Below are 144,179 nucleotides of genomic sequence, written 5' to 3' on the forward strand. Positions count from 1 at the left end.
CGGGATCTACATGTGAAGCGGAGTACATAGCTACTTCGGAAGCAGCAAATGAAGGAGTCTGGATGAAGGAGTTCATATCCGATCTAGGTGTCATACCTAGTGCATCGGGTCCAATGAAAATCTTTTGTGACAATACTGATGCAATTGCTTTGGCAAAGGAATCCAGATTTCACAAGAGAACCAAGCACATCAAGAGACGCTTCAACTCCATCCGGGATCAAGTCCAGGTGGGAGACATAGAGATTAGCAAGATACATACGGATCTGAATGTTGCAGACTCGTTGACTAAGCCTCTTCCACGAGCAAAACATGATCAGCACCAAGGCTCCATGGGTGTTAGAATCATTACTGTGTAATCTAGATTATTGACTCTAGTGCAAGTGGGAGACTGAAGGAAATATGCCCTAGAGGCAATAATAAAGTAATTATTTATTTCCTTATATCATGATAAATGTTTATTATTCATGCTAGAATTGTATTAACCGGAAACATGATACATGTGTGAATACATAGACAAACAGAGTGTCACTAATATGCCTCTACTTGACTAGCTCGTTAATCAAAGATTGTTATGTTTCCTAGCCATAGACAAAGAGTTGTCATTTGATTAACATGATCACATCATTAGGAGAATGATGTGATTGACTTGACCCATTCCGTTAGCTTAACACTTGATCGTTTAGTATGTTGCTATTGCTTTCTTCATAACTTATACATGTTCCTATGACTATGAGATTATGCAACTCCCGTTTAACGGAGGAACACTTTGTGTGCTACCAAACGTCACAACGTAACTGGGTGATTATAAAGGTGCTCTACAGGTGTCTCCGAAGGTACTTGTTGGGTTGGCGTATTTCGAGATTAGGATTTGTCACTCAGATTGTCGGAGAGGTATCTCTGGGCCCACTCGGTAATGCACATCACTTAAGCCTTGAAAGCATTGCAACTAATGAGTTAGTTGCGGGATGATGTATTATGGAACGAGTAAAGAGACTTGCCGGTAACGAGATTGAACTAGGTATTGAGATACCGACGATCGAATCTCGGGCAAGTAACATACCGATGACAAAGGGAAGAACGTATGTTGTTATGCGGTTTGACCGATAAAGATCTTCGTAGAATATGTGGGAGCCAATATGAGCATCCAGGTTCTTCTATTGGTTATTGACTGGAGACGTGTCTCGGTCATGTCTACATAGTTCTCGAACCCGTAGGGTCCGCACGCTTAAAGTTCGATGACGGTTATATTATGAGTTTATGTGTTTTGATGTACCGAAGGTAGTTTGGGGTCCCAGATGTGATCACGGACATGATGAGGAGTCTCGAAATGGTCGAGACATGAAGATTTATATATTGGACGACTATAGTCGGACAATAGAATGGTTCCGGGGGTTATCGAATATATACCGGAGTACCGGGGGTTACCGGAACCCCCCGGAGGTTATTGGGCCTCATGGGCCCAAGTGGTGGAAGAGGAGAGGCGGCCAAGGGGCAGCCGCGCGCCCCTCCCCCCAAGTCCGAATTGGACAAGGAGGGTGGGCGGCGCCCCCCTTTCCTTTCCCCCTCTCTCCTTCCCTCTCCTCTCCTACTCCAACATGGAAGGGGGGGAGTCCTACTCCCGGTGGGAGTAGGACTCCTCATGGGGCGCGCCAAGGGTGGCCGGCCCCCTCCCCCTCCTCCACTCCTTTATATACGGGGAGGGAGGCATCCCCTAGAGACACAACAATTGATCCCTTGGATCTCTTAGCCGTGTGCGGTGCCCCCCTCCACCATAATCCACCTCGGTCATATCGTAGCGGTGCTTAGGCGAAGCCCTGCGTCGGTAGAACATCATCATCGTCACCACGCCGTCGTGCTGACGGAACTCTCTCTCAAAGCTCAGCTGGATCGGAGTTCGAGGGACGTCATCGAGTTGAACGTGTGCTGAACTCGGAGGTGCCGTGCGTTCGGTACTTGATTGGTCGGATCATGAAGACGTACGACTACATCAACCGCGTTGTGCTAATGCTTCCGCTTTCGGTCTATGAGGGTACGTGGACACACTCTCCCCTCTCGTTGCTATGCATCACCATGATCTTGCGTGTGCGTAGGATTTTTTTTGAAATTACTACATTCCCCGACAATAAAAGTGTATAATAAAGCCCAATAATGTCCAAAACAGAATATAATATAGCATAGAACAATAAAAAATTATAGATACGTTGGAGACGTATCAAGCATCCCCAAGCTTAATTCCTGCTCATCCTCAAGTAGGTAAATGATAAAAACAGAATTTTTGATGTGGAATGCTACTTAGCATAATTTCAATGTAATTTTTCTTATTGTGGCACGAATGTTCAGATTTAATATGTTTCAAGATAAAAGTTTAATGTTGACATAAAAAGAATAATACTTCAAGCATGCTAACCAAGCAATTATGTCTTATCAAAATAACATAGCCAAAGCAAATTATCCCCACAAAATCATATAGTCTGGCTATGCTCCATCTTCCCCACACAAAATATTCATATCATGTACAACCCCGGTTTTAGCCAAGCAATTGGTTCATACTTTTTAATGCGCTTCAGCCTTTTCAACTCTTACACAATACATGAGCGCAAGCCATGGATATAGCACTATGGTGGAATAAGGTATAATGGTAGGGGTTATGTGGGAAGACAAAAAAGGAGAAAGTCTCACATCAACGAGGCTAATCAACGGGCTATGGAGATGCCCATCAATTGATGTCAATGCAAGGAGTAGGGATTGCCATGCAACGGATGCACTAGACCTATAAGTGTATGAAAGCTCAAACAAAAGAAACTAAGTGGGTGTGCATCCAACTTGCTTTCTCACGAAGACCTCGGGCATTTGAGGAAGCCCATCATTGGAATATACAAGCCAAGTTCTATAATGAAATTTCCCACTAGTATATGAAAGCGACAAAATGAGAGACTCTCTATCATGAATATCACGGTGCTACTTTGAAGCACAAGTGTGGTAAAAGGATAGTAACATTGTCCCTTCTCTCTTTTTCTCTCATTTTTTTATTTGGGCCTTTTCTCTCTTTTTTTATGGCCTCTTTTTTTTAGTCCGGAGTCTCATCCCGACTTGTGGGGATAATCATAGTCTCCATCATACTTTCCTCACTTGGGACAATGCTCTAATAATGATGATCATCACACTTTTATTTACTTACAACTCATGAATTAGAACTCAATACTTGAACAAAATATGACTCTATGTGGATGCCTCCGGCGGTGTACTGGGATATGCAATGAATCAAGAGCGACATGTATGAAAGAATTATGAATGGTGGCTTTGCCACAAATACAATGTCAACTACATGATCATGCAAAGCAATATGACAATGATGGAGCATGTCATGATAAACGAAACGATGGAAAGTTGCATGGCAATATATCTCGGAATGGCTATGGAAATGCCATAATAGGTAGGTATGGTGGCTGTTTTGAGGAAGATATAAGGAGGTTTATGTGTGATAGAGCGTATCATATCACGGGGTTTGGATGCACCGGCGAAGTTTGCACCAACTCTCAAGGTGAGAAAGGGCAATGCACGGTACTGAAGAGGCTAGAAAATTGCAGAAAGGTAAGTGTGCGTATAATCCATGGACTCACATTAGTCTTAAAGAACTCATATACTTATTGCAAAAATTTATTAGCCCTCGAAGCAAAGTACTAAAGGGTTGGTAGGAGTTAACCATCGCGCGATCCCGACCGCCACACAAAGGATGACAATCAATAAATACCTCATGCTCCGACTTCGTTACATAACGGTTCACCATACGTGCATGCTACGGGAATCACAAACTCCAACACAAGTATTTTTCAATTCCACAATTACTCAACTAGCACAACTATGATATTACCACCTTTATATCTCAAAACAATTATCAAACATCAATTTTCTCATGATATTATAATTAAAGCAAATTGCCATCCTGTTTTAAGACTCTCAAAATAATATAAGTGAAGCATGAGAGATCAATAGTTTCTATAAAACAAATCCACCGCCGTGCTCTAAAAGATATAAGTGAAGCACTAGAGCAAAAACTATATAACTCAAAAGATATAAGTGAAGCACATAGAGTATTCTAATAATTTCTGAATCATGTGTGTCTCTCTCAAAAGGTGTGTACAACAAGGATGATTGTGGCAAAATAACAAATAAAGACTCAAATAATACAAGACGCTCCAAGCAAAACACATATCATGTGGTGAATAAAAATATAGCTCCAAGTAAAGTTACCGATGGAAGTAGACGAAAGAGGGGATGCCTTCCGGGGCAACCCCAAGCTTTGGCTTTTAGGTGTCCTTAGATTATATTGGGGTGACATGGGCATCCCCAAGCTTAGGCTCTTGCCACTCCTTGTTCCATAATCCATCAAATCTTTTACCCAAAACTTGAAAACTTCACAACACAAAACTTAACAGAAAATCTCGTGAGCTCCGTTAGCGAAAGAAAACAAAACACCACTTCAAGGTACTGTAATGAACTCATTATTTATTTATATTGGTGTTAAACCTACTGTATTCCAACTTCTCTATGGTTTATAAACTATTTTACTAGCCCATAGATTCATCAAAATAAGCAAACAACACACGCAAAACAGAATCTGTCAAAAACAGAACAATCTGTAGTAATCTGTAACTAACGCAAACTTATGGAACTCAAAAAATTCAGCCAAAATAGGACGACCTAGACAATTTGTTTATTGATCAGCAGCAATTGGAATCAATATTTTATCACGTTGTGGTGATTTTTAACAATTATTTTCGTGAACAGAAAGTTTCTGGAATTTTCAACAATAAGAACATCATTAATTCTTCCCATAGGTTTCTTAATGGTGGAATCTGCAAGGTGCAAGTTTAAAGAGCAATCATCAAAATCACGGAAACCTAGCAAATCGCACAAAGTTTTTGGGATCGTGGAAACACTAGCACCCAAATCACACAAAGCATAGTATTCATGATCTTTAATTTTAATAGTAGGTTCCCACTCATCATAAATTTTTCTAGGGATAGAAACTTCCAACTCAAGTTTTTCTTAATAAGATTGCATCAAAGCATCAACGATATGTTTGGTAAAGGCTTTATTTCGACTAAGCATGTGGAGAATTTAGCACGGATTGCAACAAGGAAATACAATCTATCAAAGAGCAATTATCATAATTAAATTCCTTGAAATCCAAAATAGTGGGTTCATTAATATCTAGAGTTTTGATCTCTTCAATCCCACTTTTACCAATTTTTGCATCAAGATCTAAAAACTCTGAATTTTTGGAATGCCTTCTAGGTAAAAGTGGATCATATTCAGTCCCATCATTATCAAGATTCATATTGCAAAACAAATATTTAATAGGGGACACATCAATAACTTTTAGATCTTCATCTTTATTTTCATAGAAACTAGAAGAACACGCTTTCACAAAACAATCTTTCTTAGCACGCATCCTAGCGGTTCTTTCTTTGCACTCATCAATGGAAACTCTCCTGGCTTTGAGAGACTCATTGATATCATGCTTAGGAGGAATAGATCTAAGTTTCAAAGAATCAACATCAAGAGAAATTCTATCAACGTTCCTAGCTAATTCATCAACTTTAATCAATTTTTCTTCAAGCAAAGCATTGAAATTCTTTTGAGAATTCATAAACTCCTTAACACTAGTCTCAAATTCAGAGGGCACCTTATTAAAATTTCCATAAGAATTGTTGTAGGAATTACCATAATTATTAGAGGAATTACCAGGATACGGCCTAGGATTAAAGTTTCCTCTATACGCGTTGTTACCAAAATTATTCCTACCAACAAAATTCACATCCATAGATTCATTATTATTCTCAATCAAAGTAGACAAAGGCATATCATTAGGATCAGAAGAAACACTTTTATTAGCAAATAATTTCATAAGTTCATCCATCTTTCCACTCAAAACATTAATTTCTTCTGTCGCATGCACTTTTTTATTAGTGGATCTTTCGGTGTGCCATTGAGAATAATTAACCATAATATTATCTAGGAGTTTAGTAGCTTCTCCTAAAGTGATTTCCATAAAAGTGCCTCCCGCGGCCGAATCTAAAAGATTTCCAGAAGCAAAATTCAATCCGGCATAAATTTTTTGTATAATCATCCACAAATTCAAACCATGAGTAGGGCAATTACGTATCATTAATTTCATCCTCTCCCAAGCTTGTGCAACATGTTCATGATCAAGTTGCTTAAAATTCATGATATCGTTTCTAAAAGAGATGATCTTAGCGGGAGGAAAATACTTAGAGATAAAAGCATCTTTGCACTTATTCCAAGAATCAATACTACTTTTAGGCAAAGACGAAAACCAAGCTTTAGCACGATCTCTAAGCTAAAAAGGAAATAGCTTCAATTTAACAATATCATCGTCCACATCTTTCTTCTTTTGCATATCACACAAATCAATGAAGCTATTTAGATGGGTAGCGGCATCTTCACTAGGAAGGCCGGCGAATTGATCTTTCATGACAAGATTCAACAAAGCAGCATTAATTTCACAAGATTCAGTATCGGTAAGAGGAGCAATCAGAGTGCTAAGAAAATCATTGTTGTTGGTATTGGTAAAGTCACACAATTTAGTATTATCTTGAGCCATCGTGACAAGCAAGCAATCCAACACACGAGCAAACAAGAAGCGAGCGAAAAAGAGGTGAACGAAAAAGAGAGAGGGCGAATAAAACGGAAAGGGTGAAGTGGGGGAGAGGAAAACGAGAGGAAAATGGCAAATAATGTAATGCGGGAGATAAGGGTTTGTGATGGGTACTTGGTATGTTGACTTTTGCGTAGACTCCCCGGCAACGGCGCCAGAAATCCTTCTTGCTACCTCTTGAGCACTGCGTTGGTTTTCCCTTGAAGAGGAAAGGGTGATGCAGTAAAGCAGCGTAAGTATTTCCCTCAGTTTTTGAGAACCAATGTATCAATCCGGTAGGAGGCCACACACGAGTCCCTCGCACCTACACAAACAAATAAAATCCTCGCAACCAACGCAATAAAGGGGTTGTCAATCCCTTCACGGTTACTTACGGAAGTGAGATCTGATAGATATGATAAGATAATATTTTTGGTATTTTTATGATAAAGATTCAAAGTAAAGAAAGCAAAAAAAAAACGGCGTCAGAAATACCTAAGTGATGGAAGATTAATATGAAGGAAAATAGATCCGAGGGCCATAGGTTTCACTAGTGGCTTCTCTCGAGAGCATAAGTATTACGGTGGGTGAACAAACTACTGTTGAGCAATTGCCAGAATTGAGCATAGTTACGAGAATATCTAGGTATGATCATGTATATAGGCATCACGTCCGCGACAAGTAGACCGACTCCTGCCTGCATCTACTACTATTACTCCACACATCGACCGCTATCCAGCATGCATCTAGAGTATTAAGTTCAAAAGAACAGAGTAACGCTTTAAGTAAGATGACATGATGTAGAGGGATAAACTCATGCAATATGATATAAACCCCATCTTGTTATCCTCAATGGCAACAATACAATACGTGCCTTGCTGCCCCTACTGTCACTTGGAAAGGACACCGCAAGATTGAACCCAAAGCTAAGCACTTCTCCCATTGCAAGAAAGATCAATCTAGTAGGGCAAACCAAACTGATAATTCGAAGAGACTTGCAAAGATAACCAATCATACATAAAAGAATTCAGAGAAGATTCAGATATTGTTCATAGATAAACTTGATCATAAACCCACAATTCATCGGTCTCAACAAACACACCGCAAAAGAAGATTACATCGAATAGATCTCCACGAGAGAGGGGGAGAACATTGTATTGAGATCCAAAAAGAGAGAAGAAGCCATCTAGCTAATAACTATGGACCCGAAGGTCTGAGGTAAACTACTCACACATCTTCGGAGAGGCTATGGTGTTGATGTAGAAGCCCTCCATGATCAATGCCCCCTCCGGCGGAGCGCCGGAAAAGGCCCCAAGATGGGATCTCACGGGTACAGAAGGTTGCGGTGGTGGAATTAGGTTTTTTGCTCTGTATCTGGTAGTTTGGGGGTACGTAGGTATATATAGGAGGAAGAAGTACGTCGGTGGAGCAACGTGGGGCCCATGAGGGTGGAGGGCGCGCCTGGGGGGGGGGGTCCAAGTCCTCTGGATCACGTCCATTCCGAAAATCACGTTCCCGAAGGTTTCATTCCGTATGGACTCCGTTTGATATTCTTTTTCTGCGAAACTCTGAAATAGGCAAAAAACAACAATTCTGGGCTGGGCCTCCGGTTAATAGGTTAGTCCCAAAAATAATATAAAAGTGTATAATAAAGCCCAATAATGTCCAAAACAGAATATAATATAGCATGGAACAATAAAAAATTATAGATATGTTGGAGATGTATCATCCACGTACAGTCCTCTTCTGGTGACTCTCGTTTTTTGACCACGCCGTGCCGAGCGCAGCGAGGCGGTGGACGATGGTGAGGCCCCAGACTAGAACGATCCGGAGATGGGGAAGACGCGGCAGTTGAGTCACAGACGGAGAGGAGTGGGAAACTTGACTGGTTCCGGTGCGGGGTGGGCCTACACTCGACAGAGAATAACAGGAGGTGTGGTGTGAAGGGATGGCCTGGCCGTCGGCGGGGTAGTGTTTCGCTGAGGCGGCAAAACAACGCCGCTGGATGCCGAAGGCTGGAGCATGCTGTCCCGGCAGCGCTGGGGGAAGAAGACGAGAGATTGAAGACGAATGCTGCCGTTGGATGTAAATCCAACGCCTTGCTTAGGCTTTGACCTATAGGCCCACATGTCAACCAGTCCATTTGTTTTTTTAGTCCATTTGGTGGGCTGGGTAAAACAATGATGTAGCATCTATGCAGCCCGTTTATATATATGGTAGAATTTAAAGCCCATTTGCATTTTCTTCGAAATCCACGGACTTGCTGGGTTGGGTGAAAATATCATGTTGGGCTGGACGGAGAAATGTTATAAAAACATAAACACATGATTGCACGTCTATTACTGCATTGGTCAGTAAAATCTTTGCAAGCTTATGTACGCAGTCACTAGGAGTTAACTTGCCAAGTTATATATAAACAATTATTATTATTATTTTGTAAGAACTTCCAATTTACAAAAAAATATCATTTTAATTTGATGAGTTAATAGGACGTGGGGTATTATTATTTTTTAGGCTAGACGTGGGACAGTTGAGGTTGTTCTAGGGAAAAGTATTGGGAGAAAACTCAGTTATATCGAAAAAGAAAGTGGGAGAAAATTCAGATATATGATTAATGAAAACGAAAAATAAAGGAAGTGGGAAGGTCTATAAAATGGTTGGACGAATGACAGGTTTAACGGAACCTGATGTTGTTTCTATTATATATATATATGTAATAAAATAAGATATAAATATAGGTTCAGTTTTGCATTCTTATAGAAAACATAGGTTCAGTTTTGCATTCTTATAGAAAAATAGAACTGAGTTGTGCGTCGCCTTGAAAAAACAAACATAACTTGGGCTGCTGATGTTATAGACAAGCTAGGTTGGGAGGCCCAGAGGCCGCTTGATACCTGCTGGATCCAAAAAACGTTGAAACATGTTGTGGGATGCCCATGTTAAACAATAAAACCTAGGCCATGGACCTGGTGGGCCCGGGACTGTGAGCCTCTCAAAAAACAGTTGTCTCCCGATTCCTCTTGTTTTGCTGACCATGTTGGGAACGACAGATGGCGGCGCCGCGGCGGGAGCACCAAGGCGGAGGACAACGTCGAGACCTCGGACCGAACGAACCGGAGTGGGGGAAGACGCAGGCGGAGGGGAGTACGAGGGTTGACTTGTTCGGGTGCAGGGTGGGCCGGTGGAGCTGCCGTCGCCGGACAATGTGTGGGAGTAGAGGGATGGCCTGGCCAACGCCATAGGCTATGATGGCCAGCCGCTGTATAGGAAGAGGACGAAAGATTGAACAAAATAAAGAAATACAAATGGATAGGTGGTTGGTCCCATATGTCTGTGTACGAGACCTGCTGGGTCCACCTGAGAAGGGGAATATGTTGGGAGGAAGGAGATTCAAAGCACGACAGCCGAGTGAACTAGTTTTTTTTTGAAACAGACGAGTGAACTAGTTACATACATAAGCAAATAGCCACTAAAAAAGCAAACAAGTTAATGGGTTCTTAAAAGAAATATTTCGGACAAAACAGATAATTATGACACATAGGCTAATGCATGAAACACTCAGATGATAAAGGTGCTTATAAACAGATAAAGTACAACATCTAGACCTTCCTGGCACGCTTGATCATGACACTGCGGCTGTCCGTGTACTCGTCGGTTACGGGAAGCAGACACGCCCTCATGTCTTAGATCCGCCTGTACATGTCGTAGCATGCGTATGCGTCCTTGGCTGCGTAGGTTATGTAGGCTAGATTCAGAGGTACCTCCCACGTGTTCAGGTCCTTTGGTACTGTTGTCTTCTTTCATGGTCTCGGCGAGGTCAACCACGGAGTCCTTCTCCTGCCCGTTGCCGATGATCTTGTATTGCTTGTGGATGTCGACAAGCTTGTTGCACCAGATGGCCGAATCGTCGCGTTCTTCCTTCTCTCCACTGTAGCGAAGGTGCAGTCGGCGCTGCCGATGAAACGGGCGAATGCTCCAGAACCTCTGATGGCCCTATAGAAGTGGTAGACGAGAACCTCGTCACGCACACATACCTGGGCGACGGCGATCCGCTGGTCCCTGTCAGGAGATGAATGGATGGGCACAAGGTCTAGTCCTGCGACCTTGTGCTTTCTCGTCCTGTAGGTACTTCTTGAACTCGGTGAGGCAGAGCTTTACCGAGTCTGGATCGTTGGTGTACATCACATTCAACTTGGTGCAGCCATAGGACTAAACGGCGAACTCAAAGGGGAACTCCTTGCTGAAGTCCTTATCCAGCAGGCTCACCCCTCGGATCGCCATTGGAGTCTCTTCAAGTGAACGAGTGGGTAGGCGGCGGTAGCAGTTCGTTTTTCAGCTCTTGGGGAACTGGATTCAACAGTAAACTGAGTGTGTACAGGCGACAACAGTTACTACCCCTCCCTCGCCCGCTGCACGCCTGGCAGAAGATGCACCTCGACTCATTCAAACGCCTCCATTAAGAAACCTACTCCAGCCACACGTCGGTTCACGAGCGGGTCTGTATTGGTACTGTAATAGCAAGAGTTAGTGGTCACTTTACTTAAATTTAATTAGCTTTAATAGAAATTTATACATAAAACAAGCAATGCATTGGCTCGTTCTATCAGTGCCACAGGATCAACATGCACAAAAATTAGAATTATTATTCTCAAGACGCACACGATCAGCACATTTGTCGCACTTTCACACAGATAATACTACCAAGTTTGAACTTTTTGTTATGGTTGTTGTCCCCTGCATCATCATGCCGTGTTTCCCAGCTTGCAAGATTCAGAACCAACAAATAAGATCCAAATAATAAGTACAACAAAGATGCCTACACATCTCATTGATTCCCAGCTTGCAAGATTCAGAACCAACAAATAAGATTCAAATAATAAGTACAACAAAGATGCCTACACATCTCATTGATTCCTAGCTTGCAAGATTCAGAACCAACAAATAAGATTCAAATAATAATTACAAGAAAGATGCCTACACATCTCATTGATTCCCAGCTTGCAAGATTTAGAACCAACCCATTAGAGCCTTTTGCTAAAGTGAAAATCGGGATTAAATCCATCTTGGCTAGCCGTGTCATACAACCAAAGAACTTGGCGAATGCTCTTGACTGTCACAACATCTGTAGTTGAGTATTCTGTTTGCACAACACAAATAAGAAGTGAATGATTACTAATAATGGCACTCCTTGAACTCAACCTCCAGCTCCACTCGGATGAGGCCTGCCTGGAGTTCCATGATTCAGTTCATGCACCTTTTTCTGCAGTTCACCTGAAATGAAGGAAAGATTGCATCATTCAGCTAGCAAGAAGTACTTGCTCTCGTGAGTTGGCAGGTTCTTCTTTAGTAGTTGCACTAAAATTGAGGAATATTAAGGTTGGCTGTCCGGCTCATGTAAGGTGCAACTATAATTTGCTTATCCTTTTGTGCAGTTCCACTAAAATAAAGTGCCATCGTGGTGACAGTGCCGGCTCATCTTGCAAAGTCTAATAAAATGTTGCACGAGATTACCAGCAGAATTTGACGGAGATTTTGGGAACTCCAATCACCATTTTGTGCAGTTCCACCAAAATTGAGAGATGTTGCCCACGTGACATTTTAGTTGAACTGCACAAGACACTCATTCCAAAAAAAGTGTTTTCTGCAGTTCACCAAAAGGTCACAATAGCAACAAGGTGAAATGGATATCCCTATCTGCACAAAAAGATAGAAAGTAAACAGTTGCTAGTCAATAAGAATATACAAAACATACATGAAATGAAATGAAGCATCTTAATTATGTTCATGGCAATCACGCAAGGACAGTAGAAATTTTAAAATGTCAGCAATGCTTCATGTTACCGGAAGCATTATGATCAACAATGACATTCGTCAAATATGGGATTACTTTAATGGTGGCATTGCTTGTTTACCAGATACAGTAAATCAACAGCAGCTAAAGAGTTGGTTTAAGGGCATGGGACCGTGGGGACACCAGGATACTCAGCAGCGTAAAGGAGCAACTTACTTATCATACCGTGGAAAACAGCAGGAGTACCATTTGTAACATAGTTTAATTGCATCATATCACTGGAGGGATTAGATTAATAGTAACACTGGTTAGACATGTCCTTAAGGTAACAGTGTGATCGCTTCATTTTACATGAGCCCTTACATTAACAACAGCAAAAGGTTGGTATAAGGACATGCGATAGTGGACGCATCAGCACAATGTACCTACAAGGAGGCATAAAGTGGTGGTGCCGAGTTTGTTCATGCTCTGTGAGGGCAGCAAATCTAATCCTGGAGACCTTTTACTATGTGAGGGAAGCAAATCTAATCCTAGAGACCTTTTACTATGTGAGGGCAGCAAATCTAATCCTGGAGACCTTTTACTATGTGAGGGTAGCAAATCTAATCCTGGAGACCTTTTACTATGTGAGGGCAGCAAATCTAATCCTGGAGACCTTTTACTACGTGAGGGCAGCAAATCTAATCCTGGAGACCTTTTACTATGTGAGGGCAACAAATCTAATCCTGGACATACTCTGTTGACTTGTCCACCAGCCGCCACTTTCTATCCCTTTTTCAACCAATAATAGATATGTTCCTTATCCAGTTTGTACAGCGTTTTCCCATTATTTCCCTTTTCAACCAAGAGACCGGTTGGGTATCCGGTCTCTACTACTTTCACCATATTATTTCCTCTTTGAATCAAGTCCTAGATTCATGCTACAACTTTCCCCCCTTTCTTCGTTGTTTGAACCAAGTCCTAGATTCGAATGCATGAAGTAGCTTTACCTCTAATAATACTAAAAATGTAGGTGGCTTTGGAAGAGCTGATGGGAGTAGAAAAAGATGCACATGCAGACACGTGGGGAGCTGGGGCAGTAGAGCAAGGCCGCTTTCGAAGAACTTATATCCGAGGGTCGTCGGGATGTCGGCAGCGGTAGGTCAGATCTGCGCATAATATGGCAGGGAGGAAGAAGGGTCAGAGGACCTCCCGAGCCGGCGCTGTGTCCGAGAGAACGGCACGGGCAGAGGATCTGGCCCCTCCGGCAGCTGTGGGTTTCCTCCCTCGCCGGCGATGACCGCGTGAATGATGCACCTAGTCCTCTACACACACCAGCCAAAGGGATCTGGCTGGATCTGTGACCAGCGGTGAGCAGAGAGAAAATGTCGCTACCACTGTCTTGTTTGGATCTGGAGAGGATGAGAGAATGAAGAGAGCAACCCTAGTAAAGCAAGCGCTCAGGCCCCTACGTACATATATAGTGGAGTGATTATCTTTTTCTCTCCACAACAAGCGTTTCAATTTGTGTACGTGGCGTGAAAGAAAAGAAACTCTCTATTTAAGGTGACTAACTGTACGACTCCTACTTACTACTACTAGTAGTAGTAGTACTGTTCACTTGTGCTCCCTGGCCCTCCATTCATTGAACAACCCCACGGGTGAATAAACATACAGTACTAGTATTTATATAGAACGAACCAGCTCAAACTATTTTCGCGTAGTTAAAAGTTGAGGGCGGGGCTTTTCCCAGGCAGCACGCGCGGCAATTTTCGCGTAGGCGGTTTGACAGAGAGGCGAGGAGGGTGAGGGAGTAGCGGATTCAACTTACTTACTGCTGGAAAGGTCAGGCTGTGCGATTTGACGGCGCGTTACTGCTGGAAAGACTTGTGATATGACTACTCAGCATAGTCATGAATTACTGGCGGTACGACCGGGGTGATGCCCCCCTTCCGTTCCGCACTCTAATCTGGTGCATGACACGTCGAGCCGGATGCTGGCTCTCCCACATGTCGGCGAAGTATGTAGTAGTAAGAAGGAGCAAAGAATCATGCGGTATATACTAGTAGTACTACTACTCACGTCGGAGGAGTGCGAACCACGGCAGCCCAGTGAACCAGCAGTAGAAAACAATGTGTTGATATGGCCGTAAAAAACAATGTGCTACGGTCCAGACTGTAGCATGTATAGTACTACTCCTCTTTGTTTGGATCCCTGAGTTAGAGCTAGTTTGGGTTGAAATAGCCTCAAATTATCCAAACAGGAGGGGTTAGTTTGACCTAGTTTGCTCTAACCCAGCTAAAAAAACTAGCCCGGGGGAGAGGTTCTAATTGGGTTAGTTCTCCTCGGGCCCACTATAGGAGAACTAAAAAAAATCTCCCCTGACCGCACCAGATCGCTCCCTCCGCCCCCCTCGCACGACTCCTCTGTGTTCCCCATCAGGCCGCCCGCCCAAGCGCCGCTCCGCCGCTCGCCCTCTCTATCCTCCGGACGCCCTCTCCCTCCGGCCTCCGTCGCCCTCCTCTGTCCGCCTTCTCCCTCCAGCCTTCGAAGCTCGCCCCGCTCCCCCTTCACCGGTCGTTTTTCTCCCTCTGTCATGCGCGGCGGCGGCGCATCTACCAGGGAGGTCGCGAGAGGGGTGAGTTTGTTCGTTCCTTCTCTGTCTCACAGCCATATAATCGATCTTGCTCGCTCTAGTGCTAATTCTGATTTGGAAAAGTAGATCCTGATTAAACTTGGTATAGATTTGTGGTGCACGCGTGGATTTGTTTGATGCTGCTTGAGGAGGTAATAAATATTTCTAGAGGCCCAAAGATTCAGTTCACCTTTCTAGGTATTTCAGTTTCAGGCTTGCATTATTTCTAGAGGCCCAAAGAATCAGTTCACCTTTCTAGGTATTTCAGTTCCAGGCTTGCATTATTTCTAGAGGCCCAAAGATTCAGTTCACCTTTCTAGGTATTTTAGTTTCAGGCTTGCATTACTTCTAGAGGCCCAAAGATTCAGTTCACCTTTCTAGGTATTTCAGTTCCAGGCTTGCATTATTTCTAGAGGCCCAAAGATTCGGTTCGCAGTCGTTGGCAAGTGGCCCTGCTACCCATGCTGGTGTCGACCTCAACTCACAAGCGTCGGCTTCGGAGGGGTTCCCGGGGCTTGGGCTCTACAGAGCCTTCCTCCAGAGCGACGATGACGAGCTCCTCCCTGGGTGCGTGAGGGGCTCCGGGCTCCCTCCCTATCATGAATGACTTTCGTGATGAGTTACTCATGCTTTGTTTCATGGAGTGTATTGTTTTTTGTGAAGCTTGATTGAGGACTTGTATGTTTAAGTGGGATATCTCATTTGTATGGAGAAAGTAAAATTTATCATGTTTTGCATGCTTGATTTGTAAAGATGGTTCATTTATGTCAATTGTGAGCGGGAGGAGGCCACACAAGAGCCGGCCACACCAGATCCGGCAGGAAATAGGGTCCAAAGTAGTCAAATGATTGAGAAAGAACATTTATTTTCAATCTAACCCTGCCATCCATACACCTCTTTGGTTTAGAGTTAGTTCAGGGTTAGAATCTAACTCTAACCTCTAACTGAGTTAGAGTTCTCCTCATCTCGGTTCATCGCCATCATACTTTCCCCATTCCTGTGTTTTCAGTATCCTGCGAATCAAAGAGGCCCTTAGACTGGTTTAGGTCTGGTAGTTTTTTATAAACGTGTTATGTCCAAAATTTAATGAACGTGCTCCGGTTTCTATGAAAATAATCCGGTTTCATGTAGTAATTCATTTATTTATTTATTCTTCTGCGGGGGGTTTGCATGTAATTCGTGAGGTCTGAAATGGAAAGTACCCCAGCATATGCTCCGAGTCGTGCATGCACTACGACCCAGATGCTCTATGTCCCACATGTCGGCGAAAGGGAGCACGTGGAAATAGCCTAGGAGTAAATATAGCTATAGGAGGATAAATGCTTGAAAAAATATGTACGGTGAAGCGTAGCTGCGGTTCGAAAAGGAGGCCTAAAGTGATGACAGGTATAGGTCGCACGCACCCAACTAGTGGTAGTACTAGACATATGACTACTTTTTCCCCAAAAAAAGAGGTACGAGTGCTCAGTACTCCTATTCTATCAACACGAGTCCCATCTGACAACATCGTCTATGCTATAGCTAGCTCTTCTCCCTCGTTTCTCTCTTCTAATTCTAAACTCAGCCGACGCCCGGTGGGCGGGGTGGGGATTTGCCGATGGTCGGTTTGCTCAACTGCGGCCCCACCTCACAGTGAAAACATTACGACTAGAATAAAAATGCCATATACACCCTCCCTTCCTAAATATAAGCCTTTTTAGATATTTCAAATGGAATACAACATACAAATGTATGTAGACATATTTTAGAGTGTAGATTCACTCATTTTGCTTCGTATGTGGTCACTTGCTGGAATCTCTAGAAAGACTTATATTTGGGAACAGAGGGAGTACTATACTAATAAAACATTAAGGCCACGAAGCGATGTAGTGCTGGTTACAGGAGGTAATAAGAAGAGATGCATCCATCGACGACGTCCACCTCCTCGACTCAGGGCGCCGGCCCACCGAACGGCGGCTAAGTAGCAGCGGCTTTCGTGGCCAGGTCGACGGGCTTCTGAAAAATGGCATCCAAAGATTCCAGCCGCTGGAAGAAGGCCAACGTTTTTCTGTCCTCGCTGGCCTTGTAGTGGCCTATGTAGACGATTTCCTCGTAGACGTGGATGTGCAGGTTGACGGTTCCTTGCATGGCGAGGCGCTGCGCGGCGAGCGCGGCCTCGAGGTGCACATTCTTTGTCGTGACCTCCGGCACCTGCAGGGCCACCAGGGCTTGAAAGAGTTCTTCACCATGGAGGCCGATGAGGGTGGCAGGCAATGAGGAGCCTGGGTGCGCGGGCTGGAGCAGTACGGCAAGGTTATCTGTGCGCTTCTTGATGGCGGTGAACATGCGGATGGAGTTGACCATCATGACGTCCATGCGAGAGGCGAAGTCGGCGTCGGCAAGGGCTACAACGTCGGCAGTCACCAGCACCGTATGGAAACGCTGCACGGTGTGGGGCCGCATGCCGGCGCCTTGGATGATTTGGAACAGCCGACTACCGCTCGCGTCCATCGCCTCCATAGGTGCTTCGGGCTTCTGGTCACTTGGTCTTGGATTGGAGTGAGCAGTGTTGCACAGAGACTAGGAGTAGATGGATTGGAGTGGTGGGGCGCCTTTATATGAGAATCCAAACTCTGTTGCATTCACATCGTGCTGGCTCTATTCTGCTTCTCCAATTAATTCCCTCTACATGTAATTGAGGATGCATCGTTTACCGTTCAACGTCTCGGGAACCGCTACCCTATGGAGGCGACTACCACTCGCGTCTATCGCGTGTCAGGAGACGTTCCTGTTGACGACGAGGTGCCTATGGTGACTTCATAAATTTCAAGATGATAGTACTAGTATACTCAATATTGTGCACCGCGACCAAGGCAGAGAGGAAAACGAGAGAACTACGTATTTATTTACGGTGTAGATTCACTCATTTTGCTCCATATGTACTCCGTCTCGGTGTAGTCTAGTCACTTGTTGAAATCTCTAGAAAGGCAAATACTCCTTTCTGGTTTACAGGGCTATACTAGCAAGTACTACAATAGTGGGCTCACATAGCAATTTTGTATCATGCAAGAGCCTGGCTATATGCGTGCTCCAAGGTTCGCAACTGCCACGTTTGGGTTGCGCTTGGCTCTTCGCCTCTTCGAGAAGACGAACAATGATGTTACTACTACTGCTTATACAATATCAAATCCACTACTGCATGTCCGTCCACCGCGAGCGGGAGGGATAGCTTGTTGTAGTTCTATAAGAAAAAGCCTGTCCTCGTCTGCGATCCACCGCGCGCATGGGCGAGGGAGAAGGCGTGTAGTAGTAAAATCAAGCTTCTCCTTGTTGTACGAGTTGACGCGACACATCATAGCACTGGCCCCACATGGTTGCCTCTAAACTTGGCTGAAAGACCCGCAGTGTACAATACTCCATTTGCAGCAACCTCTAACATTTATCCCACCACAAATTAAAAAATATATTCCTGTCTTGACCAGATGAGCGTGCAAACTACAATCACCTGGATGACAGGTAGGGCCAGAAGATTATTTTAGTAAAAAAACATGGATCCGACCCCAACGATTTTAAGCTTACATGCACGGTACACGCTATCCTAGACTACTCTACACATGAAACTGCCACACGAGCGTCCGGGCTGTGCTGGGCTCTTCGCCTCTTCGGGAAGTCGAATAATGATGGAGTACTACTGCAGTGGAGGAGTAGTACTACAGTATGCTTCTGGCCATCTGACACCGATTGAACCGCTGCATGTCCACCGCGTGCGGGAGGGACAGCGTGTAGCGAACGAAAGCTTCTCCTAGTCCTGCCAGCCACCACGCTCATGGGCGAGGGAGGGACGCAACTTCATTGACTTACTGCTCCTGCCTTTGCGTGTATGACAGGTGGGCCCAACAGGTGGGTGGCCCACCTGTCATGTAGCCAAAGGCAGGTGCGGTTAAGGCGAGAGGGCGTTATAGTAATCAAACTTCTTGTTGTACGAGTTGACGCGACACATCAAAGCACTGCACTCGATATATTTCAATAATTTGCATTTACCGATGCATTAATTACAATGCATGCATGCATGACGTGACTCTCCTTTTGATACCTGCATGTGTTGATTTAATGCACCTTGAAGTAGTATGAATATGTGACGGTAAATCTTTGTAATGCCCGGCCCTAATAAAGCAAGAGATGGTTGTGCACGAGGAGGGCGAGATCATGCAGATGGAACAGGACCCGGCGATGGAGCTCTCTATGGTCTCGATGGACCTCACCTTGCTCCACTGCCCCTTGTGCCTCCGCCCCTTGAAGCCTCCAGTATTTGATGTTCGAATACACCTCGTCCGTTCAGTTGATCGAGCAAGGTGCAGGTTTCTTGATTGATGTGCTGCTCGATTGATTTGTGCAGTGCAAGGGAGGGCACCTGGCCTGCGCGGACTGCCGCGTCAAGCGCCCCGGGAACCAGCGGCAGTGCCAGAAGTGCGAGCGTGGCGGTGGCTTCGACGTGCGGAACACGGCAGTGGACACCGTCCTCTCCTCGATGAGGGTGGAGTGCCCGCACGAAGGCTGTGGGCTCTACGTCACTTACCACAAGCTCGCCATTCACTAGAGCGTGTGTCTGCTCACGCCCTGCAAATGCCCCGTGCCCGTCAGAGGCTATGAAGGCCCGCCGTCGGCGCTCTCCCACCACATCATCACCGTGCATCACATGCCCCGTGCAAAAGATCCAGTACGGCAAGGTGCTCCAGCTGCAAGTGCCACTGTCGGAGCCACGGCTCTTGCTGTTCGCGGAGGAGGATGGCCGCGTGTTTTTCTTGGTCGGCGGCGTGGTCGACATCGGCGCGCCTATCGCCGTGTCGGTTGTCTGCATTAGAGCGAGGTCATCCCCACTGCCGCACTACGTGGCCAAGCTGTGGGCGAACGGCCTGCCGTGGGAGCCCAAAGGCAGGACCGACGCCGTCAAGGTGGAAATGGAGGTGACAAGTAGCAAGGATCCCGGCAAAGTCGTCGTGCACGAGCTGACCTTCTTCACAGTTCCGACCAAGCTGCTCGCCGGGGCTAAGCTGGTGTCCCTCCACATTCAGATTGACAAGCTCACGTCCTAAATGATTCTACAGTGCCTTCTTTTTATCTTAGTAATATGCTAATATAAGGGTTAGCTTGGTCTACTTTAGCTTAAGAGATGGTGGGCTTTGGTGGCGATGCAACAATTACTTCGACATCAGATCAGCAGTTAAAGCAATTTCCAACAGTCGAACGGATATTTTGTGTCTGTTGGATATAAAGATCCTTTGGGTAAGAAGTATAACAACTTATAAGAAGTAAGTATAACAGCTTACATGCTTGTTTGTTCAGGAAGTGTTTCATACTTGTGCGAGTTGACGCGACACATCAAAGTAGTACCACTACTAGTAGTACTCCCTCCGATCCTAATTTCTCTGCGCATAAGGCTGGTCATAGTGGGAGTAACATAGGTAGTAACATAGATGCCACATAAGAAAAAATGATGTGGTGGCAAGTAATTAATGAGGAGAGAAGCAAATAGAGTAACATAATATGTTACCATCACATAGCGCTTTCGAATGAAAAATGAGTCTACAAAGTAATAAATGAAGACATCTAGTACTATGTTATCACATATATGACACTACCCACTATGAAGGTAGTAACATAGACTAGTAACTAGTCTATGTTACTCTCCACTATGACCAGCCTAAGTCGAGGCGCGGATACCAAGGAGGGCCTGGTTGTGTCTATACTTGGACACACCCGACTGCATGCGCACCAGGCAGACGAAGCTCGTGTCATGTTGGTGCCGTGTGCGGCCCGCGCATTAACCAAAACCTCGCGCCTCCATCTTAGCCTCCCCGTTTTAAACTTCTCAATCTCAAGGCCAATGAACAACGTGAAACCTATGATAGAGCCAATCGGATGGTTGAGAACACTACAATTTGTAGCTACAGATGCGTGTGTGAGAGAGGACGAGTGCGTGCGTGCACCTCTTCTGTTCCTGTATAACGTACTAAACTCAGAGTACAAGTGTATGTGGGTGGCATCGACCTAGGAAGCTAGAGATGGAGCGTGCGAGAAGTCCCGAGAGATAGGTGCAATGCGTTCGAAAAAAAGACTAGTCTATAGCTCGCCACGAGGCTATTCCTGTCGAACGCCCCAATAAGCGTAACATATGTATCCGACGGTGCCAGTTATTGCACATACACAGCAGTAGAAAAAGAACTAGCACCATGGCATATGCTACACCACGGCCGAGAACACGTGCCCACGTTACGCCATCTGGGAATAGTGCTGCACTTCGAAACTAGAACCGTCAATAAATTTTGAGCGCGTCTCGTCACATTCCAAATTACTACTACTACCACGCTATATTTAATTGCAAACCTGTTCACACCAATCACAACCTACTCCCTCCGTCGTCATCTTAGGTTGTGCACCGTGACAAAGGAGGAGGGGAAAACGAGAGAACTTAATGTTTATTTGCTAATTAATAACATCACATGCAATGAACTAACCATTGCATGTCGTGTTTGGTAGTCTCAAGTCATTAAAAGCATGCACACCCACATCTCTTATTGGTTGATATGTCAATAAACAAGAAACAAGGTAGAAGTTAATGCACCGCGCCTAAGTGTTTTGGGATTATTTGGTTTTCGTAAGATGACTTACACACCTAGACGGAGGGAGTAAACGCTTTCCCACTTAGGAGCGTATTAGTACTCGGTTATAAACACCACTATGCCAAGATGAGTGCACATTCCTCCTCAAATCCTCATCCACAAAAACAAACAAGTCATTCAGCATCCTTCCCTTGCGTCTGCCATGGCCAGCGTGAGTTCTGGGTCGAGAGATTACCACCAGGGAGAGACGAGCATGGAAGCGGAAGCACGAGAGATGTCCCGCCTCGCCTCGAAAGCAGCCGACATGTCCCACCGCGCGGAAGTAGGAGCACAGAGGTCCTGCCGCGCCACCGAAGCAGCACGGAGGTCCCGCCGCACCGTCGATGCAGCAGACTGCTCCGGCCGTGCCGCGGAAGCAGCAGAGATGTCCCGCCGCGCCTAGGAAAATGTCTCACGGGCAGGTGACAATTCTTATAGGCGCATGCATGCGATCGTCCATAGCCAGATGGATCAGATCTCTGGCTGGGCGAGGTTGCAGGAGGAAGGGCAATGAGAGGCTCTGGGCTGAGCGCGACCTGCTGAGGGCGAAGATCATCCGAAGTGCAGAGTAGCAGGAGGAGACCAGTGCCTTGTTGAAGAGGACCGGCGTCATCGTCAAGAAACTTCTGGACGAGAATGACATGCTCCGCATCGAGCGCCAAAGGCTGGTGGAGGAATCTGTGGATGCTCTCAAGTAGCATCTTGAGGACACGACAGAGCTCATCGCCGCTTGCCGTGGAGACTAGTTCCCGCGGCCTGCAGCAACGCATCAGGAAAGTAGAGATCAGCGAGCCAGATCGTTGTCTTCCTTCTTATTTTGCCCTTGTGTATTTCGGGCGTAGCCGCATGTGGCTTTTTTAATTATCTTCCTAATTATGTAAGACAATTATTATCCAATGTTGTCGGCCTTATATATTCATCAGTGTTGCTATAAGTCGCAGTAGATGCTATATAGGTCTGTCGGATCTTACATCAAGATCCGTGCAAAAATTTCTTTTCAGATTTTCTTTTCTCTCTCTTAAATCTCAGTCAAGGGAGACATAGCCACGCCATTAAACAAAGGCTCGGGCGCCATTAATGGAGACCTTGGGAGAGAGGTGGACGGCAGATGGAGGTCAAAGGGCTCTCCCCCCGATAAGCACGCGCAGGGGTCTGATCGCACGCCTCCAGTACTCAAATAGCTACCCTGCACGACGCCTCCTAGCTAATAAAAAAGGGGACGCGTGGCTGCACGTAAATGGTAAATAGAATGCCCATGGTTTCAATAATACTTGTGTTTCCGATTGTAACGTGACATCACTTGTTCCAAAATGACTTTGTTGATTGTTAATGTGTGCGCCTTCACAAATCGGACAGCAAAATTACGACAGCATGTTGGTGCCATGTCATGACACCAAGCCAAGTTTCATGATTTTCATGCGTGTTTTGGATTTACATGAATTAAAAAACCAAGTTTCTCAATGTTTCCAGCCGAGCCACGACGCGCAGATGTTTGAATTTCATTCCCATTTCTTGCATGGGACCTAGAAATTTACCTGAGGACACACATGTGATTTTTCAACCAACTTTGGTGCACTGGAGCATGTGCTTGTATTTCAAATTTGAATTATGCACACAAAGGTGACACGTTCCCTCTCAGAACCACGAGCCTTCTTGAGAGAAGCTCCGGTTTGCAAGAAGCTTATACCAAAACTTGTTCCTATTCGGCCAATTTTTTACCACGGCATGGTAGTACCATGACATGACACCATGCCGAGTTTCATGATATTCAGGCGTGTTTTGCATTTACAAGAATTTTAAAACCAAGTTTCTCAATGTTCTCGGCCGAGCCACGATGCCCAGATGTTTGAATTTCATTCTCATTTCTTGCATGGGACCTAGAAATTCACCCGAGGACACACATGTGATTTTTCAACCAACTTTGGTGCACGGGAGCATGTGCTTATAGTTCAAATTTGAATTATGCACATTAAATGACCAGAAACTCAATTAATGTATAAAAAGGACAAACGAACCCGGAATATTTCCAAAATTTAACAGGGCACTCATGTAGTTCTATGTTGCCTGTGTAAAGAAACTCAAGGGGGCAGCGTATATCGTTCCGCACTCAAAGGTGACACGTTCCCTCTCAGAACCATGAGCCTTCTTGAGAGAAGCTCCGGTTTGCAAGAAGCTTATACCAAAACTTGTTCCTATTTGGCCAATTTTTTACCACAACATGGTAGTACCATGACATGACACCATGCCAAGTTTCATGATTTTCAGGCATGTTTTGGATTTACAAGAACTTTAAAACCATGTTTCCCAATGTTCTCGGCCGAGCCACGATGCCCACATGTTTGAATTTCATTCCCATTTCTTGCATGGGACCTAGAAATTCACCCGAGGACACACATGTGATTTTTCAACCAACTTTGGTGCACGGGAGCATGCGATTGTAGTTCAAATTTGAATTATGCACATTAAATGTCCAAAAACTCAATTAATGTATAAAAAGGGCAAACGGACCCGGAATAATTCCAAAATTTAACAGGGCACTCATGTAGTTCTATGTTGCCTCTTGAAAGAAACTCAGGGGGGCAGCGTATACCATTTCACACTCAAAGGTGACACGTTCCTTCTCAGAACCACGATCCTTCTTGAGAGAAGCTTTGGTTTGCAAGAAGCTTATACCAAAACTTGTTCCAAATCGGCCAATTTTTTACCACAACATGTTAGTGCCATGACATGACACCATGCCAAGTTTAATGATTTCTAGGCGAGTTTTGGATTTACATGAATTTTAAAACCAAGTTTCTCGATGTTCTCGGCTGAGTCACGATGCCAAGATGTTTGAATTTGATTCCCATTTCTTGCATGGGACCTAGAAATTCACCCAAGGACACACATGTGATTTTTCAACCAACTTTGGTGCACCGGAGCATGTGCTTGCAGTTCAAATTTGGATTATGCACATTAAATGTCCAAAAACTCAATTAATGTATAAAAAAGGCCAAACGAACCCGGAATAATTCCAAAATGTCACAGGGCTCTCATATAGTTCTATGTTGCCTTTGTAAAGAAAATCAGGGGGGAGGCAGCGTATATCGTTTCGCACACAAAGGTGACACGTTCCCTCTCGGAACCACGAGGCTTGTTGAGAGAATCTCCGGTTTTGCAAGAAGCTTATACCAAAACTTGTCCCAATTCAGCCAAAAAATATACATATGAAAACAAGGTTTAGATTATCCCGAACATCTCGCTACCTAGACCAATGTACTCTGATTTGAATTCAACATAAAATGGATACAAATATTTGAATTGGAGATCGTTTGGTACATGTAGTTCATAGTGAAATATGATTACTGCTATATGCATGTTTTTTGTTATCAATATAATATTTAAATGATTGTATAACTTGACAACAATCCTATTCAAGTAAGGAAAATTGATTCAAATTTAGTCCATATGGTAGACGACAATATATATGTTCATAGGGTGGAGTAAAATGTTCATATATGATGGAAGATCAAAATGTAGGACTACATCCATTATAAACCGCAAGGTCACCTGATGATATATTCGAATTCAACATAACGTGGATTCAAAAATTGAAATTCGAGATCCTGGCATTTGTAATCATATAAAAAGGGAAATGACTCTTTCTTTTGGTGGGAATTGATTTGTTTTTGGTTGTTGTTGAGGGAAGTGCGAATCGATTTGGTACTATACAGGGTAATCTTGTTGTCCCAATTTTTTTTTACATTTTTCTTGTAGTTTTTCAATGACATCTATTGCAATATAGTAAAAGGGGACATGACTCTCTTGGGTCTTGTATGAATTGCTTTTTTGTACATGTTAAGTTTGTTCTGCCGAACAAGGAATCCGCGCCTTGTTATCCTGAAATTTTCAAGCTCGAGTATCTTTTGTCTCATTTGCTTTGAAACTCCCACCTCTTCAACCCACTCCGCGCGTTGTTATCCTGAAATTTCAACGCGCGCGGAAACTCCCTCCTCATTCGAAATCGGTCCCGCAGCCTAGAGACACGAAATCCCCCTTCTACCCCTCAGCCGAAAATGCCGGCTCGACATCGCGGTGTCAAAACCGGTGGGGGTATGCTGGTAACTTACCCTACATTTTGGACAAGCACGTCCCTAAGCCATGGCTCCCCCTAGCTTCTCCTTTGTCCCCCCCATTCATACACCGAGGCCGCCAAAACCCGCGAAACCCCATGCTCCTCCGTCGGCCTCCCGACCGCCGCCCAGCCGGAGACTCTTCCCCGATGACGTCGTCCACCGCAACATCTCGCCGTCCCTCATCCACCGCACCGGATGAGGATCCATCGTCGATCTCGTCGTCCCGCCGAATCAGTCGCTCGGTCCTCCACCTCCAAGGAGCTGCCCCGACGTTCACCTCGTCTATCGCGCCACCTCCATCCCCACAGCGCCGTCTTGACCTGCCCCACCGGAACCACAGCACCCTCACCAATTCCTCCGATGAAGCCGAGGCCCACTCGGCACCACCAAGGAGGTTCTGCACTCATCGCTGCATTTTATCTTTTATTCGATCTCACGGGGCTGCCGGTGCTCGATATCGAGCAGCGATGGCGGGTCTCCATCGACGGGGCCGTCGCCGGCCACTTCATCCATGGCGTCTCTCCCCCATGTCGTTGCTTCCTCGGCGGCAACTTCCACACCGGCACTAGCTACAACTGCTCCGGCTCTCGCTCGCGCTGCTGCTGCTCCGGCTGTTTTCTTGCTGTCAGTCGCACTACTGCGCTGCTCTTGCTTTCATTCGTGCTGCTGATCTTCTCTGCTATTGCTGTCGGTCGCTCTGCTGCTCCGCTCTTGCTCTCGTTTGTGCTGCTGCTCTGCTCTTGCTCTCACTCGCGCTGCTGCTACTGCATGACCTCCGGCAGCTACAGGAGTTGCTACTTTAGCACTCGCTCGCGGTGCTGCTGCACGACTTGCTCTCTGCTAGTGCGTTCCCTGCTAGAGCGTCTGCTGACTTATATCACTGCTTCTCTGCTACTAGTGTTCGAATGCCCTAAACATCTATTGCAATGCTCTGCTACTAGTTCAATCAGTTTCGACAGTAAAATTCAGTTTTGACTGTAAAGTTCAGTTTCTTCAGTTAAGTTCAGAGTGAATAGAATTTACAACATCTGTCGGAGCGGCCGTGGCGCGGCTGATGCGTTTTACATCTAGCACTTTTTGGTGATGTATTTTACATCATCTATTGCAGATGATATTAGAGTTCCACATCAGATTAACGTTGTCTGTCTTGTCCTGCTTCAGCCTCGCCGCCGTACACCTCATCGCAGCTGCTCCAACGATGGAACCATCCATCACAGCGGAGCAGTATCCTCGGCGCCATTTCCAGAGGCCTCAGATCTTCTTCCCTGCCTCCAACAGTCACACCAGTATCACCATCCTCCACGTCTAACCCAATGATGCTGAGGTCGACAAGGCTATGCCAAAGAGGTTGTACACTTGTTGCATCACTTTGTTACTCTGCATTCATGTCGATCCCTTAGGGATCCTTTGCTGTGGAACTACTATGGTACTACTATTCGTGCATTTGGTTAGAAGGAGTGGAGAAAAGCAAAACTGGAGGATATTTTTCCTTTGGTGTCTCTTTCAAAGAAAAAACGTAGGAATTTTAATATCCACTTGGACGTTCTTTTCAAATTAATATGCATGAAGAACAGGGCTAATTGCATTACTGGCATAATAAGATTCTTTTTTTTTCATTTTCACGTGGTTTGACTTTAATTTGACCATGTTTCTCTATTCCTGTGTTCTTCGAATTCATGTGAACCAAACTCCCAGGTTGACAGAAATCCTATGTTTCCAAATGCTCTGTTTTGCACGTGCATTCCTATCCTATTCCTATGTTTTTCTTGTCCCTGCGTTTATAGAATCCTCCAATTCTAACGAGCCCTTATAGATTTACTTCATTTTCAGATAGGCGTCAAAGAAAGCTCTGTGTGTTATGTCCTGCTCGTGCCGTGCCGTCATCCACCCCACCTAAGGCGCACCACCGATAGAAGCGTTCACTGCAACAGAGATTCCCCCTGAAGACTTTCTTTCGCCGCCTCAGATCATCTTCCCCGTTGCCGGCAGCCACACCAACTGCATTACCATCATCGACTGAGCAGATGAACCCGAGGACTACACAGTACCGGAAGAGAGGTCGCGGTATTTTGTGTTTGCTTACGTTATACATCGGTTATTATTACCCGCTACTTTATCGGTCAAACTTGAGTTTTAAAATGCCCGTGGGTCTCATATCGAGGCAGCAACGAATAGTATCTGCCTACTATCTGGTTCATCTGGGGTCTTCTATGTGGTTCATGTTGGGTGGGCAACAAACGTAGATGATCCATTCTCTATCTTTTGAAAACTGAAGCTATAATCTACCTGCTATCATTAGTTTGGACCTATCCACTCGTTTGCTACCATCAGTCTTGATTTCTGCATGCACCCCTTAGGCCTTACAAAATCTAACTATTTTTTTTATTATGCATGTCAGTTATTGTACACAATCGTACTGAACATGTAGAGAAAAAGAGAAGACCGTTGCGTGGGAATATAATGTCATGCAGACGCCGCCCCATGGTGGGCGAAGTGGGCGCCCCCTCCCGCCATTCCAGATTGTATTCCAGAGGAAGATAACTGTTCAGATGGGGATTCAGAGGGAGCTGACCACTCCTATTTACCACCTGAGGTGTTTGCTCTAACCTGGCATGCTGATGTTGGTCATATCATGCATATGGTGCCTCACATTGCTTACATTATACATCTTATATGTCATCAACTTAGTTTAGATTTGCTTTGTGTGAATGCCACCTGTTTGGTTTCTATATCATACTCCCACCGTTCCTAAATATTTGTCTTTTTAGAGATTTCAACAAGTGACTACATACGGAGCAAAATGAGTGAATCTACACTCTAAAATATGTCTATATACATCCGTATGTGGTAGTCCATTTGAAATCTCTAAAAAGACAAATATTTAGGAACGGAGGGAGTATATGGGAATTATGCAATGCCATCTTATTTAGCCAGGCATCATATACGTGAATCATGCAATGCCATCCTGTTTAGCCAGTCATCGTATATGTGAATTGTATTGTGCCATATTTTTTTATAATGTATTCCATTTGTCAACAATGTTTATACATTCATCTACTCTTCCTGTGCATCAGCCATTTGAGTCGGTCATGGGAAAATCTGGAGTGAAAACAAGGTCTTCTGAGTAGTCAGTGCTACCTGTCGATGTAGATTTCTTGCTGGTTACAGATAGCTCCTCAAAGGAGGATTCAGAGACAGATGACCAGTCGCACCCCCCCGAGGTGCATGCTCTAACTTGGCAGGGTTATATTGCTCATATCATGCATATGGTGTCTTGCATTGCCATGCCATCTGCTTAGATTAGACATGCTTTGTGTGAATGCCTCTTGTTTGCTTTCTATATCAGATATGTGAATTATGCAATGCCATGTTTTTCAGCCAGTTATCATATATGTGAATTATGCACCGCCATGTAGCCAGGCATTATATATGTGAATTATCTCATGCCATCTTTTTTCCATTACGTATTCCATTTGTCGACAATCTGTGTATATTGAACTACTCTTCATGTGTATCAGCCATTTGAGCCGGTTATGGAAAGATCAGGAGTGAAAACAAGGTCTTCAGAGCAGGCAATGGTACCTGTTGAAGCATATATCTCGATGGTTACAGGGAGCTCCTCACAGGAGGATTCAGAGACAGATGACCAGTCCTATATCCCACCTGAGGTGTATGCTCTAAGTTGCAATGTTTATATTTCTCATATCATGCATATGGTGTCTTGCATTGCTTAGTTTAGACATCATATGCACAATATTGAATTCCATCTGCTTAGTTTAGAGATCATACATGTGAGTGCCAGCTGATTAGTATATGAATCAATTATGTCAATTGTATCATGCCATCCTGTATACTTAGACAACATGTATGTGAATTATTTCATCCCAACCTATTTTAGAAAGACATCATATAGTTTTGTCATGTCATCCTGTTTAGATACTCATCATATGTTGAATTATGTCATTATATCCTGTTAAGTTATCCATCATATATCTGAAACTATGTCATGCTATCCTGTTTAGTTAGGCATCATATATGTGAAATTGTGTCATGCTGTCCTGTTTGGTTAGACAACATATATGTGAATTACCACATCTGTCTATCATACAATGTCTGTACGTTCAATTTCTTTTCTTGTTTATCAGCCATTTGAATTGGAGGGGGTGATGGCAGTATCTAAGGGAGCAAAAACCCGTTCTTCACAAAAGACAGTGCTACCTATCGATGCAGATAGAACCATGGTTGTACTGACCCACAAACTAGCCCCACCACACATAATCGGGACTCTTCCAGATTGCACACTTACACCGTTGGGCAGAGAACCAGCTACAACCCATCTAACCCCAACCCCGGCGGAAAGTAACCCACTTCTAGTTGACAAAGCACCATGTCCACCATAGAGTACCCCCACATGAGCAGTTTGTAAAGCAACTGCAGTGCCCAAAGCACGAAGACCACCACAGCGAACCCAAACTCCACGTTTAAAGCAGAAGAGCAACTGTTCTCAGGTCAGATTTCGTAGCTATGGTCCATATTCCTTTGCTGTTGCATCACTGTATTTACTCATACCAACTACTTTCGAATTTGAAGGATCCAATTGAAACTCGAATGGCGCAACATGTATGTTTTAAACCTATTTCTTTAACTAGACTGATGTTCTAACTTCTTGCTCTATGTTGATTTCAGTTTCAGTTGTATAAACAGTTATGTTCTCATGTGATGCACATTACAAGTGTTGCCAATGCCGTTTAGTTTCTCACACTTATATTCTGTCTATGGTACTGTGTCTTAAAAATATATGAGTTGAACTGTGTCTCTATCTTGATTTGGCAACATAAACTAGAATAATATGGACAATACAGTGACCATAGTACATAGATATATGTTTGTTTCATGCTGTTATCCTGTCCACCTTACTACTGAACCGGTTTACCAAAATGAGTTTCGTATACTACATGCTAAACCTGTGATGTGTCTGCTTGTTTCTCTTGTAGTATGCGAACAGGATATTGGAGAAGAGCACCCCACTATGCAATGGTAGAGAAAGTAATGCAGATAAGGTTCAAGATAGTGAGACAGCCCTGTTGGTCTCCAAAAAAGGTGATAAAAATGATCTTGTAGACAGTGAGAAAACCCCACAGTCCTGCGTTGACGTAGTGTTTGAGTTACTGGGAAGTACCGCTGGCACAAGCTCTTCGAACTCGCTGCCTGAATCACTTCGGCTTCTTCAGTCTCAGCTAAAAGCTGAAAGGCATTAGTCAGCTTTGCTGCGGCAAGAAGCCGAAGGACTGAGGAAGTCCCTGCAGAATTCAGAAGCATACTTTCTTGTGCAACAGCAAGTGCTGGAGGATTTAAGCGCCAAACAAGAGAAAGTTAATAAGCTTGCTAAGCATCTTGCCAGCATTATGGGTATCTAGGATATTGTTTCTTGAGCTATTATGAAGTGGTTTTAGTTCTGGACTTGTTTTGCTGCGGCGTTTATTTGCACTAGTCGCCAAGTTTGACAAGCAATGTATATGATATGCGGCTTTGTTCCCTATATTTGCACTGGTGGCGAACTTTGATGCCCAGTGGATGTAATATGTGTAATACCTGTGATAGCCTAGCGTAAGTTGCTTGCTTATTTATTTCCTTGTTGTCTTGTTTATTTGTTTGCTTGTAGTCAGTGCAGTTCTTTTTCCGCGGTTTGCTAGTGGCTGCAATAACCTATTTTTTTAAAACTAGTCCACAATAACCATGTGCTACATATTTACTGGAGTTACCATGGGCCTCCTACGGGCTGTAGAAACAATGGGCCTTCTAAGGGCCGTAGAAACGATGGGCCTTCTATGAGTCGTAGCATCAATGGGCCCTCTACGATATGATCGATCGGCCAAACATGGGCCAATAATAGACCGCATTATGGGTCGTAAACGGGCTAGATTTGGAATAGTCCGTTCATGGGCCGACAATAACGGTCTGTCGTTAATCTGCCATATTTGATGACGCTACGAAAACGTCCCAACGGATTAACGGGCCGCAAACGGGCCGATTGTAACAATGAGCTGAATTTGGCCCACAAGCAGAAAAGGCCAGTAACGGGCCGTAAGTAACCGAATGCTTGAAATAAGCCCAAGAATAAATGGGTCCTTAGAAGGCCGAAAGATAACACGGGTTGGAAATGACCCAATGGAATAATGGGCCGTTAATGGGTATAAAGCGCTACACTGTTCATTGCGCGCCAGATTCACCACGGGCCGTTAATGGGCCAAGAGTTACAAATGGCCTCGTATGGGCCGAAACACATCATGGGCCATACATGGGCCGGAAGTTACAATGGGCTAGAATCATATTGGACGGCCCAAATGAAGCTACTGGGCTTAATTCCGGTAGGCCATAACATGTCGTGAGTTAGCGGGCCGTAAATGGGCTATATACGAACATGCCGTTAACAGGCTTTCCGTGGGCCGACCCGTTACCATTTGACCAAGTCAAACGGGTCGGCCTTTTCACCGGAATGGGCCTCTGTTGGGCCATGCCGCGTGTCAACGTATCATAGGCGCCTCCTGTCCAATGAATGGATGACATCTGTCCCAACGGTGAGCCAACACGTGTTTCCTCTGGCCAATGACAATTTTGCATGTGGAAAATCCTCATTGGTCTCGGCTGTTAACGGGTTATCGGATCCAAAACCGGAGCCGATAGCTTAACGGTGACCCGTTACGGTGGATGCCATGTGTCGGTCACCCTTGACGAAAGCACTTATATGACGCGTGATTTATCGTCATGGAAGTGGACACTTCCGTGATGATAATTTTGGTAATGTCATGGAACACTTCTACGATAGTACATGTATGACTATCTTGATTCTGTCATAAAATCGTCATGGATGTACATGCATGACAGAAAACGTGACCTACTATGACAAACACATATCATCACGGAAGTGTCTTTTTTTGTAGTGGACTACCTTAAGCTACGTCAAGTTCCTCCCGAAGATCAAGTGAAGCGCGCCACAAGAAACTTCCACGACTACGCGTCGACATGGTGGCTTCACACACCTTAGAAGACCTACGACATGAGTTGGCCCAAGACGAAGAGAGCTTTGCGGCGAGATTTTGTGCCTCCAACCTACACGGAACAACTTCTATGCCAATTGGAGAACACCATACAAGGATCCAAGTCTATCGACGAGTAATTCAAGGAGATGAAGAATGCCTTGCGACGAGCCAGCATGGACAACCCCATTTCGATGAAGTTCCACTTCATTATGGGATTGCACAACGACATCTCCAAGACTCTCTTCCTCGAGAACTACAAGTCCCTTGATGACTACTACATTGGTGCTCTCAAGGCGGAACAAGAACTCATCAAGGCCAAGGCTTCTCCACCCCAAGCTCACTTTTCGAAGACCAAGCTCCAAGAAGGCGAGCATGAGGATGTACCACCAAGATGTCCAAGCCCGACGAGCTTCAAGACGATGCTCCCAAGTTCGACTTCACCGCCATCCCTCTTTGTGGCATTGATGATGCCGAGTCTACTTTGACTTTTTTTCAAGGCGGTGCGGCGACGAGTACGACTACGGAGACCCTCAAGGAGCAAGCTTTGGAGGCGAACGACATGGTGGTGAGCAAGGATGATGCTTCCATCTTAGGAGGCGAGAGTGATGATGTGCCATCTTCGGCCTTCATCCATGGTGATGGTGACGAGATGATCGAGCATGGGATTTTCCCTTCGGTCATGGAGGAGAGCGATGATGTGCCATCTTCGGCCTTCATCCACGGCGATGAGATGGTTGAGTATTTCACCTTGACCACGGCGACATATGATGACTTGAGTGACTTTTGCCACCATATTGAGAGTGAGAGTGACTTCACCACTAACCCCATTTATGATGTGTTGCCCCAATTCCCATGTGAGGAGAGCCACAACTCCCACCACTTGAGTGCGATGAGTGACTCCACCATATGTCACTTTGAGTGCACCTATTTTGAGGGAGTGAGTGAACCACCACATAGAGAGAGTGAGATAGTTAATAGGGCATGTGAGGGCACTTCGATTTCTAATGACTTAACCTCTACCCCTATTGTGTCTTCTCATTTGGTGCTAGGTCCCATATATGATGACGTGCCGACTCGCGACGACTACGTCCTCCCTTTGTACAAGACGATGGCCATGGTGGAATATGATGCGCCCCCACATGGTTCCATCAAGATGAAGATGACCATCATTTGGTCTTTCCCACCTCACCTACACCACTTGAGTGGAATGAACAAGGTAACATAGGTGAAGGTGATGCTCTTGTCCCACTAGTGGACATTCTTGACATTGATTGCTTACATGATATTGATCAACCTACTACCGTGCTTCATGCTAGTGCGACTTCCTTATTTGATGATTTCTTGCCCATTTATGATGAGTATGATGATTCTCATGTGGAGTATATTAGTTGTGATGCCATGTTACATAGGATTTCTTGTGACAATTCTCTAGGTCACATCATGTTTGAACATCCGCTTGACTTGTCATATGCTATGCATGAGATCAACCATATGTCATATTTGCAATCTCGTCGTAGTGACTATGCATATGCCATTCAAATAAACCCAATTGCACTCATGGCATAGATGACAAGCCCATGGTTATTGGCATTTGTTTCTCTTATGATGATATTGATATGCTCCCTTTGCATCATTTATCTCATATGCCATGCCATGACCACCTAGCTTCGGATATGCATTGTTTTGGGTGTTGCCCATATTCTCCAGATGATGTTTCCAATATTGCTCATGAGGAGACCCCCATAATTTCCTCATACATGTTAGGAGATTTTGATCAATCCCATCCATTGCATGATCCTCATAATTATGTGCACCATATGCTCCCCATGAATGAAAATGCTATTGATGTGCCATATACTTGTATGCTAAATTTGTGTCCCCATCGTGTCATACATAATAACTATTCTTTCATGATGGATGACATGTTCTTATAACATGCATCAAATTTCTTTGACCGATGCTTATCTTGCGCTAACTCACACGTGAACATACACATCATGATGGATGATGTGTACATTTACCACGCACACACACTACTGCAGGATGCTGCTAACGCGACACTACGATCAGAGACCCTTCGAGAAACTGTGTGCGATGCAATGATCGCAAACGGTGGTGTAGGAAAACCGTCAGAAATGTATAAAACGTTTGTGATGATGGATGCATCAAACAAGGTTCAGGTTTTAGTTGCGTGTGCGATGAAGGGCATATGGTTCAGTTCAATTAACTGCTTGCGATGAGGAGGAACAAAAGAAATGGGCAGCTAGATGAAGGTGTGTCTGATGTACAACATACGGTTCACTCGGATGAACTGTTTGTGATTAGGCAACACAAAAGAAACAGACAGCCCGATCAAGGTGTGTGCGATGTACAACATATGGTTCAGTCGGATGAACTGTTTGTGATTAGGCAAGAGAACAAAAATGGTTCAATATAACAAGATGTGTGTGATACGTGGCAAACATGTCTGTAATCAGAAATGTGTGTGAAGACCGATAATAACGCAGACGATTGCTTCTAATAAGACGTATGTAATATGCTCTGTCTGCACAACATCTATTGGCCATTGTGGGACGGGCGGTCATCCAGATACGCCATAAGGATGCGAAGAGGCATTCCTATCAGCAAGGACTAGCTGTTCCACCAGTAGCTCATGTAAGAAAACTATCAAGTTGAGTGTGCTCAGGATGGAGCATCCATCAGATGGGTGACTGGATGGGAAGTTGTGTCGATGTTAAATTAGGTGATGGGATGGGTCATTTCAGTCAAATGACCGAAATGTCCCATTCCCTCAGCTAATTTAACCTCGAGGTCCTTGTTTTTCTTAACACATGTTAAAGAAGGTCTACCACATTACTTTTTGACAATGTGCGATACGTGGCATAGAGTTGATCCATTCGACCTATTTGTGATGGAATAGGCCGTGTGTGTTGTGGGAAAACGCTTGCTAGTATTCAACCATTTGGGATTGATGAATTCATCACCAACGGGATCCCTAGTGTGGTCCATGTTCATCTGATCATCATCTACTTCTTGTGCTAGCTCGATGCTAAGTTTCCATTAATTGATGGCATTTTATGAACACGCCACCGTTTCCTGCCATATCCTCACCTGTTTCCCGCCACCCTGCTATATTGCGCATAGGGGGTGCACGACGCACGGAGGCGACAAGCGCAGCGTATAGCACATCCACCTTTTCCAAGCATGCCAACCCACCAAAGCGCCGCCTCTGCCATCAGCCTCGTCGACGAGGAAAACGAGTAGGCGCCATGGCCCGTCGAGGCCCAGGCGCTCCCCGGCAATGCGGTGGACGATGTTGTGATGCGCGTAATCGCCAGGGTTGAGCAGACCTTTGGCGCATGGCGCTTGAGCGCCGCGGATCAAGATAGGCATCTCAGCGCCGACAGGCTGCAGCTCGCCGCACAACATGATCGATGGCGCGCCGCAGAGCAAGCTAGGCGCGTCCGTGCCGATAGGCTGCGGCTCGCCGCACAGCGAGACCGTTGGAGCGCCGCAGAGCGAGAGGCGCGGCGCGCCGCACAGCAAGAGCAGATCCATCGGCGCTTGCCTGCTATCAACACGGTGTCGCAGCTGGGTACACGTCCCGTCAGTACCCTCATTCCTCGCCAGGAGTGGGCAGAGGCCCTCAGCGCCGTACTTGCACCAGATCCCGGGCACGCCGTACTTGCACCGGACGCCCGCCGCGCCGTTCGCATGGGTGCCCCCGTTCGCCTTGTCCGCGACCCGCTGGATGCCAACGCGCTGGTCCGTAGGCTCGACCACCTCCTTGGCCCAGGTGTCCACCTGGGCACAGTAGAGGAACATGGTCGTCGCATCCTCGAGCTAGTGATCTCCGATGAAATAGCCAACTTGGAGCTAAAGATCGCGCTCCAGATGTACCGCGAGCATGTCGACCGCTTGGACGAACTCCTGCACGAGTTCAGGCAGAGCCAAGAGCAACCCTAGGCAAGGGCTGCTAGTCATGGTCTCATGGACGCGTTTTATTTTGAAAAGTTGTTTCGAGGTGGATAGCTTTGTATTCACAACAATCATAGTATTGCTCTGTTTATTGCTCTGTTTCAATGTGTGTACTCTGTTTTCCATTCTTATTTGTTCTTTTTCAATGTGTGTATATACGCTTTCCATTCTGTATATGTGGATGATAGTGGCTAGATTCAAATTAGTATACAAAAATAGATAGAAAATGGAATTCATAATATATATTAATTAATTGTTCATTAGATCATCACAGAATATATATATATAATATCATCACATATACGTGATGATACTTAACTACTAGGTACAATGCATAAAATTGAAAACGAACAATACTAAAACTAATAATCCCTCCTGGGGCAAGTATTCCGGCAACCCTCGCCAGAAGCTCCCTGGTGCGCGGCGTCTTCCTAGTGCAGAGGCAGTATTCCGACTCCTCCGCCTCGCAGCGCTTGATGTACCGATCTGCCTCTTGCTGGCAGACGTGCGTGGCCGATCTTGCCATATCGTTGGGCGCCCACCGGAGCTCCTCGTTGGTGGCACGCTGGAGCTTATCGGCCCACCTCCACGCAGTGATGAGGCGCCCAGCGCCTATGACCTTCCTCGTGAAGTACCCGTCTTCATACACCTCCTCGGCACGACGACGCGCCCGCCCCCAAAGCTCCACCGCCTCCTTTTTCCAGACGGCATCATGGGCTTCACAGGCCGCCTGGTACCTAGCTTCCTCCTCCGCCATCTCCTTCTTGAACGCCACTTGCCTGGCTTTCTCAGCCGGCGGCAGCGACTTCCACAGACAAAGATTGTACTGGCCCCAAACCCAATCCAAAGTTGGGGGGTCCGACGCAACCTCGTCAGGCGGCGTGTAGGGGTCCTCGTCGCTGCTAATCGAGTGAGCGCCCTCAGGGGGCGGCGACTTCTCGTCGGCGCGTGGGCAGATCGGCGGCGCCATGGCAGAGATTTGAGAGAGAGAGGGCGAGCGAGGGGGGGATGTAGATGACAATGCAAGCGGGACGACGTGAGCAAGGTAGTATTTATTGGCGGCCGAAATCTGTGTCGACCGGGACAGTACACACGCCGGTCGTCGGAATTTACGACTGCAGTTTGAATTACACACAATTCCCGCAGCAAATCCGTGTGTGAACATAATAGCTGACGGTTTCCAATACAGAACCGTGTCTGATTAATGATCCCCGCCAATCACCTACCAAACCTCGAGCCGCGAGATAGAGTGCCAACCGTGTGGGGGCCAGTTGTCTTGCCAGATCTTTACATTTTCTTTTTTGAACACCAGATATTTACATCGTCTGATGATTTTTTAACTCGCACACAAGTACACAAAAATATGATTTTTCAAACCATTTTGGTTAGGCGTTGCATGTAGATGTAGTTCAAATTTGAATTACAGTCATCAAATGGTTAGAAAATCACTTAAATGTATTTAAAAGGTCAAATGACCCTTGAAAATTTCCAAAATTTCACATGACAGTTGTATTAGTGCACGTTAAACGTAGGAAAAAATTTGAAGGCCGTAAGAGGAAGCTATCTCCCGTCCGTCAGCAAACATGCATTGTTCCCTCTTGGAACCATGAACCTTCTAGTGAGTTGCTCCGGTTTGTGAGGGGTCTGTGTCCAAACTTTCGTCAAACAGGCCAATTTTTTTTACCACATCATCTTGGTTGCATGACATTAAATCAAGCAAGGTTTCATATTTTTCAGATCATTTTTAATTTTTTGGAATTAAAATTCCATGGCATGAACTCCATGCATGTGCCCATGCCTTGACACCAATATGTTTGAAAATTCATTCGAATTTACTGCACATGGAATTAACTCGCACACAAGTACACAAAAATATGATTTTTCAAACCGTTTTGGTTAGGCGTTGCATGTAGATGTAGTTCAAATTTGAATTACGGTCATTAAATGGTTAGAAAATCACTTAAATGTCTTTAGAAGGTCAAATGACCCCTGAAATTTACCAAATTTTCACATGACAGTTGTATTAGTGCACGTTAAACGTAGGAAAAAAATTTGAAGGCCGTAAGAGGAAGCTCTCCCCCGTTCGTGATCAAACATGCATTGTTCCCTCTCGGAACCACGAACCTTCTAGCGAGTTGCTCCGGTTTGTGAGGGGCGTGTGTCCAAACGTTCGTCAAATATGCCAATTTCTTTACCACATCATCTTGGTGGCATGACATTACATCAACCAAGGTTTCATGTGTTTCTGATCATTTTTCTATTTTTTTGAATTAAAATGCCATGTCACTCCATGCATACGTGTGCATGTGTCCATGTTGTGAGACCAATATGTTTGAAAATTCCTTCTAATTTACTGCACATGGAATTAACTCGCACACAAGTACACAGATATGAATTTTCAAACCGTTTTGGTTAGGCGTTGCATGTAGATGTAGTTTAAATTTGAATTATGGTCATTAAATGGTTAAAAAAACACTTAAATGTCTTTGAAAGGTCAAATGACCCCTAGATTTTCCAAAATTTCAAATTACAGTTGTAGTAGTGCACGTTAGACGTTGAAAAAATTTCATGGCCGTAAGAGGAAGCTATCTCCCGTTCGTCATCAAACATGCATTGTTCCCTCTCGGAACCACGAACCTTCTAGCGAGTTGCTCCGGTTTGTGAGGAGTGTGTGTCCAAACTTTCGTCAAACATGCCAATTTCTTTACCACATCATCTTGGTGGCATAACATTAAATCAAGCAAGGTTTCATGTTTTTCTGATCATTTTTTAATTTTCTGGAATAAAAATGCCATGGCATGCACTCCATGCATGTGCCCAAGCCTTGACACCAATATGTTTGACAATTCTTTCGAATTTACTGCATATGGAATTAACTCACACACAAGTACACAAAAATATGATTTTTCAAACCGATATGGTTAGGCGTTGCATGTAGATGTAGTTCAAATTAGAATTACGGTCATTAAATGGTTAGAAAATCACTTAAATGTCTTTAAAAGGTCAAATGACCCCTGAAATTTACCAAATTTTCACATGACAGTTGTATTAGTGCACGTTAAACGTAGGAAAAAAATTGAAGGCCGTAAGAGGAAGCTATCTCCCGTTCGTCATCAAACATGCATTGTTCCCTCTCGGAACCACGAACCTTCTAGCGAGTTGCTCCGGTTTGTGAGGGGTGCGTGTCCAAACGTTCGTCAAACATGCCAATTTCTTTACCACATCATCTTGGTGGCATGACATTACATCAACCATGGTTTCATGTGTTTCTCATCATTTTTCTATTTTTTGAATTAAAATGCCATGTCACTCCATGCATACATATGCATGTGTCCATGTCGTGAGACCAATATGTTTGAAAATTCCTTCTAATTTATTGCACATGGAATTAACTCGCACACAAGTACACATATATGATTTTTTTCAAAATGTTTTGGTTAGGCGTTGCATGTAGATGTAGTTCAAATTTGAATTACGGTCATTAAATGGTTAGAAAATCACTTAAATGTCTTTAAAAGGTCAAATGACCCCTAGAATTTTCCAAAATTTCACATTACAGTTGTAGTAGTGCACGTTCGACGTAGAAAAAAATTGAAGGCCGTAAGAGGGAGCTTTCTCCCGTTCGTCATCAAACATGCATTGTTCCCTCTCGGAACCATGAACCTTCTAGCGAGTTGCTCCGGTTTGTGAGGGGTGTGTGTCCAAACTTTCGTCAAACATGCCAATTTCTTTACGACATCATCTTGGTGGCATGACATTACATCAACCAAGGTTTCATGTGTTTCTGATTTTTTTTGGAATTAAAATGCCATGCCACTCCATGCATACGTATTCATGCATATGTGTCCATGTCGTGATACAAATATGTTTGAAAATTCCTTCTAGTTTACTGCACATGGAATTAACTCGCACACAAGTACACAAATATGACTTTTCAAACCGTTTCCGTTACGCGTTGCATGTAGATGTAGTTCAAATTTGAATTACGGTCATTAAATGGCTAGAAAACCACTTAAATGTCTTTAAAAGGTCAAATGACCCCTAGAATTTTCAAAAAAAAATCATATTACGGTTGTAGTAGTGCACGTTAGACGTAGAAAAAAATTTGAAGGCCGTAAGAGGAAGCTATCTCCCGTTCGTCATCAAACATGCGTTGTTCCCTCTCGGAACCACGAGCCTTCTAGTGAGTTGCTCCGGTTTGTGAGGGGTGTGTGTCCAAACTTTGGTCAAACATGCCAATTTTTTTACCCCATCATCTTGGTGGCATGACATTACATCAACTAAGGTTTCATGTGTTTATGATTTTTCTAATTTTTTGGAATTAAAATGCCATGTCACTCCATGCTTAATTGTGTCATAGCCGTTAGACCAATATGTTTGAAAATTCCTTCCTATTTATTGCACATGGACTTAAATCGCACACAAATACACGAAATATGAGTTTTCAAACCGTTATGGTTAGCTGTTGCATGTACATGTAGTTCAAATTTCAGTTACGGTCATTAAATGGCTAGAAAATCACTTAAATGTCTTAGAAGGTCAAATGACCCCTGTTATTTTCCAAAATTTGACATGACAGTTGTATTAGTACTACAAAATTTCTCGTTCATTTAAAACACCATCCGTTGGCACTTTATTCCAAATTCGTCTTTCACAGCTAATAAAAAATATCTACAACATCACACACAGTTGTTTTCTAGGAACCGTTTGCGATGAAAATATCTGGGTCTATTTATGTCTCCCTCCTTAAGCTTCGCCGGCTCGTCTGCTCTAGTGCCGACAACCCCCGAATCCACAAATCCCGATCCCCATTCCCGCACCCCCTTCTTGCAAAGATGACGCCATGGAAACGCTTCGTGAAGGCCCGTACGATGGCCGCCCCCCCCCCCGAGCGCCGCCGCCTGCGCCGAGAGCGCGACCACCTACGCCGAGAGTGCCATCGCATCCGCATTGAGCGCGGCCGCTTCCGCCGAGAGGGCGTCTGTGGCAGCCGACAGGGCAGCTGCAGCAGCCGAGACGGCTGCAACTGCTGCTGCGTTGGCGGCTGCAAACGCCGAGAGCACTCGAGCTACCGTCCGTGCCGCTGATGTCACCCTGGCCCGGGTCGAGGCCATCCATGCCAAGATCGAGGATGCACATGCCAAGATATTCCAGGCCACCTCGGACTCCAGCATGCAACCCACGTCTGAAAAGGTGGCGGTGGCCATGGAGCACCTGCTTCCTCATGAGGTCGCCGAGCGGGAGCTAGAGATGCAGGAGGCGGCGGAGATCGAGGAGCGCCGGGAGGAAGAGTTGCGCGTGACCGAGGTCGAGGTAGAGAAGAGTCTGTCCGTCGAGGAATCGGCGGTGGAGTACCAACGCGAGCTCTGGCGCAGCCACTATTACGAGTACTACAACCTTGAGGGCGGTGCCGAGGACGAGGACGAGGACGAGTACGCGATCAACTTCTACAGGGGGGGCGCGGAGTCCACCAACGGCGGCATGTCGCCAGGACAAGTCATCGACGTCTCATCTCACACCGGTGATGCATAGGCTGGCGCGGTGGCGGATTTTTAATTATGCGTACTTAGGCTTCGATTTTAATGCTGGTCTTTTGTTAGAGCAATGTTTAGGTCAACTGGCTCTGTGTAATTACTAAAATTGCTCGATTCAGTAAGTGTGGTCTGTCTGTTGTACGCTCTTTTGTGTGCCCAAATTAGCAAGCGATGTTAAATTATGCAATGACGTACCCGGGGAAATTTCCACCAAAATTTGATTAGGCGAACTCATCCCATGCGCGTAAAGCAGAAGAATCGTTTGCGATGCACACAATCGTTCAAAGTGAATGGTCCGGCGGCACCGCGCGCGTTCAAAGTGAATGTGCCCATGCCTTGAGACCAAAATTTGAATTATCAAACTCATCCCATGCGCGTAAAGCAGAAGAATCGTTCGCGATGCACACAATCGTTCAAAGTGAATGGTCCGGTGGCACCGCGTGCAAAGTTTCCCTCCACATTTCCAAAATTTTGGCCTACCGCCAAAATATCTACCCCGCCCCGTTCCCCCCTTCCCCACACCCTTTTCTCCCCGACCACAAGTCACATTTCCCCTGTTTCCTCCTTCCTTCCTTGCTAAGCTATAGCCGCTTCCTCGCTCTCGCCGTCTCGGATCCTACCGCCGGGGTCGCCATGGTCTTCTTCAAAGACATCTCCAGCGGTTCCTCCTCCGGCGACTACTCCTTCACCACCCGGGTATGCCTCTCTTCTCTCTCTCTCTCTCGGGCTATGACTTGGAATGAAGGATGTTTACCCGGAGGTCGATTTGAGTCGTTTCTTCCTCTTGTAGCTCCCTAAGACCATCAGTGGCAACGAATGGAGTGGGGTGGCCGAAGATCTATCTACTCGTTGTCACCATCAATCTCCATGCGTGAAGCTACTTGCGTTTGATTCTGTGGATACTGGGAGGAAGTTTTTGGCATGTGCAGAGAAGGTTAGACCCTCTTCCGTTGTTAAAAATCATTTGTTAGATGTGATTCAGATACTGTCACGGTCCCAACCCATTCATACCACACCTTCAACCAAATGCATCCAAAGACAGTGTCATAGTTTGTACCTAGTATCTTAAATTATTGCCATCTCATCAACGGTGCCATTAGAAAATTATTTGGCACCACTTCAGCAGTTTGTGCAGCCAACTTTGTTCCACACATCCGAGCAGCCAAGCAGTAAAATACTAAATCTTTATGGCACGAAGGAATTGGGCATCGGAGCAACTACGTGCTCCGGAGTCCGGGTCCCTGGTGTCATCCAAACACTGTCGCTATGATGTTGCAGTTATATTTACCTTCCTCATAAAATGTTCAATTTGTTATTTATTGTACATGAGTAAGAACTTGTAGCGTCGTTGTAGTTAATTATAGCTTCTGATGTTCCAGAATTTGGTTGTTGTCTCAGTACCAATTATTTCATTTGCACATTGATCTTTTTGAGAAGATATGTCATAATTAACATGTTTCTTCAGTTTTTCAAAATAAGCATTGGCGATTTTCTATGTTGCTATAAACCCATTTCCCCTACAATTGTTACTGATCTAGTTTTAAATATTATAGGATGAACGGAAGTGTTCTTACTTGGAGTGGGTTGATCAAGAGTGGCCACAGTCTTTGAAGATGTGCCTAACGAAGCTCTGGAGCATGTATGAGGAAGTGAACACAACTAGGCTTAGAGAAAGTCTTGTCAACGCTGAAGCATATTTCAAGATGCGGGATAAAAAGTTGAAGGTGGAGAATGAGCTCAGTTTTTTTTAAAGACTTTGCTAAGATGGTGTTGGTGAAGGAGGAGGCACTTTCCCAGTTGGCCCGTGCAAAACGGGTTCTTACTGAACTGAAAACAGAGGTGGATAAGACGAGCCTGGATGATCTCGATTAGAGAAATCAATATATTGTTCTTACGATGTTGAACTAGCTATATGTTGTACTGTGTTGTTTTCACGTAGCTACCGTACTGTGATGTTATAATATATATGTGCCTGATATGAAATTGGCAAACAGCTATTCGATATGAAATGTGAATTTGCATAATACTGGAATTATTAATTGTAAACTATTAAACCTGCTAAATGTGTCATGGACCTTTGCAAACGGTTCTAGCAGTAAAAGCAGTTGCGATGGATAGCCCAATGCCACACAGTTTTCTTCATCAAGTCGTGTGTGATATAGTTGATAAAAGCAAACAGTTAACCAAGGAAGACCGTGCGTGATAGTTACACCTTTCACACACAAGCCTACACATAAAACTGTGTGGGATTCACGTCTGAATGGAAACGTTTTCCCTGGATTGACTGTGTGGAATGTACATAAGAACGGAAACGTATTCCTTAGATTGACTGTGTGTGATATACATACGAACGGAAATGTTTTTCTGGGATTCACCGTGTGGGATGTACATACCTACGGAAATGATTTTCTCGGATTACCATGTGGGATGTACATATCTATGGAAATGATTTCTGGGATTCACCGTGTGGGATGTACATACCTACGGAAATGATTTATGGGATTCACCTGTGGGATGTACATACCTACGGAAATGATTGGGTTTCGATGCCTCGCCCGATCGCACACGGCCCCAGCCTGGGTCCTGGAGGGCCTATCCCCGACGATTTTTGGGTTGTGTGGGAAGGACACCCTATCGCACACACTCACTTGGCGACGGTTCCAAATGCCGTCGCGGAAAGGGGCAAAAAACCGTTTGTTTAGGACCGACGCGCACCAGTGACAATTTCTTTGGTTTGTGTATTTGTTGTGTAGGTACCCATGCTTACTTGTCAACCTCACAATCCGATGAGTTGACAATATGAGCTCTAGAGATCAATGATGACTTGGGATCCCAGGGATTGTCTTTCACACCGCTCTCTTCGCGCATTTCTTCTACATGGCCCTCACTTGGCTATGGGTTATTGTACATTACATATTCTATGCCCATCTTGCCATGTTCACTTTGCAGGATATACTCATCCCTATACCTTTGCCATGCATTTGTGACACATGCTTTGCATTACACATGATGATTGATTCTAGTACATATATGTGTATTTGCAAGTTTGGTGGAGATATCACTTGTTATTGCCATGTTTGCTTTGTTCCCCATGCCTATGATTACACTATGATCTTGCTTTGTGTTCGTGCTTGCGATATGTCATGTGCATTGCCGATGCCTATTATTTACTCAAATGACATCATTGCCATGATTTCCTCTAGTGTATTGCATCTTCGCTCCACTAGTTTGCACGACATGATTTATATGCTTGCTTATGTTGCATCACCAATGATTCATACTTGCTTATTTCATGCGGTTGATGACAACCAGCTACATGCTTTGGACATGATTGTTATTGCTTCTTGTCATATATCTCCATGTGTTGCCTCTCTCATGTTCGACGATTTGCCATGTATAGAGTGCAACAATGATTCTACTCTTTCTCATGAGATTGCCCCCATAGCATTCTCACATCTATTTGGAGACTTTGACATATTTCTTGTGAAGCATGCTTGTCTTACCTCTTTGCACCATATACATAGTGCCATGAATATAGCCATTGTTGCATCATATTATTCATGCACTTGTGCTTCTAATGGTTATGTGCAAGAGAAGAGAACCATCATGATGGATGATATGTTTATCTACCATGCACATACGTTCTTTGTTTTGTTGTGTGCATGTGTAGGATACTTGGACTTTGTGTCAACTTCCACATCACGTGAGTTGACAATTCGAGCTCTTGAGAGCGAACAACATTCTACCACGATGTTTCTACATCGCACTTGCTTGTGTTTCGGCATTGTGAAGGATGCACAAGGACATGCTTTCAAGGTGACATCCTTCTCTTTTGAGAACCCCCAAACCATGACCTTGGATATTATGGATCATACTTCATGTGTTGCTTGCACCATTTGCACGCATGTTCGAGATATTGCTTTTACTCATGATTGCCACATTACCATGCCTCATACATATATGCCTTGTATGTTGTATCCAATTCTTGGATTACTTGCTCCTATCACATGTTTGGTTGCAACAATGTCATTCCTTCACATATGCCATGTCCCATTGATTGCTACATGCTTGCCTTGATTGCCTCAGACATGATGAACAATTGCTCTTTCTATTGTGTTGAGTGCCACATGATTTTCACTACACCGTATGCACGTTATGCTTGGAGTGTGTTGCATTTGACCCATGTGTTTAGACACTTCATTTTATTTGGTGTTGTGAATGATTCTTATGCCTACCATAGACCTTTCATTGAGCAATTTATGAATGCTTGCTATGAACTTGAGGTAGATGCTTCTTCTCTTATCACACATATTTGCATCACTACCTCACACTTACATGCTTGTCCCCATGATTTCTTTGCTTATGCTCAATTTATGTGCTTACATGCCGTGTCACAATCCTTTGTCAAACCATATGTTTTGCATGATGACGACACTTGTTGGGTGAATCACCACTTGAATGCTTGGTTTTGCACTAACGATAACCACATTTGTTTTTCCAAGTGTTTGTTGTCTTTGCTCCTTTTGAAGGAATCACTAGACAGTGTGACATTGGAGAGTGCCCATTGCGAGCTTGAAGATGATGAGTACTTGGTGAACGTCCACTTCTACACGGCGAAGCCATCTCTTTCCCAAGGTGATTTGGTTTTCAATCCGAGGTCGGATCTTTCCCAAGGGGGGGAGATGATGCGGAGCATCCTATGGACATCACCATGTCAAGAGTCCGTTCGGCGAGTGACACGTGCGAAATCGACTTCACATACACAAAGGTGAATCATGTCCTTTACACGTGCTCACTTGACCCCTTCGAGGATGGTATACTACTTGACACTTCTCCCGTGTGCATGCATAGGCATTATCGAGACACCACGGATGATGAGGAGGAGTGCGAGCGCAAGCGTACAACTACACCATCCACGAGGGAAGCATGGAAGAGAAGGAAGAAGAGGATCTGCCTAGTCCAGAACGGGCGATACTACCGCCCACACTAAGCGGTACTACCGCTAAAGGCCCACAAGCGGTACTACCGCCCAGCATCCGCCTACTAGCGCAACATCCGTGCGAGCTCCTGTGATTGAGCGACACAAGTGGTACTACCGCCCAGCCCAAGCGGTACTACCGCCCAGCCCAAGCGGTACTACCACTGAAGCTCCACAAGAGGTACTATCGCCCGAGGGGCCGGTACTACTGCCCTGCCTATGCGCAGCCGCGGGCCTTTGGCCTTGTATCCCTCTCCCACTTACCCCTTCGTGGCTTAGACTATAAATAGACCACCTCCACCTCCTTTCTGGGGTTAGCAAATATGATAGCTCATTTGTATGTGAGCTTTGCTCCTACCTACCTCTACTCTTGAGAGAGAGAGAGAGAGAGTACCACTCCCATGGAGTTCAAGACCTCCATGTGAGAAGATCATGCGGGATATCATCAAGACCCCTCACGGGAAGATCCGTCTAGGATATCATCAAGACCTTCTCTTGGAGATGAACTTTACCTTGTATCTTTCCCTTTGTTGTTCATGTACCTTGTGGATCTTGTGTGTTTGATTGTATAGTGGATGTGTGATTGGAATTGTTCTTGAGTGTTCCTCTCGTTTTCCCTCGTGTTTCCCCTTGTGTTCTTAGTGTTCTTCGTGGGATCCCCTCCATTTCGTGAAAGATCGGCCACCTAGGGTTATACCCTACATCAGCGTCTCATAGTAACCCACTGGGGTGACTGTCTCATCATAAGTGATTGATGAGGGATACAAAAGAGCATTAGTTTGAGGTACGAACATGGTTAATATACATATGTAGCATGTATCAAAAATAGGAAGGCATTGTCGGATTTTGGGTTCCGGCAAAACCCTTGAGGTTCGAACACTGGGTTGCGCACGAAGATCTCCCCCTACCTAATCACGCCATCACCCTCACCGCGATCTCAAAGCCTAGCTCGACGAACTCGCAACACAAGAGACACGAGGTTTACACTGGTTTGGGCCACTGATGTGGTGTAATACCCTACTCCAGTGTGTTGTGGAGGATTGCCTCTCGGGTTGAGGATGAACAGTACAAGGGAAGAACAGCCTCCTGAGGAGAGGTGTTCTTGTGCTCGGCGAATGCGAGGATGGAATGGATCCAGTCGAAGATGAGTTGCCTCCTAATGTGGTGGCTAGCCCTATTTATAGAGGCCCTGGTTCTCTTCCCAAATATTGAGCGGGAAGGGATCCCACTGTCGGTGTCAAAACCGGCAGATCTCGGGTAGGGGGTCCCGAACTGTGCGTCTAGGATCGATGGTAACAGGAGACAGGGGACACGATGTTTACCCAGGTTCGGGCCCTCTCTATGGAGGTAATACCCTACTTCCTGCTTGATTGATCTTGATTAATATGAGTGTTACAAGAGTTGATCTACCACGAGATCGTAATGGCTAAACCCTAGAAGTCTAGCCTATGTGAATATGGTAATGAGTATTCTCTCTCCATCCGGACTACTCTCTCCGGTTTATATAGACACCGAAGAGAGCTAGGGTTACATGAAGTCGTTTACATCAAAGGGAACTCTTCATAGTCGGTTGCCAAGCTTGCCTTCCACGCCAAGTAGAGTCCAACCCGGACACGGGTATAGTCTTCGGCCTTCATGTCTTCACAGCCCATCAGTCCGGCCCACAAGATAACAGGCCGGACGCCCAAGGACCCCGTAGTCCAGGACTCCCTCACCCACAACGGCCAATTTGAAGGGGGACAAGTAGTACAAGTTATCCTGACTAAAGGTGGTCTTCACTTGACAAAGGCTCTGGTGGTGACGCCGTCTTGGGCTCCACGGTGACCTCCGTCCTGCCGTCCTGCTCGTCTTGGTCTCGTTACACCAATATGGAAACCTTTGCCTGATGCCTCGGGACTCCTCCCTGTGCTTGCCTCTTTACCACCAAAGAGGAAACGAGGACACTGTGTGCACTGGCGCCCGCCTGGCCCTTGATCGTCATGGCTCACATCATAGGAACCTCACGAGGTTCCCCTTGCCTTGATTTCGCCGCCCCTCGCGAGCCATCCTGGTGAGGCTGCCCCCGAGGAGGTCTTGCGTCGTCCGCCTCGCGAGGCTTGGCCCCTCGCGAGGGTCTTGAGTGTTTGCTGGTGAAGATGGGCCGTATGGGGCCGTTAGTGGAGCCACGCCATGGGCCGCAGGCAGGCAAGTCTGGGGACCCCAGTTCCCAGGACGCCGACTGTAGCCCCCGGGCCCAAGGCACGCTCGGACTTGGCTTCGAGGCGAAGCCAAAGGGCAAGTGCGGAGCACCGCAGGCCCCAACAGCATGCGGCCTTGGTCGACGCATGGCGATTGCTTAGACGTGGGCATCTCCGCTTCCCCATGCTGCCTTGGTAACTGCCCGACTTGATGAGTCCCTGCTGCATGCAAGGAAAAACCATCATTACCTGTGATCGTGGGGGTCGCCGGTTGGCCTTCTCCTGCTATAAATGAGGAGGAGGGCAAAGCCCCCATCACCCATCTCTTCTCGTTCCGCTCGCTTCTCCTCCCTTGCTCTATTGCTAGTAGTGCCTCATGGCGCCGATTCGAAGGTTCTCAGCTGCTGAGAAAGGGAAAACCCCCCGCGACGAGCCCGGGCCACATCCACCGAAGAAGAGGCCGGTCCATCGCCGTGAAGTAGTGGTGAGGCCAGAGGTGAAAAGGCCTTGGTGCGAGCGGCCACCTCCCAGGTATCCGCTGCCTCTGTACGCCCAAGCCGAGGGCTCTAGACGAAGAGGTGGCGAGCGGCGCCGCCCATGCCGCGGCCATGGTCGCCGCGCCGCGGTGACACACGCCGTCGCCCTAGGAGCCCATGCCGCGGACTCCTCGCGCGAACTCGTGATGTGGGCGGCGATGCCTCCGCGCACCTGGATCCGCTTCCCGTCATTCTTCTCCACCGAGATGCCGCCGAGGGGGCCCCTCGAGCTTTGGCTGCAGCACGCCGACTGCGACGCCCCGGCGACCGGAGCGGAGGTTGAAGTTGTTTCCTCGGGCAAGATCTTCATGACCCGCGGCCGGAGTGAGGTTGCCCGGGTTTGCCGTACGAAGGGCACCCTCGCGATTCACCTCGAGTACGACGGCACCTCCACCATGTTCTTCAAGGTCTTCGACGAGGAAGACCGTCACTTGGAGTGCTGCCCCGGAGAGGGCCGCCTGGACGGTGCCGCAGCAGGAGCTGGGTCTGCCGCCCGCCTCGCCAGCGACTCATCCAGCAGTAGCGGCGTCGCTTGGGAGTCCAGCGACTCTCCCGAGCTCTACGAGACTCCGGAGACGAGCGACGATAGCTATGTGCCCCCGAGCTCTCGCCGTGCCTGGAGCAAGGCCGCCGCGTCCGGCCGCCGCCGTCCCTGATCTGGATGGGGTTGGAGCCGGCCTTCCGTGGCCCACTGTTGATGATGGCATCGGCCGTGCCGGCGCATGTAGATAGGGCCCCTAGAAGCTCCCTTCTTTTGTTCCCTGTGATGAATCGAGACGAACCCCATGGGGGCGAGTAAAGGGTCTATAATGTCTTTTGTTGATATTGTCCTTATTATGAAAATTTGCGTGTGCATGTCCTGTTTCAGCTCGGTCTCCCCTTTCCATCCCTGCGACAGCTTGGTGCTCTACGCTGACAGGTCCCGGTCCCCAGGCGGGCTGCAGCCGTCGCTGGTATGCCAGGTCGTGATGCCGTGGTCAAGGCCAGGAGGTGAGCGGCCCGAGGTCCAGTAAGAGCTCCTGAGGCACGATGCTCAGGAGGCCCCCTTTAGCGTGCAAGCAGCCATCGAGAGGTAAGAAAGGGAGGCGGTGTTGCCGCAACAGGGCTGCAGCAAGTGAGAATCCTGTGTCATAACAGTTGGTTGACCCGGGCGCGAAACTTATCTTGGCAGTCCGGAGTAGGCTCCCTGTGACGTGCCTGACTCGCGCGTCGGTGGTCGTAGCACAGCCAGGTCAAGTCCGTGTGAGCCTCTCGCTCTTCCCCACGCTCCTCTTCGTGCTGTACGTTCACAGGTCCTGGCCCCCGAGCGAGCTCAGCCGCCGCTGGTATGCCAGGTCCCGATGCTGTGGCAAGGCCAGGGATGAGGCCTAGGGACCCAGTAAGAGCTCCTGAGTGGCGATGCTTAGGAGCCCCCCTTTTAACATGCAAGCGAATCGCATGGGAGAAGAGGGAGCCTGTGGTGCCGCCTGCTGTTGTCCTCAGGAGGTCCCTGCAGGTTAGCGTGAGGAGGGGCGCAGATCGGCATTATGATTGTCGGCCCGCCACAGATCGCTCCGCAAGAGGATGAAGGCACTGAGGGCTTGGTAAGGTGACGTGCGCGGGGCGTGCCGCGGGTCAGAGCTCGACTGCTCAGATTTGTCGGTGTTGCAGGGACAGACCCCGAGCACAAGCGTCGTGCTAGCATGAGTAGCTCCCGAGGTGGGTGACAATCAAGCAGGTGATAGCCATAGATATATTATGCATGGAAAGCAAACTAGCTTAGGTAAATGCAGGAACGATACATGCCACTGGGTCAGACCCGAGCGGCTTGGGGATGATGCAGCCCGTGGGGCACCCCCAGCAGAGTAAGCTAAAGACATGAAAAGGGATACATGCCGCAGGGACGGACCCACGCAGCCTGGGAATGATGCGGCCCTGAGGGCGCTCCCAGCTAAATAAACTTGGAAAATGTGACCTGGTTCCATTGTCGAAGGGATGTTGGGGTAGCTGAAGATGCGTGGTGAAGGGGCTGCTCCTCACGAGCCACCGAGGCCCTGAGCCTCGGGAGGCTCCGGGGGCCCGGGCGGTTCCTTGAGGACCGTCTCCATCTCCGCCAGGACTGCGTGATGCCTGGCCTCCTGAGCCGCCAGGACGCTCGGCAGGTTGCGCTGGAAGGCGGATGCCATGCTCGGCAGGCCGTATGGCATGCGAACGTAGCTGTGAATCGGGCCCTCGCAACGTCCCACGCGCGAAGGCCAGAAAAGCTCCTGAGATGCGGCCCTCTTGAGCCCTTGTATGTCGATGCAGATGCGCAACCCACCATCCTCGCCCGGATGGGGAGCCGCGCCAGGTGAGCGGCGATCGCCGCGCATGGCCCTTGCATCCTGCAGCTCCTGAGTGGTCTTGGCAATGAACTCCTGAGCGCTGGGCGCTCCTCGCCAAGTGTCCTCCTAAGGGAAACGTGTTGCAAAGCATGCCTCCATGTGGTGCCCGAGCGCCTCCCTCATGATGTTGGTGAGGTTTGAGGCCCTCCAGAAGAGAGCCCCCGAGCCCTGCCCGAGGAGGGCGCTGGGCGCGCCTTCCTATGCGAGGAAGGGAGGCACCCCAGGAGCGGGCGCCGATCCTGATGTGGCAGCGCTCGAGGCGCTGCTCCCCTGAGGCCCTGTGTGGAGTAGCTGCTTCTTCTTCTTGGGGACGGCCTCAGGAGGGTGCTCACCCTTGCTGTCAGGGTCTTCAATTGCTGCAGCTTGGAAGGCACGCTCGAGGGAGCAGACCACATCTCTTTCTTCGCAGGGGATAGTGATGACCCCGCCGCTCCCTGGCATCTTGAGGACGTTGTAGCCGTGGTGGGTCACTGCCATGAACTTGGCCAGGGTTGGATACCCGAGGATGGCATTGTACAGTAGGCGAATGTGGGCGACATCGTAGTCGATGACCTCGGTGCGGTAGTGTTGGAAATATGCCCTAGAGGCAATAATAAATGGTTATTATTATATTTCTTTGTTCATGATAATTGTCTATTATTCATGCTATAATTGTATTGTCCGGAAATCGTAATACATGTGTGAATACATAGACCACAAAGTGTCCCTAGTAAGCCTCTAGTTGACTAGCTCGTTGATCAACAGATAGTCATGGTTTCCTGACTATGGACATTGGATGTCATTGATAACGGGATCACATCATTAGGAGAATGATGTGATGGACAAGACCCAATCCTAAGCATAGCATAAAAGATCGTGTAGTTTCGTTTGCTAGAGCTTTTCCAATGTCAATTATCTTTTCCTTAGACCATGAGATCGTGCAACTCCCGGATACCGTAAGAGTGCTTTGGGTGTGCCAAACGTCACAACGTAACTGGGTGACTATAAAGGTGCACTACGGGTATCTCCGAAAGTGTCTGTTGGGTTGGCACGGATCGAGACTGGGATTTGTCACTCCGTATGACGGAGAGGTATCTCTGGGCCCACTCGGTAATGCATCATCATAATGAGCTCAATGTGACTAAGGCGTTAGTCACGGGATCATGCATTGCGGTACGAGTAAAGAGACTTGCCGGTAACGAGATTGAACAAGGTATTGGGATACCGACGATCGAATCTCGGGCAAGTAACATACCGATTGACAAAGGGAATTGTATACGGGATTGATTGAATCCTCGACACCGTGGTTCATCCGATGAGATCATCATGGAACATGTGGGAGCCAACATGGGTATCCAGATCCCGCAGTTGGTTATTGACCGGAGAGGTGTCTCGGTCATGTCTGCATGTCTCCCGAACCCGTAGGGTCTACACACTTAAGGTTCGGTGACGCTAGGGTTGTAGAGATATATGTATGCGGAAACCCGAAAGTTGTTCGGAGTCCCGGATGAGATCCCGGACGTCACGAGAGGTTCCGGAATGGTCCGGAGGTGAAGAATTATATATAGGAAGTCTAGTTTCGGCCACCAGGAAAGTTTCGGGGGTTACCGGTATTGTACCGGGACCACCGGAAGGGTCCCGGGGGTCCACCGGGTGGGGCCACCTATCCCGGAGGGCCCCGTGGGCTGAAAGTGGAAGGGAACCAGCCCTTAGTGGGCTGGGGCGCCCCCCTTGGGCCTCCCCCCATGCGCCTAGGGTTGGGAACCCTAGGGAGGGGGAGTTCCCCCTTGCCTTGGGGGGCAAGGCACCCCTTCCCCCCCACTTGGCCGCCGCCCCCCCCCCTTGGATCTGATCTCCAGGGCCGGCGCCCCCCCAGGGGGCCTATATAAGGGGGGGGGGAGGGAGGGCAGCACACAACAGCCTTGGGCGCCTCCCTCCTCCCCTGCAACACCTCTCTCTCTCTCTCTCTCTCTCGCAGAAGCTTAGCGAAGCCCTGCCGAGACCCGCTACATCCACCACCACGCCGTCGTGCTGTTGGATCTCCATCAACCTCTCCTTCCCCCTTGCTGGATCAAGAAGGAGGAGACATCGCTGCACCGTACGTGTGTTGAACGCGGAGGTGCCGTCCGTTCGGCACTCGGTCATCGGTGATTTGGATCACGGCGAGTACGACTCCGTCATCCACGTTCATTGGAACGCTTCCGCTCGCGATCTACAAGGGTATGTAGATGCACTCCTTTCCCCTCGTTGCTAGTAGACTCCATAGATGCATCTTGGTGAGCGTAGGAAAATTTTAAAATTATGCTACGATTCCCAACAGTGGCATCATGAGCCAGGCCTATGCGTAGTTACTATGCACGAGTAGAACACAAAGCAGTTGTGGGCGTTGAGTTTGCCAATTCTTCTTGCCGCTACTAGTCGTTTCTTGTTTCGGCGGCATTGTAGGATGAAGCGGCCCGGACCGACCTTACACGTACGCTTACGTGAGACAGGTTCCACCGACTGACATGCACTAGTTGCATAAGGTGGCTAGCGGGTGTCTGTCTCTCCTACTTTAGTCGGAACAGATTCGATGAAAAGGGTCCTTATGAAGGGTAAATAGAAATTGGCAAATCATGTTGTGGTCATACGTAGGTAAGAAATTGTTCTTGCTAGAAACCTACAAACCACGAAAAAACTTGCAACAACAATTAGAGGACGTCTAACTTGTTTTTGCAGCAAGTGCTATGTGATGTGATATGGCCAGAAGATGTGATGAATGATATATGTGATGTATGAGATTGATCATATTCTTGTAATAGGAATCACGACTTGCATGTCGATGAGTATGACAACCGGCAGGAGCCATAGGAGTTGTCTTTATTATTTTGAATGACCTGCGTGTCATTGGATAACGCCATGTAAATTACTTTACTTTGTTGCTAAACGCGTTAGCCATAGAAGTAGAAGTAACCGTTGGCGTGACGACTTCATGAAGACACAATGATGGAGATCATGGTGTCATGCCGGTGACGAAGATGATCATGGTGCCCCGAAGATGGAGATCAAAGGAGCATGATGATATTGGCCATATCATGTCACTATTTGATCGCATGTGATGTTTATCATGTTTTTGCATCTTATTTGCTTAGAACGACGGTAGCAAGTAGGATGATCCCGTATAATAATTTCAAGAAAGTGTTCACCCTAACTGTGCACCATTGCGAAGGTTCGTTGTTTCGAAGCACCACGTGATGATCGGGTGTGATAGATTCTAACGTTCGAATACAATGGGTGTTGACGAGCCTAGCATGTACAGACATGGCCTCGGAACACACGCAATACACTTAGGTTCACTTGACGAGCCTAGCATGTACAGACATGGCCTCGGAACACGGAGGACCGAAAGGTCGAGCATGAGTCGTATAGAAGATACGATCAACATGGAGATGTTCACCGATCTTGACTAGTCCGTCTCACGTGATGATCGGACACGGCCTAGTCGAATTCGGATTATGTTTCACTTAGATGACTAGAGGGATGTCTATCTGAGTGGGAGTTCATTAAATAATTTGATTATATGAACTTAATTATCATGAACTTAGTCTAAATCTTTACACTATGTATTGTAGATCAAATGGCCCACGTTGTCCTCAATTTCAACGCGTTCCTAGAGAAAACCAAGCTGAAAGATGATGGCAGCAACTATACGGACTGGGTCCGGAACCTGAGGATCATCCTCATAGCAGCCAAGAAAGATTATGTCTTAGAAGCACCGCTAGGTGAAGCACCAATCCCAGAGAACCAAGACGTTATGAACGCTTGGGAATCACGTGCTGATGATTACTCCCTCGTTCAGTGCGGCATGCTTTACAGCTTAGAACCGGGTCTCCAAAAGCGTTTTGAGAAACATGGAGCATACGAGATGTTCGAGGAGCTGAAACTGGTTTTTCAAGCTCATGCCCGGGTCGAGAGATATGAAGTCTCCGACAAGTTCTTCAGCTGTAAAATGGAGGAGAACAGTTCTGTTAGTGAGCACATACTCAGAATGTCTGGGTTGCACAACCGCTTGTCTCAGCTAGGAGTTAATCTCCTGGATGACGCGGTCATTGACAGAATCCTCCAGTCGCTTCCACCAAGCTACAAGAGCTTTGTGATGAACTACAATATGCAGGGGATGGAAAAGACCATTCCCGAGGTATATTCAATGCTGAAATCAGCGGAAGGGGAGATCAGAAAAGAACATCAAGTGTTGATGGTGAATAAAACCACTAAGTTCAAGAAGGGCAAGGGTAAGAAGAACTTCAAGAAGGACGGCAAGGGAGTTGCCACGCCCGGTAAGCCAGTTACCGGGAAGAAGTCAAAGAATGGACCCAAGCCCGAGACTGAGTGCTTTTATTGCAAGGGAAGTGGTCACTGGAAGCGGAACTGCCCCAAATACTTAGCGGACAAGAAGAAGGCCGGCAACACCCAAGGTATATGTGATATACAAGTAATTGATGTGTACCTTACCAGTACTCGTAGTAGCTCCTGGGTATTTGATACCGGTGCGGTTGCTCATATTTGTAACTCAAAACAGGAACTACGGAATAAACGGAGACTGGCGAAGGACGAGGTGACGATGCGCGTCGGGAATGGTTCCAAGGTCGATGTGATCGCCGTCGGCACGCTACCTCTGCATCTCCCTACGGGATTAGTTTTAAACCTCAATAATTGTTATTTAGTGCCAGCTTTGAGCATGAACATTGTATCTGGATCTCGTTTAATTCGAGATGGCTACTCATTTAAATCCGAGAATAATGGTTGTTCTATTTATTTGAGAGATATGTTTTATGGTCATGCCCCGCTGGTCAATGGTTTATTTTTGATGAATCTCGAACGTGATGTTACACATGTTCATAGTGTGAATACCAAAAGATGTAAAGTTGATAACGATAGTCCCACATACTTGTGGCACTACCGCCTTGGTCACATTGGTGTGAAGCGCATGAAGAAGCTCCATGCAGATGGACTTTTGGAGTCTCTTGATTACGAATCATTTGACACGTGCGAACCATGCCTCATGGGTAAGATGACCAAGACTCCGTTCTCCGGAACAATGGAGCGAGCAACCAACTTATTGGAAATCATACATACCGATGTGTGTGGTCCAATGAGTGTTGAGGCTCGCGGAGGATATCGTTATGTTCTCACTCTCACTGATGATTTAAGTAGATATGGGTATGTCTACCTAATGAAACACAAGTCTGAAACCTTTGAAAAGTTCAAGGAATTTCAGAATGAAGTCGAGAATCAACGTGACAGAAAAATAAAATTCTTACGATCAGATCGTGGTAGAGAATATTTAAGTCACGAATTTGGTACACACTTAAGGAAATGTGGAATAGTTTCACAACTCACGCCGCCTGGAACACCTCAGAGAAATGGTGTGTCCGAACGTCGTAATCGCACTCTATTGGATATGGTGCGATCTATGATGTCTCTTACCGATTTACCGCTCTCATTTTGGGGTTATGCTTTAGAGACTGCCGCATTCACTTTAAATAGGGCACCGTCTAAATCCGTTGAGACGACACCGTATGAATTATGGTTTGGGAAGAAACCTAAGCTGTCGTTTCTAAAAGTTTGGGGATGCGATGCTTATGTCAAGAAACTTCAACCTGAAAAGCTCGAACCCAAATCGGAAAAATGCGTCTTCATAGGATACCCTAAGGAAACTATTGGGTATACCTTCTACCTCAGATCCGAAGGCAAGATCTTCGTTGCCAAGAACGGGTCCTTTCTAGAGAAGGAGTTTCTCTTGAAAGAATTGAGTGGGAGGAAAGTGGAACTTGATGAGGTGATAGTCACCCCTTCCGAACCGGAAAGTAGCGCAGTGCGGGGAAATGTTCCTGTTGTGCCTACACCGACTGGGGAGGAAGTTAATGATGATGATCATGAAACTTCAGATCAAGTTACTGAACTTCGTAGGTCCACAAGGACACGTTCCGCACCAGAGTGGTACGGCAACCCTGTCCTGGAAATCATGTTGTTAGACAACGGTGAACCTTCGAACTATGAAGAAGCGATGGCGGGCCCGGATTCCGACAAATGGCTAGAAGCCATGAAATCCGAGATAGAATCCATGTATGAGAACAAAGTATGGACTTTGACTGACTTGCCCGATGAGCGGCGAGCCATAGAAAACAAATGGATCTTTAAGAAGAAGACGGACGCAGATGGTAATGTGACCATCTACAAAGCTCGACTTGTCGCTAAGGGTTATCGACAAGTTCAAGGGGTTGACTACGATGAGACTTTCTCACCCGTAGCGAAGCTGAAGTCCGTCCGAATCATGTTAGCAATTGCCGCATACTATGATTATGAGATATGGCAGATGGACGTCAAAACGACATTCCTTAACGGCTTCCTTAAGGAAGAGTTGTATATGATGCAGCCGGAAGGTTTTTTCGATCCTAAGAATGCTAACAAAGTATGCAAGCTCCAACGCTCAATTTATGGGCTGGTGCAAGCATCTCGGAGTTGGAACATTCGCTTTGATGAGATGATCAAAGCGTTTGGGTTTACACAGACTTATGGAGAAGCCTGTGTTTACAAGAAAGTGAGTGGGAGCTCTGTAGCATTTCTCATATTATATGTGGATGACATATTATTGATGGGAAATGATATAGAATTCTTGGAAAGTATAAAGGCCTATTTGAATAAGTGTTTTCAATGAAGGACCTTGGAGAAGCTGCTTATATATTAGGCATCAAGATCTATAGGGATAGATCAAGACGCCTCATTGGTCTTTCACAGAGTACATACCTTGACAAGATATTGAAGAAGTTCAATATGGATCAGTCCAAGAAGGGGTTCTTGCCTGTATTGCAAGGTGTGCAATTGAGCACGGCTCAATGCCCGACCACGGCACAAGATATAGAAGAGATGAGTGTCATCCCCTATGCCTCGGCCATAGGGTCTATTATGTATGCCATGCTGTGTACCAGACCTGATGTAAACCTTGCCGTAAGTTTGGTAGGAAGGTACCAAAGTAATCCTGGCAAGGAACACTGGACAGCGGTCAAGAATATCCTGAAGTACCTGAAGAGGACTAAGGATATGTTTCTCATTTATGGAGGTGACGAAGAGCTCGTCGTAAAGGGTTACGTCGACGCTAGCTTCGACACAGATCTGGATGACTCGAAGTCACAGACCGGATACGTGTATATATATTCAATAGAGGAGCAGTAAGCTGGTGCAGTTGCAAGCAAAGCGTCGTGGCGGGATCTACATGTGAAGCGGAGTACATGGCAGCCTCGGAGGCAGCACAGGAAGCAGTCTGGATAAAGGAGTTCATTACCGACCTAGGGGTGATTCCCAATGCGTCGGGCCCGATGACTCTCTTCTGCGACAACACTGGAGCTATTGCCCTTGCGAAGGAGCCCAGGTTTCACAGGAAGACCAGGCATATCAAGCATCGCTTCAACTCCATTCGTGAAAGTGTTCAAAATGGAGACATAGATATTTGTAAAGTACACACGGACCTGAATGTAGCAGATCCGTTGACTAAACCTCTCCCTAGGGCAAAACATGATCAACACCAGGACGCAATGGGTGTTCGATTCATCACAATGTAACTAGATTATTGACTCTAGTGCAAGTGGGAGACTGTTGGAAATATGCCCTAGAGGCAATAATAAATGGTTATTATTATATTTCTTTGTTCATGATAATTGTCTATTATTCATGCTTTAATTGTATTGTCCGGAAATCGTAATACATGTGTGAATACATAGACCACAAAGTGTCCCTAGTAAGCCTCTAGTTGACTAGCTCGTTGATCAACAGATAGTCATGGTTTGCTGACTATGGACATTGGATGTCATTGATAACGGGATCACATCATTAGGAGAATGATGTGATGGACAAGACCCAATCCTAAGCATAGCATAAAAGATCGTGTAGTTTCGTTTGCTAGAGCTTTTCCAATGTCAAGTATCTTTTCCTTAGACCATGGGATCGTGCAACTCCCGGATACCGTAAGAGTGCTTTGGGTGTGCCAAACGTCACAACGTAACTGGGTGACTATAAAGGTGCACTACGGGTATCTCCGAAAGTGTCTGTTGGGTTGGCACGGATCGAGACTGGGATTTGTCACTCCGTATGACGGAGAGGTATCTCTGGGCCCACTCGGTAATGCATCATCATAATGAGCTCAATGTGACTAAGGCGTTAGTCACGGGATCATGCATTGCGGTACGAGTAAAGAGACTTGCCGGTAACGAGATTGAACAAGGTATTGGGATACCGACGATCGAATCTCGGGCAAGTAACATACCGATTGACGAAGGGAATTGTATACGGGATTGATTGAATCCTCGACACCGTGGTTCATCCGATGAGATCATCGTGGAACATGTGGGAGCCAACATGGGTATCCAGATCCCGCAGTTGGTTATTGACCGGAGAGGTGTCTCGGTCATGTCTGCATGTCTCCCGAACCCGTAGGGTCTACACACTTAAGGTTCGGTGACGCTAGGGTTGTAGAGATATATGTATGCGGAAACCCGAAAGTTGTTCGGAGTCCCGGATGAGATCCCGGACGTCACGAGAGGTTCCGGAATGGTCCGGAGGTGAAGAATTATATATAGGAAGTCCAGTTTCGGCCACCAGGAAAGTTTCGGGGGTTACCGGTATTGTACCGGGACCACCGGAAGGGTCCCGGGGGTCCACCGGGTGGGGCCACCTATCCCGGAGGGCCCCGTGGGCTGAAAGTGGAAGGGAACCAGCCCTTAGTGGGCTGGGGCGCCCCCCTTGGGCCTCCCCCCATGCGCCTAGGGTTGGGAACCCTAGGGAGGGGGAGTTCCCCCTTGCCTTGGGGGGCAAGGCACCCCTTCCCCCCCACTTGGCCGCCGCCCCCCCCCCTTGGATCTGATCTCCAGGGCCGGCGCCCCCCAGGGGGCCTATATAAGGGGGGGGGAGGGAGGGCAGCACACAACAGCCTTGGGCGCCTCCCTCCTCCCCTGCAACACCTCTCTCTCTCTCTCGCAGAAGCTTAGCGAAGCCCTGCCGAGACCCGCTACATCCACCACCACGCCGTCGTGCTGTTGGATCTCCATCAACCTCTCCTTCCCCCTTGCTGGATCAAGAAGGAGGAGACGTCGCTGCACCGTACGTGTGTTGAACGCGGAGGTGCCGTCCGTTCGGCACTCGGTCATCGGTGATTTGGATCACGGCGAGTACGACTCCGTCATCCACGTTCATTGGAACGCTTCCGCTCGCGATCTACAAGGGTATGTAGATGCACTCCTTTCCCCTCGTTGCTAGTAGACTCCATAGATGCATCTTGGTGAGCGTAGGAAAATTTTAAAATTATGCTACGATTCCCAACAGGTAGTTGTCGCGCTGTCCGAAGGTGACAGGGAGGCGGACCTCCCCTATCGGGGTGGTGGAGCCGTCGGTCACTCCTGAGAAGGGTTTGGTAGGCTGAAGCTTATCGTATGTCACTTGCAGGTTGTCGAACGTCTTGACGGACATGATGTTAAGCCATGCGCCGCCGTCGATGAGGGTCTTGGTGACTTGTACGTTGATGATGATGGGTGAGCAGAGCATCGGGAGGGCGCCAGCGGTGGCCACACACTTGAGCTGATCTGCCGAGCTGAAGGTGATGGCGCACTTGGAACGCCTAAGCGGGCGTGTGGCCTCGAGCCTGGGGAGGACTGCATTTACCTCACGAGCAAACTGCTTGAAGATACGCTCAGATGCTGGGGCTTGAGCTCCGCCCAAGATGCAGGCGATAGCACGTGGCTCCTGGAAGCCCCAGCCCCCTCGTCCTGATGGTGGTCGTCGTTTCTCCTGGGTGGTGGCGGCAGCGGAGGAAGACCAGCGTTGCCCTGAGGGCGGTCCTCGCGAGGCTGATCCCTCCAGGCGCCCTCACGAGGCTGATCTTGCCAGCGGTCCTCACGAGGCCGGTCGCGCCACTCATGGCGGGGGCCACGCTCGTCCCAGCATCCTCCGCCGCGTCCTCCTCCTCGGCCATAGCCCCGGTCGTTGCGCTCGGGGCGTCGACCGAAGCGTCCATCGCAAATGGCCCTGGGCTCTTGACAGTCGTTAGTGTTGTGGTTGTGTACGTTGTGGAAGGCGCGGAATGGTCGGCTGCTCTTGGACGACTCGGGCCGGTCCCGGCTGTGCTTCGTGTCTGGCTCCGCCGTGAGCACGGCTACTCCCTTGCGCTTCACGTCCTTGGCCTTGGCTTTCTTCTCCTCTAGGTCAGCAGCTGGGAGCTCAAGGAGGGAAAGGCACCCTTCCTCAGCTCTTGCGCACTTGGTCGCCAGGTTGAATAGCTCCGGAGCCGTGCACAGCTCCTTGTGGATGGCGAGCTCCTCCTTCATCTTGACGTCGCGAACGCCATCAGGAAACGCCGAAATGATGGCCTCGTCCGTCACCTTGGGGATCTTGAGGCGAACATTGTTGAAGCGTTGGATGTACTTCTGCAGGGTTTCTCCTGGCTGCTGCTTGACGCGTCGCAGGTCACCCGTGGCTGGAGGGCGGTCGCGAGTGCCCTGGAAGTTGGCGACGAAGCGGTCGCGCATCTCGTCCCAGGAGGAGATCGAGCCTGGAGGCAGGTTCAGGAGCCATGAGCAGGCACCATCCTTGAGAGCCAGGGGGAACCAGTTCGCCATGACTTCCTCGTCACTATTGGCCGCCTCGATGCTCAGCTCATAGAGCTGCAAGAACTCCACAGGGTCGGGGGTGCCGTCGTAGCGAGGAGGCAGGTCCGGCTTGAACTTGCCCGGCCAGGCGACGCTACGCAGCTCGGGGGTGAAGGCACGGCAGCCTGCTGTGGCCATCGGGGCCCTTTGCTGGTGCGGAGCCAGTCCTTGATGCCCGCGCACCGCCGCTGCTGGTGGCACACGGTCCTGTCGCGGTGGCGCTGGGAGCGCGGGAGCGTTCTCTTGCGGCCGGGGAACTTCTTGGCAGCTTCCTTCTTCTCGCACGGGCGCCCGACGCGGCGGGTCGCGCCGGGGGGCAGCGCGTCTTGGCGCCAGAACACCGTCTTGGTGCGGAGGAGGTGGTGGTGGTGCTCCATGAGCCATGTCAGCCGCAGCTGGCGGAGGGCGAGGCAGCAAAAGGGATGGCGCGGGGGAGCCCCCTGCGGTGCTGACGAGCTCGGCGATGCGGTCTAGCCAGTCCTCGTATAGGTCGTCGACGGGGCGGTAGTGCAGGAGCACGCGTCCCATGAGCAGCGCGGCCTACGCGTCCGTGGGAGCGCGATGAGCATGAGACGACGAGCCGGCCGGGGTCAGCGACGGAGTGGCGGTGCGGCCGTCCCTCCGCACCGAGGGGTGCATCGAGGACGCTTGGTGCTCGTTTCCCGCCAGGCCGGTGGCGGCGTTGGCGGCGGGTGACGGAGAACGACGGGGAGGCCCGAAGAAAAGGAGCTGTCTGAGCGACGCGGGCAGCGAGGGCGGCCCGGCGCTCAGCGCGGGCCCGACGAGCATCCGCCATGGATGCGACGAAGCGATGGGACATGGATCAGCGGGAGGAAAACTTCGGCGCACCCCTACCTGGCACGCCAAATGTCAGATTTTGGGTTCCGGCAAAACCCTTGAGGTTCGAACACTCGGGTGCGCACGAAGATCTCCCCCTACCTAATCATGCCCTCACCCTCCCCGCGATATCAAAGCCTAGCTCGACGAGCTCGCAACACAAGAGACACGAGGTTTATACTGGTTCGGGCCACCGATGTGGTGTAATACCCTACTTCAGTGTGGTGTGGTGGATTGCCTCTCGGGCTGAGGATGAACAGTACAAGGGAAGAAAAGCCTCCTGAGAAGAGGTGTTCTTATGCTCGGTGAATGCAAGGATGGAATGGATCGAGTCCAAGATGAGTTGCCTCCTACTGTGGTGGCTAGCCCTATTTATAGAGGCCCTGGTCCTCTTCCCAAATATTGAGCGGGAAGGGATCCCACAACGGCCAATTTGAAGGGGGACAACTAGTACAAGTTATCCTGACTAAAGGTGGTCTTCGCCTGCCAAAGGCTCTGGTGGTGACGCCGTCTTGGGCTCCACGGTGACTTCTGTCCTGCCGTCCTGCTGGCCTTGTTCTCGTTGCACCGATATGGAAACCTTTGCCTAATGCCGCGGGACTCCTCGCCTGCGCTTGCCTCTTTAGCACCAAAGAGGAAACGAGGACACTCTGCGCACTGGCGCCTGCCTGGCCTTGATCGTCATAGCTCACGTCATAGGAACCTCACGAGGTTCCCGTTGCCTTGATCTCTCCGCCCCTTGCGAGCCAGCCTGGTGAGGCTGCCCCCGGGGAGGTCTTGCATCGTCCGCCTCGCGAGACTTGGCCCCTCGCGAGGGTCTTGAGTGTTTGCTGGTGAAGATGGGCCATACAGGGCCGTTAGTGGAGCCACGCCGTGGAGGCAGGCAAGTCTGGGGACCCCCGTTCCCAGGATGCCGACAGGTATGTCATTATCAAAGGTATAATGTGTAAAGTAAGCAGATGCAATTTAACCAAATTGGAAGCAATACAAGCTATACACCATATGCAACATGCAACCACATTTGACAACGCGAAGTTAAAGCAAGCACCTGGGATGGTTGTGTGTGGCAATTGAGACCATCAACTGCAGAGCTACATTTAGTGTCTCCATCTACTGACACTACACCCTTTAGAGCGCTGGAACGCTTAGTGCTTATCTTCGAATTACACTGGAGCGACTTCTGTCTTTTCTTTTTTGTATTCATCAACACTGCGTCAGAGTCTGAAATACCCATGCATAAAAAAACAATAGTGTGAGTATGGGTGAAGTGTGTGCACAAGTAGTACAGTGTAAAGGTAGCAGATAGCAGGTCGATAAGAAATAAATGATGGGAGACATATGATAGCTCTACAACATGCATGGCACACGAAATTACTAGATTCTAGGATTTTGAAATATGTGCACATGGATGGCTGGGAAATACAGATGCTCCTCCAGCACACCACAAGGTGTGGTCCTATGAAAATAACAGTCGACTGAAAACAAATAGGTCAGTCCATTTTTTCTGCACCGTTCGATGTGCAAAGAACGGGTAGATCGCCTTCGTCTACCTCCATCCAGTCAGTGTTACGATCTTCCTCGAAATGCCAGCGACCACCGGCCTAGTCCCCTGCCACCGCCCTCCCCTTGACCTCACCGCACCATCGTGCTTGGCAACGCCCCCCGGCCATCCCTTCAAGCCCCGCTGACCTCCAGATCGGGCGCAAGCAGCTCCTGCGCCCCACACCCCTATGGTAGACACCGATGTGCCGCTTTCCCCGGCGAACAGGCGGACTAGGTGCTCCACGTGCCTAAGCGGGTGCTGCTTCTTTTAATTGCGATTCAACTGGCCCTAAATTGAAATCCAGGCGGGCTACTGACCTCTAGCCCAGGTGAAATAGTAAATGGGAGGAAACCTTGTGCATTTAGTATCACGAAGAAGATGCAGTAAGAAGCGCTCAACTAGTTTCTTTCGTGGGATGAATATGGTGTGAGCAGAGACATAAGATTTGCACGAATAAGGGAAGAGGAGTACCTCTTTCTGCTTGCAGTGCCGTGTCCTCCTTCTGTTTTTCCAATGATCTTCTTGTGGTTCGCTGGAAACGAGAAGTTGTGGAGGACGGTGGGGCCTTGGACGAACCCATGGCCAAGTTGTTGAGTGTGGTGCGGTGGCCGTCTGTCGGCGGCGGGGAACCAGATCCGAGGCGGCGAACAACGGCATAGTGGGAACAGCTCCGGTGCGGTGGACGGTTGCGACAGTGGAGCGGCAGCGGTGAGGCGCAGGACGGCGTGGTCAAAGTGGTTCTGGTACGGCACACGTCGGCATCGGCGTCGTGGAGGCAACTCTGCCTCGGCTTCAGCTGCTAAGTCCTTGAGGTCACTGCGATTGCAGTTGCGTTGGACGACGATGTCAGGGTACCGGCTCCAATGTGATGGAGGAGGGCGGTGGTGGATTGGGCGCGATGGGGTGGAGGACAGAGGAGGCTGGGGTATCGCGGCTGGTGGAGAGGGCGTTTTGGCACCCACGGAGTATGAATGGGGAAACAGAGGGAGGGGTGAACTAGGGGGGAACAATGTTTCGGTTTGGGACGCTCTTGTTTGAAATTTGGGCAAAGTTACAAACTTTCCCCCATCTAAAATTTCGGACATATTGCGGGTTGGGGGTAGGACAATAATCTCAGGTGTCCAAATGGTGGGCGGGATAGATTTCGACCGAGCGCATGGGTGTTTAGGCGCCCACGGCGTATGAATGCTTCTCGGAGGCGGTTGAGACTGGCATCTTGGTGAAGTTACAAACCTACCACGGTTTAGACCTTTGGACATCGGGCCGATATGCTACACGGGCCAGAGTCAGGACAGTAATTTCCTACCACCAAACATTAGTCTCGCGCGGTTTCGGGTGACCAGAGGGTTATTTGGCGCTTCGTTCAATATTTGGGAGCCGAAGCATTAATGTTTTCGGTTCTCTTGAATTGAACTTTCAGGATTTGTCAAACTTCACAAATCTTTACTCTTGAAAATCCTAAAACTACGATTATTTTGGAATGGAGGGGGCACATTTGAATATACATTGTACACGAGTATATATTAAAAAAATATGCAACTTACCTCAGTTCATGCATGGTTCCACATATAATCTCCTTGGTTGCAAAAAAATAGTTAGACATGCGTATGAATATATAGCATGTTCAAGCGCACAACAAAGATTGATGCCCCCATTTAGATTTGATTTACAAATGCCATTATCTCGGATTCAAATAGATGAATGCACTTCCTATGAATTCGAATCTTCGAAACCCCCTTTATGTTGAATTCAACATGTATTCTACTTCGTAGCTAGCAATTTGGAATGTATCCATGTAAGTGACAAATGTATAAAGTGCTTCACACTAACAACATGGACTGCACTAATTAATGTTTATATATGAATTGCAAAAGCAATGCATTGCCTGTATTTCAAACCGCTCTCACTCTATGGATCGATAATATGAAATAAACACATGCACATGCTAGAATTCAATAGAGTATGGGTGTCTTACAGACCGATTTTCCTTCATACGCAAATTGCAAAATTCATGATCTCATCCAAAAATAATAATGCCATTTATATTTTAGTTTAATGCGTAGAACTGCCTTTTACACATAGATGCACTATGCCTCGGCCGTTCTCACACACGCGCTATATATCTCTCTATCTAACGCATAAGTGCACACACTTTATATACATCGGCATTTCTCTTTCACACATGCTCACAATCTCTCCCAGGGTGTCTCACGCACACACTCTCCTTATATCTCCCTCTCTCTTTCTGACTACTATGTACCACTCTTTTCACTAATCTCAGTTGGAAAACACTATTTCTCTCACATGCATATATACACATGCACGGTCTCTACTAGCCCTCTATACGCACATATATGTGCCTGGGTGTCTCCCGCACACACATTATCTTTAGGCCTCTCTCGCACACATCCCCCCCCAGACACACCTCTCTCTTAGTAGTTGGCAGATATGATTCCATCAGATCATTCGGTAGGATATCCCTGACTGTTAGGCTGGATGGTATACGAGGCAAAGTTTTACCGAAGTCCGAACCCTTGCAGTTGAGTAAAAAGACTACTCCTGGTACTGTATATTAGTGATAGGGGTGTGTACAAAGTACACGTGAATATCAGGCATTGTGCGTGTGTGTATACTATCGACGAACTAGCCCCCAGGCTTCTATAACATACTCGGGGCCTAGGGTTACAAATCATATATAGTCGGCTTATCACCAGTGGGGATAGAGTCCTCCACGACTGGTAGCTTCGTCTTGTACGCCGGGTCCTCCACATGGGTCTTCGTATAATGCGTCTCGGTCCAACCTATGTGGCGCAGGATGGAACCGACCCATGAGTCCTCATGTTGACCCACCACAACTAGAAATGATGTGCCCACCCCAACTAGAAATGATGTGCCCACCACACCACACATGCAATCGGCCACTAAGAAAATAAGCATATATAATAGTACAATGTTATACATGAAAGTTAATTGCATGGTGCATCCAAAAATATTTGTTCTGCATTGTGAATGTTTATATTTTCTCCTAAAATATTAGTCAAGGAAAGAGAAACGAAGGGCATATCTCTCCTTGTCTCCACCGGATACCCCCTCTTTCTACACCACTTTCATGTACACACACAAACTATCTCTCGGCCCTCTAAAAGTATGCATGCCCCTTACACATTCACTTGTGACGGTCATTGTATTTCAAGCGAAAGCACTATACGGTCACTGGACTTCAGAATATGTTCATTACGGTCACCGTATACATTCTCGTGGTGATCATACGGTATCTAGGTCACGATACGTCTTTGTATTTTGTTGATTACACTGACGGACATTGTATTTGATGTGTGCTCTGTATTTTGTTGACGACACTTACGGTCATTGTATTTGAAGCGAAAGCACGATATGGTCACTGGACTTCAGAATAAGCTCATCACGGTCACCACATACATTTTGTGGTGCTAACCAACCTATGGTTGGATGGTTAGGAGGACACTGGTTTCCCGAGCCCACCAGGGTTAAAGTCCTGGTGCTCGCATTGATCCTGGGTTAATTTCAGTATTTTCCGGCGATGTGCGTTTAGTGGGAGGAGACGTTCCACTCGACTACAAGGCACTTATGGTGACTTCGTAAAATCTCAAGATCATATGCTGGCTCACTCTCTCGAAGGCGCTCATAGGGGTAGGGTCTGCGTGTGTGCGCTTATAGCGGTGAGTGCTTGCACGTATATATGAGCGCTTGCGTCTGTACCGTGTTAGAATAATTCATATCGTGATTATACAGTCACTGGCTCACCCGTACAACTTCTTATTTTGTTGATGACACAATCAATTGACCAGTCAAACGTTTCATGTGGCGCAACTAGTGTTGCACCATCGGGGCGCGTAACCGTGGGGCCCACCTGTCAGCGCGTATATGAAAGAAAGAAATTGTAGTTTGAGTCTGTACTGTGTTAATAAAATACATTTTAGGGTGATCATACAGTCACTGGCTCACCATACAGCTCCGTAATTTGTTGATGACACGATCAATTGACCAGTCAAACGGTCCACATTCAGCAGCGCACATTACCATAGGGCCCGCACATCAGCGCGTATATGAAAGACAGAAATGGTAATAAATTAGTGGTCGGTGGGGATTCGAAGTCGTGAGACCTCTGGTTGGGAGTCACCAGAGGTGGGGGCGTGATGATTGGGCGGTGGCGTGGGGATCGGAGGAAAAAAAGCTCGGCGCGGGGGGGGGGGCAGAGGGATGGCCGGGGCGGCGGCGGACCGGCGGTGTGGGTGGTTTCAGGGCGGGCGGGGCGGCGTGGCGGCGCGGGCCGGCCGTGGGCGGCGGGGGCCGGCGGTTCGGCCGGTGGTGGCTGGCGGCTGAGGGGGGTGGAGGTTGAAGATAAACTACATGCCCTTGATTTCGTATCCAACGGCTGGAAAATCGACTGGCTAGAGATGAAAAAGTCAGTCGACTGACGTGTAGCCTCACCCCTCAGGTACACATGTACGCACGCAACACTCGCATGAACACGCACACGCATGCAGGCATGCAACAGTGACACGTACACATAACGAACACACGCACACATGCAGGCGTGCAACACTGACACGTACACATGCACTCATGAACACACACACATACGCACACATGCATGCAACACTGAAACGTACACATGCATGCACGCAACACTCGCACGCCTGCATGCACACAGCACGCGACGCAAGACACACGCTCAACCTATGTGTGCATGCACCCTTTGTTAAGGACATGGATTGTTACGGGTATTAATCAATCTTATATGTGATAAGCAGAACATTGATGTTTGCAGCGGTCTTTATGAATCACAATGTATCGAACGGGCTATCAGCGTATATATGAAAATTTTAAAATTCTCTTACATTATATAGTAGGCTTATCTACATGAAATAGATGACGTCACACTCAATGAACAATCATCGGTTTATGAAATGCGCACTTCTGACCGCTCTGGCCCACCAAAAGTTCATCTGCCGTGCGCTACCTGCGTTGGGTCACTAACATGCAGGCCATGTACCCAAAGAGCTCACACGTTAGTGGAAGAACGGCGCAGTGTCGTACGTCAGAGTCGAGGGCACCACTCGCTGCACGCCCGGCTGAACACGCCTCCTTGCCGCATTCAAATGCCTCCATGAAACCCGTGTGGAAGCCGAGAAACCCACTCTGGACACACGTCTGTTCATGACAGGGCCGGAATTAGACACAACGCTGACTGGGCTCCTTCTGTCCGCCGTCTATTTAATCTCCTTTTAAACGAGGCCAGATGCCGGCCAAGAATCACACACCTCCGCCGCTCCCCTATCTCCTCCTTCACCATTTTGTCCACTCTTAGAATGGCTTACGAAGAGTAGTTATCCCGCATCCAAGCCGGTTGGGTGACCCGCTGAGCCCACCGGATGCGAGCTATGCAGCTCACTGATCCACCTCCCTCCCCTTGCTCGACAGAGCCAGTTGCCGCCCCAAGCCGGCGCGCGGTTCAGCAACTCGCCGCTCTAGGCCAGCTCGACGAGGAGCGGCGCATGGGCGCCGTCACTGCCGTCCACGCCGCTGCCTCATACCGCGCCTCCCGTGTCTACGACCGCATCTCCTATTTCTGTGACCGAGACTCCCATGCCGGCGGCTGCGCCATGCAAGCAGAGACAGAAGCCGGGTGCGCGAAGAGCGACGAGTCTGTGGCCAGGGCCTCCGTGTCCGCCGCCATCATCGAGCAGAAGTAGAACACGGGAGGTCGCCACCGCTTGGGTCCCATGAAGGCCAGCGCGGAGGCGACGCCGGCGTACACAGCAGGTGTCTTGCCAGATCCTTTTGTTGCGAGGACCTTCGTCGACGCTGCATGGGCTCCACGGAAGTGGAGAAGCCCCCTTCCACCTTCATCTTGGATATCAGCCAATGATATCAGTTGGGCAGCGGGGAAGCGAGCCGTCCTTTGAGCTTAAGCATACACCTCCGGGGCTCCCGGCAGTCCGCTGATGGTGCTGCCGGACATGAGGAACACAAATGGATCGGCGGGCAACCATTTAGGCCAGGTATTATATACCTATGTTGTCCAGAAGTAGCACCACTTAGTTGATTTGAATGTAATGAAATCCGTCATGTTTGTATGAAAATCCGGTATTTTATATGAATTCCATCATTGTTTATATGAAATATCGCCGTGTTTGCATGAATTTCGTCCAGTTGGTTGAGTTGATGTCAGAATGTGTGCGGCTACGGTTGGATGGCATAATTTGTGGGTCGCCGGTCGGTCTGCGGCCGGCTCGGGCGGCGTGGTGGGACAAAAAAAGCACAACTCATGCGAGCTCGTCTCCAACGTGCGCGCTGGAGGATGCATGAGCACCCGAGCCATTCCTCGTTCATCGATGGCAAAGGCACCGGTGGACAAAAGGGTCGCCAACATTTTGGCTACCCCGAGCAAGATCCAAACAGCCCCTCCCAACACATTGAAATCCCTCGTTCGCTGTGAAATTTTGCCATGTGTTGTTTTCATTGACTAGCAAGATGCCTGTGCATTGAACGGAACATCAAGATGCATTTTTTTTACAAAACACCTGTTGTGATTGACCGATGCAGGAGTAATCCCATGTCTAAAAACTAATGATATATCGAGAATTTTATCAGAAAAATGGTATCTCGAGAACTTCATCGAAAAAATGATATCTCGAGAAAGATGAGAGATAAGGTGAGGAGGTGTGGGGCGTGGTGGTGACTGGTGGTCGGACTAGGCGGAGGCATGGGGATGGACGGCACATTATGTCTAGGTTTGTATCTCTCTTACACACACCCACGTAGGTGGGGGACGTGCACGAAGAGAAGAGGTGCACGCACGGCGCACGTACTCCCGTCTCTAAATCCCAACCACACCCGCGCGGGTACACGGTGTAGCTCATTTCTGTACCAAAAGGCATCCCACGTGGTAATTTGACACGTGTACTGGTTGTCTACTTGATGGAGTATCGTGTACCACAGGTGAACAAACAAATTGCGACTTGACGTGTTATGTTAAAAAAGAGGCAAACCATGTGGGTGAGGGAGTCCTGGACTAAGGGGTCCTCGGGCGTCCGGCCTATTATCCATGGGCCGGACTGATGGGCTGTGAAGACATGAAGGCCGAAGACTACACCCGTGTCCGGATTGGAATCTACTTGGCGTGGAAGGCAAGCTTGACGACCGACTATGAAGATTCCTTCTTACGTAACCGAATCTATGTAACCCTAGATCCCTCCGGTGTCTATATAAACCGGAGGGCGTAGTCCGGATAGGATATACACATTACCATAGTCATACAGGCTAGACTTCTAGGGTTTGGCCATTACGATCTCGTGGTAGATCAACTCTTGTAATACTCATATTCATCAAGATCAATCAAGCAGGAAGTAGGGTATTACCTCCATAGAGAGGGCCCGAACCTGGGTAAACATCGTGTCCCCCGTCTCCTGTTACCATCGATCCTAGATGCACAGTTCGGGACCCCCTACCCGAGACCCACCGGTTTTGACACCGACATTGGTGATTTCATTGAGAGTTCCACTGTGCCATCAACGAAAGGCTCGATGGCTCGCCTTGTCCTTAAAGACAACATCACCTTCGGGGGAGCTCTGGCCCCAGGCCAAACCCTCCGGCTGGGCCGTTCGGCCGTTGAGCCGACGATGACCTCTCGGGCCATCGAAAACCCCCTTCGCATCAACTTATTGCACTCCAAGCAGATGGATCCGGCAGAGTTTTCGGCTTTGAACAAACTCCTAGATCGCATCGTCGCTTTGGGAATCGCCACAGACTACAATCGGATCGGGCCTAAAACTGATCAAGGAGAAATCAAGGCCCCACCAGTCACCCACCAGATTGCGGTAGTCGTGGAGCAGGACGGCGAGTCTTCTTCTATATCGAAGATGGACTATGCTCGGATCGCCATTCAGGAAGAGCCGGATACTCACCCGCGAAAGGATGCGACCAGCCCTCCGAACATAGCATCGGACGGCGGTCCTAAACAATCAGAAGATATTCCGGAACCCGGACTGTTAAGCCCGGAAGGTCATCAGACTCCGCATAATCGGTCAGGCCGGAGTTCGGATTTAATTCCACCCACCCACCCGGACATAGATACTCTCACGAGCATAAAACAGCAGTCTCAGGAAACGGTCCACCACTTCTGGGCCAGATTCCTCCTTGTCAAGGACAAGGTAAAAGATTGCCGCGACGAGGACGCAATATCAGCGTTCTGCAACAATTGGCCGGACGAAGGAATCCTCAACGCCATCAATCGCCGCCGCATACTGAAATTCGCTGACTTAGCAACCATCGTACAAAAGTACAGCGTGATGGAGAGCGCCTGGAAAACTCAGGCAGCTCGCTGGGAACCGTCGGTCCCAACTCAACTCCCCCTACAGGCAAAGAGGGCGCACCCCCGTGGCACGCCCAGTCCAACAGTCAAGAAACATAAAACCACTATGCGGCACGGCACCATTCTGGAGGGGTGGCTCGATGGCCCATGCAAAATACATACAACACCAGATACCGTGGCAACCCACAGCCTTAGAGCATGTTGGATACTACGGCAGGTAGCCAAGAGCGACGAGGACATCCTTATCAAGGACGCCCCAGAACAGCACCCCCAGAAGACGACGGCACAAGAGTATTGACAGTCTTTGAGACATTCGCTTCAAACAACAAGCGCAAAAGGGCATTCGTGACCTTGCAGAAGTCTGCCAAATCGCTGCAATAAACCCTTGGAACGACACGGCTATAACATTTAATGCCGGTGACGAACCGAAGTACAGAACAGTGCGAGTGCCAGCCGCGCTAATCCTCAGTCCCATCGTGGACGGGTTTTGACTTACCAAGGTCCTCATGCACGGCGGCAGTGGACTAAACCTCATTTATGAGGACACACTCCATAAAATGGAAATAGACAGGAGCCGCGTCAAGCAAAGTAGCACAACCTTCCGAGGAATTATTCCCAGCCGGGAGGCGCGGTGCGCGGGGAAAATCACATTTGACGTAGTATTCGGCACGCCGGAGAACTGTCGGTCCGAAGAAATAACTTTCCAAGTGGCCCCTTTCAGCAGCGGATACCATGCCCTGTTGGGGCGAGATGCCTTTACACGCTTCCAAGCCATACCCCATTACGGGTATATGAAGCTCAAAATGCCCGGCCCAAACGGTATAATAACTCTCGTCAGTGATCCGGACACAACACTTCGCGCTGAAAACAAAACCGCATCCCTGGCCCTGGAGGCACTATCCGAAGCCCTCGCGGCCGAAGAATTAACCGCACTACGCTCCACGGTGGACAGGGACGACGTGATTCGACAAACGCCCCAAATCTACCTCCTTCAGACCAGCAGAAGAAATAGTAAAATTCCAGGTCCACCCAACGGACCCCAAGAAGATAGCATCTATCGGAGGGGAACTAAACCCAATAGTTGACGCTGCACTACGAGAATTCCTGCGCGAAAACTTGGACATATTTGCCTAGCACCCTTCAGATATGCCAGGGATCCCACGCAAGTTAGCCGAACATAGCCTCAATATATTAAAGGGATTTAAACCGGTCAAGCAGACACTGCGGCACTTTTTCGAACCAAGCAACAAGCTATGGGGGAGGAGCTGGCCAAGCTTATCGAAGCCGGATTCATTAGAGAAATCAAACATCCGGACTGGCTGGCAAACCTTGTGATGGTACCAAAGAAGGATAAATCCTGGCGCCTGTGTGTCGATTTCAAGGACCTCAACAAGGCTTGCCCTAAGGATCCCTCCCCCCTTCCCGCATTGATCAAATCATTGACGCCACCGCAGGACATGACTCACTGTGTTTCCTCGATGCATATTCCGGATACCATCAAATCAAACTGAAGGAGTCCGACCAAGCTGCAACAGCATTTATTACCCCATACGGGCCATTCTGCTTCAACACCATGCCCTTCGGGCTCAAGAACGCTAGTGCGACATACCAACGCATGATTCAAACATGCCTGGAGAAGCAGATCGGCAAGACAGTAGAGGCCTACGTCAATGACGTCGTCATCAAAACTAGGCACGTCGAAACACTAATAGACGATTTACGTCTCACATTCGACAATCTTCACGCGTATGACATTAAACTCAACCCAGAAAAGTGTGTCTTCGCCGTCCCCGCTGGAAAGCTGCTGGGCTTCATCGTTTCCAAAAGAGGAATAGAAGCAAACCCAGCTAAAATCTGAGCTCTGTCATAGTTGGCTACACCAACAGACCTCAAACAAGTCTAGAAACTAGCTGGCTGCCTGGCAGCATTAAGTCGCTTTATCTCCAGATTAGGAGAAAAGGCGCTACCACTCTATCGCCTCTTACAGCGCACCGATAACTTCGAATGGACAGACGCGGCGACCGTCGGACTGGAGGAAATAAAGACCCTCCTAGCAAGCAATCCAATCTTAACCGCACCAAACGTGGGCGAACCCATGTTGCTATACATATCAGCAACACATCAGGTGGTGAGCACCGTGCTCGTCGTCGAACGAGAACAGGACGTACACAAATTCCCACTTCAAAAACCAGTATACTACGTATCCACCGTCCTCACATCGTGCAAATCCCGGTACCCCCACTACCAAAAGTTAGCATACGTGGTCTTCATGGCATCCCGCAAGCTACGACACTACTTCCAGGAGTGTTCAATCACGGTGGCTTCTGAGGTCCCACTCAATGACATAATAAACAATCGCGATGCCACGGGACGGATCGCCAAATGGGCCATGGAGCTACTTCCATTCGACATAACATACAAGCCACGACGAGCCATCAAATCCCAAGTACTGGCCGACTTCGTCGCCGAATGGACAGAGGCCGAACTCCCTAAAGAGTACGGCGCATATTCCAATTGGGTTATGTATTTTGACGGCTCCAAAATGTTGGCAGGGCTAGGAGCGGGAGTCGTGTGAACATCCCCCACCAGAGACGTCGTCCAATATGTACTCCAGATATTATACACAGACTCTAACAACGCAGCCGAATACGAGGCCCTACTGCATGGTCTTCGGCTGGCCGTATCCATGGGCATACAATGCCTGGAGGTGCGCGGGGACTCGAACCTTGCCATATCTCAAGTAAACGGCGACTTTGACGCCAAAGATCCAAAGATGGCAACTTATCGCAATGTCGTACTAAAAATGTCGGCTCGGTTCGAGGGGCTTGAATTTCATCACGTCGCCCGAGAAAGTAACCAAGCGGCGGATGTCCTTGCTCGCATTGGCGCTAAGCGCGACCCCGTCCCACCTAACATCTTTCTGGAAAGGCTTTTTAAGCCATCCGTGGTGTGGCAAGGGGAGGGCGGCAACAATAGTCCAGATCCGAATACAACTCCAAATCCCGAACACACCGATAGTATCGGGGGCTCAGCCACCAAAATAACACCATCGGCCCACCTCATTATGGCAGTCATTGCCCCATGGACCGAACCTTTCTTGGCCTACATTAATAGGAAGGAGCTTCCCGAAGACCAGAATGAGGCTCGCCGCATTGTCTGGCGTTCAAAGGCCTACAAGGTTCACGACGGAGAGCTCTACAAGAAAAGTACTACTGGAGTACTTCAAAGATGTATATCCGAAGAAGAGGGGCGGCAGCTTTTAGCGGAAATATACGCAGTCTCGGTGGACACCACGCCGCAGCTCGGGCTCTTTTTAGAAAGGCCTTCCGTACTGGGTTTTATTGGCCGACAGCCCGAGCAGACGCACAAGACCTCGTCCAACGCTGTGTGGGATGCCAACTCTTCGCCAACCAAAGCCACATGCCCCCAACTGCCTTACAAACTATCCCCATTACTTGGCCTTTCGCGGTCTGGGGACTAGACATGGTCGGACCCCCTAAAGGGGGAAGCCATAAGAAAAAATATCTACTGGTTATGGTGGACAAATTCACTAAGTGGATAGAGGCTAAACCGGTCAAAACGGCTGAGTCCGGCCTGGTGATAGAATTCATATCCGGGGTGGTGCACCGTTATGGTGTTCCACACAGCATCATCATGGACAACGGCTCTAATTTCACAGCCGACGAGGTAAAAACCTGGTGTACTAATCTTGGCATTAAACTCGATTACGCCTCCGTCTACCACCCGCAAACCAACGGTCAAGTCGAACGAGCCAATGGTCTTATTATGAGCAGCATCAAATCCAGACTAGTGCGGTCTTTGAAAGAATCAGACAAGCATTGGGTTGAGGAGCTCGACTCCGTACTCTGGGGGCTGCGGACCACGCCCAATCGTACTACCAGATACACACCTTTCTTCATGGTGTATGGTGCAGAGGCTGTGTTGCCCTGCGATATTATACATGACTCACCTCGAGTGCGTATGTACGAAGAGAAAGAGGCCGAGTTGGATCGGCAGGACAGCCTAGATGCCCTGGAGGAGGATCGCAACATCGCCAAAGCCCATTCAGCATTTTATCAACAGCAGGCTCGAAGATATCAAAGCAGAGAAGTACGGGCCAAGACTTACAACATTGGCGAACTCGTTCTACGCTTGCCGGAGAAGAAAAAGGACAAACTCAAGCCCAAATGGGAGGGTCCCTTCATAATTGACGAAGTTCTTACCAGAGGAGCGTACCGTCTTCGTGAAGCATCGGACAATCCCCTAGAGCCGAACCCTTGGAACACGGCGAGACTCCGAAGGTTCTATGCCTAGCGCCGAATTCTTTGTTTGTCTCCTTCTCGTCTATAGTTTCCATTACTTTTTCTCTCTTTTCCGCTTTTATTTCTTCGCTTTAAAGCTCTCACATGGCTCGACCGAACACCATCGATGGACACATCTTTATATATGCACGTCCATTATACCCGGGGGCTTCTTGAACAGAAGCTTTTTTATTATTCACGGAGCATCAAGCTCTTCACATATGCGTTTTCTTCCATATGTACCTTTTCTTCACCATTATATGCATCGATATGACTTAAGTTTTGGCCAAGCTGGGTTGCCTGGCTCCTGTGCTTATGGCCTACGTTCCCGTTAGTTCGGCTAGGGCATAAAGGACCTCTCCGATTGTTACTGCCGGGTCATCCGGATGCGCGTTTTTGCATTTACTCCATTGCGAACCCCCAAAAGTTACATACACTGTGATTTTTCCATCATAATTCGGACATGTACATTAATACATGCACACCCAGGGAAAGGAACCCTTAACAGAACTATTCTCTGTGGAAGATGTTTCTTACGATCTCAATGTAATATAACATAACTAGCAGGATACAACTTGTCTGTTCAAGAAACTATGAGCCCCACGCCTAGTTTTCCAGGCATACCCCAGTCTATTCAGCCGCGAGGGTATTCGGAAACACTCCGCACCCTCGGGTCCGGAGGTTCAAGCGAAAAGGTCTGCCATGACAAATCCTATACAATTCAGCTAGAATTACACATGGTAAGGAAAGTACATGGTCACTTGGACTCCAACACTTCCTCCTCTATACCGTCCAACAGGCAGTCTAACTTACAATCCTGTTGGGAATATTTGGCGGCCACCTCTACTTGGTCATATACTAAACTAACAGGAATTTCTTCCCCATTTGACCCTAGCGGTCCAACCCGGGCCATGTGATTCGGATTCATCTTGGTATATCGCGTTTTCACCATGGCCGAGGCCTCTCGCGCACCCTCTCGGCAGGCCGATATCTTCCATAGTCGGATACGCCACCGTGCTCCCTTGAACAGCTCTACAAGCTCCTCCATACTTCCTGGAGGGGAGGCGGATGGCCATAAGGCCTTGGCAACGCTCCGCATGGCCAGCCGGGCATGCTCGTGCACTTGCGACAGACTTTGCAGCAGATCACTTGATGATCCAGACACCTCCTCTTCAGGACGGCCCGTCAATATGCCTGCAAACATAACTATATCAGTTCCATTTATCTCCGAACTACTCTAATAATAAGTTTAGATACATACTGAATATGCCGCCCCGCGGCTTCTTGTTCTCCTTCACGGAGTCAGCTAGCTGGGTCCGCACATCTTTCAACTCTTCACCCAATGTAGTGTTGGAATCCTATAGCTTGTTTTTCTCGTCCCTGACGCGGGTGAGCACACGCTTGCCTGTGGCGTGTAGCCTTTTCGCCTCTCTTTCTTCCTCTTGGGCGATCTTCAACTTCTCTTCAAGTTGATCAGGCGATCCTATTATGCGATCAGCAACAGTATTAGCACAGTTGATACAAAATTATTGTTCCTCGATGGAGGGGAACGTTACCGGAAGACGCCTTCTTGAAATTTTCTAGTTCGGCGGTAGCAACATTCAGCTGCACCCGACACCGCTCCAGATCTTGGGCTAGCAGAGCATTCTTCTCGGTAAGGACCTAGTTATACAACGATCCTTAAATTAGTTGTACCAACTGCTTTCAGTCTCGGGGGCTATGGGCATATGGTTATCCTTTTCGGACGAAGAAAAAACTTACCTGCACATCTGTCAAATGTTGCTTTGTAGCTTTTCTAAGCCCATCTCGAGCAGCTCGGATGTATGCGTCAACCGAACTGAAGGCATTGAATGGCTCTTTCGAGAACTTGGGGTCTCGTAAGACAGCCCTGCAGCGCCGATGATTCATGGCGCTCTCTACTTCCGAGTTGGTAACTGACATGTCTTCCGGACCCTCGGCCGAAGGACAGCCCGGCGTTGCCCCCATAGCGGCCCCCACCTCTCCGGTGGGATCTAAATCCCGGTTGTTGGGAGTGCGGCCGGCGGAATCCCCGGACATAGTCTGATGAACCTTTTTCCTGATACAGGACCAACATAACAATCACGGTTGGGTACGACTGCCAAAGCATACCTTTAAATCCATACCTCTTCGATGAATGGTCGGCTTGGTCTTCGCCAACCTTCCTTTTCAAGGCCTTGCTTGGCGCGGGAGCTGCTCTTCTTGGAGTCATCCCCGTCGTAGCATGACGCGCCGAACGCCTCCCCTTTGAAGCATGAGATAGTGCGGTGGATGAGGCAGTGCAAGGAAACTCTTTCGAGGGGGGTTTCTCCTGATTACTTACGTGGGAAACTGGAAGAAGACCAGGATAATCGGTGATGATGGCCACTTCTGTGCCCTCATAGCTCGCCTAGTAAAACACTTCCTCCGCAAGCACCATGAATATATCCGGATCCTCTTCAAACCCAGGATCTAGATCCCGGTTGCGGATCTCCGGTTGTGGGGCAGGACTATGAAGTCCTTCGGTGACCTTCCGCCAGTGCTGTCATAACAAACAGACTTGAAATTTATCAAAAATAATCCGGAAGTGGAATGAGTGGAATAGAGGGGTGGAGGCTTACCCAACTGGGACGATCATACATAGAATACCCATCTCTGCGCTTGATGCAAAGAAACTCCTCTTCCCCCCCTTTAAACAGCTCGGCCAATATCTTGGCCAGAGTGGCGGGGGTATCCGGACCTCTCCGGCCACAGCGGGAGGCGTCATCCTCTCCATTATAATGCCACATCGGCAGCCCTCTATATTGTAGCGTCTGAACCCCTCGCACTATGGAGGTCGCCATTACCTTGATTATTGTGAGTCTGGACTGAGCGAGCGTCCTTATCTTGCTCATGAGCTGACGAACTTCTGCACTGTCACCCTCTTCATGACTTCGGGGACGCCAACTGTGGCGTTTCTTCAGCGGAACACTCGCGAATTCAGGAAGACCCTTTCGAACTGGGTCAGGAAGTGCGACGTCCTCAATGTAGAACCATTCGGAAGGCCATTCTTCAGATGCCTTCCTTGGTGTGCCGGACAGATATCCGGCATCGGCGATACGCCACACTTCGGCTCCGCCCACTTCAAATATTGACCCCTCATGATTGCACGGAACAAGACAGAACAATTTCCTCCACAGCTCGAAATGGGCTTCAATGCCCAGGAATAATTCGCATAAAGCGACATAACCCGCAATGTGCAGAATGGAGGCAGGGGTGAAGTTGTGCAGCTGGAGGCCATAGTATTCCAGAAGCCCTCGGAGGAACGGATGGATGGGAAATCCAACGCCTCTTAGCAGGTAGGGGATGAAACATACTCGCTCTCCCCCGGATGGATTGGGAAAGTCCTCTGCCTGAGTCTCGCCGTTGAAGAAATCTAGCCCCGCTCGAACAGGGACTAGATCTGCAGGGGGAAGAAATCCCTGCGTCTGCAACTTCGTTAATTGACTGTGGGACACTGAACACCTCTCTCACTCGCCTTTCCCTGGGCCAGAACGGGTGGAGGAGCTGGGGACGCTAGCCATGCTGGAATGGTTTCTCTTAAACAGTCTCCAGGGATTTTCTCTACATGGTGCCGAATGGATCTGGGATCCAATCTCTTTAATAGGCACTCTTCCTTGCATGGACGGGGTGTAATCTGCAAAAATACCCTGACCTTCCACCTTCGCTCGACACGTGGAAGACGAAGTTATTTAACGCGCAGAAGCCGAGGGGAGCGACATTGGATCAATGGCCGAATACATTACTTGGAGATCATTAAAGGAGGAACCCGCCTTGCAATACCGAAGACGATTTGTGTGCCAAACACTTCACTATTGAAGGCCGGTCCGGGGCTACTGAGGGAGTCCTGGACTAAGGGGTCCTCGGGCATCCGGCCTATTATCCATGGGCCGGACTGATGGGCTCTGAAGACATGAAGGCCGAAGACTACACCCGTGTCCGGATTGGACTCTACTTGGCGTGGAAGGCAAGCTTGACGACCGACTATGAAAATTCCTTCTTATGTAACCGAATCTATGTAACCCTAGATCCCTCCGGTGTCTATATAAACCGGAGGGCGTAGTCCGGATAGGATATACACATTACCAAAGTCATACAGGCTAGACTTCTAGGGTTTAGCCATTACGATCTCGTGGTAGATCAACTCATGTAATACTCATATTCATCAAGATCAATCAAGCAAGAAGTACGGTATTACCTCCATAGAGAGGGCCCGAACCTGGGTAAACATCGTGTCCCCCGTCTCCTGTTACCATCCATCCTAGACACACAGTTCGGGACCCCCTACCTGAGATCCGCCTGTTTTGACACCGACAGTGGTTCCTACATTAGAGGCAAGGATCTATACACTGGAGTAATTTTGATGTGTCCCTTCAACTCGCAGAAGGAGGAAAGCTTGCTTAGTACGCCGTCTCCCCCGCCCACGGGCGCGGTGGCTCGCAGGACGAGGTGAAGCTTCCTTAGTACTCCCTCCGTTTACTCCTCGTCCCTACCTTGGTTAGAGAGATTATCATATTATTTGAAATATATGTCTTTTAGTAGTAGGAGTAGTACAGTGGTGTAGCAATTTCCTTGGAGTCCGTGGTGCAGCAAGCTACCCTAGGCTATGTTACTACTCCCTCCTTTCCGGTTTATGGCTCAATTTCAAAATCTCTCCAACCAAGGTAGACGGTGAGTGGTGGAATTAATTTCGTAGTTTGCACAAGTAATTAGTACGCTCATTTTTCTCAAGAAGTTATGTTTACCGAGGCATTAATTAGAACAAATGCATGGCCACTAATGTTCCATGAACTTCTACATGCATTGATGAGTTTTCTCTTGACACTGCTTGCATCGGGTGATTTAACGCACCTCGAAATCCAAACATGTGATGGTACTACTGCTACTAGTAGAATTGAGACTTATAAAATTGAAAAATGATTTTTTTTAGTTGAGCCCTATAAACCGGAAAGGAGGGAGTAGTAAGTAGTACTACCTCCATAGTGGGTACGTACTCCGTAAAATCAGATTTTCCCAAAACTAAGTCGCTCAACCTTTATTTGCTTGTTTCCCTTCCTGCCTCGTTGCCTTGTACAGACTATGCCAAACTCCCCTGGCTGCCGAACGGGAAAAGACCCACCCTTGCCTTTTTAGTCCGGTTTTTATCGATGGATCGCGCGAAGCAGCAAAAACCAAGCCGTGTCTTGTACTCCTCCATCAACGCTCGCTTTCATGAATTTTGTCCTCGCCGACATGTGGGACATATAGCAACCGGGTCGACGTGTCATGCACCAAATAAGCAGAACAGCAGGGGGCGCACCCTAGTCATACCGCCCCAGTAGTAGTAATGAGCAATGAGACGTCAAATCACAATGCCGCACCTTCCCATACGAACGAAGCAACCATTATTTCACACTTTGCTTCGCCATCATCTCCTTCAAGAAAACCACATCTTGGTTCTGCCATTGTTCTGCCTCAAGAGGGGCGCGCATTGCCTTGGTACATCATGACATGTGGGACCGCATGACAGGCCATGCTCCCCCGCCCATCGCTGGATAAAATTACCTCATTTTTACTACTTCCTCCTTATCGGTTTACAGGGCATGCACGTCCTTCTAGGTTGAGAATTTAACTAGCTATATATGTGATGAACAGTACTCCCTCCTTTTTGGTTTATAGGGTTTATCTCAAAATTTTAGATTTCTCATTTTATAAGTCCCAATTTGATGGTTCCCTACCACATATTTAGATTTCAAGGTGCATTAAATCATTGCATGCAAGTATTAAGAGAAAATTAACCAATGCATGGACTTCATGCATGCATGCATTGCAATTAATGCATTGGTAAACATAATTTTTTGAGGAAAACGAGTGCATTAATTGAGTGTTTTTGCAAACTACAAAAATTATTCCACCACGCACCATCTACCTTGGTTGATGAGATTTTTGAATTGAGCCCTATAAACAGGAAAGGAGGAAGTATATGTTTAGAAACTACATCCGCTTAAGAATCCAATGATATACTTTTTGGGACATAGTAACTCATATTTAGTTAGTCAAATGGATGATCTAGAACTACGTGCACGCCCTATAAACCGAGACGGAGAGGGTACTACAGTATCTTTTTAGATCAATATAGTCGGGATTCACCAAGGAGCAAAACCAAGTGGTAGGCTGCTCCTGTCGTGTTGGCGTAGCAACTCAAGCAGGGTCAGTCCGCACACGAAATGGCGACACACTTAACAGGACCCCTTTGGCCGACATGTGGCTCATCCACCGTCTTGTTCCACGTGCGATGCATCAAATTACAGTTCAGAGCAGCGGTTGGACTTGGAGGCACCCCGGTCGTAGCGCCGCAGTAGTAGTAAATGAGCGATGAGTGGTCAAATCATAAAGCCCCACCTTTCCCGCATTAAGCTGGACGGACGAAGCAACCATCATTTCACTCTAGGGCGCAAGAGCATAAAGAAAAGAGAAAACCAATGATGCGTGCGGCAGCTACCTAGGGCATCCTAGGGCAGGGGCCTCCACTACAAATCCTTTTTTGAAAGTGCCTCTACTACAAATCCGCTTCTCCCTCATCCTCTTGAAGAAAACCGATGATGCGCGCGGCGGTAGGGTTTGTAGGAGTACTACGGTGTACAGGGCCACGTCGTAGTAAATGGGAGAGGGATTGAGTTTGAGTCGACGCCTTAATATGTGTAGACCACTTGGTTTTACGGGAACGAGGCAGCATTTTGGGTTCGGGGACCAGTGGAGATATACGTAAAAAAAGTTGTGGACGTAGGTTCAACCGAAAGGCAATGATGCATGGGCCCTGCATTTTGATATACCCGCAGCCGCGTGAAATTTGCTACTCTACTCAAAATAATGCATAAAAGTTCCTCCAAAAACATCTATAACTAATGGAAAGTGAATGTATGCTTAAAATGAAAATGTAATACTCCCTCTGTCTAGGTGTATAAGTCATCTTAGGATTTTTTTGCTAGTTAATAGCATTCCATGCAATGAATTAACCATTGCATGTCATGTTTGAAAGTCTCAAGCCATTGAAAGCATGCACAACCCACATCTCTTGTTGGTTGATATGTCACGAAACAAGAAACGAGGAGGGAGCTAATGTACCATGCCTAAGTGTTTTGGGATTATTTGGTTTTCGGAAGATGACTTACACACTAGACGGAGGGAGTACAAAGAGAAAAAATGAATCGTAGTCAAAAGAATGACATTTCTAACAAAAATGTGGATGTGAACTACATATGTGTGCACGTGACCAACACATACATTGTCAATACATAATCTAATGCAAGAAATAACTTATGAGTAACATGCACGAATTGATGATGTGGTGCTTGCATGCATAGAGTACATAAACAATGTGATTTATGACTTGCATGCATGGCGTGTTCTTGTGCCATAGTTGCATGTCTAGGAAAAAATCTACTAGTGGGTTGTACTAGCTATTTAGGAATAGAAGATGTATACATGGAAGTTGTAGGGAAAGAGATGACATGTATCTCAATTCCTATGAGTAGGGATTGGAAAAGAGATGTCATTTGGTTCACATCATAGGAACTTTTCTATTGAATCTAGAGATGACATGTATCTCAATTCCTATGAGGATGGATTAGAAAAGAGATGTCATTTGGTTCACATCATAGGAACTTTTCTATTGAATAAACGCTAATGTCTATTTTTCTTTGAAATTATGGGATTATAGGAATCCATTCATATGAACCAAGTGGCTCTAAAGCTATAAAAATGATATCATGTTTATTTCCTTTGAAATGTGGAGTATATGAATCTATTCATATGAACCAATTGGCTCTAAATAAAAAAATCCTATAAAAATCATATCATATAGAGTTCCTATGATATTGCTCCAGACCAAAGGATGGTTGAAATTGCTGCAGGTGATACGACGGTCTTTCTTTGTAGACTCCTCGCCCATCTTTATAGTTACCTCTCAAAGATGAATGAAATGATATATACTTGGTATTCTATATGTGCATTTTGATACACGAAAACTCGGTAAAAGTTTGCGAGGTTCGAATTTTCAATAAAGCTATATGCACTGCATTTTGGAACGCAGGGAGGAGCATACGGCAGTTGCTAACACTAACGTGGAAGATTTATGTGTAGGAGGAGTGGCTGTTCTGTTAGATGACATGGCAAAACTGACACTGTCGGATGCCGATCTAACGATTCTTACGGCGTTCGTCAAGAAACGTCTTGTGGCGAACGTTTGTCGGATAATGATTTATGGACACATGCATTGCATTGATACGTGCCCCCTGTCTGTCACGCACACGCGCACCCTCACGATTCACGACTCTCCCAAGTCCTCTCACACCCACCGTCTATCTGCAGGTAGACGTCACACACATATGTGCTCTTCACACCTTACCCCTAGAACTTCTAAAAAACAAAAGACGTCGCGCACCTTTTATTTTAACTCACACGTCACACACTTATACCATTACTCTTGTGGCGAACGTTCTTTGGGAATAGTATATTATACTCTCACGAAGAGAAGCGGTGCACGCACACACTAGTTCTCTCACACCCACTCACATGTACACGTAGGAGCGCATTTTTTTGAAGATGGTACAACAAAATCACTCCACTATATATATAAGCAGGAGCCTTAGCGCTTGCTTTACTAGGGTTCCTCTCTTTCACTCTCTCATGCTCTCTATATCTAAGCAAGACATAGGTGGCCACACTCTCTCTATGCTCACGGTTTGTCACAAATCCGGCCGGACCACCTCGACCGGGGCAGGGGTGTAGGTGCATCGTTCACGCTGTCGTCGGCGGAGACGGAAGAGACCAACGGCTGCCCGCGCGTCCTGATCGGCGGTCGTGTCGTTCTCTTCGAGAGAGCGCCGGCTCGGGAGGGCCTCCGACCCCTTCTTCCTCCATGCGGTATTGTGGCCAAGATGCGGCCTCCCAACGCCGTCTTTGCCACATGCCGACGACCCTCAAGTATATATTCCTTCGAAACCTGCCTTGCTCTACTGCCCTAGCTCCCCACGTGGCTGCGTGTGGATCTTTTTATACTTCCGTCGGCTGTTCCAAAGCCACCTAGACTTTTACTATTATTAGAGGTAAAGCCAGTTCATACAGTCGAATCTACGAGTTGGTTCAAACAGGGAAGAAAGTGGGAAAGCTGTAGCATGATTCTAGGACTTGGTTCTAAGAGGAAAAGGGGAAAGTAGTAGATACTAGCTACCCAATAGGTCTCTTGGTTGAAAAGGTGAAGAAAGGATGGTGGATGGCGAAGCGTGGGGGGAAGTGGACATGTCTCTTGGTCGGAAAAGGAAAGAAAGTGAGGGGTGTTGGGGGACAACGTAAAAGAGAATGAGCAGGTCTAGATTTCCTTGGCTCACATAGGAAAATGTCGCCGAGGAGATAAAAAATGGGAGAAATGCAGACATGCTGCCTGAGTGTTTGCCGCTCTCGGCAACCACATCTGCCTCACCACTTTATGCCCCTGCTGTCCCTACGCCCATATCGCTACCGTTAATGTAAAATCACATGAAGCATTAAGCAATGCCACCTAATGTCACTATAAGTAATGGTCTAGTGCCATCGATAAATGGAAGCAATGCCAACACCATTTTATGAAGTGCTTCCGTCTTGCTTTATTTCCCATGAATTGTGTTTTTGCAGTTACACTTAAATCTCACACCGCTAACATTGCTTCATCCCAGTGGAACTGCACAAATTTGATTGCACATTTACTGACCATGTGCTACTCTCATGACAGTAATACTAATGCTATTGTTCTGCATGTTAATCTAGTGGCAGTGTTGATATGATGTGATGCTACTTCTTACTTAATGGCACTTTTTATACTGTTAATATAGTGGCAGTTATAAAACAATATATGGTATTGTTAATCACATGCCACTGGAAATTACCGTCAGTGCTTAAATAACCATATTTCATATTTACGCAACCAGGGATGTCTGTCTTCATATCGTTTCTATTTGTGCAATTAGAAGTACACACCTCAATTTTAGCAGAACAGCACAAAATCATATGGCTATTCCTAGCTGCCGTCCTCTAACCACCAGTGTTCTAGGTATTCCTACATTGGTAGTAACTAGGTAGAATGACCAACGCAATCCAAAAGAAGTTGATTCCTACGTTTTACTTCCTGATTGCAGTGCATGGATGTGGGAAAACAACTGCATCCTAGTCCGGAATGCACTTTCTACCAGTTCATCCATGGACCGAGGACTAGCTGGCATGGCTGCACGGAGGTTTTTGGGACAGGTGCGCGGACAAGAGGCATTGTGGTCCGCTTATTTATGCAAATAGCGGTGCTTAAATTTAGTGGAATGCTCAAGAATTTCAGTTGGTCAGTACACTACATGGTTCAGTTCAGCATTCCAGCTGAGAACACAATTATAATTGGTTATTCTAGAATGAGATAACCTAACCCTGGATGGTGGCAACAAGAAAAAACCAGAGTGAACTCCAGGAAATTTAAGCCTGCCGGGAGGCCCTTTGCTCAGAGAAGCCTTGCTTGATTTTTCCTGATTTGTAAACCTTCTCACAACTTTGTCTTTTGCTGTGACCTAGTATATGTTTGTTATGTTCTATGAATCATTGAGATGTATAAAATTGCTGAACTTTTGCTTTTCAAGTTTTTTATGAAGCTGAGTTTAATGTGAGTGTTCCACATGAATGCTAGACTAGCGTGTGAACGTTTGGAATTTACATTGTGGCCTCAGTTAACAGCATGAACCATTGTAACAAGGTACGTAGTTGCTTATATGTCAGACAGCAGATTATTGATTGTTAGCTGGTCGATAGCCTAGTGTGTTGAAGCGAGCTGAGCCAATGTGCCGTGTTTTGCACAATTGCTTACAAGTGGGGTAGCACCAACAGTGTTTACAAGTACTTATGTATACATCGGCGCATAGTTCTCGAACGAGTACTCTATTTCATCAAACACACACTGCTCGTATGATAAACTGTGACAACTTATGTCTTACCATGCCATATTCATGAAAAAACTAGTGAAGACGCATCTATTTCGGCAAAAATTATGATGGTTCTCACATGATTCACGGGCACACAAAAGTAGCGGCAGTTCCCATAGACAGATTCAAACAAGCTACTAGCCCAGAGGGCTCGATAATAGGCAAGGTTCGGATAATTAGACACAATCCAGACTACTATTAAACACTAGCTGGGGGCAACTATTTCATGCCTCGATCTAATTTGGGTTGGACACAAGACGGACCTTGCCATGAACATCATCGAGGACGTCCGGCAGCAGCTCAATCATGTGAACTTTCATGAATATAACCTTGTGGCCTTGCCACTCATAAACTTGTTTGTGGAGGCATGCCACGTCCTCTCCCTGCGTAAGCTTGACAAGAACAATATGCCTCACAAATGAAGGAGTAGATTTGAACTTCTTGTGCTTCAGTACACCATGGACAACACGCCTGACAACAGTGAGGCTGGAATACAACTCAACATCGGTATAAGCGCAAATGGCTTCCAGGATCCAACAGCCCAAGAACTATGTTTTCCGTGTGCGTTTATTCAGGTCATCCGCCTCATAGCGAGTGACATGTACAACCACACAATCCTCGTCTGCGTCAGGGCTCTAATTGAAACAGAAACAAATTCTGAATTACTTTCCAGTATAAGAAACACAAGTTATTTAAACCACTATGTATAGCATGGCATCGAAGCTAATAGAATTTTGCATTATTCATCACCACATACTTAGATGAAAAATCACAATCGAGATCGGCAAAGAAGAAGGTCACCTTGGGCAGCTCAGCGCAGGGGGGGGGGGGGGGAGGGGACACATCCTCGTAGGGGGAAAACTACTCCTGCAAGGCCACATGGGCTGTAACCTCAAATGGGGCATTGAACATCTCAGTAGTGGCCGTGAGCGTATCTGGGGTCGGCTTGGTGGCTGCCTCCATCTTCTTGGAGCTCTCTGTCTCGTGGGGATCAGCCTCCCGCGTCTGCTCCAATATCGACAGATCTTTGCCTGGTTCTCCTTGGTCCATCATGAAACTGACGAATTCTAGGAGATCACTGAAAGGAAGACACAATCGCAATGGCAATGAAAAAAAAAGAGAGTGAGGATCGGTTACTGCTTTGCAATAGTTCTTTTTTTTCTCTGAACGAAAATATACTAACATCACGGATCTGCTTACCTTCCCTTCATTGGGAGAGAAGAACAGTGGCAGATGCGAGTGTTGGCTTTCTCGAAGACGGTGAGGGAGAAGGGGATTCAGCAAAGAGTGAAATGATGGTTGCTTCGTCCGTCAAACTTGGACTGCGGGGAGGTGGGGTTTTGTGATACAATGGCTCGTTACTACCGCGCTACAACCGGGGTGACTCTCCGCCTGCATACTGCCTTCTAATTTGGTGGATGGCATTTGGGCCCACGCGCTGCATGGCCCGCATGTCTGTGAACAAAAGTAAAACGACATTCAGTAGGGGGAGACGTTTCGATGACCTAGGTGGACCCAGAAGCGGTAGTTTATCCACTGTACTAGTAGTAATTGTTTTTCTGGGTAGCTGTAGAGTGTCTCCACTGTACTAGTAGTAATTGTTTCTCTGGGCCCAAGACAAAACAGCCCATCGACCCTAGTAAATAGTAAAATCAATTCAAAAGCCCATATATTTACTTAATGAGAGGCGCTACCCACACCGAGCACACCGCCCCCCAAAAAAACCTAGGTGCTCTTCTTCCTCCTCACTCCCACCCACCTCACGCCAGCTCGCTCCACTCGCACCCCCAAATTCCTCACCCCACACCTATAGAAAACCCCAGCTCCCCTTCTTCCTCACTACTACAGAAAAACCCCAGCTCTCCTTCTTCACTCGCACTACAACTAGGTTCGTCATTCGTTACTTTGCTCAAATCCGTGAGCGCGACGTGACGCCCTCGAGGAAAATGGAGTTGGCTGACCCCAGCGCCAAGAAGATGAGGCTCCCGCCAGCGGCGACGCCTGTTGTACATCCCACACCCCGCGGCGCGGGGAGAACCGGTGACCCCGCCCCCACCGGATCCCAGGAACCCGTAGAATCTCGGCTGGACCGCATTAGCAATCTCCCGAACGCCGTCCTTGGGGAGATCATCTCACTTCTCCCCACCAAGGATTGTTGCCACACCCAAGTCCTCTCAATTCGGTGGCGCCCTCTATGGCGCGTCGTGCCCCTTAACCTCAACTGTCGTCATCTATCTCTCTTCAATGATTTTGAAATCCCAGAGCCATCATCTCCTCCCACTAGGGCTCCGTTCAAAGCCTCTGCATCCCGTCATGCTACCTGAGCAAGCATACCATGCCCTGCACGGTGGACGCCTGGCTGAAATCCCCTGAATTCACAGAACTACAGCTGCTTGAGTTCTACTATTCCCCTGGAAATCACCTACCAGATACCAAACGCCATGTACTTGTGCCCTCAGCACCGATGTCCATCTCGCGGTGTTCCTCCTCTTTCCACACCACCACCTTTGCGATGTGCTACCTACCAAATAATCTGGTACTAAACCTTCGACTCCCAATTCTCAAGAAACTTTCACGTGTGCGGGTTCGTATATCGGAGGCCTCATTGCACATCATCATCCACTCCAGTTGCCCTACCCTGGAGTGCTAGTTGCTTGTTTTCACAGTTAGAATCGGTTGTCTCCAAATAAAGTCGCCTAACCTTGTAAGAATTAGAATTTCTTTTGACGGAAGGTAGCTCATCATCAAAGATGGCCCTTCACTTCAAAGGTTGATCCTTGATTCTAGTTCTTCACTGTCGCAAATAACAGTCCTCTCTGCGCCTAAACTAGAGACCTTGGGTGTAATACATGATCTCTGTGCTCATTTCAAGATGGTGTTTGGCTCCAAAGTTATTCAGGTACTTTATATTATCATCTACACTTGTAACCATAAGCTGCATTTTAAATTTCTGCGCATAAGTTATATGTCATCTTGGAGTACACATTTTGTACTAATATTATGTTCTATGCTCAATGAAGAGTTTCTCCATGGATAGCCTATCAATGGTGCTGGATTCTGTCAAGATCTTATATATCCAAATGAATAGTTTTGATCTGAACAAGATTATTGGCTTGTTGCAATGCTTTCCATGTCTGGAGAAGTTGTATATAAAGGTGATAATTTCACGCACACTGGAAGCCCGCATATAGTGTACTAGCATTAATCCTTCAGCTGTTGCTCTTTCGACACTCTTTTTTTAGACCTTAACTGTTTTCAATCTTCATGTCTATTTAGGCAACAGGATGGGGTAAGAAAGTTATAACCAATCAGTGGATTCGTAAGCACCGGGATTTTCTCACTTCTCATGACATCCGATTGAAGACAATCACACTAGAATGATATGTAGCCAACCATGCAAACACTAGATTTGTCACATTCTTCCTGCTGAATGCGAGGTTACTATTGTCCATGAGGCTTAAGTTTATCAACAACATGATTTTGATGGATAGGTATGTCGAAGAGCAAAAAAAGAAGTTTTAGGTGGACAACAGAGCTTCTGAACATGCCAGGCTTCTATTTAGAACATATTGTGGTCATAATCCAGTAAATTTTACGACCCAGGATGTTCATTCTATGGACCTGGCCGATCCATTTGACTATGACTGCCGAAAACAGTGCTGGAGTTAGATGTTGTTGCCCTTTTCAACCTTGGTTTTGTCTAAACCTGATGAACAGTTAACCCTCGTGCTTTTGTACAGTTTGTAAGCTGGAGTTAGATGTTGTTGCCCTTTTCAACTCGGCTGTGACTGTCATATTTTCTTTGAAACAAGGCAAATGGCTTGCCATTCGTTTAATTTAGAGTGAAATATCGTAACAAATCCCAACCAAGGGAAATAACAGAAGCCAAGTGATTAACCCCCACCAGCACCCACAAATTTATTTTGAACTAGCACACCAAATGGGCTGTAAATTTTCATAGGAAAGGCTGCATGACCGTGACAGATTTGGATTCTGACATTTGGGACCCATGAGGAAATAGCCTATCCAAGGTGGTGTCGGCTTACTAGCTAGTCAACAAACGATACTGCCTACCAGCCGTTGGATTGACATCTATCGTGTATCTTCTATCTCTTGTCTTCTTCTTCCAGCCGCCCAAACCAAACCACCCTGTCGGCTCCGCCTGCTCCCTCCTCCCATGGCTAGTTGCGTCTCCGCCGCCCTACCGTAGCCTCCAACGTTGGCCAGTCCCTCCCTCTATTCCCCCATACGTCCTGTTATTCTCCGGCAACGTCAGCCCCAAGACGTACCCGAACCCGAACCAGTCAACCTTCGTACTCCCCTCCGCCCGTGACTGGACCGGCGCATCTTCCACGGCTCCTATTCATTCCGTCTGAGGCCTCGCCGTCATCCTCCGCCTTGGTTCGCTCGCCGTGCGCGGTGCGCCGCCCTCCTGCGTTGTCAACGTCATCAACAATCGAGAGGACCAAGGAGATAACTGTACGTGGAGAGAATGACAGTAGGGACCCACCAGCGTCATGGCAGTACGCAAGCAAGTGCCTCGTTATTACAAGCCCAAAAAATGGTTCCTCCTAATGGTTGGACATCTGGGGCTCACGCCATTGTCAACATAGTCAATAAACGAGAGAATTACCCAACGAGCGGCTTACACCAGGGACCTAGCAGGTCGCGCAGTTGTTATTTGCTTCTTTTTTAGGAACAAACAGTTTTTATTTATACTAGTTTTAGCGACAGATCAGGGTAACAACGGGGCTGTGCGGGAGTTGTGGCCCATCTAGCCAGGGTTTTATTTATGTTTACCACATCATGAGCCCACTTGTGTGTTTTTTCCTGCTGAAAATGGCTAGCCCAGTTCTATTTTTTTTTTAAGAAATACCCAAATGAGGCCTACTTGCTTTATCAACCCTGCTGGGCTGCAACTCTTTCAAGACGAGAAGAGTTTCGGTTTGCCCAGAAAATGGGCTATCAGTAATGAGAAATGGGCTGTACATTTTTAAAACACATCAAACCGGGAATTAGTTTCAATTTTTTTATTACAAGATTTTAAATTCCATTTATTTTTATGCGTGGACAATTACGTGGATTTTATATTTATATAAATTATTTTTCAAAATATTTTGAATGTGACTTGATATTTCGGGATTAAAAACAGTTGACCGCACCGAAATATGTAAAATTTCGTATAATTTTTAACCGTGGCCAGAATATGGGGTGTAATGCTAACAAAAAGAAGATTGGCTCCAAAAAACTTCTTAAGAATTGGCAAATGGGCTGTAAATTATTCGAAATAATGGCAGATGGGCTGTATGTTGTTTTCCACATAATTGAGGCTGACTTGTGCGCCTACTACAGGTTGACGTGTATGCTTTCCTGAAAAAAAGGTTGACGCACACGCAACGTCGTGTCAACTTAGTCAACACACGAGAGCAGTGACTGTTGGATGTCCACCCAACGGCCGTCATGCTTCTTCAATCTCTGCTCTTCCTGCTCCAGGCGCTCAAACAAGCACCGGCAGGACTGCCTGCTCCCTCCTCCCGCGGCCGGTTGTGCTGCCGCGCAGGCCTTACCGCCCCACCGTACTCCCATCGCTTGCCTAGCCATCCCTCTACTCACCCACACCTGCTGTTATTCTCCGACGATGATAGACGGACCAGTAAACCATCGTACTCCCCTCCGCGTGGGAAACAACTGCCGAGTCTTCCCTGGCTCCGTGTCATTCCCTCCCTGGTGCTCTCGGCGCGGCGTGGTCAACATGGTCAACAAACGACATCCATCGGAAGTGGACTGTACGTGGAGAGGCTGACAGCTGGGTCCACGGCTGCATGCAAGGAAATGCCTCCTTATTATGCGTAAAATAATGATTCCCCCACCTGACAACTGGGACCCACCAGAAGGGCATCTGTATTTCATGAAAAAAACATCCCCCCCGCAGACAGGTCAGACCCACAGCTATATCTTCGCACGCAAGGAAGTGCCTCCTTGTTATGCACAAAAAATGAATACTCCCCCTGCTAGCGGGACCCACCATAGTGGGAGGCTGACTTGTGGGCCTACTAAGTTGACAGGGACGGAGGGCTTTGTCAACTTAGTCAATATGAATGATTATAGCTTCAGTGACCGTACGATGTCCATCCAACGGCTGTAGTGCTTCTTCAACCTCTGGTCTTCTAGCTCAAGCCGCCCAAACCAGCGCCGGTCGTGCCGCGTGCTCCTGCCTTCCGTGGCCGGCTGTGCTACCGCAGAGGCCTCACCGCCCGCTACTACTCCCACCGCTAGCCAGGCCATCCCTCTAGTCACCCACACCCCCTGTTATTCTGCGGCGACGGCAGCGTCACACCATAGCCGAACCAGTCAACCCTCGTACTCCTCTCCGCATGGGCATCCACTACCGCATCTTCCCCGGCTCCGCGTCATCCCCTTCCTAGGCCTCTCTGTCATCCATGGCCCTGGTGCTCTCGGTGCGGCGTGGTCAACGAACGACATCCATCAGAAGTGGACTATACGTGGAGAGGCTGACAGCTGGGTCCATGGCCGCACATAAGGAAATGCCTCCTTATTACGTGCAAAATAATGATTCCTCCACCTGACAGTAGGGACCCACCGGACGGGCCACCGTATTTCGTGCAAAAAACGTTTCCCCCTGACTGCCGGGACCCACCAGCTGCATCTTCGCACGCAAGGAAGTGCATGATAGTCGGGACCCACCTGGTCGAAGCGTATGTAGCGTTGTCATTCTGGTCGCGAACGTGTACGTACATACGATCGGTCTGTCTGCAGGCTGCAGCGATGAACCGTGGTCGTGTAAAGAAGGGCACGTGTGGTAGTATAGGCGTGCACGAGTTGTAGTAGAGGCGCGCACGTATCATGTACACGTACGTACAGCCAGGTTGCAAGAAAGTAAATACGGCCATGTACGTACATACGGGCGGGGTCTCGAACGTCTACTCGCGCATACGTACGGCCCGGGCTCGTGTACATGGCTGGGTCAGAATGGAGAAAATGCGTCGTCGTGTTCATCGGAAGCGAACCGGCTTGGACGGAGCAGCCGATCGAAACGAGGGCTGGCGTACCGCAGAACGAAGGAAAACGGCCTTGTGTTCGACCGGCCACGGTCGAAACGGGATCCTGTTCATCGAGAGGGGTCTGGCGTACCGCAAAATGGAGGAAACGGACTTCTCTTGTACCTCCTACGGTCGAAACGGGGTCATGTTGTTCAGGAGGGATGTGGCGTACCGCAAAATGGAGGAAACGGACTTGTGTTGGAGCGCTTCGGTCGAAACGGGGGGTCCTGTTCATCGGGAGGGGTGTGGCGTCCCACAAAATGGGACTCCACGGGATACTGTTCATCTCCACCGTCGACTGCATCCACGAGCTACTGTTCATCCACCGTCGACCACCTCCAGCCTCCACCTGCGACTGTTCATCCATGGGCTCCTGTTCATCCAGCCTCCACCGCTCCTCCACCGGCTACTGTTCAACCAGCCCTCTCCACGGGGTCCTGTTCAACCACCCCTCCATGGGCTACTGTTCATCGAGCCCTCCACTGGCTACTGTTCAACCAGCCCTTCACGGGGTCCTGTTGATACGTCTCCGTCGTATCTACTTTTCCAAACACTTTTGCCCTTGTTTTGGACTCTAACTTGCATGATTTGAATGGAACTAACCCGGACCGACGCTGTTTTCAGTAGAATTGCCATGGTGTTATTTTTGTGCAGAAACAAAAGTTCTCGGAATGACCTGAAACTTCACGGAGATTATTTTTGGAAATAATAAAAAATACTGGCGAAAGAATCATGGCCAGGGGGCCCACACCCTGTCCACGAGGGTGGGGGCGCGCCTGCCCCCCTGGGCGCGCCCCCCTGCCTCGTGGGCCCCCTGGTGCTCCATCGACCTCAACTCCAACTCTATATATTCATGTTCGGGGAGAAAAAAATCAGAGAGAAGGATTCATCGCGTTTTACGATACGGAGCCGCCGCCAAGCCCTAATCTCTCTCGGGAGGGCTGATCTGGAGTCCGTCCGGGGCTCCGGAGAGGGGAATCCATCGCCATCGTCATCATCAACCATCCTCTATCACCAATTTCATGATGCTCACCGCCGTGCATGAGTAATTCCATCGTAGGCTTGCTGGACGATGATGGGTTGGATGAGATTTATCATGTAATTGAGTTAGTTTTGTTAGGGTTTGATCCCTTGTATCCATTATGTTCTGAGATTGATGTTGCTATGACTTTGCTATGCTTAATGCTTGTCACTAGGGCCCGATTGCCATGATTTTAGATCTGAACCTATTATGTTTTCATGAATATATGTGAGTTCTTGATCCTATCTTGCAAGTCAATAGTCACCTACTATGTGTTATGATCCGGCAACCCCGAAGTGACAATAATCGGGACCACTCCCGGTGATGACCGTAGTTTGAGGAGTTGATGTATTCACTATGTGTTAATGCTTTGGTCCGGTACTCTATTAAAAGGAGGCCTTAATATCCCTTAGTTTCCAATAGGACCCCGCTGCCACGGGACGGTAGGACAAAAGATCTCATGCAAGTTCTTTTCCATAAGCACGTATGACTATATTGGGAATACATACCTACATTACATTGATGAATTGGAGCTAGTTCTGTGTCATCCTATGTTATAACTGTTGCATGAATAATCGCATCCGACATAATTCTCCATCACCAATCCAATGCCAACGAGCTTTTCACATATTGCTCTTCGCTTATTTACTTTACCGTTGCCACTGTTAGAATCACTATAAAACTATCACTGTTACTTTTGCTACCATTACCATTACTATCATACTACTTTGCTACTAAACACTTTGCTGCAGATATTAAGTTATTGCTACCTCTTGAGCACTGCGTTGGTTTCCCTTGAAGAGGAAAGGGTGACGCAGCAAAGTAGCGTAAGTATTTCCCTCAGTTTTTGAGAACCAAGTTATCAATCCAGTAGAAGGCTACGCGCGAGTCCCTCGCACCTACACAAAACAAATAAATCCTCGCAACCAACGCGATAAGGGGTTGTCAATCCCTACACGGTCACTTACGAGAGTGAGATCTGATAGATACGATAGGATAATATTTTTGGTATTTTTATGATAAAGATGCAAAGTAAAATAAAAGCAAAGTAAAAAAGCAAAGTAAATAACTAAGTGTTGGAAGATTAATATGATGAAGATAGACCTGGGGGCCATAGGTTTCACTAGTGGCTTCTCTCAAGAGCATATGTATTTTACGGTGGGTGAACAAATTACTGTTGAGCAATTGACAGAATTGAGCATAGTTATGAGATTATCTAGGTATGATCATGTATATAGGCATCACGTCCGAGACAAGTAGACCGACTCCTGCTTGCATCTACTACTATTACTCCACACATCGACCGCTATCCAGCATGCATCTAGAGTATTAAGTTCATAAGAACAGAGTAACGCCTTAAGCAAGATGACATGATGTAGAGGGATAAATTCATGCAATATGATAAAACCCCCATCTTGTTATCCTCGATGGCAACAATACAATACGTGCCTTGCTGCCCCTACTATCACTGGGAAAGGAAACCGCAAGATTGAACCCAAAGCTAAGCGCTTCTCCCATTGCAAGAAAGATCAATCTAGTAGGCCAAACCAAAATGATAATTCGAAGAGACTTGCAAAGATAACCAATCATACATAAAAGAATTCAGAAGATTCAAATATTGTTCATAGATAAACTTGATCATAAACCCACAATTCATCGGTCTCAACAAACACACCGCAAAAGAAGATTACATTGAATAGATCTCCACGAGAGAGGGGGAGAACATTGTATTGAGATCCAAAAAGAGAGAAGAAGCCATCTAGCTAATAACTATGGACTCGAAGGTCTGAGGTAAACTACTCACACTTCATCGAAGGGGCTATGGTGTTGATGTAGAAGCCCTCCGTGATCGATGCCCCCTCCGGCGGAGCTCCGGAACAGGCCCCAAGATGGGATGTCGTGGGTACAGAAGGTTGCGGCGGTGGAATTAGGTTTTTGGCTCCGTATCTGGTCGTTTGGGGGTACGTAGGTATATATAGGAGAAAGGAGTACGTCGGTGGAGCAACAGGGGGCCCACGAGGGTGGAGGGCGCGCCTGAGGGGGGTAGGCGCGCCCCCTACCTCGTGGCTTCCTCCTTTATTATGTTCGTTCTGAAAATCATGTTCCCGAAGGTTTCATTCCGTTTGGACTCCGTTTGATATTCTTTTTCCGCGAAACTCTGAAATAGGCAAAAAACAGCAATTCTGGGCTGGGCCTCCGGTTAATAGGTTAGTCCCAAAAATAATATAAAAGTGAATAATAAAGCCCAATAATGTCCAAAACAGAAGTTAATATAGCATGGAGCAATAAAAAATTATAGATACGTTGGAGACGTATCAAGCATCCCCAAGCTTAATTCCTGCTCGTCCTCGAGTAGGTAAATGATAAAAACAGAATTTTTGATGTGGAATGCTACTAGGCATAATTTCAATGTAATTCTTCTTAATTGTGTTATGAATATTCAGATCCAAAAGGTTCAAGACAAAAGTTTAATATTGACATAAAAAATACTTCAAGAATACTAACTAAGCAATTAGATCTTCTCAAAATAACATGGCCAAAGAAAGTTATTCCTACAAAATCATATAGTCTGGCTATGCTTTATCTTCACCACACAAAGTATTTAAATCATGCACAACCCCGATGACAAGCCGAGCAATTGTTTCATACTTTTGACGTTCTCAAACTTTTTCAATCTTCACGCAATACATGAGCGTGAGCCATGGACATAGCACTATATGTGGAATAGAATGGTGGTTGTGGAGAAGACAAAAAGGGAGAAGATAGTCTCACATCAACTAGGCGTATCAACGGGCTATGGAGATGCCCATCAATAGATATCATTGTGAGTGAGTAGGGATTGCCATGCAACGGATGCACTAGAGCTATAAGTATATGAAAGCTCAACAAAAGAAACTAAGTGGGTGTGCATCCAACTCGCTTGCTCACGAAGACCTAGGGCATTTTGAGGAAGCCCATCATTGGAATATACAAGCCAAGTTCTATAATGAAAAATTCCCACTAGTATATGAAAGTGATAAAATGAGAGACTCTCTATCATGAAGATCATGGTGCTACTTTGAAGCACAAGTGTGGTAAAAGGATAGTAACATTGTCCCTTCTCTCTTTTTCTCTCATTTTTTTATTTTGGGCCTTTTCCTTTTTTTATGGCCTCTTTTTTTCGTCCGGAGTCTCATCCCGACTTGTGGGGGAATCATAGTCTCCATCATCCTTTCCTCACTTGGGACAATGCACTAAAAATGATGATCATCACACTTTTATTTACTTACAACTCAACAATTACAACTCAATACTTAGAACAAAATATGACTCTATGTGAATGCCTCCGGCGGTGTACCGGGATATGCAATGAATCAAGAGTGACATGTATGAAAGAATTATGAACGGTGGCTTTGCCACAAATACGATGTCAACTACATGATCATGCAAATCAATATGACAATGATGGGGCGTGTCATAATAATCGGAACGGTGGTAAGTTGCATGGCAATTTATCTCGGAATGGATATGGAAATGCCATGATAGGTAGGTATGGTGGCTGTTTTGAGGAAGGTTTATGGTGGGTGTATGATACCGGCGAAAAGTGTGCGGTATTAGAGAGGCTAGCAATGGTGGAAGGAAGAAAGTGCGTATAATCCATTGTAACACCCCGCATGTAACTTGCCATATTTGTAACTCCGACTCTTGCCATTTTCGGCTATTTGATATGTTTTTCCCTCCGTTGTCGGGTTTTGTCTTTCGTTTTGTATTTTGTCATGTCATGCATTTTCATATCATGTCATCATGTGCATTGCATTCGCACACGTGTTCGTCTCATGCATCCGAGCATTTTCCCCGTTGTCCGTTTTCCAATCCGGCGCTCCTATCTCCTCCGGTGCACCCCTCTTGTTTTCTTTCGTCTGCGTGTGTCAAACTTTCTCGGAATGGACCGAGGCTTGTCAAGTGGTCTTCTTATACCACCCGGAGACTACCGGTCAAGTTTCGTTCCATTCGGAGGTCATTTGGTACTCCAACGGTTAACCGGGCATCCGCAAAGTCCATTTGAGTGCCCAGAAAAAAACCCTCCAAAACCAGCCCAAAACCCACCAAACTCTCTTCCATGCTCTAGGTCGTTCGATCACGATCGTGTGGGCGAAAACCGCACCTAATTTGGAGTCTCCTAGCTACCTCTACCTATAAAACTCCATCTCCCCCGAAAAACGAAATCTCAGACGAACCCTAACCCTCTCCCTCCGCGCCGCGCCGGACGCGTCCGCCCGCGCTGGACAACGTCCGCCGCGCCGCCCGGCCAATCGCAGGCTGCCACGTGGCAAACCCGTCGCCGCCGGCGCCGGAGCCCGCGAGGCCCCCGCAGCCCGCCGCCGTCGCTTCCCAGGCCCGAGCCGCCCGCCGCCTCGCCTCCCGTGCCCCGCGCCCCCGCCGCCGCAGCGCGCCGCCGCGGCCGCCGCCGTCGCCGTCTTGCTCGTCTCCGGCCGCCGCCCGCGGGCCCGCTGGCGCCGCCCTCCTCCGCCACCGCCGCGGGTCCCCGCCGGCGCCGCGCCACCACCGGCCCCCGCCGGCCATCCCCTCCAGCGCCGCCCCGCTGGTCGCCTCGCCTCCCAACGCCGGCGAGCCGCACCGACACCCCAGCCTCGATCCGATCTGAAACGTACGTGCCCGTTGACTTTCTCGCCCCCCCTTTTTTCTCCAAGTCCTGGAAATTTCTCAGCATGTGCTCCTGTTTGAGATGCCGTAACTTTGTGCATGTAGCTCCGATTCGTGCGTGTAATATGTCAATTTGTTCGCCTCGTGATGCTCTTCATTTTGTTCAATTGCACCATGTTCTTTAGAGGTCATCTTGATGCCCAAATCTTCGTTGTAAGAGGGCTAGTTGCTGTTATTCTCTGGTTCTTATCAGAAATTGGAGATTTGTCATTTTTGTATCATTTATTCTGTGCATCTTTTGAGCATGAGCTCTACATGTGTTTTGAATTATGCCATGCCATCTTTCCAGTGGTGTAGTCCATGTATTTTTGTGATCTCTGTCGTGACTAGCACAAGCATGCAAACTAGGCCCCGTAATATTTCTGATTTCAGGGACTTGGTGATTTCTCTAAGTCCTTGTCTGCTGTAATTTTGTTGCCATGTAAACTTGATGCTACAGAGAGATCCATGCATATTTTGGAGATGTTCAGTAAGGATGTTTTGTAGCTATAGTTGTAATAGATCCATTCCTGCAATTGTTTGAAATTATGGGGTACCATAGCATGACTCAATCTTGCTCTACGTTTGCTATAAAATATTTCTGGCAGATTCTTAACATGACATGCACTTTTGCCAAGCTTATTGTAGTTGATTCATACATGCTATGCAATTGTTCTTGCCATGGATAGCTTCATAAACATGCCATCTTGCTGTAGGTATGCTTGGTTTGTCATGCATTGCTCTGTAGTGAGTGAATCAAGTTCACAAAGAGGCCTACATATTAATATTTCCTGATCCTTTTTTACATGCTTCCCATCATATCTCCTGATCCTTTTTGGCTTATGGTCAGTAAGGGACTTTTGTCATGAATCAAGCTCACAAAGAAGCTCTGAAACCTGTTAACGAAACTTGCTATGTTACATGCTTGCCATCATATCTCTTGATCCTTTTTGGCTTATGGTCGGTAAGTGACTTTTGTTATGTGCTTTTAGTAGAACACTACCATGCCTTGTTTTGCTATTTTAAGTTCCTGTAGCATGTTTATTTCGTGCTCTGAAAATTGCTACCTGATGCTGATTTCTGCCATGTCCAGTTTTTCACAAAGTCTGTAAACCTATAATCTTTTGCACTTTTTCCATGCTTGTTTGAGCTTGATATGTTGTGATCTAGCCGTAGCTCAGTGTTCATCTTTTGTCAAGCATCTCCTGTAGATTACTGCCATGTGCTTTTTTGCTATGTTGGGGTGCTGTAGCATTGTTACTTGTTGCATTTTAAGTGCTATCTTGCTGTTAATCGCAGATTCGTGTCATTCTTGTTTTGCTTGCCATTTGCAAACCGTGCATCCGATTCCGGTGATCTTTATATCGATTTCGACCGAAATCATCTCATATTTCCAGTGGCATGCTTGGTTTGCCAAGTTACTGCCATGTTCATCATTTTCCTTCCGGAGCACGCATATGCATCGCATATCATATCTTGCATATCATACATGTTTTGCATCATGTTGCTTGCGCATTTCTCGTTGTTGATTGTGGTTCCGTTTGTTTGTGTTCTTGTCTTGGGTAGAGCCGGGAGACGAGTTCGTGTATGAGGAACCTGTCGAGTATGCTTACGAGGATCAAGCTTTCGACAACTCTGAGAATCTTGCAGGCAAGATGACCACCCCTCGAAATCACTTCTATCTTTGCTATGCTAGTTGTTCGCTCCATTGCCATGCTCCGCTTCCTATCACTTGCTATATCATGTCTCCCATTTTTAGCCATGTCAGCCTCTAACCATCCTTTCCTAGCAAACCATTGTTTGGCTAAGTTACCGCTTTTGCTCAGCCCCTCTTATAGCGTTGCTAGTTGCAGGTGAAGTTGAAGTTTGTTCCATGTCGGAACATGGATATGTTGGGATATCACAATATCTCTTATTTAATTAATGCATCTATATATTTTGGTAAAGGGTGGAAGGCTCGGCCTTATGCCTGGTGTTTTGTTCCACTCTTGCCGCCCTAGTTACTTTTATACCGGGATTATGTTCCTTGAGTTTGCGTTCCTAACACGGTCGGGTGATTTATGAGACGCCTTGACAGTTCGCCTTGAATAAAACTCCTCCAGCAAGGCCCAACCTTGGTTTTACCATTTGCTACCTAAGCCTTTTCCCCCGGGTTTTCGTGAGCCCAAGGGTCATCTTATTTTAACCCCCCCGGGCCAGTGCTCCTTCGAGTGTTGGTCCGAACTGAGCAGACTGCAGGGCCCCCTCCTGGAAACTCGAGGTCTGGTTTTACTCGTAGGATGTCTCATCCGGTGTGCCCTGAGAACGAGATATGTGCATCTCCTATCGGGATTTGTCGGCACATTCGGGTGGCTTTGCTGGTCTTGTTTTACCATTGTCGAGATGTCTTGTAAACCGGGATTCCGAGACTGATCGGGTTTTTCCGGGAGAAGGTTTATCCTTCGTTGACCGTGAGAGCTTATGATGGGCTAAGTTGGGACACCCCTGCAAGGTATTATCTTTCGAAAGCCGTTCCCGCGGTTATGAGGCAGATGGGAATTTGTTAATGTCCGGTAGTAGATAACTTGTCACTTGACCCAATTAAAATACATCCACTGCGTGTGTAGCCGTGATGGTCTCTTCTCGGCGGAGTCCGGGAAGTGAACACGGTCTGAGTTATGCATGACGTAAGTAGGTGTTCAGGACCTCTTCTTGGTCATTGCTAGATGACGTCCGTTCCGTTGCTTCTCTTCTCGCTCTCAATTGCGCAAGTTAGCCACCATATATGCTTTTGCCGCTGCAGCTCCACCTTTTTGCACCACCCTTTCCTATAAGCTTAAATAGTCTTGATCTCGCGGGTGTGAGATTGCTGAGTCCCCGTGACTCACAGATTCTACCAAAACAGTTGCAGGTGCCGACGATGTCAGTGCAGATGATGGTGTCGATCTCAAGTGGGAGTTCGACGAGGAACGTGGTCGTTACTATGTGTCTTTTCCTGATGATCAGTAGTGGAGCCCAGTTGGGACGATCGGGGATCTAGCATTTGGGGTTGTCTTATTTTCATCTTGATCTTGACCGTAGTCGGTCTATATGCTTGTATTTGGATGATGTATGAATGATATTTATGTATTGTGTGAAGTGGCGATTGTAAGCCAACTCTTTATCCCATTCTTGTTCATTACATGGGATTGTGTGAAGGTGACCCTTCTTGCGACAAAACCACTATGCGGTTATGCCTCTAAGTCGTGCCTCGACACGTGGGAGATATAGCCGCATCGTGGGCGTTACAAGTTGGTAATCAGAGCCATCCCCGACTTAGGAGCCCCCTGCTTGATCGAATCGCTGACGTTGTTGAGTCTAGAACAAAATTGTTTTGAGTCTTAGGATTATATATATCGGAGAGTAGGATTCTTTTTACTCCTCAGTCCCTTCGTCGCTCTGGTGAGGTCTCCTGACGTAGAAGTTTTGACTACTCTCTCCTCAAATTTCACTAAAAAAAATTTAGGATCACGCGGGTATCTTGGAATCGTTCCGATGGATTTGTGACGAGAACATTGTTCTTGGTGCCTCCTGTCATTTAGGGGTTGTGGCAGTGTCCCGGGGAGTTGAGCTCCGAGGTGTTGTCGTCACAATTTTATCGTTGCAGTTCTGGAATACCTGAGTTTCGCCGACATCGAAATCTCTTTTATGCAGTTGTTGGTGAGATCACCTCGACGCCACCCAGTACTGGGGCGGGAGTTCGGGAGTATTGCCATAACTTGTATAACGGATGTTTTTCGAAGGTTGAGGTAAACGATTTCCGAAGGTTTCTTGGTTATGTGTTGACAGATGGATACAGCTGGATCTAGGGATTGTTAGTTTGGGTGATATATTTTGTGTCCCCTGTATCCCCTACACCAGATTGCATAACCAGAAAGTTTCGGGAGTTTATAAGTGGGAATTCTAGTAGCCTTAGGATATCTTTCCGACAGACGCATGATATGAGATTGGGGTTCGACGTCTAGTGGTCCGCCTTTCAACGGTTGATTTTACAGTGGTCTCGTTGTGTCTTAAAGAGTCCATGGCTTTGCCGACTCGGGGACGCTTCGTATGTCATGTGCACAGCCTTGTACATGATGGTGCTGTACGATTGAGCCCGTGTGGGCCCCACCACGAAAACTTCGGACGAAATATCTATCATATGTTTGTTCCGGCTTATTCTGCAAGCCAATACTTTGTTTTGTTTTGTATTGTGGTATTCGAGTTGCTTCGAATTCATATGTTCATTCCATATCTCTTTCAAGTGGCTTCTCAACTTATGGAAGTGTGATGATTTACTACGGAATTCATTCGTTCATCTTCGTTCCAATGTTTATTGTGAAGACTATATGTTGCAATTTTCTATCCGTTGATTCTACTTGTCTATTTGTCTATCAAGATGCTAACGGATGTCACCCTCTTCAGGATGGCTCCGCCAACGCGTCAGAATCCGGATCGCAATGAAGGGAGTCAAGCGAACCCTCCGCCACCACCTCCACCTCCGGAGGCATGGCAAGCTATCATGGCAGCCACCAACGCCAATGCTCAGATGATTCTGCAACTCTTGCAAGAACGTACTCAAGGGCAAGGCAATCAAGGCAATCAAGGTCAAGGCAACAATCAGTTTCACTTTGCCACTCTCAACCAGTTTCTCGCAAATCAGCCCAAGTCTTTCAGCTACTGTGCCGAGGCCACGGATGCCGATGATTGGCTCGTGGACATCAACAAGCATTTTGAATGTAGCAATGTCAGGCCTGAGGACTATGTCAAGTTCGCTTCTTTCCAGCTCAAGGACCAAGCTGCTGATTGGTATCAACAATACAAAGATTCCAGAGGCGGTCGTGTGATCACTTGGACTGACTTCTGTCGGGACTTCAAAGCGCACCACATTCCACAAAGTGTTGTTGAGAGCAAGCGTGAGGAGTTCCGCAATCTCAAGCAAGGCAACATGTCTGTGTATCAATACAACATTCAGTTTCAGAAACTTGCTCGCTTCGCTAAACAAGACGTTCCTGATGAAAAGAGCATGATCTATCACTTCAGAGGTGGCCTTAAAGAGGATCTGCAGTTAGCTCTCGTTCTTGTTGAGCCTACTCACTTTGATCAATTCTACAATATGGCACTGAAGCAAGAGGCTGCTCAGCTCAAGTGTGAGGCTTCTAAGAAGAGGGTCAGAGACGCAGTTCAGTCTTCTTCTTCCTCACTTGTGACAGCTAAGCAACAGAAGTTCTGGTTGCCTCCTCCTCCTCCGTTTCGTCAGCCTTATCAGCAGAAGAACAAAGGTGGCGATGGTTCTTCCAATTCTTCCAACTCTGGCTATCAGAACAAGTCTCAGAATCAAGCTCCCAAGTCCAATGCTCCTTATCACCGTCCACTCTCAGAGGTGACTTGCAACAAATGTCAGCAGAAAGGTCACTATGCTAACAAGTGCTTCAACCAGAGGCGTCTTCCTCCTCCTCCTACTCCTGTCAGATCTTCCAGCAATGCAGTGGTCAAGCGTAATCCAAAGTCTGCAAAGGTGAACATGATGAATGCAGCTCAAGCGGAGGAATCTACTGATGTGATAATGGGTAATCTCTCAGTTAATGATATTCCTGCAAAAGTTCTTTTTGATACTGGTGCATCGCATTCTTTCTTGTCATACCCATTTGCATCGAAGCACAATGTTGACACAGAGATTTTATCCAAAGTTATGCAAGTTGTTTCTCCGGGTAAGCTTTTGTCTTCTAGTTTGGTTGCTCCCGATGTTTCCATCAAGATGGGCGACTATAAATTTCAGTCTTCTCCAATTGTCCTTGGTGACTCGGATATTGATCTTATTCTCGGGATGGACTGGCTTTCTAAGCACAAGGCTCAACTTGATTGTGCTGCCAGGGAAATTCAATTGACACACTCTTCTGAGGATGTGATTATTTTTGCCGCTCGTGATGAAACCATTTGGTTTTTCTCTCTCAATGAGAAGGGCGAATTGAATGCCATCTCTCAAATTCCAGTCGTTTGCGAGTATCAAGATGTCTTTCCAGAAGAGCTTCCGGGTATGCCTCCTCATCGGCCAGTTGAGTTCGTTATTGAACTAGAGCCTGGCACTGAACCCGTTTGCAAGCGTCCATACAAGCTTGGACCAAACGAGCTGAAGGAACTGAAGAAGCAGCTCGATGAACAAGAACGTCTGGATTTGATCAGACCGAGTTCTTCTCCATGGGGTTGTGGTGTTCTTTTTGTCAAGAAGAAGGATGGCACGGACCGACTTTGTGTCGACTACCGTCCATTGAACAAGAAGACAATCAAGAACAAGTATCCACTTCCCAACATCAATGAGCTATTTGAGCAACTCAAAGGGGCTAAAGTATTCTCGAAGCTTGACCTTCGTATGGGTTATCATCAGATTCGCATTCGTGAAGAAGATATTCCCAAGACAGCATTCAGAACGAGCTTTGGTTCTTATGAATATACTGTCGTGTCTTTCGGCCTTGTCAATGCTCCTCCAGTGTTCTCTCGGATGATGAATTTCATCTTCAACCCCTATACCAATGAATTCGTTCTGGTGTATCTCGATGATATCTTGGTCTTCTCCAAGAATAAGCAGGATCATGCCAAACATTTGCGATTGGTGCTCGACAAGCTCAGAGAGTATCAATTCTATGCGAAGTTCTCCAAATGTGAGTTTTGGCTCGATGAAGTTCTTTTCCTTGGTCACATCATCTCTGCCAAGGGCATCGCTGTTAACCCCGAGAAGGTGTCCGCAGTTCTGGATTGGGAACCTCCTCAAAATGTCAAGCAGCTCCGCAGTTTTCTGGCTCTTGCAAGCTATTGCCGAAGATTCGTTGAGAATTCCTCCAAGATTGCAAAACCTCTTTCCAACCTCCTACAGAAGCATGTGAAGTATGTCTAGTCTCCTGAGTGTGACGTTGCTTTCAACACTCTCAAAGAGAAACTAGTCACAGCTCCTGTCTTGACTCCTCCTGATGAATCCAAGCCGTATGAAGTTTTCTGTGATGCTTCTCTCCAAGGTCTCGGTGCTGTGTTAATGCAAGAGAAGAAAGTTGTGGCCTATACCTCTCGGCAGTTGAAGCCCAACGAGAAGAACTACCCCACTCACGATCTTGAGTTGACGGCAGTTGTCCATGCGTTGATTACGTGGAGACATCTCTTGTTGGGAAGACAAGTGGACATTTTCACTGATCACAAGAGTCTCAAGTATATCTTCACTCAGCCAAACCTCAACCTCAGGCAGACTCGATGGGTCGAAATGATTCAAGAGTACAATCCGAGTATCGCATATACTCCAGGCAAAGCAAATGTCATTGCAGATGCTTTAAGCAGGATGGCTTATTGCAACAGCTTAATTCTCAAGCCTTTCCAACCGGATCTTTGTGAAGCTTTCCGCAAGCTGAATATCCAAATTGTTCCTCAAGGCTTTCTTGCCAACCTCATAGTATCTCCTACTTTGGAAGATCGAATTCGTGAGGCACAACTCCTTGATGCCATGGTGAAGAAGGTGAAACGTGGTATCGACAAGGGTCTTTCCAAATACAAGTGCTATCGCATTGATGACAGAGACACTTTGTTCTTCGAGGACCGGATTGTGGTTCCTAAAGGTGATCTAAGGAAAGTCATAATGAACGAGGCGCACAATTCTCTCCTTTCCATTCATCCTGGAAGTACGAAGATGTATCATGACCTCAAGCAGTCGTATTGGTGGACTCGAATGAAGCGAGAAATTGCTCAATTCGTGAATGAATGTGATGTCTGTCGAAGAGTGAAAGCAGAACATTAACGACCAGCTGGTCTCCTCCAACCTCTTGCTATCCCAGAATGGAAGTTTGATCATATCGAAATGGACTTCGTGACTGGTTTTCCCAAGTCCAAGCGCGGAAATGATGCTATCTTCGTTGTCATTGACAAGCTCTCTAAAGTGGCTCATTTCCTTCCTATCAAAGAATCCATCACAGCAGCTCAGCTGGCAGAGCTCTACACCTCCAGAATTGTCTCCTTGCACGGCATTCCACAATTGATTTCTTCAGATCGTGGAAGCATCTTCACCTCTAAGTTCTGGGACTCCTTCCAGAAGGCCATGGGCACAAACATTCGCTTCAGCACAGCTTTTCATCCTCAAACTAGTGGCCAAGTCGAGCGAGTCAATCAAATTCTTGAAGATATGCTTAGGGCTTGTGTCATTTCCTTTGGCATGAAATGGGAAGATTGTCTTCCTTATGCTGAATTCTCCTACAACAACAGCTTCCAAGCGAGTTCGGGCAAGGCCCCATTCGAGATTCTCTATGGCAGAAAGTGTCGTACTCCTCTCAATTGGTCAGAGACTGGTGAACGCCAACTTCTTGGCAATGACTTAATCACTGAAGCTGAAGAAATGTGTAAAGTCATCCGTGATAATCTCAAAGCCGCGCAATCGCGCCAGAAGAGTTACTATGATAGTAAGCATCGTGATTTGGCTTTCGAGATCGGAGACCATGTCTACCTCCGCGTCTCTCCAATGAAAGGCACTCGTCGCTTCGGTATCAAAGGGAAGCTTGCCCCTAGATACGTGGGTCCTTTCAAGATCATTGGTAAAAGAGGCGACCTCGCCTATCAACTTGAGCTTCCTTCCAACTTCGCGAACATGCACGATGTGTTCCACGTGTCATAGCTCCGCAAGTGCTTCAAGACGCCTGAGCGCACTATCTACTTCGAAGAGATTGACCTCCAGGAAGATTTGTCTTATCATGAGCACCCCGTTGCTATTCTTGAAGAAACTGAGCGCAAGACTCACAACAAGTCTATCAAATTCCTAAAAGTGAAGTGGTCGCACCATTCCGACCAGGAAGCCACCTGGGAACGCGAGGACCATCTCCGTTCCGAATATCCGGAGTTCTTTCAGTCCTAGATCTCGGGACGAGATCCTCACGTAGTGGTGGAGTGTTGTAACACCCCGCATGTAACTTGCCATATTTGTAACTGCGACTCTTGCCATTTTCGGCTATGTGATATGTTTTTCCCTTCGTTGTCGGGTTTTGTCTTTCGTTTTGTATTTTTTTCATGTCATGCATTTTCATATCATGTCATCATGTGCATTGCATTCGCATACGTGTTCGTTTCATGCATCCGAGCATTTTCCCCGTTGTCCGTTTTCCAATCCGGCGCTCCTATCTCCTCCGGTGCACCGCTCTTGTTTTCTTTCGTGTGCGTGTGTCAAACTTTCTCGGAATGGACCGAGGCTTGTCAAGTAGTCTTCTTATACCACCCGGAAACTACCGGTCAAGTTTCGTTCCATTCGGAGGTCGTTTGGTACTCCAACGGTTAACCGGGCATCCGCAAAGTCCATTTGAGTGCCCAGCAAAAACCCCTCCAAAACCAGCCCAAAACCCACCAAACTCTCTTCCATGCTCTAGGTCGTTCGATCACGATCGTGTGGGCGAAAACCGCACCTCATTTGGAGTCTCCTAGCTCCCTCTACCTATAAAACTCCATCTCCCGCGAAAAACGAAATCTCAGACGAACCCTAACCCTCTCCCTCCGCGCCGCGCCGGACGCGTCCGCCCGCGCCGGACAACGTCCACCGCGCCGCCCGGCCAATCGCAGGCTGCCACATGGCAAGCCCGTCGCCGCCGCCGACGGAGCCCGCGAGGCCCCCACAGCCCGCCGTCGTCGCTTCCCGGGCCCGAGCCGCCCGCCGCCTCGCCTCCCGTGCGCCGCGCCCCCGCCGCCGCAGCGCGCCGCCGCGGCCGCCGCCCTCGCCGTCTTGCTCGTCTCCGGCCGCCGCCCGCGGGGCCCGCCGGCGCCGCCCTCCTCCGCCACCGCCGCGGCTCTCCGCCGGCGCCGCGCCACCGCCGGCCCCCGCCGGCCATCCCCTCCAGCGCCGCCCCGCTGGTCGCCTCGCCTCCCACCGCCGGCGAGCCGCACCGACACCCCAGCCTCGATCCGATCTGAAACGTACGTGCCCATTGACTTTCTCGCCCCCCCTTTTTTCTCCAAGTCTTGGAAATTTCTCAGCATGTGCTCCTGTTTGAGATGCCGTAACATTGTGCATGTAGCTCCGATTCGCGCGTGTAATATGTCAATTTGTTCGCCTCATGATGTTCTTCATTTTGTTAAATTGCACCATGTTCTTTAGAGGTCATCTTGATTCCCAAATATTCGTTGGAAGAGGGCTAGTTGCTGTTATTCTATGGTTCTTATCAGAACTTGGAGATTTGTCATTTTTGTATCATTTATTCTGTGCATCTTTTGAGCATGAGCTCTACATGTGTTTTGAAGTATGCCATGCCATCTTTCCACTGGTGTAGTCCATGTATTTTTGTAATCTCTTTGGTGACTAGCACAAGCATGCAAAGTAGGCCCCATAATATTTCTGATTTCAGGGACTTAGTGATTTCTCTAAGTCCTTGTCTGCTGTAATTTGGTTGCCATGTAAACTTGATGCTACAGAGAGATCCATGCATATTTTGGAGATGTTCATTAAGGATGTTTTTTATCTATAGTTGTAATAGATCCATTACTGCAATTGTTTGCAATTATGGGGTATCATAAAATGACTCAATCTTGATCTACTTTTGCTATAAAATATTTCTGGCAGATTCTTAACATGACATGCACTTTTGCCAAGCTTATTGTAGTTGATCCATAGATGCTATGCAATTGTTCTTGCCATGGATAGCTTCATAAACATGCCATCTTGCTGTAAGTATGCTTGGTTTGTCATGCTTTGCTCTGTAGTGAGTGAATCAAGCTCACAAAGAGGCCTACATATTAATATTTCTGCCATGCTCTGTTTTTCTGCCAAGTCTGAAACCTGTTAACGAAACTTGCTATGTTTACATGCTTGCCATCATATCTTCTGATCCTTTTTGGCTTATGGTCAGTAAGGGACTTTTGTCATGTGCTTTTAGTAGAACACTACCATGCCTTGTTTTGCTATGTTAAGTTCCTCTATCATGTTTATTTCGTGCTCTGAACATTGCTACCTGATGCTGATTTCTGCCATGTCCAGTTTTTCACCAAGTCTGTGAACCTGTAATCTTTTGCACTTTTTCATGCTTGTTTGAGCTTGATATCTTGTGATCTAGCCGTAGCTCAGTGTTCATATTTTTTCAAGCATCTCCTGTAGATTACTGCCATGTGCTTTTTTGCTATGTTGGGGTTCTGTAGCATTGTTACTTGTTGCATTTTAAGTGCTATCTTGCTGTTAATCGCAGATTCGTGTCATTCTTGTTTTGCTTGCCATTTGCAAACCGTGCATCCGATTCCGGTGATCTTTATATCGATTTCGACCGAAATCATCTCATCTTTCCAGTGGCATGCTTGGTTTGCCAAGTTACTGCCATGTTCATCATTTTCCTTCCGGAGCACGCATATGCATCGCATATCATATCTTGCATATCATACATGTTTTGCATCATGTTGCTTGCGCATTTCTCGTTGTTGATTGTGGTTCCGTTTGTTTGTGTTCTTGTCTTGGGTAGATCCGGGAGACGAGTTCGTGTACGAGGAACCTCTCGACTACGCTTACGAGGATCAAGCTTTCGACAACTCTGAGAGTCTTGCAGGCAAGATGACCACCCCTCGAAATCACTTCTATCTTTGCTATGCTACTTGTTCGCTCTATTGCCATGCTCCGCTTCCTATCACTTGCTATATCATGTCTCCCATTTTTAGCCATGTCAGCCTCTAACCATCCTTTCCTAGCAAACCGTTGTTTGGCTAAGTTACCGCTTTTGCTCAGCCCCTCTTATAGCGTTGCTAGTTGCAGGTGAAGTTGAAGTTTGTTCCATGTCGGAACATGGATATGTTGGGATATCACAATATCTCTTATTTAGTTAATGCATCTATATATTTTGGTAAAGGGTGGAAGGCTCGGCCTTATGCCTGGTGTTTTGTTCCACTCTTGCCGCCCTAGTTACTTTTATACCGGGATTATGTTCCTTGAGTTTGCGTTCCTTACACGGTCGGGTAATTTATGGGACCCCCTTGACAGTTCACCTTGAATAAAACTCCTCCAGCAAGGCCCAACCTTGGTTTTACCATTTGCTACCTAAGCCTTTTCCCCCGGGTTTTCGCGAGCCCGAGTGTCATCTTATTTTAACCCCCCCGGGCCAGTGCTCCTTCGAGTGTTGGTCCGAACTGAGCAGACTGCGGGGCCCCCTCCTGGAAACTCGAGGTCTGGTTTTACTCGTAGGATGTCTCATCCGGTGTGCCCTGAGAACGAGATATGTGCAGCTCCTATCGGGATTTGTCGGCACATTCGGGTGGCTTTGCTGGTCTTGTTTTACCATTGTCGAGATGTCTTGTAAACCGGGATTCCGAGACTGATCGGGGTTTTCCAGGAGAAGGTTTATCCTTCGTTGACCGTGAGAGCTTATGATGGGCTAAGTTGGGACACCCCTGTAGGGTATTATCTTTTGAAAGCCGTGCCCGCGGTTATGAGGCAGATGGGAATTTGTTAATGTCCGGTTGTAGATAACTTGTCACTTGACCCAATTAAAATACATCCACTGCGTGTGTAGCCGTGATGGTCTCTTCTCGGCGGAGTCCGGGAAGTGAACACGGTCTGAGTTATGCATGACGTAAGTAGGTGTTCAGGACCTCTTCTTGGTCACTGCTAGATGACGTCTGTTCCGTTGCTTCTCTTCTCGTTCTCAATTGCGCAAGTTAGCCACCATATATGCTTTTGCCGCTGCAGCTCCACCTTTTTGCACCACCCTTTCCTATAATCTTAAATAGTCTTGATCTCGCGGGTGTGAGATTGCTGAGTCCCCGTGACTCACAGATTCTACCAAAACAGTTGCAGGTGCCGACGATGTCAGTGCAGATGATGGCGTCGATCTCAAGTGGGAGTTCGACGAGGAACGTGGTCGTTACTATGTGTCTTTTCCTGATGATCAGTAGTGGAGCCCAGTTGGGACGATCGGGGATCTAGCATTTGGGGTTGTCTTATTTTCATCTGGATCTTGACCGTAGTCGGTCTATATGCTTGTATTTGGATGATGTATGAATGATATTTATGTATTGTGTGAAGTGGCGATTGTAAGCCAACTCTTTATCCCATTCTTGTTCATTACATGGGATTGTGTGAAGATGACCCTTCTTGCGACAAAACCACTATGCGGTTATGCCTCTAAGTCGTGCCTCGACACGTGGGAGATATAGCCGCACCGTGGGCGTTACAAGTTGGTAATCAGAGCCATCCCCGACTTAGGAGCCCCCTGCTTGATCGAATCGCTGACGTTGTTGAGTCTAGAACAAAATTGTTTTGAGTCTTAGGATTATATATATCGGAGAGTAGGATTCTTTTTACTCCTCAGTCCCTTCGTCGCTCTGGTGAGGTCTCCTGACGTAGAAGTTTTGACTACTCTCTCCTCAAATTTCACTAAAAAAAATTTAGGATCACGCGGGTATCTTGGAATCGTTCCGATGGATTGGTGACGAGAACATTGTTCTTGGTGCCTCCTGTCATTTAGGGTTTGTGGCAGTGTCCCGGGGAGTTGAGCTCCGAGGTGTTGTCGTCACAATTTTATCGTTGCAGTTCTGGAATACCTGAGTTTCGCCGACATCGAAATCTCTTTTATGCAGTTGTTGGTGAGATCACCTCGACGCCACCTAGTACTGGGGCGGGAGTTCGGGAGTATTGCCATAACTTGTATAACGGATGTTTTTCGAAGGTTGAGGTAAACGATTTCCGAAGGTTTCTTGGTTATGTGTTGACGGATGGATACAGCTGGATCTAGGGATTGTTAGTTTGGGTGATATATTTTGTGTCCCCTGTATCCCCTACACCAGATTGCATAACCAGAAAGTTTCGGGAGTTTATAAGTGGGAATTCTAGTAGCCTTAGGATATCTTTCCGACAGACGCATGATATGAGATTGGGGTTCGACGTCTAGTGGTCCGCCTTTCCACGGTTGATTTTACAGTGGTCTCGTTGTGTCTTAAAGAGTCCATGGCTTTGCCGACTCGGGGACGCTTTGTATGTCATGTGCACAGCCTTGTACATGATGGTGCTGTACGATTGAGCCCGTGTGGGCCCCACCACGGAAACTTCGGACGAAATATCTATCATATGTTTGTTCCGGCTTATTCTGCAAGCCAATACTTTGTTTTGTTTTGTATTGTGGTATTCGAGTTGCTTCGAATTCATATGTTCATTCCATATCTCTTTCAAGTGGCTTCTCAACTTATGGAAGTGTGATGATTTACTACGGAATTCATTCGTTCATCTTCGTTCCAATGTTTATTGTGAAGACTATATGTTGCAATTTTCTATCTGTTGATTCTACTTGTCTATTTGTCTATCAAGATGCTAACGGATGTCACCCTCTTCAGGATGGCTCCGCCAACGCGTCAGAATCCGGATCGCAATGAAGGGAGTCAAGCGAACCCTCCGCCACCACCTCCACCTCCGGAGGCATGGCAAGCTATCATGGCAGCCACCAACGCCAATGCTCAGATGATTCTGCAACTCTTGCAAGAACGTACTCAAGGGCAAGGCAATCAAGGCAATCAAGGTCAAGGCAACAATCAGTTTCACTTTGCCACTCTCAACCAGTTTCTCGCAAATCAGCCCAAGTCTTTCAGCTACTGTGCCGAGGCCACGGATGCCGATGATTGGCTCGTGGACATCAACAAGCATTTTGAATGTAGCAATGTCAGGCCTGAGGACTATGTCAAGTTCGCTTCTTTCCAGCTCAAGGACCAAGCTGCTGATTGGTATCAACAATACAAAGATTCCAGAGGCGGTCGTGTGATCACTTGGACTGACTTCTGTCGGGACTTCAAAGCGCACCACATTCCACAAAGTGTTGTTGAGAGCAAGCGTGAGGAGTTCCGCAATCTCAAGCAAGGCAACATGTCTGTGTATCAATACAACATTCAGTTTCAGAAACTTGCTCGCTTCGCTAAACAAGACGTTCCTGATGAAAAGAGCATGATCTATCACTTCAGAGGTGGCCTTAAAGAGGATCTGCAGTTAGCTCTCGTTCTTTTTGAGCCTACTCACTTTGATCAATTCTACAATATGGCACTGAAGCAAGAGGCTGCTCAGCTCAAGTGTGAGGCTTCTAAGAAGAGGGTCAGAGACGCAGTTCAGTCTTCTTCTTCCTCACTTGTGACAGCTAAGCAACAGAAGTTCTGGTTGCCTCCTCCTCCTCCGTTTCGTCAGCCTTATCAGCAGAAGAACAAAGGTGGCGATGGTTCTTCCAATTCTTCCAACTCTGGCTATCAGAACAAGTCTCAGAATCAAGCTCTCAAGTCCAATGCTCCTTATCACCGTCCACTCTCAGAGGTGACTTGCAACAAATGTCAGCAGAAAGGTCACTATGCTAACAAGTGCTTCAACCAGAGGCGTCTTCCTCCTCCTCCTACTCCTGTCAGATCTTCCAGCAATGCAGTGGTCAAGCGTAATCCAAAGTCTGCAAAGGTGAACATGATGAATGCAGCTCAAGCGGAGGAATCTACTGATGTGATAATGGGTAATCTCTCAGTTAATGATATTCCTGCAAAAGTTCTTTTTGATACTGGTGCATCGCATTCTTTCTTGTCATACCCATTTGCATCGAAGCACAATGTTGACACAGAGATTTTATCCAAAGTTATGCAAGTTGTTTCTCCGGGTAAGCTTTTGTCTTCTAGTTTGGTTGCTCCCGATGTTTCCATCAAGATGGGCGACTATAAATTTCAGTCTTCTCCAATTGTCCTTGGTGACTCGGATATTGATCTTATTCTCGGGATGGACTGGCTTTCTAAGCACAAGGCTCAACTTGATTGTGCTGCCAGGGAAATTCAATTGACACACTCTTCTGAGGATGTGATTATTTTTGCCGCTCGTGATGAAACCATTCGGTTTTTCTCTCTCAATGAGAAGGGCGAATTGAATGCCATCTCTCAAATTCCAGTCGTTTGCGAGTATCAAGATGTCTTTCCAGAAGAGCTTCCGGGTATGCCTCCTCATCGACCAGTTGAGTTCGTTATTGAACTAGAGCCTGGCACTGAACCCGTTTGCAAGCGTCCATACAAGCTTGGACCAAACGAGCTGAAGGAACTGAAAAAGTAGCTCGATGAACAAGAACGTCTGGGTTTGATCAGACCGAGTTCTTCTCCATGGGGTTGTGGTGTTCTTTTTGTCAAGAAGAAGGATGGCACGGACCGACTTTGTGTCGACAACCGTCCATTGAACAAGAAGACAATCAAGAACAAGTATCCACTTCCCAACATCAATGATATAAGTGAAGTACTAGAGCAAAACTATATAACTCAAAAGATATAAGTGAAGCACATAGAGTATTCTAATAATATCCGAATCATGTGTGTCTCTCTCAAAAGGTGTGTACAGCAAAGATGATTGTGGTAAACTAAAAAGCAAAGACTCAAATCATACAAGACGCTCCAAGCAAAACACATATCATGTGGTGAATAAAAATATAGATCCAAGTAAAGTTACCGATGGAAGTAGACAAAAGAGGGGATGCCTTCCGGGGCATCCCCAAGCTTTGGCTTTTAGGTGTCCTTAGATTATCTTGGGGTGCCATGGGCATCCCAAAGCTTAGGCTCTTGCCACTCCTTGTTCCATAATCCATCAAATCTTTCACCCAAAACTTGAAAACTTCACAACACAAAACTTAACAGAAAATCTCGTGAGCTCCATTAGCGAAAGAAAACAAAATACCACTTCAAGGTACTGTAATGAACTCATTCTTTATTTATATTGGTGTTAAACCTACTGTATTCCAACTTCTTTATGGTTTATAAACTATTTTACTAGCCATAGATTCATCAAAATAAGCAAACAACACACGAAAAACAGAATCTGTCAAAAACAGAACAGTCTGTAGTAATCTGTAACTAACGCAAACTTCTGGAACTCCAAAAAATCAGCCAAAATAGGACGACCTAGACAATTTGTTTATTGATCATCAGAAATTGGAATCAATATTTTATCACGTCCTGATGATTTTTAACAATTATTTTCGTGAACAGAAAGTTTCTGGAAATTTCTGCAAGATCAAATAACTATCATCCAAGAAGATCCTATAGGTTTAACTTGGCACAAACACTAATTAAAACATAAAAACACATCTAACCAGAGGCTAGATCAAATATTTATTCCTAAACAGAAGCAAAACGCAAAAAACTAAAAACTAAAATTGGGTTGCCTCCCAACAAGCGCAATCGTTTAACGCCCCTAGCTAGGCATAAAAGCAAGGATAGATCTAGGTATTGCCATCTTTAGTAGGCAATCCATAAGTGGCTCTCATAATAGATTCATATGGTAGTTTTATTTTCTTCCTAGGCAAGTGTTCCATGCCTTTCCTTAATGGAAATTGGAATCTAATATTCCCTTCCTTCATATCAATAATTGCACCAATCGTTCTAAGGAAAGGTCTACCAAGAATAATAGGACATGAAGGATTGCAATCTATATCAAGAACGATAAAATCTATGGGCACATAGTTCCTATTTGCAACAATAAGAACATCATTAGTTCTTCCCATAGGTTTCTTAATAGTGGAATCCGCAAGGTGCAAGTTTAGAGAGCAATCATCAAAATCACGGAAACCTAGCAAATCACATAAAGTCTTTGGAATCGTGGAAACACTAGCACCCAAATCACACAAAGCATAGCATTCATGATCTTTAATTTTAATTTTAATAGTAGGTTATCACTCATCATAGAGTTTTCTAGGGATAGAAACTTCCAACTCAAGCTTTTCTTCATAAGATTGCATCAAGGCATCAACGATATGTTTAGTAAAAGCTTTATTTTGACTATAAGCATGAGGAGAATTTAGCACGGATTGCAACAAGGAAATACAATCTATCAAAGAGAAATTATCATAATTAAATTCCTTGAAATCCAAAATCGTGGGTTTATTAATATCTAATGTTTCGATTTCTTCAATCCCACTTTTATCAATTTTAGCATCAAGATCTAAAAACTCCGAATTTTTGGAACGCCTTCTAGGTAAAGGTGTATCATATTCAGTCCCATCATTATCAAGATTCATATTGCAAAACAAAGATTTAATAGGGGACACATCAATAACTTTTAGATCTTCATCTTTATTTTCATAGAAATTTGAAGAACACGCTTTCATGAAGCAATCTTTCTTAGCACGCATCCTAGCGGTTCTTTCTTTGCACTCATCAATGGAAATTCTCATGGCTTTGAGAGACTCATTGATATCATGCTTAGGAGGAATATATCTAAGCTTTAAAGAATCAACATCAAGAGAAATTCTATCAACGTTCCTAGCCAATTCATCAACTTTAAGTAATTTCTCTTCAAGCAAAGCATTGAATTTTTTTGCGAATTCATAAACTCTTTAACACTAGTCTCAAATTCAGAGGGCATCTTATTAAAATTTCCATAAGATTTGCTGTAGGAATTACCATAATTATTAGAGGAATTGCTAGGATAAGGCCTAGGATTAAAGTTTCCTCTATACGCGTTGTTACCAAAATTATTCCTACCAACAAAATTCACATCCATAGATTCATTATTATTCTCAATCAAAGTAGACAAAGGCATATCATTAGGATCAAAAGAAACACTCTTACTAGCAAATAATTTCATAAGCTCATCCATCTTTCCACTCAAAACATTAATTTCTTCTACCGCATGCACTTTTTTATTAGTAGATCTTTTAGTGTGCCATTGAGAATAATTAACCATAATATTATCTAGGAGTTTAGTAGCTTCTCCTAAAGTGATTTCCATAAAAGTTCCTCCCGCGGCCGAATCTAAAAGATTTCTAGAAGCAAAATTCAATCTGGCATAAAAAAATTGTATAATCATCCAGAAATTCAAACCATGAGTAGGGCAATTACGTATCATTAGTTTCATCCTCTCCCAAGCTGGTGCAACATGTTCATGATCAAGTTGCTTAAAATTCATGATATCGTTTCTAAGAGAGATGATCTCAGCGGGAGGAAAATACTTAGAGATAAAAGCATATTTGCACTTATTCCAAGAATCAATACTATTTTTAGGCAAAGATGAAAACCAAGCTTTAGCACGATCTCTAAGCGAAAAAAGAAATAGCTTCAATTTAACAATATTATTGTTCACATCTTTCTTCTTTTGCATATCACATAAATCAACGAAGGTATTTAGATGAGTAGCGACATCTTCACTAGGAAGGCCGGCGAATTGATCTTTCATGACAAGATTCAATAAACAGCATTGATTTAACAAGATTCAGTATCGGTAAGAGGAGCAATCGGAGTGCTAAGGAAATCATTATTGTTGGTATTGGTAAAGTCACATAATTTGGTATTATCTTGAGCCATCGCGACAAACAAGCAATCCAACACACGAGCAAACAAAAAGCAAGCGAAAAAAGAGGCGAACGAAAAAGAGAGGGCGAATAAAACGGCAAGGGTGAAGTCGGGGAGAGGAAAACGAGAGGCAAATGGCAAATAATGTAATGCGGGAGATAAGGGTTTGTGATGGGTACTTGGTATGTTGACTTTTGTGTAGACCTCCCCGGCAACGGCGCCAGAAATTCTTCTTTCTACCTCTCGAGCACTGCGTTGGTTTTCCCTTGAAGAGGAAAGGGTGATGCAGCAAAGTAGCGTAAGTATTTCCCTCAGTTTTTGAGAACCAAAGTATCAATCTAGTAGGAGGCTACGCGCGAGTCCCTCCACCTACACAAAACAAATAAATCCTCGCAACCAACACGATAAGGGGTTGTCAATCCCTACACGGTCACTTACGAGAGTGAGATCTGATAGATATGATAGGATAATATTTTTGGTATTTTTATGATAAAGATGCAAAGTAAAATAAAAGCAAAGTAAAAAGAAAAGGAAATAACTACGTGTTGGAAGATTAATATGATGAAGATAGACCCAGGGGCCATAGGTTTCACTAGTGGCTTCTCTCAAGAGAATAAGTATTTTACGGTGGGTGAACAAATTACTGTTGAGCAATTGACAGAATTGAGCATACTTATGAGAATATCTAGGTATGATCATGTATATAGGCATCACGTCCGAGACAAGTAGACCGACTCCTGCCTGCATCTACTACTATTACTCCACACATCGACCGCTATCCAGCATGCATCTAGAGTATTAAGTTCATAAGAACAGAGTAACGCCTTAAGCAAGATGACATGATGTAGAGGGATAAATTCATGCAATATGATAAAAAAAAACCCCCATCTTGTTATCCTCGATGGCAACAATACAATATGTGCCTTGCTACCCCTACTGTCACTGGCAAAGGACACCGCAAGATTGAACCCAAAGCTAAGCACTTCTCCCATTGCAAGAAAGATCAATCTAGTAGGCCAAACCAAATTGATAATTCGAAGAGACTTGCAAAGATAACCAATCATACATAAAAGAATTCAAAAGATTCAAATATTGTTCATAGATAAACTTGATCATAAACCCACAATTCAGCAGTCTCAACAAACACACCGCAAAAGAAGATTACATTGAATAGATCTCCACGAGAGAGGGGAGAACATTGTATTGAGATCCAAAAAGAGAGAAGAAGCCATCTAGCTAATAACTATGGACCCGAAGGTCTGAGGTAAACTACTCACACTTCATCGGAGGGGCTATGGTGTTGATGTAGAAGCCCTCCGTGATTGATGCCCCCTCCGGCGGAGCTCCGGAAGAGGCCCCAAGATGGGATCTCGTGGGTACAGAAGGTGCGGCGGTGGAATAAGGTTTTTGGCTCCGTATCTGATCGTTTGGGGTACGTAGGTATATATAGGAGGAAGGAGTACGTTGGTGGAGCAACAGGGGGCCCACGAGGGTGAAGGGCGCGCCTGGGGGGTAGGCGCGCCCCCTACCTCGTGGCTTCCTCCTTTATTTCTTGATGTAGGGTCCAAGTCTCCTGGATCATGTTCGTTCTGAAAATCACGTTCCCGAAGGTTTCATTCCGTTTGGACTCCATTTGATATTCTTTTTCTGCGAAACTATGAAATAGTCAAAAAAAGAAATTCTGGGCTGGGCCTCCGGTTAATAGGTTAGTCCCACAAATAATATAAAAGTGAATAATAAAGCCCAATAATGTCCAAAACAGAAGATAATATAGCATGGAGCAATCAAAAATTATAGATATGTTGGAGACGTATCAGTTATCCAGGTGTGGTTGAATTGACAACTCAAGTGCTAATACTTGAGAATATTCTTTGGCTCCCCTTTCGTCAAATCTAAATTTGGGTTGAATACTCTACCCTCAAAAACTCTTGCGATCCCCTACACTTGCGGGTTATCAAGACTATTTTCTGGTGCCGTTGCCGAGGAGCATAGCTCTATTCTTTGAGTCACTTGGGATTTATATCTGCTGGTCACTATGAGGAACTTGAAAGACGAGAAAACCAAAATTTATCCCTCAACTACGAGGGGAGGTAAGGAACTACCATCTAGCTCTGCACTTGATTCACCTTCTGTTTTGAGTAAGCTTGCGACACCTAAATCTGCTTCTGCTATTAATTCTGATATGTCGCATGTTATTGATGATGCCACTTCTGCTATGCATGATACTTATGATGAAACTACTTCTATGCTTGATACTACTGTGCCACTAGGTGAATTTCTGGATGAACAACTTGCTAGGGCTAGAGAGAATGAAATTATTGAAACTGATAATATTGATGAAAGTGATGATGAAGATTCTCCCCCTAGATATGAATTGCCTGTTGTGCCTGAGGGTTATGTTATGGATGAAGAAACTGGTAGAGACTTTCTTGCTTGCAATGATATGAGTGATCTTAAGAAATTATTGTCCTTAAAGAGAAATCTCTGAATGCTAGAATGAAATATGATCCTACTTATGCTACTTCACCTATCTTTGTTACTGATAAGGATTATGATTTCTCTGTTGATCCTGAGATAATTACTTTGGCTGAATCTGATCCTTTTTATGGCTATGAATCTGAAACCGTTGTGGCACATCTTACTAAATTAAATGATATAGCCACCCTATTCACTAATGATGAGAAAACTCGTTACTACTATATCCTTAAATTATTTCCGTTCTCATTAAAGGGTGATGCTAAAACATGGTTTAATTCTCTTGATCCTGGTTGTGGTGCGTAGTCCCCAGGATATGATTTATTACTTCTCTGCTAAATATTTCCCTGCTCATAGGAAACAAGCTGCTTTAAGGGATATATATAATTTTGTGCAAATTGAAGAAGAGAGTCTACCACAAGCTTGGGGGAGGCTTCTCCAATTACTTAATGTTTTGCCTGATCATCCTCTCAAGAAAAATGAAATACTTGATATCTTTTATAATGGGCTAACCGATGCTTCCAGAGGCCACCTGGATAGTTGTGCTAGTTGTGTTTTCAAGGAAAGAACTATCGATCAAGCTGAAATTCTATTGAATAATATGTTGACTAATGAAAATAATTGGACACTTCCTGAACTAACTCCTAAGCCAACTCCGAAGAAAAGTGGTATTCTGTTTCTCAGTCGTGAAGATATGCAAGAGGCAAAGAAATCTATGAAAGAAAAAGGTATTAAAGCTGAAGATGTTAAGAATTTACCTCCTGTTGAAGAAGTACATGGTCTTAATTTACCGCCTGTTGAAGAAATACATGGTCTTGATAACCCGACACAGGTAGTAAAGGTAAATTCTCTCTATAGATATGATAAAGCTGAAATCCCTCCTACTAAGTTTTCTAGCCAATGCTTAGATGAGTTTGATAATTTTATGGTTAAGCAAGAAGACATCAATGCTTATTTTGGTAGACGATTGAAACGCAATGCGTATATGATTGAACACTTGAGTGATTATATGTCTAGAGTTAAAGGTGAACTTAAACTCATTAGTAAACATGCTTCTATGGTTACCACTCAAGTCGAACAACTACTTAAAGCTCAGAATGATTTTCTCAATGAATTAAATAGTAAGAATAATGACTTTGCTGTAGGAGTTGCAACTAGAGGGGGTAAAATGACTCAGGAACCTTTGTATCCTGAGGGCCACCCTAAGAGAGTTGAGCAAGATTCTCAGAGAACTAATGTTGATACACCTAGTCCTTCTAAAAAGAAGAAAAAGAAAAATGATAGGACTTTGCATGCTTCTAGTGAACCTGTTGTTGACACACCTGAGAATCCCAATGATATTTCTATTTCTGATGCTGAAACACAATCTGGTAATGAACATGAACCTAGTGATAATGTTAATGATGATGTTCATGTTGATGCTCAACCTAGTAATAACAATGATGTAGAAATTGAACCTGCTGTTGATCTTGATAACCAACAATCAAAGAAGCAACGTTATGATAAGAGAGACTTTGTTGCTAGGAAGCACGGTAAAGAAAGAGAGTCATGGGTTCATAAACCCATGCCTTTCCCTCCCAAACCATCCAAGAAAAAGGATGATGAGGATTTTGAGCGCTTTGCTGAAATGATTAGGCCTATCTTTTTGCGTATGCGTTTAACTGATATGCTCAAAATGAATCCTTATGCTAAGTACATGAAAGAAATTGTTACTAATAAAAGAAAGATACCGGAAGATGAAATTTCCACCATGCTTGTTAATTACACTTTTAAAGGTGGAATCCCAAGAAACTAGGAGACCCAGGAGTACCAACTATACCATGCTCCATTAAAAGAAACTATGTTAAAACTGCTTTATGTGATCTTGGAGCCGGTGTTAGTGTTATGCCTCTCTCATTATATCGTAGACTTGATTTGAATAAGTTGACACCTACTGAAATATCTTTGCGAATGGCCGATAAATCAACTGCCATACCTGTCGGTATTTGTGAGGATGTGCCTGTTGTGGTTGCAAATGTTACTATTTTAATGGACTTTGTTATTCTTGATATTCCCGAGGACGATAGTATGTCTATTATTCTTGGAAGACCCTTTTTGAATACTGCAGGGGCTGTTATTCATTGCAACAAAGGCAATGTCACTTTTCATGTCAATGGTAATGAGCATACGGTACACTTTCCGAGGAAACAACCTCAAGTTCATAGATAAACTCTATTGGAAAAATTCCATCGATTTTTTTGGAGGTTTTGAATTTCTTCTTCCTACTGTCAAGAAGAAATATGATATTCTTATTATTGGGGACGTGCATATCCCCGTTGAGGTAACCTAGTGCTATTCGAAAATTCTCCGGTTTCATTCAATTCGGAATGAGTTTGTTAACAAGACCTAATCAACCTTGTTAGTGGATTCCTTTTGATGAGCATGAGATGGATGAAGTTAAGAAGCACAACCTTCTGTACCCTCCTTTTACTTTTTGTTATTTAGATTAAATAAAGCCAAAAAATAGTATTTTTCTGTCAGTTTTCTAAATTATCTGTGCAATAAAAATACCCCAAGAATAAAACTTCTCCAAATGCCCCGAAAATAAAATATGTTTTTTTGGAATATTTGAGAATATCTGGCACTGAGAACACATCAGGGGGAGCAAGCACCTGGCCACGAGGGTCCAGGGCGCGCCCACCCCCTGGGCGCGCCCCCTGCCTCGTGGGCCCATGGTGGCTCCCCTCCACTTATTCCAGCTACCACACACTCCTTCTTCCTCCCAAAAATATCACCAGCTCAAGCATGAGTTCTTGCTCATTTTGCTGCGATTTTTGATCTCCTTGCTCAAAGCTCCACTCACAAAACTGCTTTGGGGGATTGTTCTTTGGTATGTGACTCCTCCAATCGTCCAATTAGTTTTTGTTCTAGTGCTTTATTCATTGCAAATTTTTGCTGCCTAGGTGACCCTGTTCTTGAGCTTGCATGAAAAATTTATTTGGTCCCAAGTAGTTCTAATGCATGATATAGTCTCTAGGCACTTGTGGGAGTAGTTGCTATCAATTTTGTTGAGTTTGGTTCACTTTTATTTGAAGTTACTAAAAATTTCAGAAATTTTCAGAAATTGATGAAGAGATTTTTGAGGGGCTCTTCGAGCCGAAGCTCGAAGGATAAGTAGAGTGAAGAAGATAAGAGGCCTAAATATAATCTCCCTCGCACCGCGGAGGTTCGGCCGTGTGAATGGCCTTGTGATGATTTCTTGAGAGCAGCCAGGATTTATGATGATTTTTTATGAGTTGGCTGAGAATGCAGGCCTCACCGACTTCCTCCGCGACCAACGCAAATAGTATCTCCTACTTACTAATATTTTTGTGCAAAATTTTCATGTCCATGCTAGGAGGTCACCACCGTTGGTGGATTTCTATTTATATGATGAGTATAAGGAGATGCCCCTCTATGAATTTTGTGAGGTTTGCAAGTTGCCCTTTTCGGGCAGCGTAGAGGAACCACATCATGACGATGTGGAGGGATTTATTGATACAATTGCTCTAGGGGAAACGAGGAAGGTTTCCGACGCAAGAATTACTAGCATACACTTTCCTGTTCTACGTTACTTTTCAATATTTGCTAGTAGATGCTTAATTGGTCGCGGAAACTGTGGCAACCTTAGTGCCCCTGATATTGTTATTTTGTGCCATGCCTTGTTCCGTGATGACACATTTAGTATGGGCGCTATTGTTGCAAAGCAGTTAAATCTTAACCGTACGAAGGGCCCCATCTTGGGAGGTATCTTCGCCTCGCGCCTCGCTGCACATTTTAACATACCTATTAGGCATTATGAGAAAGAAGAGAAGTTGTTGCCTCCTGTTTTTCTAGACTATAAGAGTATGGTAGCACATGATCTTATGGTTAAGAATAGGGAAAAGACGTGTAAGTACAAACTGATGTTTGATAAAAGTCACCCTGAGATTATTACTTTGCCGGCTCCTTCTTTGTTTTACTTATCTACAGGAAAGTACCTTGTTCCGCCGGAGGTCATTCACGCCTACCAAAACCCCACACCAGCTACAGAGCTAGAGCCGGAACCACAATTTGATCCTTCACGACAGTCTGTTTGCCAGTGGGATCCAGAGGAGATTGCCAGCCAGTGGCACCCCGATGCTCCATCACAGTACGACCCCAGTTACAACTTCGGATATCCGCCAGGCCAGCCGTGGCAATAGACCAACTTAGGCCAAAAGCCTAAGCTTGGGGGAGTACGTATTTCTCACCGACATTACATTCATGTTCACACACTCATTGCTAGTTGTCGGTGCTCATACTTTTTCGTTATACTATCCATGCTAGTTTATTTCCCCTTTTTATGCTTCTTCTTGTGTGTTTGAAAAACCTTAAGAAAAATAAAAAAATTAGTTGTAGCTTTTAGCTAGTTTACTTTCCATGCTGTAGTAGTAATAATTAAAAAGAAAACCCAAAAAGATTTCCCGTGCTTCTTTTGTTTGTTGGGAGCTTTCCCGTGTAAATAGTTTTATTTTATTTCTTTTCTTTGGGGGTCGAGAGGAGAAGACCATAATTAAAATGTTGAAGTTCTTCTCATATGGTTTATTGTTGATTTAACCAAGAGCCCATATTACCTTGTCTTCTCCCTTGAATTGAATGCTTGCAGATTCCAGCTTAGTCCAATGCACGTGCACTATTATTATTATTCACATCGTTCTGTCCTGCAAGTGAAAGGCAATAATGATGATATATGATGGACTGATTGAGATGAGAGAAGCTGGTATGAACTCGACCTCTCTTGTTTTTGTAAATATGATTAGTTCATCGTTCCTGATTCAGCCTATTATGAATAAACATGTTTGTAATGACAATTAGAGATTATAGTTGCTTATGCCATGCTTAATTAGCTAGGAGTTTATAATGGTTTATCTTGCGTGCCAACATGCTATTAAAATGATTGTGATGTGGTATAGTAGGGTGGTATCCTCCTTTGAATGATTCGAGTGACTTGACTTGGCACATGTTCACGCATGAAGTTGAAACAAAATCAACATAGCCTCCATGATATTTATGTTCATGGTGGATTATATCCTACTCGTGCTTGCACTCAATGTTTATTAATTTTAATGCATGTTCATGACTATTGTCGCTCTCTAGCTGGTCGCTTCCCAGTCTTTTTCTAGCCTTCACCTGTACTAAGCGGGAATACTGCTTGTGCATGCAATCCCTTAAACACCAAGGTAATTCCATATGAGTCCATCATACCTTCCTATATGTGGTATCTACCTGCCGTTCCAAGTAAATTTGTATGTGCCAAACTCTAAACCTTCAAATGAAATTCCATTTTGCATGCTCGAATAGCTCATGTATCAACTAGGGCTGTCTGTATCTTCCATGCTAGGCGGGTTATTCTCAAGAGGAGTGGACTCCGCTCCTCACTCACGAGAAAATGGCTGGTCACCGCGATGCCCAGTTCCATGCTCTAAGCAAATCAAATCAAAATAACTGCAAACAAAACTCCCCCAGGGCTGTTGCTAGTTGGAGGCACTCGTTGTTTCGAGCAAGCCATGGATTGATGCTTGTTGGTGGAGGGGGAGTATAAACTTTACCATTCTGTTTGGGAACCGCCTATAATGTGTGTAGCATGGAATATATCGAGATCTCTCGGTTGTTATGTTGACAATGAAAGTATGCCGTTCAAAATATTATTTATCTCTATTTCAAAAATCGAGCTCTGGCACCTCTACAAATCCCTGCTTCCCTCTGCGAAGGGCCTATCCATTTACTTTTATGTTGAGTCATCACCCTCTTATTAAAAATCACCAGTTGGAGAGCACCGTTGTCATTTGCATCCATTACTATTAATTCATATTGAGTATGACTGGATCTCTTTTACCATGAATTACAATGTTTAGTCAGTCCTTGATCTTTAAAGGTGCTCTGCATTTATGTTTTGCGGTCTCAGAAAGGGCTAGCGAGATACCATCTTGTTATATCATATTATGATTGTTTTGAGAAAGTGTTGTCATCCGAGATTTGCTATTATTGCTCGCTAGTTGATTATGCCATTGATATGAGTAAGCATGAGACCTAAATGTTATTGTGAATATGGTTAGTCATAATCTTTGCTGAAAACTTGAATGCTGGCTTTACATATTTACAACAACAAGAGCAAGCAGAGTTTGTACAAGTTTTTCTTTATCACTTCAGTTTATCAACTGAATTGCTTGAGGACAAGCAAAGGTTTAAGCTTGGGGGAGTTGATACGTCTCTGTTGTATCTACTTTTCCAAACACTTTTGCCCTTGTTTTCGACTCTAACTTGCATGATTTGAATGGAACTAACCCGGACTGACGCTGTTTTCACCAGAATTGCCATGGTGTTATTTTTGTGCAGAAACAAAAGTTCTCGGAATGACCTGAAACTTCACGGAGATTATTTTTGGAAATAATAAAAAATACTGGCGAAAGAATCAAGGCCAGGGGCCCACACCCTGTCCACGAGGGTGGGGGCGCGCCTGCCCCCCTGGACGCGCCCCCTGCCTCGTGGGCCCCCTGGTGCTCCACCGACCTCAACTCAAACTCTATATATTCACGTTCGGGGAGAAAAAAATTAGAGAGAAGGATTCATCGCGTTTTATGATACGGAGCCGCCGCCAAGCCCTAATCTCTCTCGGGAGGGCTGATCTGGAGTCCGTTCGGGGCTCCGGAGAGGGGAATCCATTGCCATCGTCATCATCAACCATCCTCCATCACCAATTTCATGATGCTCACCGCTGTGCGTGAGTAATTCCATTGTAGGCTTGCTGGACGGTGATGGGTTGGATGAGATTTATCATGTAATCGAGTTAGTTTTGTTAGGGTTTGATCCCTACTATCCACTATGTTCTGAGATTGATGTTGCTATGACTTTGCTATGCTTAATGCTTGTCACTAGGGCCCGAGTGCCATGATTTCAGATCTGAACCTATTATGTTTTCAAGAATATATGTGAGTTCTTGATCCTATCTTGCAGGTCAATAGTCACCTACTATGTGTTATGATCCGGCAACCCCAAAGTGACAATAATCGGGACCACTCCCGGTGATGACCGTAGTTTGAGGAGTTCATGTATTCACTAGGTGTTAATGCTTTGTCCGGTACTCTATTAAAAGGAGGCCTTAATATCCCTTAGTTTCCAATAGGACCCCGCTGCCACGGGAGGGTAGGACAAAAGATGTCATGCAAGTTCTTTTCCGTAAGCACGTATGACTATATTAGGAATACATGCCTACATTACATTGATGAATTGGAGCTAGTTCTGTGTCACCCTATGTTATAACTGTTGCATGAATAATCGCATCCGACATAATTCTCCATCACCGATCCAATGCTTACGAGCTTTTCACATATTGCTCTTCGCTTATTTACTTTACCGTTGCCACTGTTAGAATCACTACAAAACTATCACTGTTACTTTTGCTACCGTTACCGTTACTATCATACTACTTTGCTACTAAACACTTTGCTGTAGATATTAAGTTATCCAGCTGTGGTTGAATTGACAACGCAACTGCTAATACTTGGGAATATTCTTTGGCTCCCCTTGTGTCGAATCAATAAATTTGGGTTGAATACTCTACCCTCGAAAACTGTTGCGATCCCCTACACTTGTGGGTTATCACCTGTTCATCCGGCCCTCCAAGGGGTCCTGTTCATCCACCCCCAACCGACTCGACTGGGGTCTTGTTCATCCAGCGGCAACGACCTCTACTACCCCGGGGTCCTGTTCATCCAACCCCCACAAGGAACTGTTCATCGAACCCCCTAACAACGCTCACTGTTCATCAAGGAAGGAGGCAGCAGGTTCGATCGGCTTCAGTTAGCAGCAGTAACGAATGAATCACTCGGGTTCAGTTAACAGCAAGGGATCGATCTGGGTTCAGTAACGTAGCTAGTGCAATCGCTCGGGTTCAGTTAGAGCCCAACGGCTCGCTCGGGTTCAGTTAGAGCGCAACGCCTCACACACGCACGCGTACATGTACGAGAGAAATGCACAAACCTCCGTGCATCGCTCGGCCCGAACCACCCACCGTAACCGGGAACTCCCCGATATTTTCCTCGCCCTCGCTTCTACCACGGTTTTTCCATCATGGATGCCCAAAGAATGTCATGCAACTGCGTCTCCGGCCCGCCCAGGACGAAAAGCCCATTTTTTGTCATAGAAGTAGGAGCCCACCACATCTCTGATGATACCGCGTTTTTTCACAATTATCGTCGTAGAAGTGTCATAAGCATGACATAATTTTTTTCGTTCGACCCAAAAATGTCACGGATGTGTCTTTTTTTGTAGTGTACTATTTTGCAATCTTTTACTTTCCAATCCATAAACCAAAAATACCAAAAATATTTACTTTATCATTTGTTACTTTCATCTATCTCTATCAGATATCACTTTTGCAAGTAATCGTGAAGGGATTGACAACCCCTTTATCGCGTTGGGTGCAAGTTGTTTGATTGTTTGTGCGGGTATTCGGTGATTTGTGCTTGTCTCCTACTGGATTGATACCTTGATTCTCAAACTGAGGGAAATACTTATCTCTACTTTGCTGCATCACCCTTTCCTCTTCAAGGGAAAAACCAACGCAAGCTCAAGAAGTAGCAGGAAGAATTTCTCGCGTCGTTGCCCGGGAGATCTATGCCAAGTCAAGACATACCAAGTACCCATCATAAACTCTCATCTCTTGCATTAAATTATGCACCATTCTCCTGTTGTTTTCTTCTCCCCACTTCTAAGACGATTTTTTAAAAGATTTGCCTTTTCTTCGCCCCTCTTCCGTTCGTCTTCTTCGTTTTCTTTTTGTGTGCTCGTGTCTTGGATTGCTTGCTTTGTCACGATGGCTCAAGAGAATACTAAATATGTGACTTTTCCAACACAAATAACAATGATTCTATTAGTACTCTGATTGCTCCTGCCACTAGTACGGAATCTTGTGAGATTAATGCCGCTTTGCTGAATCTTGTTATGAAAGATCAAATTTCCGGCCTTCCTAGTGAAGATGCCGCATCCCATCTTAATAATTTCATTCAGTTGTGAGATATGAAAAAGAAAAAATGATGTGGATAATGATATTGCTAAATTGAAGTCATTTCCGTTCTCACTTCGAGATCGTGCTAAACTTGGTTTTCACCTTTGCCTAAAAATAGTATTGATTCATGGAATAAGTGTAAAGATGCTTTTATTTTCAAGTATTTTCCTCCCGCTAAAATCATCTCCCTTAGGAACGATATTATGAATTTTAAGCAACTTGATCATAAACATGTTGCACAATCTTGGGAGACGATGAAATTGATGATATGAAATTGCCCTACTCATGGTTTGAATTTGAGGATGATTATACAAAAAATTTATGCCGGATTGAATTTTGCTTCTAGAAATATTTTAGATTCGACCGCGGGAGGCACTTTTATTGAAATTGCTTTAGGAGAATCTACTAAAATCCTAGATAATATTATGGTTAATTATTCTCAATGGCATACCGAAAGATCTTCCACAAGTAAAAAGGTGCATGCGATTGAAGAGATGAACTTATAAAATTATTTGCTATCAAGAGAGCTTCTATTGATCCTAATGATATGTATTTGTCTACTTTGACTGAGAATAATAATGAATCTATGGATGTGAATTTTGTTGGTAGGATTTTTTTTGGTAATAACACGTATTAAGGTAATTTTAATCCTAGGCCTTTTCCTAGTAATTCCTCTTATAATTATGGTAATTCCTACAACAATTATAATGGAAATTATAATAAGATGCCCTCTGATTTTGAGAATAGTGTTAACGAATTTATGAGTTCGCAAAAGAATTTCAATGCTTTGATTGAAGAAAAATTGCTTAAGATTGATGATTTAGCTAGGAACGTGGATATAATTTCTCTTGATGTTGATTATTTGAAACTTAGATCTATTCCACCCACGCATTATATTAATGAGTCTCTCAAAGCTATGAGAATTTGCATTGATGAGTACAAAGAAAGAACCGCTAAGATGCGTGCTAAACGAGATTGGTTTGTAAAAACGCGTTCTGATAGTTTCCGTGAAAATAATGATGAAGATCTTAAAGTGATTGATGTGACTCCTATTGAATCTTTGTTTTCCAATAAAAATCTTGATAAAGATGGGACTAGAGATGAGTCAACTTTAGTTAAAAGGCGTCCCAATGATTCAGAGTTTTTAGATCTTGATGCAAAAATTGATAAAAGTGGGATTGGAGAGGTCAAAACTTTAAGTAGCAATGAACCCGCTCTTTTGGATTTTAAGGAATTTAATTTTGATAATTTTTATTTAATAGATTGTATTTCCTTGTTGCAATCCATGTTGAATTCTCCGCATGCTTATAATCAAAACAAAGCTTTTACTAATCATATCGTTGATGCTATGATGCAATCTTTTGAAGAAAAGCTTGAATTGGAAGTTTCTATCCCTAGAAAACTTTATGATGAATGGGAACCCACTATTAAAATTAAGATTAAATATTATGAGTGCCATGCTTTGTGTGATTTGGGTGCTAGTGTTTCCATGATTCCAAAAACTTAATGTGATGTGTTAGGTTTCCCTGAATTTGTTGATTGTTCATTAAATTTGCATCTTGCGGATTCCACTATTAAGAAACTAATGGGAAGGATTAATGATGTTCTTATTGTTGCAAATAGGAATTATGTGCCCGTAGATCTCATTGTTCTTGATATAGATTACAATCCTACATGTCCTATTATTCTTGGTAGACCTTTTCTTAGAACGATTGGTGCAATTATTGATATGAAAGTTGGAAACATTAGATTTCAGTTTCCGTTAAGGAAGGGCATGGAACACTTTGCAAGAAAGAAAATTAAATTACCATATGAATCTATTGTGAGAGCTACTTATGGCGCTTGTTGGGAGGCAACCCAATTTTATTTTTGTTCTTTGCTTTTTGGTTCTGTTTTGCAATAAATAATTCATCTAGCCTGTGTTTAGATGTGGTTTTGTGTTTTAATTAGTGTTTGTGCCAAGTAAGACCTTTGGGATGGCTTACGATGCTAGTAGATTTGATCTTGCTAAAAAACAGAAACTTTTGCGCCCAGTCGTAGAATTTTTAAAACTCAGAGAAGCATGATAAAATTCTGAATTTTTTACACAAGATTGATATACAAATTGCCTCTGTTGTCCTAATTTTCCAGAACTTTTGGAGTTACAGAAGTATTCGAACTACCCAGATTGCTACAAACTGTTCTGTTTTTGACAGATTCTGTTTTCTATGCGTTGTTCGCTTATTTTGATGAATCTATGGGTAGTATCAGGGGTATGAACCATGGAAAAGTTGGAATACAGTAGATATTACACCAATATAAATAAAGAATGAGTTCACAACAGTTCCAAAAGTTGTGATTTATTTCTTATACTAACGGAGCTTATGAGATTTTCTGTTGAGTTTTGTGTTGTGAAGTTTTCAAGTTTTGGGTAAGGATTTGATGGACTATCGAATAAGGAGTGTCAAGAGCCTAAGCATGGGGATGCCCAAGGCACCCCAAGGTAATATTCAAGGACAACCTAGACCCTAAGCTTTTGTATGCCCCGGAAGGCATCCCTTCTTTCGTCTTCGTCTATCGGTAACTTTACTTGAGGCTATATTTTTATTCACCACATGATATGTGTTTTTCTTGGAGCGTCTTGTATGATTTGAGTATTTGGTTTCTAGTTTGCCATAATCATCCTTGCTGTACACACCTTTTGAGAGGGACACGCATGAATCGAGATTTATGAGAATACTCTATCACTACTGGAATCAGGATCTTTGCCGTCAGCTGGCTCTTTGCCGTCAACTAGTTGATGGCAAAGAAGGTCTTTGCCATAAGGTTAAATGAAACTGACGGCAAAGAATAAGCTGACGGCAAAGATATTGTTTGCCGTCAGCCGGCTCTTTGCCGTCCGCTAGCTGATGACATAGATGTATTGTCGTCCGCTCGCAGACGGCAAAGAGGGAGGGTGGCCCACTAGCGACAGCCACCTAACAGCCACTTTCTTTGCCTTCGCTAGTAGACGGCAAAGAAAGTGCACAAACTAACGTCCGTTAGCTCGGCTCTTTGCCGTCTGCTAGCAGATGGCAAAGAACCATGACCTAACTAAAAATCAAACACGCCCACGCCCCGACCCCTCTCTCTGCCCCCTCTCTCCGCCCCGTGCCCGAGTCGCCGCCGCCCCGCGCCACCCCCCTCGCCGGCCGCCCCGCGCCACCCCCGCCGCCGCCCCGCACCACCCCCATCACCGGTCGCCTCGCCCCCATGCTGCCCCGCCCCCGTGCCGCCGCCCCGCGCCACCCACATCACCGCGCGGCCCCGGCGACCCCCTCTCTGCCCCCGCTCAAGCCTCAAGGTACCCCCTCTCCCCTATACCTGTCCATGGGCCAGGCCGGGCATGGGTCAGGCCTAAAAAAGCCCACGGCAGAAAACTGAGGCCCAGGACCTCCCAGGCCCAACCATTGGGCCCACTTTTCAAGCCCAAGCCCGGCCCATCTAGTAAAAAGCCCTAAAAAGCCCTTAGGGCTTAGGGCCGTGGGCCGGGCCTCTTCCTTGAAATGCCAATATGCCAAGCCCAAGCCCATCCAGGCCTTGCTGGTGGGCTCAAAACGCAGGTCCAAGCCTGGCCCACGGGCAAGCGCATCGGGCCTAGGCCCTGGATTTTAGGGCCGGGCCTGGGTGGGCCGACAGGGCTGGGCCAGAGATGGCCAGGACTACTCTCCCCTTTATAATTTGCTGCCACTCTACCAGTACTACATAAAGATGAACTAATTATTGATTATCATCTCCAATAGAGAATCCAGCTTCTTTTAAGCATGTCGTGGTTCTATTTAAAACATACTTATCAAACAAAAATTATTAAATCCTAACTAGAGCATTAATAGCCTTCGTGGTTTTATAGCAACTGCATGTTAGCGTGGTGGTTATTTTCGTTGAGCCACTATAATCTATAGTGTTGCCAGAAATAATGAGAAGAATACTATATGAAGTAACCATTGTAAGTATAGCAATTTCTGTCAAAAGACACGTTCAAACTAAAAAAAATCCTTTTAATCAAAATTAGGTGTCTCCATTTCGTGTACAACTGTGGTTTGGTAGGCAGTACGTATTTGGACGCATGTACACTCGACGATGTCGATTGATCGATCTTTGTGTGTGATTGGAAATGGCAAAACGTGTTCAGTCGATCTCTGTTTGTGATCGGAAATGGCAAAACGTGTTCGACCGTCGTGTTCATTACAGCCGTACATGAGGTGTACATTTACATTTGGTTTACATTTTTAGTTTTGTTTCATGTATAAAGAAATCCCGTTTTGAAGGGTTCAAGCTGTTGCCATCATATGTCCACAAGTGCATTGCTTTTTGCATGTGAAATGATAACTTCGTGTAGTTGATTATCTTCCGCTCAAAACTTCTGCTGCTATAATGTTGTATGATAATGTTGTGAGGGTAGTAATTGGTCTCTTCTGCTACTTATAAGAGATGGGGGAAGCCGCCACCGCAGGCTCCGCTCTGCAACACCGGAGTACGAGTTGGATGCTTTCGAGTTCTTCGGTATCATACTTGGGACTTCCTCCAGGAGGCAGGTATACAAAAGGAGAGATCTCCCCTTCACCCATCTCATTATGATAACTCTGCTGTTTGCTACATCACTCCTTGTCCCAAACTGCAGAGGCTGCCTGACACTTTCATGAAGATGCTGGACGGCCATCGGCCAAAGAATGTGAAGCTGCGACAGGACGGCAGCAGGCTTCGCAGGCATGGGGACGTGGAGTTGGTGATCAGGTACGACCACATGTACCTGTGTGGTGGCTCGGAGCAGTTCTACCATGCCTACGACCCGCGGCACGGGTACTTCCTTCTCTTCAGGTACGACGGTGATGCCATGCTCACCGTGAAGGTGTTCAACACGACTATGTGTCACATGCGCTACCACGATGACGATGATGCCAGTACATTCTGCCTCTTCTTCCTCTACATTTGGCTTTGTCTCACATCGATTGTTAATAGTCATTGTTGCATTTGGTCAGGCAATGGGAGCAGCAGCGGCGACTCTGGCTGCAGCAAAAGCAGCAGTGAGGATGATCCGGAATGGAGTGGGGAAGAAGAGGAGCAGAGTGGGGATGAGGAGGTGTTGGCTGACGATGGGCAACAGATGGTGGTGGCTGAGGATGACCTCGCGATGGTGGTGGCTGACGATGGGCAAGAGATGGTGGTGACTGACGATGGGCAAGAGATGGTGGTGGCTGAGGATGACCTAGCGATGGTGCTGCCTGAAGATGGCCTCGCGATGGTGGCGGTGCCTGACAATGACCTCACGATGGTGGTGGCGCCGGCGATCCCACAGCCGGGTGACATGACCATGCCAATTGTGGTAGAAGACTACATCCCACTGCCTCCACCGCCTCGCCGCTCTTGGCGCACCAGGATGAGGAAGGAGAAGGAGAAGAAGAAGAAGGAGTGAACTATGTCAGGTATGTCAGATCTCCAAAATGATTTATACTTAGCTTTGTTTCCTCCGAAATGACATAAGTTAGCTCTAATAAGCTAAGTTATCTCTAATATGCTTATTTTCCTAGGTTTGCTCAATAATGACATACACTTGGCTTACTTGTGTAAAAATGGCATAATTATGCTTAGTTAACTCAAAAATGGCATAATTAGTTAAGTTAGCTCCAAAATGACCCATTTAACCCAGGTTAGCTCCAATATGATTCATTTTACCTAGGTTAGCTCCAAAATGACCAAGTTTACCTAGGTTAGCTCCAATATGATCCATTTTAGCTAGGTTAGCTCCAACATTACTTATGTTAGCACAAAAATGACCTATACATACCTTATTTTCCTCCAAATTGACACAATAAGCTTAGTTAGCTAAAAAATGGCATAATTACCTATGTAAGCTCTAAAATGACACAAATAAGGAATAAGAAGAAGAAAAACAAGGAAGAGGAGAAAAATAAAGAATATAAAAAGAAAGAGAAGAAAAAGAAAGAATAAAATAAGAAGAATGAGAAGGAAAAGGGTAAAAACCTTCTTCTTCTTCTTCTTCTTCTTATTCTTCTTCTAGTCTTCTTCTTCTTCTCCTTCTTCTTCTTCTTCTTCTTCTTCTCCAAAATGACCTAAGTTAGCTCTAATATGCTTAGTTACCTAGGTTAGCTCAAAAAAGACCTATACTTAGTTGCTTTATATCAAAAATGGCATAATATGCTTAGTTTACTCAAAGATGGCATAATTAGCTAGGTTAGATCCATTTTACATAAGTATGCTTACTTCTTCTTCTAGTCTTCTTCTTCTTCTACTTTATTTTCTTCTTCTTCTTCTAGTCTTCTTCTTCTAACTTTCTTGTTTCCCATTTTGCAGATTTCATTTAATTCACGGAAGCTTGCATGGATGGAGTGCTTCCTTTTCCTTTCTGCTTTTATTTTGTATCGATGCACTTGAAGGAAATGTGCCCTAGAGGCAATAATAAAGTTATTATTTATTTCCTTATATCATGATAAATGTTTATTATTCATGCTAGAATTGTATTAACCGGAAACATAATACTTGTGTGAATACATAGACAAACAGAGTGTCACTAGTATGCTTCTACTTGACTAGCTCGTTGATCAAAGATGGTTATGTTTCCTAGCCATTGACATGAGTTGTCATTTGATTAACGAGATCACATCATTAGGAAAATGATGTGATTGACTTGACCCATTCCGTTAGCTTAGCACATGATCGTTTAGTATTCTGCTATTACTTTCTTCATGACTTATACATGTTCCTATGACTATGAGATTGTGCAACTCCCGTTTACCGGAGGAACACTTTGTGTGCTACCAAACGTCACAACGTAACTGGGTGATTATAAAGGTGCTCTACAGGTGTCTCCAAAGGTATTTGTTGGGTTGGCGTATTTTGAGATTAGGATTTGTCACTCCGATTGTCAGAGAGGTATCTCTGGGCCCACTCAGTAATGCACATCACTATAAGCCTTGCAAGCATTGCAACTAATGAGTTAGTTGCGGGATGATGTATTACGGAACGAGTAAAGAGACTTGCCGGTAACGAGATTGAACTAGGTATTGAGATACCGACGATCGAATCTCGGGCAAGTAACATACCGATGACAAAGGGAAACAACGTATGTTGTTATGCGGTTTGACCGATAAAGATCTTTGTAGAATATGTGGGAGCCAATATGAGCATCCATGTTCCGCTATTGGTTATTGACCGGAGACGTGTCTCGGTCATGTCTACATTGTTCTCGAACCCGTAGGGTCCGCACGCTTAAAGTTCGATGACGGTTATATTATGAGTTTATGTGTTTTGATGTACCGAAGGTAGTTCGGAGTCCCGGATGAGATCGGGGACATGACGAGGAGTCTCGAAATGGTCGAGACGTAAAGATCGATATATTGGATGACTATATTCGGACATCGAAAAGGTTCCGAGTGATTCGGGTATTTTTTGGAGTACCGGAGAGTTATGGGAATTCGCCAGGGAGTATATGGGCCTTATTGGGCTTTAGGGAGAAGAGAGAGGAGAGGTTGCGCGCTCCCCCAAGGCCTAGTCCGAATTGGACTAGGGGAAGGGGCTGCGCCCCCTCCTTCCTTCTCTTCTCTCCCCCCTTTCCTTGACTCCTACTACTTGGAAGGGGGGGATCCTACTCCCGGTGGGAGTAGGACTCCTCCTAGGGCGTGCCATAGAGAGGGCCGGCCCTCCCCCTCCTCCACTCCTTTATATACGGGGAGGGGGGCACCCCTTGCAGACACAACAATTGATCATTGATCTTTTAGCCGTGTGCGGTGCCCCCCTCCACCATAGTCCACCTCGATAATACTGTAGCGGTGCTTAGGCGAAGCCCTGCGTCGGTAGAACATCATCATCGTCACCACGACGTCGTGCTAATGAAACTCTCCCTCAACACTCGGCTGGATAGGAGTTCGAGGGACGTCATCGGGCTGAACATGTGCTGAACTCGAAGGTGCCGTGCGTTCGGTACTGGATCGGTCGGATCGTGAAGACGTATGACTACATCAACCGCGTTGTGCTAACGCTTCCGCTTTCGGTCTATGAGGGTACGTGGACACACTCTCCCCTTTCGTTGGTATGCATCACCATGATCTTGCATGTGCGTAGGAAATTTTTTAAATTACTACGTTCCCCAACAGTGGCATCCGAGCCTTGTTTTATGCGTAGATATCATATGCACGAGTAGAACACAAGTGAGTTGTGGGCGATATAAGTCATACTGCTTACCAGCATGTCATACTTTGGTTCGGCGGTATTGTTGGATGAAGCGGCCCGGACCGACATTACGCGTACGTTTATGCGAGACTGGTTCTACCGACGTGCTTTGCACACAGGTGGCTGGCGGGTGTCAGTTTCTCCAACTTTAGTTGAACCAGTATGGCTACGCCCGGTCCTTGCGAAGGTTAAAATAGCACCAACTTGACAAACTATCGTTGTGGTTTTGATGCGTAGGTAAGAACGGTTCTTGCTAAGCCCGTAGTAGCCACGTAAAATTTGCAACAACAAAGTAGAGGACGTCTAACTTGTTTTTGCAGGGCATGTTGTGATGTGATATGATCAAGGCATGATGCTAAATTTTATTGTATGAGATGATCATGTTTTGTAACCGAGTTATTGGCAATTGGCAGGAGCCATATGGTTGTCGCTTTATTGTATGCAATGCAATCGCCCTGTAATGCTTTACTTTATCACTAAGCGGTAGCGATAGTCGTAGAAGCATAAGATTGGTGAGACGACAACGATGCTACGATGGAGATCAAGGTGTCGCGCCGGTGACGATGGTGGTCATGACGGTGCTTCGGCGATGGAGATCACAAGCACAAGATGATGATGGCCATATCATATCACTTATATTGATTGCATGTGATGTTTATCTTTTATGCATCTTATCTTGCTTTGATTGACGGTAGCATTATAAGATGATCCCTCACTAAATTATCAAAGTATAAGTGTTCTCTCTGAGTATGCACCGTTGCGAAAGTTCTTCGTGCTGAGACACCACGTGATGATCGGGTGTGATAGGCTCTACGTTCAAATACAACGGGTGCAAAACAGTTGCACACGCGGAATACTCAGGTTAAACTTGACGAGCCTAGCATATAACAGATATGGCCTCGGAACACTGAGACCGAAAGGTCGAGCGTGAATCATATAGTAGATATGATCAACATAGTGATGTTCACCATTGAAACTACTCCATCTCACGTGATGATCGGACATGGTTTAGTTGATTTGGATCACGTGATCACTTAGAGGATTAGAGGGATGTCTATCTAAGTGGGAGTTCTTAAGTAATATGATTAATTGAACTTTAATTTATCATGAACTTAGTCCTGGTAGTATTAGCATATCTATGTTGTAGATCAATAGCTCGCGTTTAGCTCCCCTGTTTTATTTTGATATGTTCCTAGAGAAAACTGAGTTGAAAGATGTTAGTAGCAATGATGCGGATTGGATCCGTGATCTGAGGATTATCCTCATTGCTGCACAGAAGAATTATGTCCTTGATGCACCGCTAGGTGACAGACCTATTGCAGGAGCAGATGCAGACGTTATGAACGTTTGGCTAGCTCAATATGATGACTACTTGATAGTTTAGTGCACCATGCTTAACGGCTTAGAATCGGGACTTCAAAGACATTTTGAACATCATGGACCATATGAGATGTTCCAGGAGTTGAAGTTAATATTTCAAGCAAATACCCGAGTTGCGAGATATGAAGTCTCCAACAAGTTCTATAGCTAAAAGATGGAGGAGAATAGCTCAAGCAGTGAGCATGTCCTCAGATTGTCTGGGTACTACAATCGCTTGAATCAAGTAGGAGTTAATCTTCCAGATAAAATAGTGATTGACAGAATTCTCTAGTCACCATCACCAAGTTAGTAGAACTTCGTGATGAACTATAATATGCAAGGGATGACGAAAACAATTCCCAAGCTCTTCGCGATGCTAAAATCGGCGAAGGTAGAAATCAAGAAAAACATCAAGTGTTGATGGTTGATAAGACCACTAGTTTCAAGAGAAAGGACAAAGGGAAGAAGGGGAACTTCAAGAAGAACGGCAAGCAAGTTGCTGCTCAAGTGAAGAAGCCCAAGTCTGGACGTAAGCCTGAGACTAAGTGCTTCTACCGCAAAGGGACTGGTCACTAGAAGCGGAACCACCCCAAGTATTTGGCGGATAAGAAGGATGGCAAAGTGAACAAGCTATATTTGATATACATGTTATTGATGTGTACCTTACTAGTGTTTATAGTAGCCCTTGGGTATTTGATACTTGTTCGGTTGCTAAAAATTAGTAACTCGAAACAGGAGTTATAGAATGAACAGAGACTAGTTAAGGGTGAACTGACGATGTGTGTTGGAAGTGGTTCCAAGATTGATATGATCATCATCGCACACTCCCTATACTTTCGGGATTAGTGTTTAACCTAAATAAGTGTTATTTGGTGTTTGCGTCGAGCATAAATATGATTTGATCATGTTTATTGCAATACGGTTATTCATTTAAGTTAGAGAACAATTGTTGTTCTGTTTACGTGAATAGAACCTTCTATGGTCATACACACCAACGAAAATGGTTTGTTGGATCTCGATCGTAGTGATACACATATTCATAATATTGAAGCCAAAAAGATGCAAAGTTAATAATGATAGTGCAAATTATTTGTGGCACTGCCGTTTAGGTCATAATGGTGAAAAACGCATGAAGAAACTCCATGCTGATGGGCTTTTGGAACCACTAGATTATGAATCACTTGATGCTTGCGAACCATGCCTCTTGGGCAAGATGACTAAAACGCCGTTCTCTGGAACAATGGAGCAAGCAACAGATTTGTTGGAAATCATACATACTGATGTATGTGGTCCGATGAGTGTTGAGGCTCGCGGCGGGTATCGTTATTTTCTGACCTTCACAGATGATTTGAGCAGATATGGGTATATCTACTTGATGAAACATAAGTCTGAAACATTTGAAAAGTTCAAAGAATTTCAGAGTGAAGTGGAAAATCATCGTGACAAGAAAATAAGGTTTCTAAGATCTCATCACAGAGACAAATATTTGAGTTATGAGTTTGGTCTTCAATTAAAACAATGTGGAATAGTTTCACAAATTCGTGCCACCTAGAACACCACAGCATAATGGTGTGTCCGAACATCATAACCGTACTTTATTGGATATATTGCAATCTATGATGTTTCTTACCGATTTACCACTATAGTTTTGGGGTTATGCATTAGAGACAGCTGCATTCACGTAAAAAAAGGGGCACCATCTAAATCCGTTGAGACGACACCGTATGAACTGTGGTTTGGCATGAAACCAAAGTTGACGTTTCTTAAAGTTTGGGGTTGCGATGCTTATAAGAAAAAGTTTCATCCTGATAAGCTCAAACCCAAATCGGATAAATGTGTCTTCATAGGATACCCAAAGGAGATAGTTGGGTACACCTTCTATCACAGATCCGAAGGCAAGACATTCGTTGCTAAGAATGGATCCTTTCTAGAGAAGGAGTTTCTCT

Source organism: Aegilops tauschii, chromosome 2 (assembly GCF_002575655.3).
Source record: "Aegilops tauschii subsp. strangulata cultivar AL8/78 chromosome 2, Aet v6.0, whole genome shotgun sequence".
Lineage (NCBI taxonomy): Eukaryota > Viridiplantae > Streptophyta > Magnoliopsida > Poales > Poaceae > Aegilops > Aegilops tauschii.